The 109,602-nt window shown below is 37.8% G+C and overlaps 3 protein-coding genes across 3 annotated transcripts; 1 reads left to right on the top strand and 2 right to left on the bottom strand.

Moving 5' to 3' along the window:
• Positions 1-7,277: 7,277 nt before the first annotated feature.
• Positions 7,278-14,535, bottom strand: LOC140248696 (sterile alpha motif domain-containing protein 9-like). Its single transcript, XM_072329668.1, has 4 exons — positions 14,461-14,535; positions 14,175-14,280; positions 12,730-12,791; positions 7,278-12,196 (listed from the first exon to the last, which is right to left on the bottom strand). The coding sequence occupies exons 3-4, from the start codon at positions 12,747-12,749 to the stop codon at positions 7,459-7,461; spliced, it is 4,758 nt and encodes a 1,585-aa protein (XP_072185769.1). The 5' UTR covers positions 12,750-12,791; positions 14,175-14,280; positions 14,461-14,535; the 3' UTR covers positions 7,278-7,458.
• Positions 14,536-24,147: 9,612 nt separating this feature from the next.
• On the bottom strand, positions 24,148-40,352 carry HEPACAM2 (HEPACAM family member 2). Its single transcript, XM_072329869.1, has 9 exons — positions 40,283-40,352; positions 36,754-37,104; positions 35,604-35,888; positions 29,423-29,719; positions 26,483-26,608; positions 26,342-26,366; positions 26,181-26,218; positions 25,517-25,590; positions 24,148-24,258 (listed from the first exon to the last, which is right to left on the bottom strand). The coding sequence occupies exons 1-9, from the start codon at positions 40,350-40,352 to the stop codon at positions 24,148-24,150; spliced, it is 1,377 nt and encodes a 458-aa protein (XP_072185970.1).
• Positions 40,353-41,899: 1,547 nt separating this feature from the next.
• Positions 41,900-104,294, top strand: VPS50 (VPS50 subunit of EARP/GARPII complex). Its single transcript, XM_072329631.1, has 28 exons — positions 41,900-42,051; positions 43,844-43,912; positions 50,561-50,683; positions 51,219-51,290; positions 54,009-54,062; positions 54,978-55,048; positions 55,465-55,582; positions 55,667-55,702; positions 57,846-57,928; positions 58,213-58,255; positions 59,004-59,102; positions 60,911-61,051; positions 62,000-62,135; positions 67,191-67,288; positions 68,098-68,192; positions 68,834-68,932; positions 72,647-72,737; positions 73,773-73,949; positions 79,029-79,147; positions 79,894-80,000; positions 85,456-85,577; positions 88,728-88,808; positions 97,950-98,098; positions 98,935-99,031; positions 99,179-99,337; positions 100,437-100,558; positions 101,100-101,289; positions 103,809-104,294. Exons 1-28 carry the CDS (start codon positions 42,019-42,021, stop codon positions 103,926-103,928), a joined length of 2,904 nt encoding a protein of 967 aa, XP_072185732.1. The 5' UTR covers positions 41,900-42,018; the 3' UTR covers positions 103,929-104,294.
• Positions 104,295-109,602: the final 5,308 nt, after the last annotated feature.

Genomic DNA, 109,602 nt, shown 5'->3' with positions numbered 1-109,602 from the left:
TACATTACAAAAAGCAACTCAGTAAATAGCATATGGTAATATGCTGAACTAACTGATCATCAATTAAAATGTGCACTTGTACTTGTTAAACGTACCCTTACAATAAGACAGCTTGCTTGCCAGGTGCTTTTTTTTCTTCTTTTCAAAAAATCCTTGTGGAACAGCAGAGATAAATCCAAGCCTTGATCACACAAGCCATTGCAACTGCAATATCTGATGCTGAGTTCGTATTGTATTCTTCAAGCCTTAGCTAAGATGAATTTGCAATAGACAACTGGTAGAGAAGCTGGAGTCTCTCACAGGTTTACCTCTCTCAGGGGTCCAGTGGACTGCAGCACCCATGCCTGACCTCAAGAAATACCTTTCTGTGGTGTCTGTCAGGTTACCGAGGATGTTCTGCCATTTCAACCCCTGTCAACCCACAGAATGGATACAAGCAAGAAGGACATCTCTTTCACAGGCTAAAAGGGCTTAGTGCATATATCTTGCTAGGAGCTGATGCAAGCAGTTCCTGGAATGGTGAGGCAGCTCATCTGTAATTTGCTTTTTCTTTAGTCCCACAGCTGCAACAGCAGTAAGCACTGGAGCCAGATGAGTCTAAAAGAGACTTTGCTAAAGGCTGGCCAGGAAGCTAAGCCACAGGCAGAGACACTGGTACATAAAATACATTCCAGTGGTTGGCATCTGGGCCCCGCAGCTGCCAAGCACACCCAGTGTGTGGCCATGGGTGTTGGCTTCAATATTAGAACATTTTGAGGAGGAGGCCAACAACCAGTAACCAGAGAAGGCAGCGCCAAGTTACCACAGAAATTACATTCAAGTGCCAATTTGCTTACTATTTCAAAAGACAAAATTTTATCTCTTTAGTATTGTTTTGAACATCCCCCTGTGACAGTTAACAGAAATATGCTGATATTTGCTAGTGAGAGGAGGGTAAAAGACTTATATAAGTGAAATTATGTTCCTTAGGGCACTGGTTAACAAAACAAAACCATACCCATTATACTTCTCCTTAATTAATGCACGTGTTTCCTTAGAGACCACAGCTCTGTTGGGGGACACAAGTCTGATGTATTTCTTTCCAAGAGACAGCATAGGGAGAGTTTTATAAAACAAAGATAGAGGTAAAATGAAAGATATGCAACAAGGCTGAGTAAATTTCAGCTCCAAAGGCAGGCTTTACATGCTATTAATACATGAGCAGGTCAGAGCATCATGTAAAAAGAGAAAAGTTATATTAAACTTTCAGAACATAACAACAGGGATCACATGCCTTAGAGTACGTTATATCTAAAGAAATGCACGCTACAGCATCACAGACTGTCTCCAACTGTGTATCCATCTGTCTTTGTTGGAGATCATGGCACAAGGGGTGACTGCACTTCTGTTAGGAGTAGGTAGGGTCAATGTATATACAGAATCTCTGCCTTCCTTCTGGGATAGTTACCTCTGAAAAACAAATGGCCTGAGGTAGTGAAAACACTTGAGTCATGGTATGAGAAAAACACCGGCTAATTTACCCATCTGAACACATGTAAATCAGCCAAAGGGATTATTGTTTTAAACACAGCATTCATTTCCTTTGAGCAGCTCTTGAGTGCACTGCTCCTGTACAGTTCTGCAGTCAGTGTTTCCCCAAGCCCCAAAGCAGTACTGGAGTGCAGTGCTTCTCTGTAAGTAGAGCTCTCTAAAAATTTTATAGCAAGATCCTATCTCAATGTCCCTCACAGACCTCCCATCAAATCTTCTCACTTCCTACCATCTGCAAATTCAGTCAAGAATCTGAACATCAATCAATGGTTTTCTCTGGCTCAGTAATCATTCACAATAATGATATTGTTATTGAAACCTCAGCACCAGTTCTGCTTAAGATTTAGAGGCCAGAATGGAATCCAACATTCTTACCATTAATTATCTTAGCTTTAGTGCTAAAACAAAACAAAACAAAAAAAAAAAAACACAACAAAACAAAACAAAAAAACAAACAAACAAACAAAAAAAAACCACAGGAAAACTAGCAAAGACACTGAATTAAGCAGATGTACCTTTACAATGTCTTGGGTCTTAAAAAGTGAGAAAAACAACATAGACATAGCCATTTGAACTACATATATATGTATGTATATATATATTAATTCTGCTTGCATCACACGTGAACTTGACTAAAAAAAAACAAAAAAAAAAGACCTCATATTGGACCAGAAATCTGCCAACACCTGTCAGCAATCTACTCATAATTTTCTTCTGAGATCTTGATTTTTAAATGCCAGTTACATTCAAGATTATAAATTAGTGGTGAACTCCTCAGCAGTTGAAACTGCGAGATTAAATGGTCATCTTAGATAACAGGAATGTTTTCTCAACCCAGTAGCAAAGTGAAAAGCAACTACGTTATATCTTAGCTTAACTCAGTAAATATTTTTGGGTCTGAACGTGGTCATTGCACACTAAGTGTTTCATTTTAAATTGTTTGTTATAAACAAGAATTTACGCACCAAACTGCCATCTTCACGTCAGTATTAAAAAAAAACATTGTTTATCACAGGAGAGCCTGTGAAGTACAATGGTAATGGTTTTTCCTTTCCCTTCACTTTCCCTTCCCCAATCTCTTTCCTCAACTAGTCTTATTAGCTCACCACAGATCCTAAGTTCTTGACATTCCATCTCACTCTCAAGAAGGGTGATTTCTCTTTGCTACTGTGTTCATTTTTGGTTCTCATGGTACTTGCCTTTTCATGACTGCAGGCTGAAGAAATTTAACCATAACACCAGCTGTAGTTTCTTGTTCTGACATAGCAACCATACTTGCCAGGCTTGTTACAAATAGCCTAAACAGGCTCGACTTTAAAATTTCATTTTGTTTCTTCTTTTAACAATATTCTCATTCCTGCCCTCTCTTTGTCTCTATTGGCCTTTTGAGAGAGCAGATCCATGTATCAACATATAGCTCCCAAATAATCCCTGTGGCCACTCTGATCATCATCATCCTAAAGATTCCTACAGGCTGATCTCTAAGGAAGTTTTACCAAGGATCTCAGCTGTAGGGGTCTCACATTCCACTGATAGTCTCTCAGGAGGTGGTAACTCATTCAACATTTCACAGTACTGACTATGTCCAAGGTATTCTTCGTAACTGTTTGCATGTTTTGTCTTCTTGCAGCACACAGTTCCCATCACACACAAAGTGAATCTATCTTGACTGAATTTATAAATCAGCATGTGCTCTTATTCTCATTTCCCTGAGTTAAAAAACTTAAAACACAGGAGTTACCACCAGAAAGGGCTGGAAATTAGCAAGAGGATCGGTCTTCTCTTTCTGATTCTTTCACACTTTCTCACTCCTCCTCATTATTACCATTATTAATTCATAACTCCTACTGCATTTCTTGCTGCTGTAGCTTGCCAGCCTTCTCTTCCACCCCTGCGGCAAAGTCAAGCCTCTCCTGAGGCAGCCATAGCTGCATGAAAGGTAGTGCTACAGCCTGGCTCAGTCTCTTCAGACACAGTATCCAAAGTGTAGGCTCTGCAAGAACTGGTAGAGAGCCCTGTGTGAAAGAGCAAGTTTTTAATCTGCTGCTTCTAAGGAAAAGCAAAGAACATGCAAATGTGTATGAAGAGGAAGTCAGAAGCTGTCTTGTGACATGTTACACAAACTGAAGGCTTGTGGCTCCAGTAAGCAAAAGGAAACTAAAAAAGCTTTCTGCAGCATGGAGCCCTCAAATTCAAGCAGTAAGGCCCTGTCGTGGCCAAAACTCCCCTCACTGTATGACGGCTGTGCTTGCAGACCAGATCAACCCGAAGTGACAAATTCCCGTTGCTGCAGGCACCCCTTAGCAGAGGCAAGGCCCCAAGCTGGGCCCAGCCCTGCTCCTGTCATGACTGGGACCCCAGGAGAGGAAGCACAACTTTTTTTCACTCTGGATGCATTAACTCTTCCCTCGTTGCCTTCTGGACCAGATTCTACAGCAAGCCCCCCGGCGTGGCTCTGTGCTGGATACAGCGATGTTTGTAGCTGAAGGGTGTGAGCTCTCTGCGGCTGCTCCCCAGTCCCGTCTGGTCGGCAGTTTCCCGGTCCCCACACACGGAGGAGAGCTCTGTGGCTGTGGAACAGCTGCGGCAACAGCCCCACTCCCCTCGCCCTGCTGGCTCAGCCTCGCTTCCCGTTGCTCACAGGCTGTCCTACGGGCTACGCAGAGCCACAGCACCGCCTGCTGCCCGCCCGCAGCCCTAAGCCTGCCATTTCGTGTCCTGTTTCCTTTAATATTCTGTGGCGGATAAGCAGTAAGAACTACGGTTTTTTGTTTTGTTTTGTTTTGCAAACGAGTCATCACACACATCCAAAGCCCCCAGGCCCATCTCTCCTAGAGCACCTGGAGTGATTGCAGTCAGGAGCCAGCTCGGGCCTCTAACTCAGGCCTTCCTGCCCCAACGATGCTGTAGCTAAGTTCAGCTTTGATTGTTTAGGGATGGGACCACGGCATCAGCAGGAGCTGGCTGAACTGAGAGGACAGAATAATTTGTGCTTCCTCTGCTGCAGTCCCAACCATGGCAGGAATGAGACTGGGCTCCTCCAGAAATACACAGTCTACCAAGGCAGCTTGGGCGCAGTGGGGCCTTGGATCTTCCAACATCTGGACCACACAACGGAGGGAGCTGCTGAGGTAGCATTGCCATGGCTTGTGAAAGTCAAACAGAATCTTGGGGCTCCCTCCCTCTCCTTACACACGTGGCCTTGGCTTCTGTACAACCACACAAGGTAGGGCTCTTCTCTCCAAGTCTCAGCACTGTTAGCTTAGATTTGGCCTGTGATAGTCTGGACTCCCATCTGCATAGTCATGCATATAAACATCCAAGTTTGCATAAGCCCATATATAAATGACAGTCTTTTCAAGCTTTGCAACCATGTTCATGTAGTTGTATTTCCCTTCACCACCACCTTTTCTCTCCTCCTGGAGTAAAAAATGTCTTAAACTCCTCTAAAGAATTCCTGAGCATGCTGTAAAAAGCTGGAAGAGTTATTCAGCATGGGTACTTGGGCACTACAGCATATTTTTTTCTTGACCTCACTCTTGGAAGCTATTGAGCTCTTAGACTTTAATTAGTACAAAATAGATTTGAGGCAGATATTTGGCATGGGAGAGTTTAGTTTTCAAATGCAGTGATTAACAAAGTTATAAGCTGTTGTACAAAGTAATGGAAAATAGGAAATACTTGTAAGGAGCAATTCTGTTGACCTTTGCATATGATATGTATCAAGTACAGTTCCACACTGTTAAAGGTAACATCCAGTTAAGGATGTTATCAAATACCTGTATTTATTAATAAGCTACTCCTGATAAAAATACAAGTTTATAACAAACAGAATATAAAAATAATAAAATCTACTTCCGTACACTCACGTAGACATGTAGTGTGCTTAGCATGTAATCCACTATGTCAGAACACAAGGGTTATTAGTAAATGGGCACATTACAGGCAAAACAGTCTCAAACTGGGCAGTTTAACTTAATTTATTGCCAACTTAAAAATAACTTTTAATTTCTGATTGGAATGTTGACAAGCCAAAAGACAGCTAAGCAAACACTTAGAATCTTAGAACTGCTTGTGTTGGAAGGTACCTTAAAGATCATCATTGGGAAATGCATTTTTTCCCCTTTCTTCAGGCTGAACTTCAGTCCAGCACCTCTTTATGCATCCAACTTTGTCTTCAGCAGGTGTCCTTCCTAGTGCTTCTGGTAGTGTGAATGGTAGCAAAGGAAGCTGGTATATGTGTGTAGTGTTTTCTTTGTCCTTCTTATTATTTTCATCATCTTTTCCACTGCCCCTTCTTCCTGATTTGTTTCCTATATGTCAATCTGAGTTATGATTCAGTCCCTCAGAGGTGTCCCAGCCTCAGCCTGCATTGCTCCTTTACAGCAGTGCATCTCCAGCCATGTCCCCAATGATTTTCTCTTTCAAGTGCCACCTCTTCTATATCTCCCCCATTTAACCTGCCCCTCAGCTATGGCTCTTTTCAAACATTACTTAAACTTGTAGTTCTTATGAAACATGACTGAGATGCAGACTGAAGTCTCCAGTTGCTTTGAAGAAGACAAGGCAAATTCTTTGCTGTAAATCTTTATTTGGAAGGGTAAATAGACAATGTTAAATTGTACAGTGATCTCCTAAGAACTAATTGGAACAAATTATGAATTACTTTTCAACTTGATCCTAAAGCATCCTGCCTGAAATAAAAGTATACCATTAGAAACAATGCATACATGAGAAAACAGTGTGCAGTCAGTGGGAAATGGTTACTGCAGTAGGAAGTTGCCAAAAGAAATATATTTTGACTAAGGAGCAGTCTGCGTTATATAGTAAAGCTACTTTTCCACATTTGCAACTGAAAGAGTTGCATTACAGCGCAATGGCATGCTGCTTTTCTCTTTTTCTTTTTGTCAGTGATTTTTATTTGCCTTCTTCTGAGAAGTCATTTATTTTTGCTTGCCTTCTTGCCTGACACAAGGAGAAAAGAGGACTTGCGGGCTGATAAAAGATCTACCCTGAAGACCTTTCTCAGGAAGTTAATTGTGCCAAACTTCTCCAGTTTTCATGAACTGCATATAGTGAAAAATGCTACATTTTGCATAGTGCCTCATCCCTGCTGGGGGGCAGTAACTCCATGTTTCTGGTGTTTCACATCAGTATATTTTATTGTTTTTGGAACTTTGATTGTGTCCAAACAAAGAAGGCAGCTTTATACACATGAGGAAGCCAATGCAGTCACTGATAATTTAAAGTCTTTAAATTGCATATATTTTTTGCAGTAAGCAAACTCGAAAGAACTCATGAATTTTATAATGAAAAGAAAGGCCAAAATGTATCTTTTCATTTTTTTTTAAAAAAAGCAGTAACACAGACAACAAAAGAAAAAATATATTTAAATTGGCTTCAATCAGGTTTGTTTTTACTAGGGAACAGGAATTAGCTTCATCTTTAACAATCATTTCATAATGCCCTAAGGAAGTAAAAGTGCTTCTGTCATCTCACAAGATGTATATCTTGGTTATTAGTAAAGGTCTGTAAGCAAATTCAAACACATACAATGAGAAAAGCAATACAAAAACAAAAGCAAACAAACAAAACAACAACAACAACAAAAAAAAACACCCCACAGTGCCTTGAAACTAAAATAGCTATTTATATATATATATCTTGTGCTGAGATTTCCCCAGGTACAAAGGAGCATCAGGAAATGTTGCTTGATGTGTGTTTTATAATATATAATCCTTCTTACACTAAGCAAAAGACTGAGGATAGAGGCATCTTTCCCTGGAAGTAATGGCAAAAAAAGCTAACAAAGCAGGGTTGCTAAGAATCATAGCATTTAAATTCCATCACATTTTCTAAATACTATGTTTTATAATTTGTTTATTCATATATATAATTTATACGAAAACGCAGCTCTTATTGTTCTAATTATAAACTTTGTATGTTGTATGCCAGGAGACCAGCAATAGAAAAACCAAGGTAAAAAGACACTCTTTGTATATTTGGGCCATTTTTCGATAGGCATGAAAGAGCAGGCTGCACTGGTATCCTAATGTGTTCATTGCTGCCATAGTTTACATAGATAACTGTACCCTCAGCTCTCCCATCTAAAGGAAGCAAAAGATCACGAACAGCCTTTTCCTCCCAGATATTTCCTTTCTGCCAGAGGGAATTCCGTTTTTGTTCTGGAAGCAAGCTAAAAAGCTGGTCTATCTTTCTTTTGTGAACAAATTTGTTCAGACCACTGCCTTTTGCAAGATAGAAATGAGCCAGAGGTTGCTTGGAATGATGCACAGCTCCATAGAGCTTTCTGAAAGATTCACTTAGGCGCATAAGATAGTAGTCCATCTTCCTGGAATCTTCATTTAGTTGTTTTCTATTTTCAGGCCAGAACAACAAGGAGGCAAGAAAGAAAGGCTCTACACAGTATGAATTTGGTTCCACTCTGTCCAGAATACTTCGAAGCTGAATTCTCAGCTCTTCAAAATGTTGTAACTCAGTGGATTTAGGATTAATGCAATTCAGAACAACATTTGCCAAAATAAAATTCTGTTTTTCTTTTAGTGTTGCTTGTGAATTCTCATCACACAAAAGTGCATATGCATATACTATGCTTCCTATTTCACTGTCATCTTTTCTGTGATTTTTGTGAAGGTATGCCAAAAGTCCAGAAAACGAGTCTGCTTTGGAAGCCTCCATTATCTTTCTGAATGCTTCTATTTTCTGAGTCAAGGGACACCCTAAGAGCTGTTGGCTTCTCAGTTGATCAATATTCCAATCACAAAATATTTTTGTGTATTTAGTAAAGCATTCTTGAACCTTCTTGTATATATTTGCTTCTGCAATTTCTTTTTCATTCATCTGTGTTTTGAAAAACACAAAGTAGTCTTCAAAAAAATCAAACGCCCTTTTCAAATGTGATTGCAAATTATCTATAAAGCTGGAATAATGTTTAAGTGCTGCAAACATTTCACTCTCTGCATAGAAACCACAAATTTCTGATAGATGATTTATCATGTTTTCTCTACACTGCAAGACTTCTTTGCTGATGAAAGGAACAAGCATAAGGACATCAATAATATAAAGACCAGTTTCTATCTCTCCCAGATAACCAGAAGTATTGTAAATTTGGAGCTTATTTTTAAACTTTTGATGCTGCAGATGTTCATTGCCTTCATTTTCAGCTTGCTGCTGAGATATTCTGAAAGCTTGTGAAGCATTGTAAGCAAGATCTAGCAAATGTTCTAGTTTCTCAGCTGTTAAACTTGCACTCTTTGCTTTGTGGTCTACCCAGTTTCTTAGCTGACTTTTAAAGACTCGACCTAGTGTATCTGATATGTATGAACTGTGTGGTGCTCGCTTCTTGGCTTCTTTGGCCCAGCATAATGCTAAGTCAAATTTTTTCTCTTTGATGTAAAAGTATCTTGCTAAGACTTGGCAAATGAGAGCATTTTTCTTAAACCTAGCAGAAGCTTGTCTTAACACACATTCCACATTAGCAGTATTCTCTTCTCTATGAATAGCTTCAATTAAAGGGGAAAACAATGTGTCTAACTCATCACCATGTTCTTTGCGTTGTCTAGTAATCAGCAAGGTTTGTATGTCACGATTAAGTTTCTTTAATGGAGTTTCATAAAATAAATCCTCTTTCAATAACTGAAGTATTATTTCACTTTTGGACAAGTCATAAGTTAGCTTAAATTCTGTTAGGCAGGCCCATGCTATCAATGGGTGAACAATACGTAGACCTCGGTATCTTGTGTATTCCTGTCTCTGAACATACATTAGAATATTGGAACAGATTCCCATTTTTTCTATCAGTCTGTCTCTGTTCCCAGAATCTCGAGAATTAATTCCCAAGAATTCTTCACATAGTGATATTGAAAGTGTAGATGTTCCTACATAAGAGTTTAACAGTGTTAGATAGCAAACAAGTTGTGCTTGTTTAGAGGCCATATTCAAGTTATGCAAGGTTTTTTTAACCACTTTTTCTATGTACTTTGGATCAAAGTTTTTCTTCATAATCATAAATGAATAGAAATTGTCAGGATTTTGATGCATCTGTTCAATATCTTTTAGTTTCTGATCAAAGGCTCTCTGCTCTTTTTCAGAAAGAATCTGTTTCAAAGAAACACTATTCAAGGAATTGATTGTGGAACTTTCATCAGGATTCTGAGATCTCATACAGTTCAGAATGATCACCAAAGGATTTACATACCGAATGCATTTTTCTGTTATAGCTTCCTCAATTTCTTTCTGCAAAACATAGATGATTTCTTGATCTTCAAAATCATCCACAAGAAGTAACACTGGTAAATAGCCACTGTTATTGTTTGCTCCATAGGTGACTAAAGTTGTCAGCTGCGTTCCAAAGTCACTTGTTTTGTTTTTCAGAACAGCACATCTGAAATGCTTTCGGAGGTTCCAGAGGATATGCATAGCTAATGTTGTCCCACCACAGCCAGGATGGTGGTAAAGGTTGACAATTTCTACAGGTGACTGATTAGCACTGTTTGACAAAGACACAATTAGATTTTCAAGGTTTTCATAACGATCCCTTTTGATAAAATCTGATGTATAATTTTCAGAAGAAAAATAAAAATTCCACCATGACACTTTACCACCTCGATAAAAATCTTTTTCCCTCTCTTCCACGAATTTTTTAAATCGTTCTTTATCCTTCTCTATCTCTGTGTCCTTGCATTCATTTTCGCATAGTATTTCCAGTGCTTCTGTGAAATCATCTTCCTTCTTTAGGAGAGTGGTAGAACCACCAACAGAAGGCAGAAGTCTTCTGGAAGACCTTGTCATTGATTTTGCTCTTGTGATGGTACCATTTACCATCTCCAGGGTTAAATTAGAAACACATTTGTTTGAAAGTTCTTCCTCTTTAATACCTCTAGCATGAAGAAGATCTTTCCATCGCTGATATGTACCTGTACCAATGCAAATGCAGACCATGTCTTCTAGTCCCTTTAATTCTTGGTAAAATGTGACAAACGTCTCAGTAAAGGGATCCAATGGATCTTCCACTCGGGAAAGCAAAAGAAACACTATTAAAAACTTTCCACTCTGCTTTACATCCTTGTGTGAAAGAAATGAAATCATTTTTCGGACTTCAGCAGCCCTCTCTCGTTGCCATGAAGCAGGATCTAATGGTGGTTCTTTATTTCCTTTTAAGTCTGATCCACCATTGCAGAAAATCCAGTTAGTTTCCTGATGCAGATTCAGCTTTTCAGCTTGTTCAGCAATTGAACCCACCTTGTTCTCATAATGATATGGGAAGTGAATTTTGGCACTTAGATTTTTTCGATAAGTCTTAAGTACACCATTCATTTCTGATTCAAAATCAAAGTCAAGGACAGCAAACCATTTTATTTCCTGTATAAAGTCTAAGTGCGACGTTTGACTCAAAAGGCTTTTGTTTGTTACCAAAATGTAGTAGTCATAATAAGAGTCATCTAGCACATCTCTGTTGCCAGTGAGCAGACTAACTAGTTTTCGTCCTTCAAGTGTTGTCTTCTTTTGCTTTAAATTATATTCTTCTTCTGCTCTTTTACGAGAGTCTGCTAATGATGTCAAAGTACTTATCAATGTTTCAAATTCTTTTGTACCTTGAATATTTTTAGAACTAGCTCCATCCCGGATGAAGACAGCTTTTTTCCAACCCTTGCTCTTGAAATCATACATGTTAGTTGAGAAGTATTTTGTACCACATATGGAGTTTTGGGGAACCACATCTACTTCAATGACAAACATATCTGATGGAGTTCCGTTCGGTAATAAAACTTCCACAAATCTAGGGTCTCTAATGCAAGCTTTTGCAGTTCTGATGTATTCCCCAACAAAGTACTTTTCAATGTATCTATTAAAATGGTTAATGTAGGCTTCTTTCTTGGTAACTTTTATTCCTTCAATTTCTCCATGTGGATTGTCATGTACTCCAAAATGAATAGTGCCATTTGTGCGAGAGTTCATGCAGGCTGAAGCAAATCTAAAGACTTCATTGCTGAATTTCATCTTAATATCCTCTTCTACTGCATTCTCTGTGTTGGTAAGTAATTTGAATTCATGTGCTGGATCAATGAGATTGAGTGGCCCCGTTTCAGGAATGTTAAGAATATTATGCTGTGTATATCGAGTGCCATCACTGAAATTATCGAAAGGATGTGGCATACACAGGTTTCTGGTTGGGTGCTGACTGCTTGACAGTGACTGCTCTGGTACACTCTCATCAGCTGTCTTTACCTCTCTTTTATTCTCTATAGGCTCCCTTTCAGAGTCCTGCAATATACTGGAGTTCAATGACCCATATTCCTTGCACTCCTTGTTTGCAATTTTTCCATCCTCTTTTCCATCAAGACACTGTTCACTGCCTTCTTGTCCCATAGCCTGGTCTGAACTTTCAGCGAGAATGCCATGCTTTTTCAGGAAATGAAGGATTTTAACAGCAGGCCCATGTGGTATGCTCATATCCACAAGATCTTTTTTAGTCAACAGTTTCAAACTAGAACCAGTTACATCTTGGCTATACAGGATTTCTGCATATTTCTGGTCAATATTAATATCTTCAATTAAGAATTGTTTGACTTCTTCTTTTGTCCACTTTTCAGTATGTTGATATAAATGTAACTTCTCTTTTTTCTCAGTGTTTGCTTTCTCCATTCTTTAAGGAAAAAAAAAATCACAATGTTACTATTGCTGATTTATAATAGCTTGTTTACTGGACAACTCACATTTCCTTGCATCTGTCCACCATTAGTTTCTTCATTTGTTTAATATGCCACATGGAATATAACAGTTCAATTAGAGGACATCAGTAGAATGTGAAGTCAGATCACATACAAGGCATTAACTGATTCTAAGAGACATACTACTTATGGAACAGTTTTATTTGAATCCTCTTTTCAAACTACTTTCATAACGGACACTACATAAAAAATTTTGACTAGTGTCTATTTGTCATCACTGGACACCAATTTGCAATCATTTAGTCCATCTCATATGAAACACACTCACAACTGGCTATCATTAAGCTTGCAGTTTGTTAGAGAAGCACACAGATACTCAACTGTTTTCGATCCTTAGATGTGCTTAGGTACTTGATTTGTCTGAATAACACTGAAAAGAATAACGTAGAAATAAACTGTGATTATTCAACTCTTGCTATTGCAAATGCAAGGAAGATCTCCATATTACCTTTTCAGTATGTTTTGCATTCAGTAAGTTTTCTCAAACAAAATCAAGCAGGTCAGCAGCATCTGCAGAGATGAATGAGTAGTAAGAATGCATCTTACAATTCTCTTGGTCTTGGTAAAATTGGACTTTCTGCATAAACCTTGAGGAAAGGAAAGGGAAGGGAAGGGAAGGGAAGGGAAGGGAAGGGAAGGGAAGGGAAGGGAAGGGAAGGGAAGGGAAGGGAAGGGAAGGGAAGGGAAGGGAAGGGAAGGGAAGAGAAGGGAAGGGAAGGTTTTTCCTGAAAAGTGTCCTATTTTACTTTATACTTTCAATTGTAGAATTACAGCAAGATTAGGGACAGGGTTAGTATTTACTTTTTTTATGGAATTACGCTCAGTTACAGTGATTGCACAAGCAGTAATATTCCACTTCCTGTACTTTTCTTGCTGGTAGTGGATTGTTCTTGAGACAAAGTAACTTCTTAGATATTTTTCTATTGAAGAAATTTTATTTTCTACTATCATAGCATGTATTCTTCAATCTATTACATGATTTCCTAAATAATATTCCTTAATAAGAAGCAATAGTAACAGTTTATTATAGCTTGTGCTGGAATATTGTTTTCATAGCTTTAGTCTCCTGATTTAACTAATGAACTGTCAGGGCAGAAGAAAAAGCGGGGCACAGGCTGGGGAAATCTGCAGTTGTCTTTGCTCCTCAGGGACTCTCCCCTTTGCTCTCAGGAAAAGAAGGAAAGCTAGTTTCTAGTTGCTCAAAGTGACATCAGACTAAGGGGAGGAGATAAAGATGAACTCAGTTATGAAACTTGCCATCGTACGTGGTAGTAACTCCACCCAGAGTGTCTGAAAGCTGAGAAAGGAAACTGAAACCAAAGTATTTCTCCAACTCAGAGACTGTATTCAGCCCAGCGGTGTTGCTGTGTTCAGCTATTGGTCCTTTACAATTGTAAAAGTATGATTCTGAATTCCACCACTTAAATGTGGTAATGGAAGCACAGTGTACTCCTAACACAGAAGCAAATAGGTTTATGTCCTTTGAAACAGTTACTCTATGCTTTAGAGTTTGGAATAACCCCTAATGTAAGAAAGCTCTATAATGGGATACCTTCATTTCCCAGTTTTGATGCAGTGTTTCTAGATTTCATGTTACTGGCTAGTAACGTGACTCACTGAAATATTTTAAAGACACCCTTTTCCAATGCAGTGTCACTGTACCATATTATTGCTGCAGAATACTTTCTTTGAGGACATTTTCCCTGGGATTAATTCAGCGTAATCTCCCAACAGCTAGCTTTCATGTGCAAAAATTTAACAGAAGATCTGGAAGAGTTTGTTTTAGTAGATTATACATCATTTAATGTATAAAACAAATGCCTCAGAAAAACAAAATGACATCAGGCTAAGCCATCATTTCTTCATAAGATATTCCAGTACATGTGTACTTACTGTAACTGTTCTCTTCTGCAGTTTCCTTTCTACAGTTGTCCAGTAAATGTATTTTGCTCAAGCAGGAACCACAGCATCCAAGATATGTCTGAACTACTCTTATCAACTAAAGAACAAAAACAAAACAAAACAAAAAAATTAAAATCAATTTTTAAACTTCTAACAGAAGTCTGAGGTTAGAAATAGTAGGAAGGAAAGAAAGAACACAGATCACTTGTTTCAGTAACAAACACATCTCTGGAGAAGAGACAACAGTGCTTCCTACAGAATATTTATTATTTCTTACCTTTCCTTACACACTTCTAGTTTAACCTTCCATAGCTATGTCTAAGATGCTGCAGACTAAACAAGTTAGAGGCTGGGTGTTGCAGAGAAGAAGGAAATAGTTGCAGGGTGTCTGGGAGGTTCTACTTATCTCCTCCCCTTTTTGCTTTCTCTTTTACAAAGCGGGATTGCTTCTCTGTTTCTTCTGTTCTGGGAAACCACTGTGGTTCCCTTTGGAAATAAAGAATTCTGATCTAGGATGCCTTTATTAAAACAATTACACAGTACTATCTTGAGCTATTTTGCCTACCCAGGGAGGTGATGGAGTTGCCGTCCCTGGCAGTGTTCAAGAGGTGTCTAGATGAGGAGCTACGAGATATGGTTTAGTAGCTTATGGTAGCAATGGTAACTGGACGAGACGATCTTGTAAGTCCTTTCCAACCTTGTGATTCTACCATTCTATGAGTCTATTTTCCACAAACATGTGAAATAGCAAAACATAGAGGAATTTATTGATAATAAAAAGCTAATGAATATATCGACATTCTTAAACAAGTAGAAAACTGGGGTGAGGAGAAAAGAAGAGAAATAATATACAAACTGATTTTGGGAAATGTGAATATTCTGCATCACTATAGGCACTTCTGTTCCTTATCTTGGTTCCTTGATTTCCTACAATGAAATATGCATGTTTATTCCTGGTCTCCTTCTTTGGATCAAGAGTCTTGTTCAACATGGAACTATATAGTGGAACTATATAGAACCAATAGTCCGGGTATAGTTTTGTGTGATACTTGACAGTGTGCTCGCATTGCACTGTACTGTTCCCCAACACTCACTGAACTGCTTGGTGCAGTAACACCCAATGGCTGGGTGCTTCTCCTATTGCACAGCTCTGATGCCAGCCTTGTAATACCCTACTGCTCTGACCATTGCCACATCCCTGATTCTTCACCTTGACATGCAACTGAGGAAGCCAACAACAAGAATTTAAAGAATATGCTTAGAAATGTAGGAACAAGAGTGCTCTCACTAGCAGAGTTATGTTTTGTGTTCAAGCTTACAGACAAAGAAGCTAAATGTCCTTGTAGCAGGTGTAGGTGGCAAGATGTTGATAGCAGGAGAGCAGCCCTGTGAGGATTGGCCAAGGGCTACCTTGTGCTGGACACAGCTGGTTCCAGGCAGCCCTAACAACCCCACTACAGAGACCCTCAGCCATGCTGGTGGTGTATCTGGGAAAATGTACTTAAGTAAGAGAAAAGCACTGCATGATGGTGTGGGAAGTGAGGACAGATGAATGTGAGAGAGTGCAGAAAAGATTAAGGTCAGTGGAAGAGAAGGACGAAGGGCTGCTATGGATTGACCACAGCCCCACTTCCAAATCCCCCTGTGCTGTTTTGGGCTGTATTTATGTATTTATTTATATATTAATGTATTTATGTCACTTGAAAATGGAGATACAAATATATAAATATATAAATATAAATATAAATATAAATATAAATATATATATATATATATATTTGTGTGTGTGATCTTGGAACTTATTCTCAAATCCCTTTTTCAAGACAAAAGGCCAAGCTACATATTTTTTGCTTTCATGGGATTGTGTCCAGCCAATAATCAAAATGCATGAGATTGTTTGCCATAACTTGAGCTTGCCATCATATGTTTCATTTTGAGTGCTGATGTGGTTTGAAAGATAATGCAGATAAGTTGATTTTCACCTTGCAGACACATGTTTACCTCATTTAATCCACAGAAAAATTGGTGAGCCATTTTTAATCTTCATGCTCTGGGACAGATTTTCCTTTCGATTCCATAAATGCCTTAATTTCATCTTGAAAATTATAAATTCTTTTAGCACTTCATCCTGACCTATCCACCTCACTTCAGAAAAGTAAATGATGCCCCCATTGATCACCATCCATACTTTTAAGGATCTCCTGGGATCGGCAATGAATAAATCCCCCGGGGCTTTATGAAATTCACAGCTTTGATGATTATTTGCACAACATTATCCATTGTTGAAGCTTTCACACATAACACTTTTCTTGATGTGCAATGCCGTGATAGTTCACCAAACATGAGCTGCTTCTTAAAGAAAAAAAATTGTTGAGACCACGTTGTTTTTCAGTTCTATTTTGTCCTTAAGAAACATTCCTTGATACGCACTAAATTTGGCAGCATGTTTCAGCTTATAGTATCTTTTCAAATTGTAATCCTTGAAAGCTGGCATGATTTCCTTGCAAATTAAGCATAGTGTCGTATTATTGGTCATGACGAAAAAAGTCCTCTGACCAGTTTTTGTTGAACACTCTTCTTTCACCCAAAGTTTTTCTTTTTTGGGGTTCTGTTTTCTTTTGAGAAGCCAGTAGGGGGGTTGAAATATTATTATGGTAATCGCTGTGTTTTACGCACCGAGGAGCACAAGCGCATGTAACACGTAACACACACACAGGGCGGGCACAAGAGGTGAAGTTAGCACTGCCCTACACCCTCCCCATGTCTTGGTTTCAGCTGAGACCGTGGATGGGTTGGTAGTTTCTGTGTGACGGGTGAGTTCCCAGGGCTGCCCTGAAGGCAGGGGTCTGCCGCAGGTTGGGCTGCTTGTGGCCCACGGGCTGAGGGTTTGATGTGCCTGGTATCAATCATCTCCTCACAGTTCATGGTTTATCAGACAGCACAACTGATGTTTGGAGTGCTACTCACCTCATGCTCACTCAGCTGCATGCTCTACCTATGCTGGCAAGCAGATGGAGAGCGGTGATGATCTGTGTGCTTGAGCTCCGTAGTATTTTTGTGTAGATGCATACTGCTATGCCTGCAGCTTGTGCAAACCTGGCCTCATTAGCCAGCTTCAGTGCTGGTAGCAGTACAGACAGGAAGCAAACCTACCAAACTCTTAAAGCTAGGATCCAAACTATTCAATCAATCAGAACTAGACAACTTCCTCCACTCTTTCTGCATAGTGTCCATTTTCCTAGGTCCTATCATTATCTTGTTTTCTGAGTAGCTCCTTCCTTTTCCTCCTCTTACTGAAGATGGACAAAAAAATAATCACAGACTTTTCATTCCTGTTGAACATTTCCTACACACCAGAAAACTGTGAATATACTTGTCATTTTGGATATTTGGATATAAAACATGGATGGGACCAAGCATAACAGGCTTAAGGGACTTGGAAAGTGCTTCAAAGACAGATTTAGAATTGAATATGGCCTGAAAAATATTAAATTGGTGAGGTGAAGTTGGAAAGGAAAGTGGAGTTTTAAGGAAAATACACAAAGGACTCCCAGCACAGTTCTGTTGTTTTCTCAGGTGAGCGTTTGTGCCGCCTTAGCAAAGCAACCTCACTCATTTCTTATGAAGAAGTAAAAAACAGTAGAGAAGATAATTTTTAGAACTGCAGGAAATGTAACAAATATATCATGATGAAAATCTGTGTTGACATTACGAAATACATTTCTAAACATGCTTTTATTTTTGGTCAGGATGTGCTGTTGAGTAACGTGTGCTAGTTTATCTGGTATCTCTGCATTAAGGTCCATCTGAGTTTTCAGACCCACTGGGACCAACAGCTTTGTCCTTTGCCCTGGAACGCAGAGCATAGCCTGGAGAGATGTATGTGTGTTATCTTTTTAGGTGGAGCAGGATTTCCATCAACACGCTGGTGTTTGCATTGCATGTGTAACTGAACCCTGATGTAAACTTTGTCTTGAACGGAATCCTTAGATGTTTAATCTTTTGTTTGTCTTCTCGGCTCCTTCTCTATTGTTTAGATACCACAGATTCTAATGAAAGAATGATTTTTTTTTTTTTTCATTATCATTATTGTTTTGCTTTTCTTTCTAATTCTCTTATAGCAAGCACAGGAAAAATTCCCCTTTCCATCCCAAGGGTGCATCAGTTGTGTTCCTTATGATGTGGTCCTCTTGTGGCAGTCGGCAAAGTGTTCAGAAATATTTGCTGCAGTTCCTTTATCTCTGGAAAAGCTTTTCAGCCCTAAAGAAAGTAAGTGAGGGAGGAGGGCTTCTACTCTGTAGGAACAAACCCACCTGGACACTTATTGAGAACAAGCTGTTGAAGAAACATCTCTGCATTGCCTGTCATGGTCTGAATTTTTTTAGCCTACAGTAAAAGTTGTAAACCTGCATTTTGATGTTTTTAATGGCCGTGTATGAACAGCACTCTTTTTTTAAATATATATATGTGTATATATATATATTTCCATGTTTAAATAGAGGCTTCAAGGACATTTTAATACAGTGCCATTATAAAAAAGTAGTTTGGTTTGCTGCAAGAACATTCTCATCACAGCCATGTCGTTACATCAGAAGCAGCTGTTGTAAGTTAGGAAACCTCTAGTAGGAGGCAGGAGAGAGGTATGAGTCCCCAGTTACACACCGTATTACCTCAAATGCAGAAGCCACCTGGGACATGTCCAGTTTCCATGTCTGTCAAAACAAGTCAGTATTTACTGGTATTATCTCCCTTCTCTTTCTCCTGCTCCCAGGCAGTTACCCAGAACCTCCTGCCATCTCCTGTGGGGAACCATTGCCATCTAGCTCCCAGAATGCTGCATGGTACAGATGTGTCTACAGCAGTGTGGTGACAGATTTCCAAAAGAATAATGCTGAAGAAAGGCAAGAGGAAATATAATTGCCTTTAATTGCAGTAAGAAAAGGATGACAGAAAATCTACAGAAAATAAATATTCAGAAGTGCCTTTTTACCCACTGTTACAAAGCAATAGCCTCTTCCTATTCAGAGTTCAGGTGATGATTACTTAACTTGCCTTGGTGAAAGAATTAGAAGCACATACACAGTACTGTGCTTGTATTTTGTCTCCATATTAGCATAGCTGAACAAATGAGTCCTCTGTTTTTGTCAAGGGAGTGGTTAATGAAAGTATGAAGACTATTAACATTAACATGAAGTCATTTTGTTATAAATGCTTGTGTCATTCTTGCTGAGAACTACCTTTGCTCCCCACTATCTCCCTGCTCACAGAGCCATAGCTCAGTAGAGGCTAGAGGGCAGCCCTGCTCAGAGCCTGACAGAGACTGTATCCAGTTGAGTTTCAGATATTTCCAAGGATGAAGAAGCATCAATGGAATTTAAAACATCTCCATAGCCTCCCTGGGCAGCTGGTTTATGTGTGTCTACCTTGTGCTGTCACTGGGCACCATGGATAAGTGCTCGGCTCTGTTGTCTCTGCATGCTCCCATTGGATACTTACAGGCACTGATAATATCCCCTCTAGCTTTCTCTTCTCCAGGCTGAACAGTCCCAGCTCTCTCCTCATCAGATGCTTCTTCTTAATCTTTGTGGTGTTTGCTGAATTGGCTCCAAGATGTCCATGTTAGACTTGTACTGGGGCCAGAACTCCAGGTGTGAATCAACAGTGCTGGCTAGAAGGGAGGTGTCATCTCCCTTGATCTGCTAGCAACACACTACATAAGCAGCCCAGGATACCTTTAGCCTGCTAGATAGGCTTGTGGAATATTAGCCTGTTGCCCTGTAAGTGAAGATTAATGCTTCAAAGCCAAAACAACATGTCAGATATGAGCATTCTTGTATTAGTAATTGTGAAAACCCAAAGTAACATTCTATAATATTCTTTTGAATCATCTTGAAGCTATGTAATTACCTATGTAAATAATATGGGAATTTTCTGTAGGACTCAAACACCTGCTAAAAAGATCTTTGAGAGGACTGCTGGATTTGGAAAGGGGCTTGTGGCACATTGTCTGTATAAACAGGGTAAGATGTATTTTGCTTGCCCTGGAGAAGTATAATTGTAACGTATAAAAAGCCTATACTAGCCTGTACATTCTGTAGCTTTCACAAATTATCTGAATATTGCTTGCTCTTCCAGTCAATGAAAAACAGGCTTTTTGGCAGCAAATAGAGAACCACTCCAAATGTAAAGGAAATAAAATTTAATAAGAAAACGTTACTTTGAATAATATACATATGTACATTTTTATACTATAGCTGCCTTACAGATCAGTTTCTAAGTTGGTAAATTAAAAGATACTGTAGCATTGAAAGAGTTAATAGAATATCCATTATGTTAAACTTTGAATGTCTTCTGCAATCTGACACATGGCATCTATTACTTCTCATAGAGACCTTCTCTTGTAAAGATAAAAATGGATGGGAGGCACTGTGGGCTTGATTCCTCCATGTCCTTCCCTCTCATCATTATAGTGAAATGTGCAGGCTTGCACACCACAATTTTTAAGCTGTCCGTTTGCTTTCTTGTAGCCATGACCAAGGGAAAAAAAGTAAAAGTGAAAAAAAGACACATTCTTCAAGAAGATACCAATGAAAAGCACCCAAAGACTGAAGATAAGCTGCTATCCCAAGCAAAGTTGGTGTAAGGCTTTGCTGTTTTTAGCGCTGTTGGCTTTTCCTTTCAGTAATGAAGGTCAGTTTTGTGTTTTCATATACTTTGGTTTCCAGTTCCTGTTCCTCCATATGCATCTAGGAAGAAACAGACAGGATAATGGTTGTCTGCAATGCCTTCTTTATTGATTTTTATAAAAAACACTGTTGCAAACATATACCCAAACCAGCAGTTTTAAGCACAAAAGGAGAACAGTTCTTTACCATGAACGAGGGTATATCTGTGACACACTGATATTTGGCTGTATTTGTACTATGCGTTCCATCTCTAGTTTTGAAAGATAAGACCAGTGGCAAAATATGTCTGAGCTACAAATAAATTATGCCATCAGTGCTAATATAAGCACACCACATTGCTGCTTTCTTGGTACCAATTTCAAGTTGTTCATATATTTTCAGCAATAATGCACTCAGCACCTGCTAAGGAGTCACAGCAACGTGAACTGTCAATGCTTACATATGAGAACTGGTTAAACGTGCTCAATAGCTTTTGCAGCCATTTTATGAGTTCTTTCATGTGTGTCACAGGTTGACAATTTGTGGAACGTTTGTTTTCCAGTTTGTCACAGCACTTATATCTAGTTTAGAATATGTGCAAGGAGCTTGTTTAATGCAGTCACTGAGTAAGCTGCTGCCACGTAACTTCCTGTGAATGCCTCCCCCAGAAACAGAACTCGGCAGTTTCCTCACAAACATATCTCATGTTTCCACTTTCGTCTTTCAGAGAGAGGGGGCAAATCTGCAAAGTAATGTTGCATGTAGCAACTAATATCACCGTAAAACCTCAAAGTGCCAATCCAGCTATTGGCCTAGATCACTTTTCTTTTTTTAACTGCAATTAGAAATCGAGTCCCTCAGTCCAAACCCAGGGGAGTTTAAGTAATTAATTACTTTCCAGCAGTACTCTTGTATTTTAAGACCTGGGGCACAATTATACATCTTACAGTTAATTAGTGCTTAGAGGCATAGGTGTGTGTGTGTGTGTCTGAATGAAAAGGATGACAAATATGTAAGGAAAAGTGTTAGGAAAAAGCGATTCCCAGAGCATTCTGCGCTGGTTACTATGAGAATCTGCCAACGCTGCCACTGGGATTTCTATAGCAAGAGAAAGAACATCAGCTGACACTGCAGACATCGGGTTCATAGAGAGGATTCGAACCATTTTTGGGCTGAAAATCTATGCATTAAATCATGAAACCATATATTTTACTTATTTTTCCATGATTTTAATTCTAATAAAATTATGAAATGACAGCACTCCCAGACAGGACCACTGAGAATATGAGCAAAATCATCACTGAACAGCAAACCTATTCCACTGCCTCAACATTCATTATTTTGTTTTACACAAAGAGAAACTCCTGTTGTCAACAGAATGTAGGAAAATCCTGTATCGCTCTCCATGAATATAGCTGGCTACTGTACAGACGCCTACATATCAAGTCCAAGGAGTCCATCCATAGGCAATCACTGTTTGGAATTACTTCCTCTGCTCCATTCCATGTTTAGTGTTGCTTTGCTTTTTCCTCATACTCAGCGCTGAAGGATCCCGCTGCAAAACCAAGTGTCGACTTCATTATCCTGATTGATTCATTAGTCAGAGTGCTCCTTTGCTGCAGATCAGGAATTGGAAAATTCCCAAGAGCGGTTTTCCTCTGAGAGTCATTTACCCTTTATCACGTTCAGCAGGACCTGGCCTGGTTCTGATAGTGGAAATTTTGCTCCTATACTTCTTTTTTAAAATCTGGTTAGAGATCATGGCTACAAATGCATAATTTAGATGCACAGTTGCAATTGTAACCTGCACATTTCTAGTAATGGAAATACTGAATGCTAATGCTGTTACATACACAGCCAACTGCTCAGTGTATTTGCAAGGATAGGTATTTTTCTTTTCAATCAGCAAGAAGCTGAACAGATAGTAGAAGTATGGAAAATGTGATAAAATAGGGTTGTTAGCAAACAAAGTCTTGTGAGCTACTGTTAATTTGCAAGGAAGACAGTCAGCATTCAGAGTAGATTTATGGCAGCTACGCAGACATGACAGAAACTTTACAGTGCATTTGCTACTCTTATGCCAAGAGGAACTATGAAGAAGGTGGTTTGAACAAAACCAGGACTACTAGCCAGAGTACTGCAGAACATTACTTATTTTGCTCAAAATCATTAGGTAAGACCCAAATGAAGACATCAGCTACTCAGATAATGAAGCACTGCCTGTAAGTATTTCTGTGATCATTGCAAAGAACCTTTGGTCATCAGTCAACTGACCAGCTTCGACACTGAAGAAAACCCCCTGTTTTTTTTGGAACGTGGCTAATAGGTCTTTGACTGAAGATTTAACCTGCTGACTGGGAACTGCTCAGAACTCAGTGCTGTGGAACCTCTTAAAGCACTTGGGAATTTTCCCTTGAAATGGTGTTTGAAGATCTTAACTCTCACTCTTGGGGTGCATTAAAAATTAATGCACTCTTGGGGTGCATTAAAAAGAGCGTGGCCAGCAGGTCAAGGGAGGTGATCCTCCCCCTCTACTCTGCCCCGGTGAGGCCTCATCTGGAATACTGTGTCCAGTTCTGGGCTCCCTAGTACAAAAAAGACAGGGATCTCTTGGAAAGAGTCCAGCGGAGGGCCACAAAGGTGGTGAAGGGCTTGGAGCATCTCCCCTATGAGGAGAGACTTAGGGAACTGGGCCTGTTTAGCCTTGAGAAAAGAAGGCTGAGAGGGGACTTGATCCAGGTTTATAAATACCTGAAGTGTGGGAGCTATAGTGGCGAGGCTGGTCTGTTTTCAGTAGTGCGTGGGGACAGGACTAGGGGAAATGGGCTGAAACTTCAGCATAGGAAGTTCCGCACGAATGTGCGCAAGAACTTCTTTACAGTGAGGGTGACGGAGCACTGGAACAGGCTGCCCAGGGAGGTGGTGGAGTCTCCTTCTCTGGAGATATTCAAGACCCGCCTAGACGCCTACCCGTGTGATGTGGTGTAGGGAGCCTGCTTTGGCAGGGGGGTTGGACTCGATGATCTCTAGAGGTCCCTTCCAACCCCTACAATTCTGTGATTCTGTGATTCACATTTAGACAGAGGAGGCATGATAAAACTTCAGGCTGGAGTCTTGAAGGTGGGGGATTGTACATGAACCAGTGGAGGGGCTGATGTAGCTTGCATCCTTTTGCTGCTTTAACCCTCTCACTGGAGTCAAACACCAGCCACCGATGTATGAATTGTTCAGCATCAGTCGCACACAGAAGTCCTTGTCTTTGAGCTACCACATGTGTACATACAGGCTGTAACTTACTGTTAATGGTCCTGCTGCTGCTGATTGGGAATATGCTGAATAACTTCGTAAATGGTACTAAGCATGTCCTGGCCGGGGGCACAGTCAGAGCTGCGAACAGGCTGACTTGAAACCTGAAAGTAGCAAAGAATGCTTTTGCTGTAAGAACAAATTGATAAAAGTTCAACAGAAATAAAATTGATAATGTAACTTACCATTTTTTCTCCATCAACCCTTTGGGCAGGGATGCAAAAGTTCGTCCCTATTTGTTCACATTTTGTCCTGTAAGTTTTCATCACATTATAGTAATACAAGTATTACATTTCAAATCAATTTGAATCTAAGATTTAGGATGTAGCTTTTGCATTTAATACAGCAAATGTTTTATATTGCTGTGCCACATGTCAAGGAAGGAACATTCAGTAATCAAAGAGAGAAGTAAGAGAATAAAGATCGTAAAAGGAGAAAATATTCATGGACAGAGCCAGTAGAAAACTCCCACTGGAGTGGGAGAACTGTGAGAAATTTGAATAAAAGTAGGAATAAGGACATTTTTTAATATGTTCTATATAAGAATCAGTTCTTATGTCAGTAGTACATCTAGACTCCAAATTCATCGGGACTTCCCACTGTTTTTCTGCCTATGGCCACGCTCCAGTTCTTCATCATTTCTACTTTCTTACTTTCCCATTTTCTGTGAACTAAAATGAATGTAGAATCTGCTAACTATCTGGCATGCCACAGTACTGAGTAGCTGCTTCTTGAAATAGTGCTGGAGATTAGACTGAATTTAATTGCACACCCACCCTGCTCCCTGACCATGGCCCTAAATCCACAGGATACCTAAGCAAAGATGTGAATTTGTGGTATGGTCAGCCCTAAGGATGACAGGATGCTTGTGACTATGATGATTTAGGGTCTTCTGATCTTCTGTGGGCCAATTTCTTGTCTATCTTTGTCATTTGACATCACACAACATAGCTGAGATTTATTTTTACAAACAATACTTTAAATACCCCCTGTAGCTTTTCTTAACTGTCGAAGTCGTATGTTGTGTGAGCAGCAATACAGAAGAAAATATCATTGCAACAATTAATTTGCTTGTAGGGCAGTGAGTGGTATGTTGTTACCAATCTACCAACAGTACTCATATTCTTTTAATACAGGGTAACTGGATTGAGATTGTTTCCTTTAGAGTTTGATTAGTTCCTGACTGCACTGAGCCAATACTGAACTAGTAACATAGTAAAGAACAAATACTACATTAACAAGAGTGAGGAAAACATCTGTGAAAAGCAACAGGAGCAAGTGGACAAATGGACTACAGTGCAGGTAATTAGTTCTCCTTAAGAAACAGAAAGCAAACTATCATCACGGTATAAAATCACATACCCTGGAACTGCTGCCATGATCAGGAATAGCCACAAATTCATATATCCCAAAATCATCCAAAGCACTTTCATGTCCTAAAGTTAAAACAAACAAAGATGAAAAACACATCAAGATATAATACGAAATTGAAAAAGCACAAGCTCAGCACATCTGTATCATAGAGTGAGACAGTTCCACCTGAACCTTGTATAATCTTGCTGAGATTAAAAAAAGAGGGCATGATAAGGGAACATGATTATTAAGCCAATTGTCAAGTTGTATGCAGGACTTTAGCTGCAATTTTAAGTAGTTAGGGTTGGTGTCCAGCTATCTGCCCTCATTAACTTGCCCCTGTCTAGCAGATCTGTGACTCTTTTTGTCTCTTGGGCCATAACTTGTAACCTCCATTACACACTGGAAAGTGGAAACACAAGTGGTTCTAACCTAGTTTAACAGCTTGAGCTCATGACAGCAGGATATTTAGTATACCCTGAAATCTAAACAGGAGCCAAACCCACACCAACCTGTCCTTCTTTTGGTTTTATCTTAAGAGAGATGGCAAAGTAGTCGACAACTCCAGCTAAAACCACACTTGCTATCCTCCTTTTACTCTGTATTTAAAGATGTTAATTTTTTGCAAGAATGAAATCTGACCTTATGCTCACATTTCTCCCATTAGCATTACCTGAAAATGTCTGTGCCTTTCTGTAATCAGCCTCTGGCCTAGAAAACATAAACAGATTTTTCAGTTTGGTGTCAAAAGACATGGGAAGACAGTTAATATGATAAAATTCAATTCTCATTGTGGAAATGACTTCAAAATGTAAGAATGATTTATTTTTGTACCTTCTCTGCAGCTTCTGTTGAATCACTGAAAAAAGCAGAAAAAGGGAAAATCATTCTTTATCTACTCCTGATCCAAAAGAATAACTGGAGCATGCTTAACTTTTACATACCTTTAAGTGGCTTATATCAACTTTTACATACCTTTAAGTGGCTTATATCTTTTCCATATGAATAGAAAGCTCATAACTAGGATCAAAAACAATGAAATTCCAGTTATTACTGCAAGAGATGACAAGGATTTTCCTTTCTGGGCCAACTTTTCCAGTCCTGTGTCAAAAAAGACGAGTAGTGTATTTAGTCTCCTATTCAGGATAAAGTGCTGTTATGACTCCAAAATAAGCATTTTTATAAATCACCTAAACAAACTCTTTAAAATTGTTCTCAGACAGCAACTGAAACAAATGCTTTTATTGTCTAGATGGTAACTGGTGAGTTAAATTAAGGTTAAATTCATCACTTGTATGTTTACAGCCAAAGGTCAGTTGACAATCGTGGTTTCCCCGTTATTTCACTTACTTCACTTATCGATGTGTTGTTGCTGGAGGAACTACATTAATTGATTCTCGAGGCAGATGAAATAGGTTTTATTTAGAAACTGTTTTTCTTTTTCCGTGGCACAAAATACTTCTCAAGAAGTTACGAAGACTCACTGCTCAAATGGAAGAGGTGCCCTTCTTGTTCCTGCCATGGCACTGGGCCCATAGCAACTTGTGAGCCCAATGTGGTTTTCAGTAGAGCTTTGCTCCTGCTTGCCAGTGTGAGGTGGCCCTCAGCCTGGTTGGCTCTGCAATTTTTTTTCTCAGCAGAAAGTTTGGGAGTTCCCATGTTTGCAGCTTGATTCTAGATGGGAAGGAGTTGCTGAGAAAAGGTGCGTGTTTTCAACGTGGCTGTGGAGAACTCACATACACACTACTACACACACTAGGGCACCCTGCTGTGTTATGTGTTAATTCTTCGTATGGTAACCTGTAGTTAGCTAGATGGCAGGGTAGATTTTCTCTTCTGGCACGGCAGCAGGCAGAAAGCAACAAGCTCCCTTACCTCTAGAATTAAGGTGGATCAGCACAGTTCCTGTTCACAGCATACTGCCTACAGAACAAGTACTTCTTCCTCTACCTACTGGTTGTCGGGTCTTCCCAAATGGCTGGAGCCAGCCCTTTCTATCTGACTAGCAGTCCTAGTATTGTGTGTATTTCCTATTCCATGCATGAAAGGGCAATTTTCTGGTCACCAGCACAACTGCTATTTGTCTCTTAGGTTGTGCCCTTACTTAAATAAATAAAATGAAATATCTCACTAAGTGCAAATATCACAAAGGTAGTGGTATACAGGCAATGACATTGTGGAAACCATGTTGAACAGTCTCTTGTGTTATAACCAGATGCTCAAGATTTTCAAGAGTCTTTTTTTTTTTTTTTTTTTTTTCTTTTCTGGCTTTGCAACTAAAGTATTCTAATTACAAGAGAGCAAGCAAATCCTAGACTGAAAATCAGCTCACGAAAACAAAGAATAACTTTCTGAGGAAAAGAAGAAACCAGTGCAGATTATATATTGTTGAAGTAGCCCAGACTGAATGCTTTATGACAACTGATAACTTTCCAATCTTCAGGTTGTTATGTGTGCAACAGACATTGCTGGTGCTTTGAAAGGCACAAGTTAGGCTTTTTATCCAGGATCGACAGGAGAGGTAGAAGGGATGTGAAAGAATATTCATAGTCTTAATTTATTATGTTTAATTCTATAAAAACTGTGTTAATTTCTAAGCAGAATTTAGCCTGGGCAGTATCACTGAGGTTTAGTCTGGTGGGTGAATTCACACCACTTAGGTTCAACCAGTGCTGCCTTGCAGTGTGTTGGCTCAACATCTGGATTTAGTGCTATCTGAATATCAAGAAGAAATGGCTGTAGGGAAGGGAAATGGACTTTTTGGAAAAGTTTTATTTAGGTAAAATATTTTTAATTAGGAAATGTGCGTTTTTAAGTGAAACTTTGGATTTTTCCCACCTTTTTGGACTTTGAAAGGAGAACTTGGCTGAATTTCTTAATTCTTATTGATGAATATACACATCCATATTGTAGCTGACATGAACTTCCTGGAGAAATGTCAGTCATATTTCTAATGACACATAGCTCTGTTTGCATCTTCTTTCTCTGCTTCACTGCAAAGTGCAGCACCTCATTGCAAAATTGCAACCTGTCTTCCTTTCAGCATACTAAGCTCCATAGATTTGTGATGATTATATTTCAGTGAGAACAATGGACATCTGCCTCCCTTGTTTACCTTACTAGCAAATGGCCGAGCTCTTTGTTCTGCACAAGCCAAGTTGCTTTGTAACATTTCTAACAGGCAATTGATTGCATCTCTTTGAACATTAACTTCATACAGTCCTTATCTGAAAAAACATTGATCCTTATTAATAAGGGATATCAGAGTCCCTCAGTATACTGTTCTTAGCTGTGTGCTTTTAGACATTTCCTGGAACGTTGCTTTATTGCTGTTTAATGCAATCTGATACAGGAACTGAGATTATAAAGTATAGGAAATACAAGAGGTATTTAGTAAAACTTAGTAGCTAATTCATAGACTCTTAAATGTGAAAGAAAAATTATATTTACAAGCAGATCGTAATAAAATTATTCATTCATCATCACAGCTTGCATTATCATCATACAGTAAACTAGGGCTCTTATAATACCTAATCACACAGAAAGTCTGTGGCTGGTTACTCTAGTCAGTGCGGTATGCTTGAGACTCTCCCATGCAGTGATCCCTGTGGGACCCCAGGGCTTTTAGCTTCTGGATGGCAGAGAATGAGACAGTGAGCCTTGGACAAAATCGGCCCTTGGGAAGAAGGGCTTGTCCTGGCATCCAAAAGGTTTCCACATCTCCTGCAAAACATCAGTACCTCGGTGGGTCTTGTTTAAAGCTGTGACTCACTGCATGTAACACCCCAATCCCCATAGTGGCCAAAATCCTACTTACTACATTATTAGCAAGACTTCCTACATATGTTCTCTCTCTAAGAATAATTTCCTTTTCCTGGGGCAGACAATCAGTTCAGAAGCTAGAGTTGTTCTTACCTGCAGAGGTAATGATCACTGTGAAGTGAGTCTCATCTCGTTTTCCAGTCACGTTGTTGAAAGCGCGGCACACGTAATCTCTTGTCTTCTGAGCCAGAGTATCAGACACAACTTCCAGGTGGGGTCCATACTGGATTACATGAGTGGCATTGTCAGCTCTTTGAATCCAGGAGTAAGTGTTTGGTGGGTTTGAATCTGCCGAGCAGTCAAACAGTACGGCTTCCCCTACACTGACGGTGAACACCGCCCCTACATTCAGACCTTTGTCTGATTTAACTCGGAGTCCATAAGGTCCATCTGCATTGAAAAATATAAAACCAAAATATAATGGAAAGATTAAAATCAGAGTAAATATTTAAATTTTAGATAAAAAGACTTAGATTCCATAAGCTGGACTAGTCTTTAGAATGGCTTCCATTAGATTCAATTGTTTCAATTAAAAGGCTTTCAGTTCAATCATTTGATCTTTGATCTCAGACTACACCTGCTTAATACTGATCTAACTGCTGCTTAGGGAAACAGCACGGGTCTGTGTACTGTTCAGTACTGTAGAAACAATGGGGACCAAGTGCTCACACTTGGGAAAGTTGTGAAGTAAAGAAGCAGGTCTTCTGGGGTATATTTGACCTTTTCTACTAAAATACCAAACATATTGGTGTAAGTCATTTATCTTCATATTCAAAAGTAAATAAATTAGCTCTGAAATACATACACAGTGTAATACTTAGCAGTACAATAATCACTGGCACAACTATCCTAGAGGTACACTTTAGAATGGGGTGTGCCTTAGATAACTTCAGAAAATGTTTTCAATAAATGACTGCTAAAATAAACTTCAACCTTCCCCTGCTTAAGTGCATTTCAACTACTTCAGCATTCAGATGAAGAGGAAGCCCTTGTGCCAGATTTCAGAATATAATTAGAAGGGAAATATATTGTCCAGTAGTTGTGTTTATTACTGAGAAAAATTGAGGTGCAATTTTTAGGGCAACTTTCATAGGAAAATAGAAGGGAAATAATACATTTAAATAGGATGACTATTTCCTATGTTATGTTATGTTTAGTTGATCATTTTGGATCCTGTTTGGTGTTTTTTTTCCTGGCTTTCCATGTTAAAATCTATTATTTTTACAAGGATCTGAGTGTAAGAAAATAATGTAAAGGATAAAATAATCGAAATGTGCCTTATTAAGTTACAGTCGAAAATGTAGAGATCTATTACTGACAGATGCTGAAAGAAACCAAAAGAAACTGTGGATGAACGGGTGATTTCTCTTTGGTGAGATCCCTGGAGCTCAGTAAAGCCGCTGTCAAGTGACTATAAAATGGCACTGCAAGGAGACAGATAAGTCAATATTACACCAATTTTAATACGATCAAGTAATATTTCCATCTTGCTATGGTTGTCTGTAAGCATTAAAACCACATAGCTGGTTTTGAAGGTGCAATGTGCTGCTGTATGAAGAAAAGCACTGGCTTGTTTCTGACTCTATTTCTTATCAGGAAATTCAGGCTGACATTAGATTTACTTGTAACATGTACGCTTCTATTGATTGTCCACCTTGTTTTATGATGCTTCAAGAGAACACAAACAAGCCGCATGCAGGCTGTTTCCTGTGTGCTTCTGTGTTTTTCTTTCTCTATTTGTGAATGTTCAGGAAAGACCAAATGTGCATATTTCACAACTTACAGTTGTCATGCTTCCCATTTTCTATGTTTCTGTTTTAGTGATAGGCTTTTTACAGTCTCATTTTAAGACTCAGCATCACATTTAACGTTTTGTTGGGTGATGTGGGTTCACGTCACAGGTGCCACAGAAGAATCAAGATGTTTCTAAAAATCTGCCATCTTAGATGCAGAGCTCCTTGCTCACGGGTTCCCCAACATCTGAGTCATCAATATCAGAAATGCTTCTGGAAACTGGAAAACTGTAACCACAGCATCAGCTTAACTACCCGCACCCCACATGAAGAATTCTGTACGTGCAGAGCCCGTACAACACCAGGTGCTTTAAAAGGCAGTTCCTCTTACCCAACTCTTTTCTGCTATTAGTTTTTATTTTCACTGATAATATAACCTTTGGCAGATGTAAACAGATATTAATGCCAAGACCAGCTGACGGGTCTCTCTGTTCCCTCACTATAACAGGAGATCAGCCAAAAAAAAATCAGAATTGAGTTTTGTTTTTTATCAATGCCATAACAGTGTGCATAGCCAGCACTAACAATGCCACCACACTTCAGTACAAAAGCTACAATAGATAGAAAAGAAACAATGATAAAATCACCACACATTGGCTGTTGGAAAACCAAAAATAAAAATTATATAAAACAAATAAAAGTCTTCTTATAAAATAGCCAAATCTTTGCTATGTCTGAAAAGCAACATTCCTTGGTGAAGTCCATCCCTGATGAAGGTACCACCATCTTCTGCAAGGTTTGGCTCAGCCTGTTGCCTCCCCTGGACTGTGCGTACATCACTGTGATCCCTACACATCAGGTGTTAAAGGACTACCCACAGCTACAAGTGTGATTCTGAAAAGCAGGTAATAAGCAGTTTCCTCTCTGAGATTAAACATCTTCTGGCTTCTGGAAATCTGAAGGAAGGAGATCCCACTTAATCTCTTACATTCAGCTCCATCACCTCAGTGCAGCTGTTTCTGTTGCAGCCTCCATGATGGCAGCTTCTCCCACTCCTGAAATAATTTATTTCTGCTTCAAGCTTCTGCAATGGCAATGTTCTGTGGTGCATTATCATCACAGCTAATGGACCGTGGGGACAATATTAATGAGAAATGATGAAGAACAAAAAGCACTTTTGATTCTCAGTAAAAAAAGCTGAGCGCCTGCCTCCATGGTTCACCCAATTCTTCTCCCTTCCTGTACTGTTCTCAACAGTAATAAGCCTCTTGTCCCAGTGAGGCCTGTTAGCTAAATGACTTGTAAAATAATAAATCACCTGTTCTCGGTAACAATTTACAGCTCTGTGGGAATATTTCCAATTGCTCCTATCTCCACGAGACTGCTGTAGTTTCTAAGCAGATGGCAGGTATTTACTGTGAGTGACCTTTCTTTTATCACTTACAGGAGCTCCCCCGCAGCAATGACATATGGCAGATGGGGATCCTGGGGCCACTGGTATTGACAACTGCTCATTGGAAGACCAGACACCTCAGCAAGGAGAGGCTGGACTGAGTTATGGGATTGGTATAGCTCAGCAGGTAAGAACCCCAACTCCCATCACAAATTTGAATATGGAATATGGATAGTAATGTGAGCACTGTAGTCTTTCAGTACTTAATTGTTTTCTATTCATACTTTTCCCCATATTTTATGTTACACACAATGTAAACTATCAATTCTGATGAAATAAAAAAGTCCATTCTAAAATACGTGAAATAGTATCTCCATATGTGAAGAAAAATTGAATTGGAGAAATTTTAGTGCGTCAAAACCATAAGGCAACAGAACATTTCACAAATGTGAACACTGAAGTAAGTGAAGTTTTCGAGTTCTGCTAAGCAATGAGTCGAAAATAAGTTTTCATTTTGGAGCCTGGAAAGATTTTTCAAATTTATGGGAAAATCCATGTGATTGAGTGAGGGAGAAGGTAGGAAACAGTACAAGAAATAAGGCTGAGGGGAACACATCCTGTCAGTGCAAGTGTTCCAGGCACCCATCAGTGCAGTAAAAGCTCCAGAGCCAATTGTGCATGCACAAAGTCAGAAATCCCAATACCAAACACAACAGCCAGAACGGTAGCAACAATTAAGGTATTTTTCTAGCCTGGTTTGACTTCATTGCATTGTAAGAGAGCTGTGAGGTTGTGCAGGCTACAGCTTCCCCATGTTTTGGGTAGGAATTCTTATAGCTCATGAAACTGAGAAAAGCAGACATTAAAGCAGATATTAAAAAATATGCTACCTTGAGAGAAGAATGAGATTATTGTAATTAGAATGATGATGATAATAAAACTCCATCAGTGCAGGTAATTTCCTTGTAGAATGTTTTCTCACGATTTTTCTGTCCACAATGAGTGGAAACAGAGTTCATATCTACTGTTTGAGGCAGCTCCTTCACCTTTGTGTCTCCACTCCTTGCACTGTGCCATCCACACTGTGCCAGTGAGGAACAGGTTATACCTGAACTGGGCTGTTGGCCAGGTGGGCCCTGACCTGTCTAGCTTCATATCTTGGAGAAAGGCACTTCATCTCTGGAGGATGCAAGGACTGGAGCCTGGCACAGTCACACAGCTGTTAGAGGCACTGGGAGCTGACAGTGCAGGAGGGGCAAGATAAAAATGAGATTGCCTTTTCTAAGATATGCTGAATGTCGATTAAGCCAAGCCTTTTGTGCCCTCTAACTCAGTCTGCATTCATGAACTGAGTTCACATTTTCATTAAGTTCCTCAGGTGCTTTTGCACATCCTTTTACCACTTCAAATATCAGTAATGGTCTTCCCTTCTAGCCAAATATAAACTGAGCAACTTGCTTAGAGATCGTTTAAGCAAACACCTTAAAAGAGCATCTTCACAAACCCTTAAAAATACTTCATAGCAGTGTCTTGCAAGTAGTGATATGACCCAAGCCTGAGGCCATCATAGCCTGTTCATCATGGCTTATTACAGTTTACTTGTAATATTACTGGTCTAACCTAGATCCTGATGTTACTTATAGCCACAGACACTTTAATGGCAGCTTTTGACTGAAGGCGTTATTCATATCCCAAAATTCAGCAGTTGAGTATTGACAGGATCATGACATTGGGTTATTAGATCTTCCAAACAGGAATCCCCAGCCTGGCAGTTTTCTCATCCTCACACCTCTAGTCTAAATTAGTTTGTTGAAAAGCTACTTTTCACAGAGATTAGGTGTATTGAGCAAGAAGGTATATTTGCAGAGCGACTTAATTTCTTCTACTAAGTCAATATAGCTGAAAAAAGGGTTTGAGGCACACAGATCCCTTATTATCTGAAACAGAAAGTTTCAAACTAGATAGAGGATGGGCACAAACCAAAACCTAATTGTCTCTGAACTTTGTAAGGACCAGCATATGATCTTTTAAAATGGCATGAATTAATCCTTGGGAACATAGGACTGGAAGGGACATTTGGTACCTTCGAATTCAGCCTTTTGCTACAATAACCAATCACAGCACAGAATCCCATCCATACAGTTGTCAACCTTTGGCAACAGCAACGTGCACAGCTCTTGTAAAACCTCGTTACTTCAACAGCTGTTAAACATCTCATTTCCAGTCAAAATATATGGTTGTCTTTTAGTTTATTCTTCAGTCAACATAAATCTTTACATAAATCTTGCTCCCTCATGCTTCCCACTTCATGTGAAAAGCAAACATTCCTTCCAGAATCTACTTTCTGCAACCAAACTGGGTTCTACTGGCCTGTTCTCAAGAATAGGATCCCCATTCTATTTTGTTTTGTTTCTGTACAGTTCAAGATCATTCCTCTGGGTTGGTCAGGTACTGTATACAATATTCTACTTGTGATCTCATCTCTTTTATGTCTGAATGACACTGCCTGTTAGATGTCTCGTAACGAGCTCAATCAGTTATTGCCATCCAAATCTGCATCAGCAGAAGTTAATGATTTTTGTTCTCCAAGAGCACGCCCTTTCAGTTTTTAATGGATTTCATACTGATTCTGTGACTCTGTTGTTTAGTCCTACCAGTTTATTGTCACAGACGAACTTCATTGACATGCTCCCAGCCCTTACATTGATATCAGTAATGAAAGTAGTGGACAGGATTGGACTCAAAATGATCGTGAGGAATACCATGAGTAGTACTCTGCCAGCCTGGTGCTTCCTGCACTCAGCTTCTGGATACCTTTTTCTGTCTCCATTTTAATCAGTGTTTTTCTGTGTATAATTCCGATTGCCTTCCTCTGACACACACCTCCTCCAGATTCAAAGATGGAACACTGTGGAACACCTGAAGTTCATATGTGGACTCTGCAGTTCAGACTGATCTTCACAACTACTTAACACTGAAAGACTTTTTATTACGCTATCAGAAGTTATAGCTGCTACAAACTTATTTTGAATGCAAGCTCACATATAATGTTAACTCAACTGTGTTCTGTCTCTTTTCCTTAGTCAGAGGCATTCTTTTCAGCGAGATCATTTACACAAAGGCAATTATGAATATTTCATATACTCACAATATATTGTTGGTGCAATTCTCTCACTTTCCATTGCACTGACAGGGTTGGATACCAAACAGCTGTAGTTCCCAATGTCTTCCTTTGCAACAGGAACAATTAGAAGTGTAGCATTGTTTGATGAAAAGGTATAATTGGGGCCAGCATGGAGAGGCTTCCCATTTTTCATCCACTGGTAAACTACTCTTGTGCCTTTTCCCACGGTACATTTTAACGTAATATTCCCCACATACTCCACTACTCCTGAAGATGGCTCAGTGTGCACAATTGGCTGTGTGACAGGAACTATAAAACAAAGAGATATGAGTTATAAAAGTGACTACCAGTACATTACAGTCTTTGTTGCCAAAATGATACAAATAGCAGCCATCCTCCTCTCTGGAAAGTATTCATATTTCAAAGTGTGTCTATTGAATACAGTTAAAGAATAAAAATAAAAGAAGGCTGTATTCTCATCTGGTAAGAATTTTCCCAGTACTTAACTAAAGCTACAGAGTTTATCTTACTGGTTATACGATACAGGCTGAAATTGGGTATATCACTGCTTCCAACTCTGGTCTAATAAACAAATCCCTGCAGCCACAGCAATGAAAAGAGTGGAATGGGTGATGTTGCCCGCAGTGAGGGCCTTCCCCAGCAGTGCTCTGAGGCTGACACTGTGACTGAAACTCACTGCTGGCCAATTAATAAGGCTGGCTACTGCCTGGCATGGACATAGGAGTGAAATGGTAGCCACAACAGTAACACTTCAATGTCTCATTCATTTAATTAATTCAGCCTAACTAGGGACAGGTCTCCATTCATATAATCCATAAATTGCAGTACACTGAAAATTGATACATCCTTTCTGATAGCATAGTAAAGCCTTATGAAATATTATTTCCTATATTTCTCATATTAATAGTTTTGAAACTCCTTAAGTGTTTTCTTTAAGATCAAGAAATATTAGTTAATGTCTTAAATTTGTTTAAAGATGGCATACTGTAGCATTCCCTCTAACAGTAGAAAATATCGTAACTCAATTGTTGGCACTTATTTGTGCATGGTTGGATTAAACAGTGCACTATTGCAATTGGATCCCAACCATCATTACTTCAGAGCTATGGAAATTTTATTTTCAAACTGAAGATGCTGCATTTTAGTAACTTACCATCAACAGCTACATGAATTTTTTCACTGGCAGCTTTTGTTCCATTCCCACGGACATTGACTTTTACAATATAATTGCCCTCATCACTGATACGTAATGGATTGATCATCAAAGATGCATTAGGTGGTATGAGGGTAAACTTGTGCTGATATTCCAGGTCTGGTACTACTGTCTGGTTTACAGAGCCAAGCAGGTATTTCGGATTACTCCGAGGCTTCTCAAACAGCCAAATTATCTGGATTTCACAAGCTGTAGTGTTGAAATTGTAGTCAACATTAAGCTGGAGTGGTTGCCCCTCGATACCATGGATAGTATGAGATGGTACTGTCAGCTTCAAGGCAGAACAAATACCTGCATAAAAATGAAGGAACAAACAAATAGACCCAAAACACAAATGGGAACACTGGAAAACGAGGAACTCTTGCGGAGAAAAAACTCTCAGAGTTACAGCTTAAACTTTTTTATGCTGTTATGTACAAACCAAGATCCCACGATGAATTCTGTCCTCCAGGAATCCTGCACCTTCAGGGTGCAAAATGCCCCCCTTCAGCTAGTCTGGTCTTCCCATCTTTTAGAACTGTTTTTCCTTCTGTCATCCTTAGGCAGATATATAGAACATTACACAAGTTTGCTAAGGAATCTCTGGTCATATTCTGTTCATTCAGTGAGGTTTATAGTCAATGAAAATGACAAACTCCAAAAATATGAGTAATTCTGCCTCACTCTTCATACAGCTGAACAACACTAGTCAACTGGGATGGCTTGCAGCATTGCCGAGGGTGAGGAACTAAAAAGGGAAGCAGCTTGGTGCAGTCCTATGGTAGAATGCTATAGAGGCGATGTGTGCAAAGACATTTAACCTCCTGTCAGAAATACCCAACTTCTTGGGGACTGAAGAGGACTTCAGTTTGCATGGACACTGATGTGGGGAGAAGAGCAGGGAGGCAGCCGAGATGGGAGGAGAATGGGAAAAAAAGGGAGGAAAAGGGCAGAAAAATACAGAGATACTTAACTGGGGGATGCACAGGAGCATGGTAAGCGCATGATTAACTTTTTCAGATAAAAAACCTGAAGCATTTGAAGCGCATCAAACTGAAACAAACCTCCTCCCCTACTTCCAAGCTGACTCTTGCTACTGGGAGATGAGTTTTGTTGGTTGTTGTAACGTTTAACAGAGGTGACTTCCCTCCCTGTAGACCTTACAATGCATATCAAACTTAAACTGCTCCTTTCCACTTGAGAGAATAATTCCTCAATAAAGCCCTTCACAAAATGTTTAATGGGGAAAGCAAATTTTATATAAGCTACCTAAAACATTCCAATTTTAAAATCTCCTTGAATGAAGTAAAAGAAATCTCTACAAATACTGGGAAATCTGTAAATTCCTTACACATGACAGAGCTCAATTTTGGGGTTTCTCTAGCTGTCGGTAAGTGACCATGTTGTAGGACAAGAAACCAGTAACAGCTGCAGTGGTAACTGCAAAATACGTGTAACAATTGGTACTTCTTACAGATCTGTGCAGAAAAGGAGCAAAATGCAAGCAGGTTTAGTGAGCAGAAGGACAACAGTGGCTATCAGAACAAATGCTGTCACCATCACAGAAGAAACTGGTGGCTGAATAACTTAATTTCTTCTCACTGAGACGCTCTGACAAAGGGCTCAGGGCAGCAGTGCTGGGTGACTGCTGCTTTAACAGGGATCAAATCTTCCGTGGTCTGGAATATTAGACTTATCTTATGGGTATAAGAAGTCAGTGTGCCAAAATGGACTTCTTTCTCATCGGATACAAATTCCATATAAGTCAAACTTATCCCTATAGCTTTCTAAATAGAACGGGTATTTTTCAAAGAGAACAGAATTCCAAAAACTATATATATATATATATATATATTTTTTTTTTTTTACAGTGCCCATAAACTAAGAGGCTGTACAGAAATGACCTCCACTCAGAGCTCAATGATCTGTGTTTTCTTCCACCACACTTTGCTGCCACCAGTATTAGCAAGCATAACAGGCTCACTGTTGACATAAAACAAGGGCTGCAGCTTTAGCTTAAATAAAAACGATGACATAACTTCTGAGTTTACTGCGTAAACTGAAACCTTCTTACTGAGGTTTTATCATTCTCTGAATTTAACATGCACATCTCCTTGTCAAAGTGAAATCAGACCCTCAGTTACATTTTACTTAGTGATCATGTAGCTCTTTAGCACTCCAAAAGCCCTGAACTTGTGTACGATGTCACTGGCAGTAGTCTGCAGACTTCCTGCAAATATGTCAGTTTGAAGAAAGAAAAAAAAAGGTGAAATGGACTAAAGAACCTGCTATTCCTCTATGACTATTTGCAACAAAAGGGATTCAAGAGTGTTCTTTCCAACTTTGGAATTTTTGCCCAAGAACAAGCTCTACCAAGCTTCATTATTTGACTTAACTCTGCCCTCGGAAGTCAGTTCCCCTGGTGTTCTTTGTGTCATGCTCCAAGCACCTGGTTTTTGTCATGATAAAAGGTGCAAGATATGCACTTCTCACACTAGGAAAGGTTTCTATCTGAGTAAGACTGTAAGACACACTTGTCTGGTGAACAAGGATGTCCTCCAAAGCATTCTGTGTGCATGCCAATATCTCTTGTAGAATCTTAATAAGAAATGCTCAGCAATGTTGTAATGGAGATAAAGAACTGAATATTCATCATGTTCTTATCAGACAGGTATTTCATTTTTAAAGTCTGATAATCTTCATTAAAAACTGCTATGGCTAAGAAGCCAAAGCTGTTGACAAAGTATGTAGTTATATACGACATTTGTGAAAAAGACAAAAGAAAAACTGTCAGAAAAGCATGTAGCATATTTGCAATATCATATATTTCCCCTGCTGATATCTTTGAAAACAATTAAGTACATAAAAAACAAATTACAAGACTTAGTAGAAATACAGCTTTAGCTAACCTTTGATCACAGAATATTCCTGTAAAAGAGCACAGAACATCTGCTTTTTATCAAGTGTGCAGATAACAAACGTATGCTTATGAAATCTACAACCAAATGCTGAACAAATCTACTGTTAATGTAAGATATTCTTCAGTTGAATGAAGGATTCATTCAATTTTAATACAAAACACATCGATATATATATACCAGTTTTAGGTGTTAAACACAATGCATCACAGTGAACTGAAAAATAACCTCTCAACACTGCCTTAACACAATGTATTTTTAAAGAGACATGTAACATCGATACAAACTTTGGCTCAGAATCGGTTGTGTTACTTCTTATTTCTTTACTATTGCTTAATAAAAGGGGAAAAAGAGCTTTATTTACGGATTACGTGCAGCATGGATTTCTGTCAGTTTCTAAAACTTTCAGTTCCATCCATAAAATGGGATACCGCTATTTGATTAAAACTTACAGGTTACTTTCTTAAAATAAAATACCTGACAATGTAAGAGAAATATCTTAAAACTTAGGAGTATAAAAGCAAGTCAAATTTCCACAATGACAATCAAATATAACACATGCAGTTTCTTACCTAGAAGCAGAAAATATATTTGGCACTTTAAGTCACAAAATAAGCTGGCTAGAGGGCTCCATGAAAGCATCCTGTCCCATACAAACACCACCTTCTTCTCAGTGCTAAGTCGGAGCTGGGACCAGCACCTGCTGGTTTATTTGCTAAGAAAATCAGCAATGAGTTAACAGGCCCTATCCTGTCCCCAGCCCTGTCTGATTTGAATATGTGTATACACAGAACAAAGGGAGTGGAGCACCTGTTAGATGAGCACCCATCTTCATTGCCTCTAACTTCAACATAACCCTTCCCCAGCAGCCGCAGTAAATATGACAGAGGATGTAATAAATGAGGTGCAGAATAATGGAGAGTACCTTGAATTATAAAAAATAAGTGAACACACCCAACACGCAGGTTATATAGATATTAACATCCTTCAGTTACACTGCTTTATAAAAAATACTATGCTTCTAGATGGTTCTGCTCACTCCAAATTAGCCTGTAGCATTTGGTAATTTAGTATTTCAGTGACAGTCTCTTCTTTCCTTCTATTTTTTAATGCAAAATATCAGAAAAAAAAATACAAAGCTGTGACTAAATTATTATCATTTCCTTCCTTAACATTACGTGCAACAGGGAGACAATTTCATTCTGAGCAACTTGTGAAGTGCCCATCAGAAATCTTCTAACAAAGAGTCCTGCAGCAGCGTGCACAGCCCCCTAGAGCTGTTGAGTTAGCTGCTGATTACTGTTTATTCGGAGTGAACTTATATGGGTTTAATATTAATATTAATGTATGATTTGGATTTTGTCCAAGGCTGCCACTCACTGTACAAACCTAATCAGCAGCACGCCAGGCAGCCCTCCTGCAAGTTGCATATGCGGTAACAGTTTGCAACGGCAAATATTTGCATCAACAGAAATGGTTTATCCATAGAAAGACACACATGAAGTTTTCGTTACACAGCACTTAGGCTGTTATGGATGAACAAATTCCTGCCTTGTGCAGGACGGATGGCAGCAGGGAACTGATTCCCCTCACTGTATGCCTGTGCTGGTGCTTGAGGTCCTGCAGAGTGCTAAGCCACTGCCGTAAGGAATGAATGTTTGATTTCTGCTCCAGTTAAAGGGAGGTAAAAACGCCCAGATCCTTCCAGAAATGTTGGCAGCCCTGTCTGATCAAATATAAGGAATACAGGTGTTATTTCAGCAGTTGCAGCAGAACTGTATGACACATAACATCACTGTATGACACAAGACCGTAGATGAAGAGGTGCTCTGGGTGCCCCCTGCCCTGCCTTCCCCAGGGCTGTTCTTTGTAACCCGTTTAATCCACGTCACCGCAGCCTACATGTATCGAATGGTAAGCTCTTATGAAATGCGTTAGAAACGACTGCCTACTCAGTTTTATCATGTAATAAAATATTTGTCAATTAATTTCTAACAAATGAATGGGAACCTTCTCACTGGGAAGGTTCTCTACGTAACCTGCTTTAACGGCACTACCCGCAGCTCCCGCCCCATCCCCTGTCTGTGGATTGACCCTCCTCCATCCCGCCCCGCTCGCTGCGGCCCGCCTTCCTCCTCCACCGGCCTGACGGGGTTTGTAGTTTGAAGGCGCCCGGCCGCCGCAGGACTACGGCTCCCAGGGATCCGTGGGCTGGGCGGGCGCGGTCAGGTGGCGTCCAACATGGCTTCCCCGTGCCGGCCCCGGCCGTAGCGCTGTCGCGGGGGCTGCGGGGCGCCTCGGGGCCGCCATGCAGAAGATCAAGTCGCTGATGACCCGGCAGGTGAGCGATGCGGGTCGGGCGCGGCGGAGCGCTGTGTTGGTACGACGGCGGGCCGTGCTGTCCCCTTCTCGAAGCCTGATTTTGGGGGGCGGCGGGCCGCGGCGCTGCGACGTGGCTTTGTGTGTCAGTCGCAGCGTGTCCGATAGGAAGGGAGGTCGAGGGCTTGGAGGTGCTGGGGGAACTCTGCGGCGTAGCCCTGCGTCCGCATTGCTCTGGGCTGGGGGGCTCCGCCTGAGCTCGCTCTGGGGCCTTGTTCCTGCGGAGGGAACTCACCGTGACGCTGCTCCGGGAGCGATGCGCTCATCTCGGCCTTCCCTGGCAGATCCCTGCCCTGAGAGTTTGGTTTGGTTTTGGTTTGGTTTGTTTGTTTTTATTCAGGTGCCATTTAGAGCCCTTTTCTACGTCCAGGTCCTGTCGTGTCTGCGATCAGTACAGGGTGCAGTGCTTGGTCCATAGGAGGAGTTGTGGGAAGCCTGCCCAGCACGGGGATGTTGTGGTCTGAAAATGGTACAGCTTCGGCAATTCTCAGTCTTTGGGAAAGGGTTAAATCCTGTGCAGCATTCAGTAAGGGCAGGTTTTAACTGGTGGTGGAGATGAGCAGCCTTTACTGCCAATTTTTGGGGTGTTTGTGGGCGGTTTTGGGTGAAATATGAGAAGCAACAGGTGCTTTGTGCTGTCTGCTACCTGCTTTGAGCTTCAGCTCAGTGGTGATCTTGCTGGTGGTAACTGGCAAGGGAGGATGTTGTCAAATGAAGCCCAAGAAAATCTGAAACTCAAAACCAGAATGAGGAAGTTTTGCACACTAGGAGGATGAAATTGTGAAGTGTGGTAGCTACCATTAAGGTGATGAACTTGTAAAGCGCACTGTTAGTTTCAGAGAGTAAAGAAAAACTTTCTCACTGTAAGCTTATGTAGTAATGTCATATCTCCTTTGCTTTCAAAGAAATCAATAGTACCCCGGGTGTGAGGGGGCTTATGAACAATGTGCTTAGTGTCACATGGGGAGGATATAGGGAAGCCCGCATGAATCTCAGGGCTCACATGAACTGCCTGGGGTCTCAGAGGAAGACTGGAGTTAGAGTATCTGGAACTTGAATGTTCAAGTTCACTTCTGCCTTGAAAGCTAGCAGAAAGTGTGCTAAGAAACTTGCTCTGTGTTATTGCCTCATAAAGTTGTAAATGTGTTGCACATAGCAAACACATAGTTGGCTGGTTACAGATGCTTCCTGTAGCTTCCGTCTACTAGTGTATATTCTGTCCATGTGATTATGTGGATTTGAAAGGGTAATATTTATTTAAAAGAGCTAATGTGGATTGTGCATCTTTTTCAGTTTAGTTAGATGTATGTGAAATGTGTCCTAATAGTTTTACATGGTAAACTGAGAAATATTCCATCATACAAAAATAATATAATTATGCCACAGAGTAGGTAGCACTTACCTTGAATTTGATTATTTGATTCCATTAAATCATTAAGTTGGGGGAACAAATTACATTATGCTTTTTGAACATGTTTGCATTTCTTGAACATCTGGAAGATGACAGGAGTAAGTGGACTTGGCCACGAGGATGTTACTGAAGAGAACTGTTGCAGCATGAAGCTGGAAATGCTTAGCTGTTGGAGGAACATAATTTATACACCGCTGGTCTCGTTTAAGGTTTCGTAGAATAAGCCTTTTGCAGTTTATTAAAGGACTTTCAGATTTATAATCATCGTCAGCAGGCAAGAGATGTGCAATTTGAGCGCAAGATACGTAATCAACATTAACTGATGATTAAAATTCTTTTAAAGGGTCTGAGAAGTCCTCAGGAGAGTGTTCATGACCTCAGTCCTATTGAAAACCTCCGGTTTCCTACTAAGGTATGATACGTGATCCCACCCGCCTCGGTTTTCATTTTTCATTTTATATTTAAATGATACATGTTTGGTTTTTATTTTTATTTGTTTATTGGTCCCAACATCCGCTTTGCTACTGTTCTTTTTGACAGCTTTTTTTTTTATCCTGAATATATTCTGAAATATTTGTATGAAAGAATTGAAATTGCAAAGTAAAACAGTGCGCCAAAGCAAAATGAAGATGCTTTAACATTTCTTTCGTGGAACTTTGGAGTTGTCACTCTCAGTTCTAATCTTGATTTTCAGCCACTTTGTGGGTTTGCTGCCATTAAGTTTGTTTCAGAATTTTGTCATTTTCATCTTCAGTGCACATCATTAACTTTAGATGCTACTGTATTTGTTACAACTTTGTAATAATAATGACTTCGTTATTATTTGTCTCACTGCTTAAAAGATATCCACTCTCTGTTATCGTGCGTCATACTGAACAATCTGTGCATGGGGGCAATAGTTGTAATGTTTGGCCACTCCTTATACCCTGTTGATCTGAGCAGATGGTTCACAAGACTTGCTGTGAATGATGTTTACTGTTTTCCTCTAATTTGGACTTTGCCTTTGACCACAAAGTTATTCAAGTTACTCAGCTGATGTCTTATTATTATTATTAAAATTCCGCGTTTCTCTCTTTCTGTGTAGGTACTTTGTAACGTGATGCTTGTGCTGAGGCAGACCAGAAAATCAATGTCATTCTATGTTTAAAAATCTAATAACTATCTCTAAATTGGTACATAATATTCTATTAAACAGTGGTCAATGTATTGATTTCAGAGACTCGAGGTATTCAATTGCAGTGATGTCGAAAGAACTGCCTCATCTCTGGCTCAGATAGCAAAACTCCAGATTCCTACCAACCACTGAGCATCAAATTTCAGACTGTATTTTTTTTTAGTCAAGTTGACTCTGCAGGTAAAAATAGATGTAGGGTATCTTGGCTGGGTTTCTGTTCTGTGATGGTTTGATGTTTTGTGTCTGGTAAGCCTGCACTTTGTATTCATAACAATGGGAAAACACGTCACAGTCATTAGCAAGCTTTTTCTTAATTTCTGTAAGATTTCTGGCAGTTATATGCTGTTAGCCCTTTATGACGTGAGAATACTGTCTTCAACTATTTTGCAAACGGAATCTTGTGAATATTGGGGATTTTGTGCCTGAAAAGACAAGGTTGCATCAACATTAGAACCTGGAACTTTTTGAAAGCTGTTCAAATTAGAGTATTGTCCTTCTGTGTCCCATAGTGTAAAACTTCTATATTTTTTAGGCTTGTTACTTTTTTTTTTTTTTTTCCTCCCAAAATGGTTTAGGTGAAAAGTAACTACTATACTCAGAATATTTTTTTCTGAATGTAAAGATTCTGAATATTCTGAGAGATTTAAGGTAACTTTCTCATTCTCAGAAAGCTGTATTCAGTGAAACACCTTCACAGGTCCTTGTTTTTCTGATAAAAGGAAAGCATGAGTTCAGCTGGATGTTGAGTCAAAGTACTGAGTTTTGATCGGTTTAACTCCTGGTTTTGGCCCTAGGAAATTTGTCAGCTTCAATTCCAGGCCTTACCTTTTGAGAGGAAGGATTTACATTGCTGTGTCTCCTTCACTTTGCTACAACCTTCATTGTATGATTTTACTTTTCAAATAATAAGACCTCAGATAAGACACTGCAAGATGTTTTCTACACTGTGGGCATAGATTCGGGTACCATTTCTTGAAAGCAGGAATTTGTGTTGTTGTTTCTGTTTGTTGTGTGAGTAAACATCAAGGAGATTAGGCTTCAGAAGTTGAAAGTCACTGAGCCCTTGGATATAGGTATGTCTTTTGAACTGAAATTGTGTTGATGCCATAGCAACATACTGATGTCACAAATCGGAATTGCATAATAACTACTGGATAAAGCAGCTTTGCTGGATGTAAGCTAATCCCTCTCAGTAACTGTTTTATAGCAGTCGAGAAGTTTGGTAAAGGGAATTGAAAAATAAAGACAAAAATAAATTCAAAGTAAAAGGAAGCACAGATACAGCTCATACGAAGGCTAAATGGAGAATACAGAGGCAAAGGGGTACACTGATGTAGCAATCCCTCAGGGGAAATCCAGCAAAATTCTTCTTGGCCTTAACATACGAAAGTTGCTTCCTTTTCAGCATGTGCAAGTGCTGAGTGTACTCCTCTGTTTTGTGGATTGTGTATGGTGGTTGTTTGTTTGTTTGTTTGTTCTTCTTTTCCTAACCAATGAAATGGTTTGCTACCTGGATCTTTTATTGAATACCCCTGAGTGCATGAGATCACGTTCACCATTACTCCCAATGGGTTCTGCAGCTATGCAGAAAGGATTTCAGTCTGCTTGCATCGTATGAAGATGAATCACCAGCTAACTTGTTCAAGTTTCTCTTGTCAAACAGAATCACACTGCCAACTTGTCATACAGAGCAATACAACTAAAATAGTTTAAGTCAGTGATACAATCTGTAGATCAGGCAAATATGAACTGAAAGGCAAATTTTCTAGAAGAGAAAGGGGGTACATCACATTTTCTTTGGTTGAGGTGCCTTACTTCATCCGTGCCTTGATTGCTCAGAGGAACTGTGGTTATTCTTTTGTTTGCTGAAAATGGTGTGTGTTAAGGATGATACAGAACTGCACTACTGACTTTTGAACCCCTCTGCTGTTCTCATTTTGTTCTTCTCCAAGCTACTAATAGATTTATTAAGTAGATTCTGTTATAGGGTGTTGAGAGGTATTTAGTACACTTTGAATTTAAGTGTATTAATAACGAGGTGACTTTGAATTCCTATAATAATTTCTATATTGACAATAATCAGCTCATATGCAGTATATAAAAAGTAGCTGACTTTGTCTTATGGTTGTAAACAACACTGGAAGTTTATTTTTGGCACTTTTCCTGTAGCGATATGGTTATAGTCTGTCTATTGTAGGTTTCCATTTGTATGTATAAAGATAACTTTTACATATTGCCTGTTTGATGGTGTGATGCTGCAATGTGCTCACTGTTGGGCTCGTCCTGGAGTTTGGGAAGAGCTTTTCTCTTAATGCATGTGTTGTCTGAGTTCAGAATGGAGGGATATAAATTGGCAGCATGTTCAGTGGTTTTCTTTTGCTTGTGAGGAAAGTAGGGAGGCTGTGCTCAAATGAGTACTAGGCAGATTTGGCCCCTGGCTCTTTTGGTAGGGGTGCGTCAGCTATCGTTCACCTTCAGCTACTAACTAGGTTAGCAGCTTTTTAGATTTTTTCTTTGTCTAAATGCTATCTACTAACACTCCTGATCACAAACATTTCTCTGTGTCCACTTCCCAAGTCTTTCAGTTGATTGCGACAAGAGTGCAGAAGGTATTTGCTTCAACTGTACCAGTGAGACTTTGTTAGCAACGTTTTTCATGTTGCAGGCAGTTTAGAACAAAAGAGTGGGAGTGTGACCCAGGGAAGTAGCTAGGTAAGTGATCTAAAACTTCCTGAACTGCCATTCAGATGAGTCGGCAACAAAATGACTCTTCTAAAATACAGGTCAAATAATTGTTGTGTCTTCCCAGACCCATAAACATTGGTTTCCATGGACCAGGAAGGCAAAACACTGTGAGAAGTTTGTGGATATAAACACCTTTTTATTTATTTATTTATTTATTTATTTATTTATTTATTTATTTTGGAAGAAGCAGTGGCTTTTTCAAAGTTGCAAGTTGCCAGACAGACAGTCCTTTGTTTCCACACCCACACCCTTTCCCTGTTGTATATTGGTGGCATTGTGTGAGTCAGAAGGCGGTATTAGTGTCCTCCATTGAAATGTGTTTGACAGGTTAAGCTGTTATTCTGTGAAAGCATGGTCCAAAGTACTGGCCAAAAACAAAAAAAAGGAAATAATAAATCCTATTTTCAAGTCAACAAAAATAATGGGTGTTTTAAGTAGGTAAAGTGTATCCCTTAGCAAAGAAAAATGAGTAGCCATTGTAATTGTACCTTAGCTGGCTGTTTGGAGAGCTCCCACTGCTGGATGTGAATGTTAATCTGGGCAGCTGGACTGCCGTACTCCAGTCCACCCGTGCTGATGTGCTGCTCTTTCTGATCTCCAGTGTGTGTGATTCAGTTTAGCAATGAAGTTCTCTTTGTGATTATCTTGGCAGGGTTCCATCCATCCCAATTCTTTTTTTTTTCTCTCTCTCTCTATATGTATATGTGTACATATGCACGTATGTGTATACATATGTATGTATGTATATTTTTCTATTCAGATAACTTCTTGGAACTTCTGAATGCACATCAAACTTATTATTAAAGAATTCTGTATCTTATTATTAAAGAATTCTGTACTGTTGATTTTTTTTTTAATTATTTTTTGAAGACAGATATAGCAATAGCAATAATTAAAAATGTTTTGAGGTAGAAAACTGCATTGAGGGATTTAACTGAGCTTCTCTCTGTGCCTCTGCACAGTGTGCAAACACTTGTTCCACAGTGCAAAAGCTGTCTTGCCTTGAGGCCCCTGAAACTGTGGGCTTTGTATGTAGATTGGAAACTTTTTTCTGTGTCTGGTTGAAGGGATAAGGAGAAATGAATATCAGCAAACAAACTAGCTGAGGGTGTTTGCTTCCTTCAGTGGTGAGAGAAAGGTCTGGCCTTGAGCCTTCAGTTGTTTGAAACTAGTGGAGCATGATGGACTGGAAGCAGCAATTTATCACAGCCTAATGTCTGCTGGCAAATACTGTAATGGATAAGGGAGCTTAAGCTTATCCAGGGGAGTCATTTTCTGTACTGCTCTTCTAGAAAGAGTGAACAAGATCAAGAAAAAATCTGTCTGTTTAAGAAATGTTTTCCTAGTTAGTGCTTTGGGAAGAAACTAAGGAAAAAATGACCTTTCTGAGAAAGGGTAAAAAGGAATCTGGGTAATTTTTCTAGTCACATAAACCTCAGCTTTATTTTAGTCATGACAAATGTGGTATTCTGCAAAGATGAAAGGGTCACTAGCTAAGTTTCATTGAAATGTTTGTATTAATAACAGCCTGCCCAACTGATTATCAGGTGGCTCTAAATCCAGAAGAACATGCATCCCCAATAGCTTCATTTATGGGAGGGACTGTCAGTCACCACTGATCTAACTACAGCACTGACATACCATATCACCAGTGTGACAAGGTGCCTGTGCTCTGGAAATCTGAATGGTTCTGAGCACTTCTTGGATTTTGTTTTTGCTTCTTTTTCCTTTTAACAAACCACCATTCTGGAAACTTGCAGCCACATACCTGGCTGATAAATTAGGTGATTCCGTTTGCAGGGCATCAGTGAACAAATTAAGCCAACCCTGCTGGCTGTCTTGGATAAGTTTTAATTTCAGTTGTTATAGATAAAACTCTATGTACTGTAAAATGTTAAGGCAGTTTGTAAGGGGGCTCTTGGTACAGCAAAAGCTGCCATCTGTTGGGAAGCCCAGAAGGGAAAAATATATTTTTATTTTTATTGATTTTTATTTCCCTGTGAGAATGACTTCAGAGGAGCAGTGGCTAGTTGCGATGCTTTAGGAAGCTCTTTGCTACTCACCCCGTGCCTGCCTCTACTTGTGCAGAGAACCAACACCTTGCTCTGTGATTTCAAATTGCACTTTTTCTTGTAATGTGTACGCAATGATGTTAGTGAGTGATGTGCAAAATAAGGATGGTTGTGACTGTTCAGTCAATCAATCTCAAATCTGCTGCCTCTAGACAGTGAAATCAGCCCTTGAGTCCTTGGTGATGGAAGTACAGTCATCTCGTCCCACTCTAACAGCTTGTCTGTTTGGATCTTAATAGGACACTTCAGTCTGCTGGATCACTTAATCGAGATTAAATTCCCTTGTCAAGCAATGTGATCAGTGTTCTGTCCTGAATTTTATATTTTTTCCCCTTTTGCGTCTCTCATAAATGTTTTTTCAATCTTTCAGTGGGAACAGCCACTGGGAGAGGACAAGTATTAGTTAAAACATCCCGTGTCATAAAAGTGTTTGAAAGGGACCTTTAATGGCCATCTAGTCCAACTACCCTGCAATGAGCAGGAACACCTACAGATCAATCAGGTTGCTCAGACAAGAGCTTTGTCGAACCTCACCTTGACTGTCTCCAGGGTTGGGGCATCCACCACCTCTCTGGGCAACGTGTGTCAGTGCCTCACCACCCTTACTGTAAAAACTTCTTCCTTATATCCAATTGGAATCTCCTGTCTCTTAGTCTGAAACCATTTCCCCTCATCCTGTCACTGCAGACCCTGCTAAAGAGTCTGTCCCCTTCTTTCTTACAGCCTCCCCTAGAATGGGAAGATGAGAAGTTCAGACTCAGTCCTCAGTTTGTCATGACTGATGGATGCAGCTGGATTATTGGGAACACCTTCCACATGAGATTGTGACAGGAGGAAAGAGAATGCACATCTTGAATGTTAGCTGTCAAAAATCCCATAGTGCATGTATGTTTTAACTACCCCACTTGTTGGCAAAAAATCTGAAATGCGTTAAGCGGCAGCCATTGATATGAGCTATTCTTGTACTGAGGGTGTTAGTAACTTTCAAAAAAGTCTTGTTCTGGTAAGCGTTGTTCCTTTTAGGATGTGATGTTACATCATGGAAGTCATCTTTTTTTGTTTTATGAAGGAGGAACTCAGAGAATCATGGGAAGAACCAACTGATCCTCAAGCTCAGCAAGAAATAATTAATAGTATTGAAGAAGTTTATTTTTCCAATGATACCTTTGATATTGTGAAGTATGAATTAGAGGTGAGTTGTCTTCATAAAAAAAAAAAAAAGCAATAATATAACTGAAAACAAGGGTTAAAAGTCAGCTTCTGTCAGTGATGCGCTTTCATACAAAACTACTTGGTTTTGTTTTCCATCCTTGCCCCCAGATCTTCTTGCAGTTGTTTGTATGGAGCTTGTAGCATACAGTATTGGTATGGAGTTTCTTCTTTCAAAGTGATAGAATTAATATCAGTTCTGTTGTGCTAACCTTTACACTACTTTGAAAATGGCCATATAGTTAGAAGAGAAACACATCTATTTATTTTTTTTTCAAACAGCCTGAATTAACAGACACAAGTCATTTCAATGACTTAAGGAATCATGTATATTAGACTTAAGAGGGTAATTATGATACTATATTATTCAAAACTGATTTCATTATTCTTAATTTGAATACAAGTTAGATTGCAGAAGCAGTAAGAAAGTTTCTTAAATAAAATTGGTTGGTTAATGCTGCATTTGTATTTTGTGTACTTTAATTTGTCACTGAATTTTATTTGTTGTTTGTGTGCAGAGGCTTCCTCCTGTACTGAGTCTTCAAGAACTGGAAGAACATAGAGACAAATTAAAACAACAGCAAGCTGCTGTAAGTATTGCTTATATTGTAGCCAGAAGAGTAACTGAATATGTTTTGATTTCTTAAACCTGCTAGATAATGAGATTTTTTTTTTTTTTTATTTGAATGCTGTTGTGTTCTTTTATAGGGGAAAAATCATACCAGTAAATCATGTAGTCATGGGAAATAATGAAAGTAAATCATGGTAATAAGCACTGTACTAATGATCAAACAGTATAATGATTTCTTTAGAAACTTTATTTTCAGGGCATTCAGTTTTGCAGTATATTGGAAGAAACAGCATAGTATTTGTACAGTTGACAGGTAAACAGGATAAACTAGATGTTTTGTATAAAAGATTATCATGATAAAAGGATAAAGAGAAAACACTCACCAGTGTTGAAGGCTTGCAGTAAGTTCTACAAAGGAGCAATCTCCAGAGAAAGAGATCCTGCCTTAGTGGTGGTCAGCCCTTAAATGAGATCTGGCAGAAGTGCAACGAAGCTCCACCCCTTCTGTTAGCACAGCTGAATTACCTTCACCTGTGCTCCCGCAGCTGACTCATTGCTTGTCTCAGGTGGTTAATCACAGGTTCAGGCTGTGATCAAGTTTCCCATACAGCATTTAATAATATTGCACTGTCTCTTTCTGAGGGATTTTTGGTAACATAAAATATTGAAAGATGTCTATTTTCTTAGAGTTTGTATTTTCTCTTATTTTTTACTTTTTTTTTGTTTGTTTGTTTTGTTTGTTTTTCTAAATTGCTTATGAGGGTGTCTAGCGAGTTCTATATATACTTACTGTGAAATGAAATAATGTATTTATGTGGGAATGAGAGCTGCAGCTTCTGAAAGATACTTGTTATATTTCAAGCTTTTATAATTTTATTTTTATTCATCTATTAATAATGGAGTAACTGTTCTGAAAGATTAGTAATATCCTATTGGAAATGAACGTACTAGCTGTGGCATTTGGCAAGTAAAATAACAGTATTAATCCTGATTTGTGGCTTTAAATGAATGGTATATACAGAATAAAAATACTGAACTATTATCAACACAGAAAGGAAAATTATTTTGACCTACAATAGCTTTTCCTAGAATAAATGTATGAAATTTTGTGAAGTTTTAGTGAGAAGTGGGTAAATGAATATGCCGTGATCATCCTCACCAAGAGAAATACTTATTTATTTTAGTCTGTTTGAGAATGAATGTCTAAGAGGACATCTGCTGGTGACCTAGTTTTGCAAGGAGATATGCTCAAGTCTGAGAGGCAGCTGTAAAGGAATATGCTGAATAGTGTCAATACTTGATTTCAATGTCAATACTTGATATCAGTGTCTTGGCCATTCTACTTGTACAGCAGCTAAGAGAACTTTCATTGCATGGCTGCATCTGAGATGTGAACTGGAAAATACATTTAGCTGACAAGTAATATAGAAGAGAACTGAGCATGTTTCCCAGGAAGTATGGTTCATATATGCCTTTCTAGATATTAGCTGCAGGACTCAATGGGTCTGTTGATGTATCAAGCAGTAACTCTGCTTTTGAAAAATTATGAATGTTTTTTTATTTCAGCGGCTGAATCTGTCACTGGCATAGGAATTTACTATAGTGGTTCAGATTCAAGCTTCTAGATTTCTGTAACACAAAACATTCAAGTGACTGTGAATTATTTGTGGTAGAACTCTGATCTTCCACTTCTTGCTCGCTGTTACTTTCTGCTTTTGCACTGCTTATCTTGGTCCTGCCTTTGTTTTAGGCGTTACTATAGACTACAGACTTTCTGTTGTTTCTCCTTTTCATTACAATTTTTCCATTGCACTGAGAAAATACCAAGCCAGTTGATTCCTCTTTAATATGGGTGTTGTGACAACTTTTATTTGAGTAGGCATCTGGGTACAGATAATTTGAATTAGAAGGCTTTTTTTGCTGTGTGTCTGTTTGACTTCCTGCAGTCCTACCTCACAAGGAGTTCTTTTGCTGTATATATGTCCCCTATATATATATATATATGTGTGTGTGTGTGTGTGTGTGTGTGTGTGTATGTATATGTATATTTAGCAACCGAGTTGAACCGTTTGGTGCTCCTGACCATATTTTACTGTGGAAGGGGGAAAGTGTCCGCTTGTCCATATTGCCAGCTGATAGTATCAGTGTCCTTTGGAAGCCATTTGTATGCAGGTGTTCTTCCAAAGAATGGGAACTGACATGGTGGAGCTACTCTAAGTTTGTTACAGAAATAGACTGTTGTGAAGATCTCAGTCTCACACTGTGTTGGTATAACCAAATTATAATCTCTGCTGCATATGTATATATTAAAAACAGAAGAACCTCCTAATCTCTTTTTCCCATAACTCCGTTGGGGCTGGCTGGTAGTCAGAGTTGGTTTTATTTCATTTTTGTTTCTTGAAGTATTGGTCCCTGGGAAGAATATAGAGCAATACAGATTATTAATATTTTGTGCTTGAAGCTGTTGAATAGTATATCTGTATAGTATATAGTACAGTATATCTGCCTGAAACAAAAGTGTATTTATGGCTTTCTTAGATATTACCATGGTAGAAGTTTAGTTCATTCTTTTGCTCTAGCAGTAGCATAAACAGAATTTAAACTGCTGTAGTGTTCCATATAATTTCTCTTTTTTATTCTAGCATGTTAAGAAGTAGAGACCACTTGTTCCTATTACTTTACTGTGGCTACTTTATTGAGACTATTGTTTATCAATGGTAGTACTCTTGTTTTTAAGGTATCTAAGAAAGTTGCAGACTTGATTCTTGAAAAGCAACCTGCATATGTTCAGGTAAGGCAACAGCCACTTTTTAACCATGAACCACTCAATTTAGTACTATTAGAATACTGCTCTTGTTTCAGTGCAACTTATGTATCGTACTGGCTTAGAAGAGACTGAGTTAGCTAGTGAAAGGGTCTTACCTCTTCTGCAGTAGCTGGAGGAAAAATAAGAAAAATTGTAAGGGTAATATTATTTAGGTAAAAGGATGTGGTAGGATTTTATTACAGAAAGAAGCTGGGCAGGGATTTAATGATCGAGTGTTCAGAAAGTATTGCAGAGTTGAGTAAAAAAGGTAGTTTTGTTTTCATACTTTTCTGGTATATTTTTATTGTTGCGCACTTTTGGAATTGATAATGTAGTTGAACCATTGCTATTACTCCTGTACTTAGCATCTTCGTTTTGACATCTCCTAAGCATAACAGCATTGTGGAGAATGTGCTCATTACATTTTGCTGTGTAATGTTTAAATTGTTATATCAGCAACATCTGAGTGGGATGCACAAAGGGATGATTATAAATCCATTGTGCCAATAATAGTCTTTAAAAACATTTCTCAGATAGATAGAATCATGGAATCACTAAGATTGGAATCACTAAGATTGGAAAAGACTTCCAAGATCGTCCAGACCAACTATCCACCTACCACCAATATTCCCCACTAATCCAAGCTCCTCAGTACAACATCTAAATGTTTCTTGAACACCTCTAGGGATGGTGACTCCACCACCTCCCTGGGCAGCCCATTCCAGTGCCTCACCATTCTTTTGGAGAAGAAATTTTTCCAAATATCTAACTTGAACCTCTCCTGGTACCGCCTGAGGCCATTCCCTCTAGTCCTGTCAAATAGATAAAGGTACTAGTTGCTACTCTTTGCTGTTTTGTAGCACAACTTGCATGTTTGTTTCACCTGTTGTCTCTTTCTAGGAACTGGAACGTGTTACATCATTGCAGAATGGCCTTCAGTTGGCAGCTGTTATTTGTACAGATGGAAGAAGGTATCTTGCTTGATAGCAGAAACTGAAAGGGGAAAAAGGGGTTTAAGAAGATGTTTGTAAGGCTGCTTATTATTGATATTTCCAGTGTATGTGCTGAATGGAATTAGCAATAGTAGTTCAAAGTACTAAAACAAATGCCAGTTGCTTTCTGTCTTGCAGCTTTTGGGGGGGTTCTGTTTAAACAGATACTTTTAGAGATGCGCCACTGATTCACAAACAGATTCTGCAGAAGGGATAACATATTTTCTTAGTAGTCTGCTGGTATTATTGCAATTTCATCATTTCCCTAACAGTGCTGACTGTTATTTTGTCCATAGTTTGTAGCACTTATGGTGATGTACGTGGTAGCATTTATTTAAAATAAGCCTTACCTTATGTATCATTAAATTTATCACGTTTGTTGTTCATTTACACAGACACCTGAATATTGCAAAGGAAGGCTTCACACAAACCAGTTTGGGGCTTCTTGCAAATCAAAGGAAAAGACAGTTGCTTATTGGACTACTGAAGTCTCTGAGGACAATAAAAACACTGGTATATACACATTTTTTCCAGTTAATAGCAGAATATTTTTTTTTCATTTCCTTGTAGTTATCAGTGTTTTATTTTTCTTTTCAGCAAAGAACAGATGTGCGTTTAAGTGAGATGCTGGAGGTAAGTCTCTGCCAGACTACTGTATCTGGAAGCTATTCTAAATAATCTTCTGTTAGTTCTCTTTATCCCTCCTTCCTTTGTCTTATGAATAGTATATGATGGGTCTTTGTGGTGGAATAGTGTATTTCTTTTTATTTAGTGGCTTAATTTTTTAATAGCAAGTTATATAAAAAGTTGTAGTACGCAGGCTGTGGCACTGAAGATTCTACTGATAAGGTGCTTGTTTTAGTATATGCTACTTAAAATGTAGGAGATAACGTGCAGGGTGAAAATAAGATCTTGTCTTTAGGTTTTAAAATTGTATGAAAGCTTGACAAGTTTATTGATGGCTATATTTTAATAATATCATGTAAGAATTTCGATTTGTAGATTGCTGAGTATTTATAGCTGATGTCAGATCAAATGGAACATCATAATGATAATCCTAGTGACTCGATTTAGAACCTTACTCGTTTTTGCTCCTACCCATCTTGGGTAACATGTGTTGTCTCTCACTTTGTTGCTCTTTACCAAATAAGATACATCGATTCACCTGAGGCTGCATTGACATTATCTTTAGCTCACCAAGCCCTACACACTTATTAGCTTCTTATTGCTGTGCTGCACTGTATCGTACAAGAGATCAGGTATCATTCTCTGCTCCTAGAAGCTATCCTGATGTAAAAAAGTGGCTGTTGCATCTGCACAAATACCCTAATGTCAGGTTATTTTGCCTATGATTTTTAAGCATTATCTGCTGAAGGCGCACTTTCTGGCTAAGTGGAATTCTTGATCAATGTTCACTCTCTGATCACAAATACAGTGTTCCACATATTAGCCATTTTATTATTATTACTATTTTCCAAAAGAAAGTTAAAACTTGGAGGATATGCAAAGGCTACTAGTAGCCATTCAGGGAGGACCATCTAGGTAGGATTTCCAACTAAAAAAGATTGCACAGAGGAAGGTGAGAAAAATCTGGGGTATATTAGAAATATATACAGTGCAAGCAGGCTTTCTGACTTGAAAGCATGGAACTTGCAGCTTTACAGCTGTGGTAGACTTAATGGAGAAAGTGCCGGGTTTACAATAGAGAAAAATGCAAAGAGCTGTAATTGCAGCAATCATGTTAAGCTGGTGTGCTGTTTAGAGATCATGTAATGGATAAAGTAGTTTTTTTTCTTTTTCTTCTCTCTTTTTTTTTTTTTTTTTTCTTTTTATAGCAAAACTTGATCTGTATTATAGTGCTGCTTCTAAAGCAGTTTCGTTTCAGAAATTCCTTTATGGTAATTGCTGAATATAAATTGCTCTTGTGCTTTTGATCTTCAATCACTAAATCTGAAAATTCAGTAACAGCTTTTCATTTGAGCTCTCTGAAGCACATATTATAATGGATATAACTGGGAGTAAAAAAAAACATAGGAAAGCTCTTAGTGATGGGGATTTTCCTTCCTCCAAGATTCTGGCCAAGACACTAATAAAGTACAAAAATAGTAATTATAGCCAAGACACTGTTGGCAAAACCTTGGGGTTGTACAGTCTTGTGCAGTTTTGTTTTGTGTCATCATGTGGGTCCTGGTTGATTCGAATAAATGTTCTTTTTATAAATTAGGGCAACTTTTTTTTCTTCCCCCAAAGTTTGTTTTTTTTCTGTTGTGAACTAGTTGTCTACAATTCATTTTTCATTAGTTATTGAATGTATCAATCTAAATAGAAAATATTTGCTTTGCATAATACTGGAGTGTCTCTGTTGGTTTTGTAGCCTGCTTGAATTTACCTCTTCCCCTGCTCATAAATGGATTGTGTTGTATGAACAAATGTTTGAAAATTAAATGAGAAATTGTTAGTTGGTTTTTAATAAGAGCTTTCTGATACATTTTCTTTGAATCTGTAGGTAAACAAGCAAGTCATTTGCATAAGAGCACAATATGTGCAGTATTTTTAAATGTTGCTCACACCCAATGTTGCCTGCTTAAAATTCTGAATGGTTTGCACATTAATTTTTACAGCAGACCCTCAATAGTTTCCTGTAACTTCATACTATACAAATGTAAGTGGTGAAATATTTTGGTCTTTATGTTTATTCATGAGCTTCTAAGGAAGAATGAGTGTTGTGGTGTTTGCTTCCAAAGCCAAATTAGCTTTCTGTTTTATTTATCCCAAGGAAGAGGACTATCCAGGAGCTATTCAACTATGTTTGGAATGCCAGAAAGCTGCCAGCACTTTCAAACACTACAGTTGTATAAGGTGAGGTGACGTGCTGATCTCGCTTTCTGGATATTTGTCAGTGATACAAAGCAGTGATGATTATTTCTCAGTCTCTAAAGCAGTTTTGATTTAAAATTAATTTTCTTCTTAGAAAAGTAATGTTAAGGGATTTATAAAAGTATAAAGACCCTCAGTGGTGCTGTTCCCCCATACCACTACTAACAAATCACCCATAATGACTGATTTTAGTCAATATGCCACTGTTAGTATGATCAGTAGTTTGATTTCAGACTTCTTTTTTTTTTTTTTTCTTTCATTGATAGTGAGTTGAATTCAAAACTGCAAGATACTTTGGAACAAATAGAGGTAAGAATGAATATATTGATTTAGTAAATATCGGTAGTTAACCTATAGATATTAGCGTATTTAGCATTAAATATTTCGAATGCACTGTCTTTAGCAATTACTGAATGTACATATTTTTTTCAAATATGGTGATCATTGGAATGTTATAGTCTTTGCATTCCTGCAGCCTTTTGTTCTGAAATGAACATAAATGCTTTATAATATGGTATCAAATCTATGAGCCTGACTTGCTAACTGTGTCAACATTAAGTGGTAAAGCAACCCGGTAAAACAGACATGCAATATTTGAAGTACTAGAGTGATGTACTAGATATGCTCCATGTGTGATAAAGATGCACGGTGGTTTACTGCTATGAATGTAGTCCTACAAAGTTGTGAAAAATAACCATGAGCAGCATGCCAATAATAGTAGCTTTGGATAAACTACATGAGAAATGAGTTCCACTGGAAGTTTTAGAGATCAGCAAACTGGAAGCTGCTGGGTAGGGCCAGTACTAAGCCAATAAGCAAATAAGACTTGAATAGCTGGGACAGATATGACCAAGCAGATCAGATGGATCAGTAAAAGTATGTAGAAACTAAAGAATCCTGTGGTTTCTTTTTGCAAAAGCAAACTATGTTGCAGTACCCTTAATTGATAAGAACTTTGAAGCCAGAAATAAATACACTTATTTTCCTCATTTGTTGTTGTTTAAGTTGATATACTCAGCTTGGTGTTTAATACATTGTTTTGCCCTCTTGTATATAGGAACAATTGGACGTAGCACTTTCCAAGATATGTAAGAACTTTGATATCAATCATTATACAAAGGTTCAGCAGGCTTACAGGCTGCTTGGGAAAACACAGGTTAGTATTTGTGTTCTGAGTAAGTTGTAAAGACTGGTGATGTAACAGTGTGAAGATTTGAGTACTGTGATGGAAATTTCTTTTCCTAACGCTGATCAATCTTGCCGTATACATTTACAAAGGCCGTTATATTAATGGAAATTGCTAAAGCAAGCAGCACAGTTGCACGTAACATTTGGGACATGGTATAACTGTAATAATTCCATATTTTGCTAGTTTGTGATGTTTATTCATTATTAATTATACCTGGACATGAGTGCTATTTTTATTTATTTATTTGTAATATCTTGAACTGTGTACAAGCAGCACCTTGTTATGTATACATTCCTACTTTATATTGTACTTGAATGTGATAGAAATGAAGATGTGAGGAGGGAGGGTTTTTTTGTGTTTGTTTTTTTTTAATTTTTGGCAACCAGAAATGAAATAAGATACGAAAGGAGGAAGCCCTGCAGGCAGTTCTCATCAGTGATCACTTTTCATAACACAGTGATGTTAAACGTAGTGCTGCCAGTGTAGCAGAGACATGTTGGCTTAGAGAAGAGATTCCCCCGGGAAGCATTAGCTGCTGACAGTCACAGCAGAGTGTTTGTCTCTTGCTAAAGGCAGAACAACTCCATTCTGTTATGAGGTTGGTGTTTTTGCTTTCTTTTGTTTTTTACCTTCTTTGCACCTTATTCCCAATATTCAGGACAAGAACTGGCATTAGGATGCCTTTTATGTTTTGTCTTAAAAAAATTTTATTCATTTATTTTCCCTTCTTATTAGAATCCCAATAGAAAAGTTGGGTTTTTACTGTGACAACAGTATAGTTTTGCAATAGAAATTAATTTATTTTCCCCTTTTTGACAATGTGCAGAATTATTGCACTGACACAGAATTATTGACTGCAACTTGAAGTCAAGGAGAGAAGATTAGTTAGACTTATCCTTTGTAGTGCTTTGTATTCAATTTCTTTCTTTACAGAATGAGAAACTTTAAAAGCGGAGATAACACATTCACTTTTCCAGTCTAGTGCATGATATGCTGAGAAAGGCAGATTTCTTTTGGAGAGGAATGAAGTTTCTGAGTAAAACATAAGAGCAAAAGAGTGGTTTGTGATCAGATAGAAACAGAATCGCTTATTAATTGCCTGCATCACTACAGAACTTCTGGATTCTGGTCAGTAGTGAAGAATGTCAGATGGCAAGTACCAGAACTGAACATTTGCAGATCCACAGGATCTGATAACTTCCATTCTGGCATGTAAATTAGTTTTTCATCACTTCTCTCATACCATATATAATGAATACTAGTGTATCTTGAAGCAGCAAGAAAATTCATTGTCTGAAATGGACTAATGTTGTGTACAGCTTCTTAACAAAGGGCAAGTGGGATAATTATGAAACGGCTTGAACTAAAACTTGAGCATGGTTATGGAAAAACATGTTGTACAGTTACTTGGTTTTAGTGCATGTGCTGATACTTTTTGGAAGAAGTAAGCTTTTTAAAAACAAACTTCATTCTTTGATTATATTGCAAAACAGGGTTTGGTAAGGAGAAATGTTTTGACATGACTTACAGGCTTTCTGCCTGTTGCTTGTTCTCTGCATTGTATTCTAAATGGAAGAACTCGGCATACCGAGCAGATACATTCAGCACTTTGGTTGTGATTTTAGATTTATTAATTGCAAAGGCATTATTATTCTTTTAGTTGGAGGTGTTTCCAATGGGGAAAATAAAAGCAGTAATTTCAGCCCATTGTTTTTAGTCAAATTGGTCAATGATTATTTAAGGTTTTCTTTATTTTTCCTTTTGTTTTCTTTCAGACAGCAATGGACCAATTGCACATGCACTTCACTCAGGCTATTCACAACACTGTGTTTCAAGTAGTGCTTGGATATGTGGAGCTTTGTGCAGGAAACACAGACACCAAGTTTCAGAAGTTACAATACAAAGACCTCTGTACAGTATGTAATTCTTGCATACATATGTACTTTTTAATCTAAAATTTTCCTCCGTTGTAAGTACGCCATGTCCAAGTGAGTAGTCAGTTATAATAGCTGTGGGATTGTTTTAATAATTTCTTAATACAAATCATAGCCTAACTGAGAAGTCATTTATTTTGAACTTAATGTTGATTTTGGTGGAATTAAATCTTAGTATTAATGTACACATCATGTGAATAGATGCAGAAAAGTAAACAAACAGGAACCTAACATTTCAAAACTCTTGTATTCTTCACAGCAAGCGAGACAAATGTGACTTTGCATTTCCCACTCAGATGAACAATTTTACTCTTTTCTTTGCGTAGAGCCATTCTTAAATAAATCCCTTTACCTGAAAATCTCATCTTAGAAATTTCTACTGCATACATAACACTTTTGCAAATTTGATGCTCTTCACTAATGAATATCTTAAATCACAATTGGTTCTTTGGAGCAGAGTGGCTCAGCTGTCACCTGTCATCTGTTTTTAACTGCTTAAGTTATACAGCACTGGGTCCAATGGGCCATCAGCCAGGATGGCTACTAGGTAATGCTAAAGTCTAAATACACTGTTGAGCTGAAGCAGTGAAATGAAGCAGTGGATGGCTGCAACTATTTTTCATGATGAGACATCCTCATCATTAGACTGTATGGCTTTACTTCTGTCTTTACTTTGCTCTTCTATGAATGTGAGAAGGATGATTATATCAGTCAAATAATAAAAAAAAAAAAAGGCAATAAGAAATACACTTTGCACTTCTAGACAGTTTGATCAACTAATGTCAGGCATTTGTCAACTCTCCAATACTTAGATACTCATCAAGGACTGTAACTGTTTGAATACGGAGGTGTCTCCATGGTTTGTGTTGCCTCTGCAAATGATGAATGTGACTGGTAACAGTTTTACAATATTATTATTATTTTTCATAGCATATTACATCAGACAGCTACATTCCATGCCTTGCTGATCTCTGCAAAGCCCTTTGGGAAGTCATGCTCAGCTATTACCGAACAATGCAGTGGCATGAGAATCACGACCAAGATGAGGCAGCAACTGTGTCATCTGGTAAGAAGTAATTCTGGAAACAAAACTTCTGATACTTGGAAATAACTTTTCTTGTACTCCTTTAATTAACTGTTATTTAGGTACCTTTGTGACCTTGGCTTACTGCCCCTCAGCGTTATAATTCACAGTATGCAAAAAGGACTTAAATACTCACTGAATTTTTGTAGTCTTTAGCTTAACCTCTTTTAAAATAAATGTGTGTGTGCCATTACTGCAGTTATAACGGTTTTATTTCAAATAGTGTTTGTTGTTTGCTCAGAAGTCAGTTGTGGTAGATGAATAGAAAAATCTGAGGATTTTTCCTTTAAATATTGCTTGTCATCTCTACTGTTGAAAATTATTGCATGGTGTAGGCACAACTGATGCCCTTGACACCCTCATAGGAAAAGGCCATCATTTTGCCATACAATATTATTCTGTTTTTGTTTTATTGTTGTTCCAGTTTGTGTTTTTGGGACAGAAACACAAAACCTTAATCTGTCTTTTCATTTCAGTCTTTCCAGATACTGGACATATAAAATATTAACTTAAAATATCTAAGAACAGACTTTTTCTATTTCTCCACCAACCCAAGATGCTTCTTTTTGGCAGAGTGTGACATTTACAGTATTGAGATTTATGCAAAACTCCTACTTATCTGAATCAGGTGGGATTGGTCTTGTCTTTCTGATCTGCGCATAGAAAAAAACACTTATGTCAAAGGGCAAGAAGTGTAGAATGCTTCTGCAATTACTCTGCCTTGCCTGATTTACATAAAACTTGGGTCCTTTACATTGGACTGAGTGAAAAGAAAAAAATGAATTAGAACTGGAGGTGAAGAACAAGCATTGGAAGACTGTGCTTCCTAGAGTGCATTTGTAATTCAGCGTTTCTTTCAAAAATTGGATTTATTACAGATTTTAAGCCTTAAAAGGAATAAAATTTGACTAATATTGCCTTCTTATTTTAAATGTAGAAAAAACATAATGTAAATATTTGTAATGTGAATTGCAAGAAGTGCAATATAATGTAAATACAAGAAAGTTCTTGTTTTCTGTGGAAACTGATGTGTATTTTTAAAAACTTTTCAAATGAAACTTTTTTACTCATTTCAGAATTAAAGTTGAGAGTTGAGATGTTTCATTTTGAGATGCGCCTTGTGAAGGAAGATTCTGAAATTTTGAATGAATTGCACCTTCTCAATAATCTTTACTTTAAAATAAGTTCAGAAGGGCTCATCTCCTTTTGTTTTGATTTTGTCACCTTTGAAGTACTAAATAAAGCAGATATTATGAAGAGTTTATTACAAAGAAATACTTTCTCAACTCCATGTGCAATTTTAAAAATGGATCCTCTTAGTGTGTTTGCTTTTGGTACTCTAAAAGAAGGAAAACTGTACTACAAAACATTTTGAAAGAACTGTTAAGCATAATAAAGTTCAGTATTCAATCTTGACTCATTCTAAATGCGTTGCTTTTAAAAGACACTGTGGTGGATTTTGGTATGTTTACTACTAATTCACTTAATTTTCTGTCACTCAGTTTTTAAGTTGCTGGAGACTCTGTGGCGTAGCTGTAACATACTGTACAGGTGGAATGTATTTGAGCTACCAAGTCACTTTTTCAAAAACTTCAGCATACAAAAGGAAATTTGATAAGTGTTACTTAATTTCAGAGAGATTATAAATATCTACCAAATGTCTGTTTTTTTAAATTTCCTAAAGCTGTTGGTCATGGCGCAATGGTTATGCACTGATTTAATAACTGTAAAATGTGCTCAAGCCAAAGAGATACATTTCTATGGGATGTGATGGTGTGTCAGAAGGAGCCAAGGAGGCAGTTCACTAAAATTTTGCTGGATATGTTTCGTCAATTAAACCATATAGATTGGATCAGTAGAAGAAGCAGTCTGTATATGTGTTTGGCATTTTATCATTTTTTTTAAATCAACTTTTAACTCAAAACTGTCCCAGTGTTTTTCTTGTGTTGTGATAATGTCAACAGTCTTGCAAAACATTTTAAATGGATCAAGGTGCTTTTGATAGACTTGAGGCGCAAACCAAGCTGTAGAACTTAGAAATTGGACTTAAAAAACATTAATTTCAGAGGTCTTTCTATTTTAATAGTGGAGTTTATTCAAAAGAAGTCCCTCATGGATTAAGTAAAGGAGACTACACTTCATATCACTTATGTGTGATAAGTAATGCCTGTTATAGATGCAAAACTGTGCTTCGTTTTCATAACTTGTAAATATTTGCCTTCCTGTGTTTCTGAGGAAAGAAGTGCATTGCTTTGTATTAGTAAATATTCTGCTTATTTCTGTTCTGAAGACTGATGTGAGACTGAAAAGCAAAGTAGAATAGAAAATACTTTAAATTTATTTTATTTTTTTTTTTCCTATTTGTTTGTTTGGAGCACTTATAAAAGACTCTTGGAAATTGAGGAATTTGTTTTTTATGAAGTCATGTAGAATGGTATGGATCGGAACAGACCTAAATGTTCATTTAGTTCAAATTCCTCTGCTGTGGGCCGAGTTGCCACCCACTAGATTGATTGCTCCAAGCCCCATCCCAGCCTGGCTTTGAATGCTTCCTGGGATGGAGCTTCCGCAATTCTGGGTAACCTGCTCCAGTTCCACCCTTGTAGTAACAAATTTCTTCCTTATGTCCAAATTTTTCCAGAGCTATGTCAGGAATTTGCAATTATTCTTGGAGTCTGACCTGGTCTTTAGGGGGTTATTTTTGAAGAGTAATTAAAAAAAAAAACAAAACAAAGAACTTTCGTGGAATAAACAAGATGAAAACAGACTTTTAGCTCTAGATATAAATGCAATCCTGAAACATCATTTAAGAATTTTGAGACACATTTTGGTACATCTTTCTTTGTAGCAGTGGTAATAGAATCATAGAATGACCAAGGTTTGAAAAGACCTCTAAGATCATCCAGTTCAACCATCCACCTATCACCAATATTTCCCACTCAGTCATGTCCCTCAGTACAACTTCTAAGCATTTCTTGAACACCTCTGGGGTGGTGACTCCACCACCTTTCTGGGCAGCCTGTTCCAGCACTTGACCACTCTCTCAAAGAAGTATTTCCTAAGGACCAACCTGAATTGCCCCAGCACAGCTTGAGGCCATTCCCTCTAGTCCTATTGCTAGTTACATGGGAGAAGAGGCTGACCCCCATCTCAGAGAGTGATAAGGTCACCTCTGAGCCTCCTCTTCTCCAGACTGAACAATCCCATTTCCTTCAGCCATTCCTCATAAGACTTGTGCTCCAGACCCCTCAACAGCTTCGTTGCTCTTCTTTGAACAAGCTCTGGGTCCTCACTTCCCCATTGTATTTCTTGTAGTGAGGTGCCCTAAAGTGATCACAGTACTCAACACGTTACATCACCAGGGCTGAGTATGGAGGGATGATCACCTCACTGCTCCTGCTGGCCACCTGATGTGCCTGTTTAGTTATGAAGTCCAACATGTTAAAAAAAATTCCATCCTTCAAGAATATAATATTGTAATGCAACAGCATTAGACATTTCCTAGTTTGTTAGACATGTCTGGCTGCCATGCAGAGAAACCCTGGTTATGGATAGGAACAGTCTTTCCTACGATATCATAAATATTTATTTTATTTGTTTTCTTTTCAGGCATGTGTAACCTGTAGATTTTTTAATAGAGAGGAGAATATTCTACAGATTGACAAGAATGAAAAAATTCTGTAAATTAAATTTATGTTCATGGGAAGATTGTGTCTATGTGCTCTGTTTTTCTTGTTATATGCACTTCCAAGCAGAACAAAGCCAGGAACCCAGAGAGGTAAATGGAGAAAAAGCAAACAGATGTCAGGGCAAGAGGAAGGAAATGGCTTAATAGGAATAGGCTGGAACTGGGTGGAGGTTTTGGAGAGTAGGTGCTGAGATCAGGAGTGAGGTAAAGAAATGTTTTTCAGCTGGGAGCCCGTGTGTGGATGTATTAGAGATCAGATCTGTTGATCCAAAAACAAAGAAGTGAATAATTTTCCCAGGTACTGAAAACTTGCTGGAGATTGTATGAGCGATGGAAAGACAGGTCTGATCTGCTTGGCAGTGCTGGAGAAGGCAGTCTTAATACTTCTGCTTTCAATCTCCTGAATGCTGGAGTAGAAAGAACACTGTGCTTAGTAACGTGAAGTATTTTATGTGGACTACATTTTATTTTTCATATCAAATCACTGAATGGTTTGCATCATTTTTCCACTTGTCAGGGACAGAACATAAGGTTTTCTTCGTTTCTTGGTTCTATCATAGAAAAAAGTTGCGTAGTCTCACAGAGTCTGAAATTTTGTATGAAACAGGCTGTTTCACTGTAGCATCACAGACTGCAAGCATAACTACAAATGTATGATACAAAATCACAATTACTTAAATTTAAAAAAGGAGAGGGTAGAAATGTATCCTCTCTATAAAGATCAGACAGTAGGAAGTTAGAGATGTAGAAATGAACACTACACTACTACACTAGCATTGTAGAAATGAAGGTTTTAGAACTAAATATTCTAATTTTAAAGAACGAAAGACATCTAATGAAGTGTTTATGAAATTATTTCACGCATAAGCATGGATTAATGTGAGACTGGGAAAAAAAGGGCATGCTATCTTCTTTACATGGTTCATGGAAAAAAATTTGGTGGTTTCCCCCAGAATTATGGCCAGAATTTACTGAGATAGAAAGTTACAGATCATGTTCTTGATATGTTTGATTTTATGGTTCTCATCTGCAAGGCTAGAATATCTTTGAGAATCTAGAGGATTAACAGCTGTCAACTTTGTATTTGAAACATCAGTTACTCTCTTAACATTATTTTGATTTTATTGAATGCATATCTTGCTTACATAAAAATAATCAGAAGCTCTTGTCTGTATTAGCATACAGTATTTTGATATGGTTTATTTATTTCTTTTCAGCAGTGGAGCTCTCCTGGAGTTTGCGTATGTGGGGTGATATAATACTGGCTAAGGCAGAAGTTTTATTATGGCTGGAAAACTAGGGTACGTTTCAAGGCTTTTGAAAATGTCTTTAATACTTTCTATCTTCAGTTTCAGATGGCAGCAGTGTGGTTGGAACTGAGGAGAACAGTTTTGACCGTAGCTACGTAAAAAAGAAATTGGAACATGGGCTTTCACGAATATGGCAGGTATGTTTTTAAATTGTCTTAATGTTTATTTCCCCCTGTAAAAAATAGTTATATTTATACTGATCTTTTAAAAAGAGACTTAAAAAAATAATCTGCTTTGAGCTAAATACTATAAAAAACATGCAAATAAAATTTCCATGATTCTGTTAATGCTTGGTCACATTACTTACAAACTCAGTAAAGCTACCAAAGCACAGTAACGTGAATCTCAGACAGTACCACCTGTTTGCTGCTTCATGATTTTCTTCTCATTTCCTTTTTTTGTTCTGTTGAAGCAGTCAGACTACTGTACAAAAAGGGATAAACATGAAATTATGAAAAAACTGAAATTCAGAACTGAACAATGGTTTTTGATGTCCTTTCTGGTGCAAGTAGAACTGTGGAGAGCGTGAAATCTTGTAAACTTGTCTGGTTTCATAATATTCTTAGCTGGATCATTTTAATATGTCACAAGACCCTGAACATGTGATTAAAAAGAAATAATCCTTTTATGTTGCAGAACAGAAATGCAAAGCTTGGCTTTTTCAAGTGCTGTAAAGTGTCTAGGATTATTATTGTATTGTTGAACTGATTATATTATTATTTAAGAAAGTCAACAAGAAGCAATTAACATTACAAAAAAAATGGAGTTGTACGTTATACCTCAAAAAGAAGCTATAAGTGAAAATAAATCAAAAAGTGCTAATTAACGTGGCATCCAAGCATTCGTCTTTTTTTGTTTAGTGTATTTAGTAAATAGAACCTCATATTTTGCTTATAAATGTACTGAGGATTCATTAAGTGGTTCTGAAATATTTGTGTTTTTGTAGGATGTTCAACTGAAAGTGAAAACATACCTTCTGGGAACAGATCTGTCTAACTTCAAATACGATGACTTCATATTTGTACTTGATGTTATCAGCAGGTATACTGACATGGTCATAAGGCCACTTATTACATGCAGACAAACTTCAGCTGTGATACAAAGACAGTACATGGTTAAGGCTGATATTTGTATTCTGGTGCTAACTTTGATCCTATCTACTAATGGAGAGTTTGAAGAGCGCTTCTCTTTATGTAAGAATCTGAGCGCCAGTTTTGCTGCCTACACCAAGGTTGTATTTGAGAGAGGTAGCATGAATTGCTTTGCTGTTCAAGTAGTTCTGAAGTGTGATAATATTTGAATGTTGGCCAGTTTTAAAATTTCAGGAGCATAGATCTGGCAGTTCTGATTTTCCTAAAATCTTTTAAAAGGGCTCTTGATCAAGAGTAGCAAAATATTGCAGTACCCTTATTTAGTCCATGCATTACTGTATCTTTCTGTTTTGGTAATAAAATGACAGATTCAGGTTGTGAGCTGTACAGTGGACATTGATAATGGCTTGTTACTGAGTACGGGATATCAAGATAGGACTTGGAGGGAAATGATACCTGGAGTTTTGTGAAGTGAGTGAGGGGTTTACAGTGTAATCTCTCTTGTGGTAATGAGTGAGTCTAGAAATTTGGATAGGAACAGCAGTACTAATAAATCAATAAATATTTCTGAACTTTATTTTATTACTACAGGCTGATGCAAGTTGGAGAAGAATTTTGTGGCAGTAAGTCTGAAGTTTTGCAAGAATCTATCAGAAAACAAAGCGTTAACTATTTCAAAACATACCACAGGTGAGACTACTCTGTGCACAGTGGATGAATGTAATGATTTTTATTATCACTGGTTTTAGTTGTAAATGAATTCCAGAGGAATTCCATCGAATTATGTTCCTGCATGGAGGTTGATAGGTTTCATTGATGGTGGAATATGTTTTGTGATGAGAATAGGGCTCTGAACCATGGAGAGAGGAAGAAGATGGAAAAGCCAGAAGTTTCTGCTATCTGAATATAGTTGAAAAACTGTGTAAAGTTGCAGTAGTTTTGAAGGGTGTCTCCTAATCTTTCTTGGGGAATTCTGAGGATGAATTCATCTAATGTCCATACATCCTGATGAAGCTGTTATTTCTTTTTCTGTTATTACATTAAAAGATCTTTCATGTGGGCTTATGAATTTATTTATTTTTTTAAATAAGCAATTTTGTCTTATCAAGATACTTAGAACTATATCCATTCTTTAGAGTCATTTTGAGTGTTTCTGTCATTGACAGTATCTAATTATGCTTCAGACAGAGCTGCTTTGGCCTCAGTCTTTGTCCTTTTATATTCAAGGCTTGTTTAAATTGTCTTGATTTCCCAAATGTTTTGATTTGGGAGGCTGACAGATCTTTCATTTTAATTACCTAACATTTATCTTTTTTACTTGAAGTCACTAGTTGATATGAGAAGAAATACAACATTGTTCTTTGCTCTAAGAAGTTCCTAGTTCCTCAGTCTTGATCTGTTCTCCACAACCCATTGTAGGGAACCTACTTTAACAGGCGAGTTAGACTCAATGAGCTCTTGAGGTCTCTTCCAACCTCTGCAATTCTGTGGTTGTCTGGGAGCTGTATTATTAGTATATAGCTATAATGTAAATTTGGTCTGAGACTTTCTGCCCAAAATTCGTTAAGTATGGGAAATTATGATATGTAGTACATAAGACAGTGTCTAAATTCAGAAGCTGAGAATATGCTTTGGATTTTCTTTTGACTTTATGAGTTTATAGCTATGATTTCTTTTCAGACATAGAAGATCTCTGTTTTAACTGTCTGAAAAGCTAGAACCTTAATCACATGCCCAGTCTCTTGTTAGGTGATGAGTTATAATCTCAGAATCAAGAGTCCAACTCTGGGCTCCACACAACAACACCCATAATTCTAACTTTATGTCGGATAGTGTTGTCCAAACCTTTCTTGAACTTCAGCAGTTTGGGGCCCTGACTGTTGCCCAGGAGAGCCTCGTTCAGTCCCTGACCACTAATGGTGAAGAAGCTTTCCTAATAACCAACTGGATTCTCCCCTGAGACCTCCATGCCATTCCCTTGGTCCCGTTTCTGTGACTAGATGACCTCAGCTCCTCATACATGTTTGCTTTCTAGACATTTCACCATCTTCATAGTTGATTAAGATACGATGCAACTTTTCCACTTCCTAAAAGCATTTCTGAACTCTGAGCTGAGTTTACTGCACTGCTTTGGAAACTGACTTTGCAGTTGTTGGTTCTTATGATTCAAACTGAGAAGAACTCATGGCAACTCTGAGTAAAGCACCCTGAATCTTTCCACCTAGTCTGATGTATGCTTTATTTTTTAGCATCGCTCTTGTACTCAGAAAACCTATCTAGTCTATCTAATGCTCTTTTGTTCATCAGATGTAGCGCAATACCCTGCCTAATTAAATGATTAGTGTTTGATTGTTGTGGTTTTGATTTTGATGATGTTTAATTGGCCTAGGGAGTCAGAGACTAACTGCTGATTTCTCTTCAGACAAAATAAATATTAAGGAATTTTTGAAATATTTCAAAAAATGATAATTTCTACTTATAACTTGTGTTTTGTTATTAAGGTAGTGCTTTCTGTCATTCTGGTGAAAATAAAAGCAGTATGTGCTGCAGAGATACATGTTATGTTAACTTTTTAATACTTTTACATGTTCTTTCCTGTATGGGTATTGTGAAGATTATAGGTTTATGCTTTCATCCTCAAAAGGCAGAAAAAAATTAGCACAAAACAAAACAAAAAGAAGCACCTCTATTCCTGTTATGTCCTTCAGACTGGTTTGTATGAAAGCTTTAAATATCTCAGCTTTTCAGATCAAGCTGATGTGGCTTGCAGTCCCTTTATATACTTAATTGAGGAGAAAAAAAGATAGTGCTTTTAAGAATTCATTAATACATAAAAAAGCTACATAGAACTGAAATGGTCTGAATCCAGGAGTAATCAGTTCTTTGATTGTGTCACTCAGCATATGTGGCCTACGCGTTGTGTTGTTTTAGAGAATTGGCAACGTGGAGAAAGTGCTCAAAGGTACTGATCATGTCATTCATCAAGAGTGGAAAAGCAGCATAATACCAAACTGCATGAAGCCTTTTATTGGGTAAAAGTTGATTATTTGGAAAAATTAGAATGAGCTTTTGGCAGTGAATATCAGAAAGGGATTTTAGAATGCAGTTGACTTTTCTTTCTGATGCATTTGTTAAAAGGTGCGTCCACTAGAGATTTTCAGAGAAAGAATGCATTATACCTTCCACTTGCTCCACTTTCTAGGCTTATTTACTGGTGAAAGAGCATCTGTTGAAATACTTCGCCAGTGGCTTCATTTTGTCTTTGAAATGATATGGAATATCATGTCATGTAGCTTATAAATGTTTGCTTTTCTATGAATCTTTCGTCTTGGTCTTCATTTAAAAAATTTTTAATCTGAAACTGATTTTGAGAATGTCCTTCCATTGCTTCTCTTGGCTGTGGGAAGGTCTGCCAATCTATGAGCACTCAGTGCCTCTGAAATCAGAGTTGAAGTCTGTTGGCATTTAACTGATAAATTTAAATAGACACAGGAAAATGCAATCATAATTCAACTGATTTCTCATCATGTCGAGCAAGAAACTTTTAATTGTAGCAGTGATTACAGTTTGTTATTCAAACAATGATATTCCTAGAGTATTTTACTGCCTAATTAGAAACCTAGTGTGTAATTTCCCAACTGCTGTTCATTAAGCAAAACGCTATGCTTTATATTAGGAAGAAGAGAGAGTGCAGTATGAGCTCAATAAGCACTCACTGGTATCTTCCTGCTTCTATGGCAGAAGGGTTTTCTTTGTTAAAATAATTTCTGCTTATTGCTGAGTAGATGATGTTCAGAAGTATAATAGAAACAATGCAGAGACATAATGGCCTGATTGTATTTCCTTAATACTTTTTCTATGTTAGTACTGAGATTAAGATGGGAAGCAAACTATAGCTTAGGTAGTTAACAGCCATTTAATTTTTTCTTTGATGTCTGTAGGTCATCTAGCTCTTTCCACTTCTATTCATTATATGTTGACTTCTGCTTGTTTATTGAAAGAAATGACCTGTTCTGTGATGGCTCATGAGCTGTTGTAATGGTGGAGTGTTTGTATGCATTGTGCTGCTTTCTATACTCTACGTAGAGAAGAAAGGTACTGGGTGACTGTACAATCAGTTCCTTTATATTTTATAATGGTCATACTTTGTAATGACAAAGAAAAATTGCTTCCAAACTTTGGAGCTTGGCATTCTTTATTTCTTTAGAGGTGCCATAAGTCAAACATCGTGTTAGTTGTCACAGTTTTTATGTGATTTGTCACTTGAAAGAATGAGCAAGTACTGTCAAGTACGTATTTTCAAGTGTGACTTATATGGTTTTTGAAGGCATCTTTCACTGCATAAATTGTCTGTTTTCTGATTTGCTCTTGCTGCCAATTAAACACTCATTTGTTGTATTTCAGAACCCGTCTTGAAGAATTAAGAATGTTTTTGGAGAATGAGACCTGGGAACTTTGCCCTGTTAAATCAAGCTTTCACATTTTACAGCTTCATGTACGTTCTTTGAATAACACATAACGAAAGTGTTGATACTGCAGAATCATTGCAAGAGTGAGAAGTAACGTATCTCTGAACTGCTGTGAAAATGCTAAGTGACTGTTGAAAAAACAGAAATTTCATTTCAGGATTTTGGAAACTATAGAATCCAAAGCTTTTAAGACAGTGACATTTTTGTTTTAGGCATGTAGCGGATTACACAACATGCTCCAATTCTAAGCATAATATTAGTCTTTGTTATTTGTTGTGTTTAAATATGTTGTTTATTTGTCAATCTTCCATTTCAGAATCATTATTGTGAGAAAATGATGCTGAAAAAGAGTGCATAAAAATAGTTACACTCGTCAGTGCTCGCTAGTTTGGACCTGCTTAGGGAAAAGTAGGTCATACTGCCTGATTTGAAGAAAAATAATTTTTCTGTGAGGAGGTATCACCAAAAGCATGTAAAGGCTGTCCTCACCTGCTGTACTTAAAGGGGTTTTGTGTAGTTTAGCATATGTTGGATGAATTTTGCCTATTTTGCCAAACAAATTGAGTTCTCTGTAATTGAAGCTATTATTAAATTGCAAAAGAGATGCAGCTGAGGAAAAGGTAATCATTAGAAACCTGTTGTGAAATGGCTTTGGAGATTATAAAAAATTTGAAAAGAACTTGTTTTTAAAAATAAAGTATTAAAAAAAAAATCTACAATAGTAAATTGGTAGGTAATGTGTGTAAAACAAAGCAAACAAAACCAAAACTGTATTTTTGGGTAAAATTGTAGGTCGTTTTTATTATAAAAGAAAAAGAACACTTACTCATTTTCCAAAATCAGGTGAAAATACTTTCTGAATGCAGGAGATGTATCACATGTCATAACCACTAACTCTTAAAATTAGAAATATGAGCGCTATAAGATTGCCACTATCAATGTTAACTTGAGCCAGTATAAAAAGTATGTTGTTATGCTCTCTTTTTTCATTAACCTGTAGTCATAATAATATTGAAACCGTCCTGCTGCAAATTAAAATTGTACTTTCTTTCTGTTAATAGGAATTTAAATTCATGGTGCAGTCACGTTCCCCATCTGTGTCACCTAGTAAGCAGCCTGCTTCAGCAATTTCAACGGCAGTAACTTTATTTGAGCAGTATTGTAATGGAGGAAACCCATTTGAAATTCAGGCTGACAGCAAAGATGATGAAACAGAAGATGTGTTAGCTTCCAATGGGGTACGGAGCATTTCATGAAAATAATCAAATCTAGCTCTCATTAAATGGCTGTTTATTTCATATTTCAGTGGTGGAAAAATATCTTAGTGCATGAATTAGTAAACTACAGTACTGTTTAAGTTCTCAAAGCACTTTACTCCTATTAGGTAAGTTACTTTGTTTTTTAACAGTGCCAGAAAACTGGGTAAACCTATTTAAAGAGTGGGTCATTTTGGAGTGGGTCAGTATTTTTCCATTGAAGTCAAACGTTCTGAAAAGCTATTAAGATGCATTCCACTTCAAATTTGTATTTTTCCAGTTATTATTATTATCACTTTTTTTATTTTTATTTTTTATTTTTACAAAGCAATTAGATAGAATGATTTAGCTTACCTCATGGAAGTAGTGTTTTAGAAGGACTGGCTTTCTGGCTTTGTAGGAAAGAATCATTACGAGTTGCTCCTTCTGTTCTATTTGTTTATGCATGCATATTTTCCAAGGGTTACCTGATGTCTGTTAGAAGTTCATGTTTTAGTGTCATTTAAATGCTCAGGACGCTCACTTTACTTTGTGATCTACTGCTGTGAACTTGGACAGTAACTTCTTTTTGTGATAAGGCTGTGTGGAGCTTAGTTTATTCACCTTGCCATTCTAATGGCTGCCTGGCATATATCTTGACCTTTTGTGTTTTCTCTGTGGGATTTGATGTGTATCTCCCATGCCTGGGCATGATGCTGTTGCCTCTTTCCTGTTGTGTCACCTGCAAACAATGTGCCGTTGATTGGCACGAAATACTGTTGCTTTATGCTTAAAGGAATGTGATAGAGAAACAGTTACCTGGTGATAGTTGTTCTCCTGTTGAGTTTCCAAAAATGTGAATAACTTGGGTTCTGAGGTTGGTTAAGCTCTCCAGAGCAACGACAACAAAATAATTGGTGGTTGGAAATTCTAGGACCTCCGATTCCCTGCAATTCACTGCTAGCAAATGAGTGTGAATGTTGTGTCCAGACAGTTTCTGTAGTTAGTGCATTGTCTTGTCAGTAGGATACTGCAGTTCTAGAAGGCTGGGATCATCTTCATTTCTTAACTTGCAGATATATTAATGCAGGGACAAACCTGGGGTAGTTCAGTGCTGGGGGGACGCACCCTGCCCTGTCAGAGCTGGCTGCCTCAATGGCTCAGCACAGCAGGCTGTGCTTGTGATGAGTCAAGCTAGAGGGAGTCATCAGCCCAGGAATAAGCAGTAGGCTAATGTGTCACAAGCACAGAAGAGGGTCTGTTCTGTGGTTTCCCTGCCTTGAATTTCATCCATGTCTCATTTAGTAGGCTTGAGCACTACTGGGGACTTTAAATGTTGGATGCAGCAGCCTCATTTTTGAAGCTGTGTGCCAATTTAGTATTCTTTGCTTGTGAAACATTAATATATTTTAAATTGATAAAATCTGAATTTGTGTCTGGTGAAGAACTGTAATGAATTTTGGCTCTCCTTAAACACCAGAGGGACAGAACGTTCTGCGTGGAAAAAGTAAAATACCGATTACATGATTTATTATTTATTTTTCTTGTGAAATCTAGCTCATATTTATAGTCATTCATACAATAGCTTTGCTAACCTGAGTGTGATGTTAATGGGAGAACTCTGGAGTAGCTTATAGGGATAACATATTTTTTGGAGTAAAATTTAAAATGATATTCATCTTGCCTAATATAATTGGTTAGGGACAATGATGCTTCTGATTTTTCTTCATTTCCTGTTGAAGTCTTTTGTGGTGAATGTATCCTTTATTTGAGATGTTTTTAGCAACTCAGCATATAAGTGGTCTTGTTCCTTCAGGTAACTTGAGTTTCAGGCATTGGGAAAGGATAACTAACGGCTTTTAATACAGAGGAATGTTAAGTACGACTGAAGAACTATGCCGAGAGTACAGAAGACAGTGTTTAATGGTAGTAAGAAGACACTTACACGATTTCGATCACTGTATTTTACCTCACAATCACTGAAGGATGAAATCCTTACTAAAATCTTCGTAAAGGAAGTATTTTTCACATTTAGGTAGTCAGCTGAGGTGCAGAGCTGGTATTAGAACCAAGGCTTCTGGTCATCCTGCTAGCGTACTCTTCTTGTGACTGTCTTCTGTTTCTCTTTCACAAGCAGTTAAACTAGAAATTATTTCAGGTGGAGACTGCAGAATTTTGTTTCCAGAAAATGCAGATAGGTTTCTAGATATCTAGAGAAATGGCACAAAAAGGGTGTAAACAACTGACCTACTTATCAGTGACCTGCAGGCTGTTAAGAATTGTCAGTGTCTCATTTGAGATATTTTATATCTTTTTCTCATCAAATTATTTCAATTCTGGACAACTGAAGGGGCCTTTGGGTCCAGTCACCTCTGCTTTTTGTTTTTGTTTTGTTTTGTTTTTTTTTTTCCCATCTTAAGCTTCAGTGAGACGTTTTATGTCCATTTTCTGCAGCTCCCTAAATATTTTTCTTGTGATACAGATAACTTAGTTTTATAACACTCTTCAGTTTCAGTTACTCTTATTGCCATCTTATGTGTTAGCTTGAACTGACTACCTAAACACTTGATAATTGCAATGATTATTGCTAGCAGCCACAATAAATTATTTAGCACTTTGAGATGTTACTGCAGACTTTATATTAAAAATATGCTCTAGAAGGTCTCTAATTTGTGATTGTGAGTTACTTATCTGCATTTTAAATCATGCAGTGTTTTTACCTTGTAAATAATTTTTCCAACTTATTAATAGGTTTAGACGAGGAGACTTAGCAAAGCATTTTCCGTGCTTAAAGAATCAGTTTTTCAAAATGTTCTTACTCAATTAAGAGAGTTAACAATTTATAGTCAGCATCTAATTTCACTATCACTGGATTTTAATTGAGTTGGAGCACATTATTTATTAATGCATTGTAAGTGATTGTAATTCTCCAGGTTAATGTTTCAGCCAATTTATTTAAAATATGACTTTGTCAAGCCTGAAGTCAGTGCCTTTAATTATAGCTTTCATTTATCTACAGTGTTAATGGGGCAGTTATTTAGTGTATGAATAATACGGATCAGTCTGCTTCTCATACTACATGTTTTTTGTGTCTCAACTATTTTTGCTTTGAATTTGTTTGTCCTGTGGGCTTTCCACTTTTTTAATATACTACTTCCATTGTGCTATGCTTTAAAAACGTTTGTACCTTGGGGCTGCGGCAAAATTGTCAACCATGACTGAAAAATATTTTTTCTAGAGTATTTTAGATGATTGAACAGCTGACGTTCCCTTAATGTACCTTTATCAGTTTTCCCTTCTGGAAAGTACCATTTCTTAAAGATCCCAGAATCAGATTGTCTTTGTCATGTGGGTCTTTTTTTTTTTTTTAACTCCCTGGGCAAAATGGCTTTAGAGCAATGCCCACATTAAGGAAAAGCTGAAAGAAAAAGTATTGTCTGTCTTCAACCAAAAATGCATTTGTGGAGCCTGGTGTGTAGGCTTAATGCTATGTAGGAGTTCGGGAAAATGGGTTGCATTTGTAGAGTATCAAGTGTTTGTTTTCCTTCAGTGTTTTGTGGGTTAAGAAATTAACCTCGTGGAAAACTTTGCCTTGTTATTTATGAAGTGTTTAAAGCACCTCTACTACAGAGCAACCAAGAATCCTTGAAAAATAAGATGGACATTTACATATTACTCTGAGTGGAATAAAAGATTGCAAATGTCAGGTGTTTTTACCAAAAATAATCCCAACTGTATAATACACTTTAATGTGTATTTGTGGTTTCATAACTATAAAAAACATTTATTGTATGTTTCAATTTCTGAATAGTGTTTGTAACTTGTAATCAAACACTAAAAGTATATGTCTACTGTGGAAACCCTATGCTGTGTTATGTGTGCTGTAGCTTGCATTGCTTGTTCTTTCACTCATCAATTGTTAGGTTCAAACCTTCTATACTTATATTGAACAAAAGTTTCTTATAAGCTTGGAAATACAGTGGAACAATTGAACAGAAGAAAACAATTTCAAAAAATCAAATGTGTCTGAGTTTTTAGAGGCAGCAGTTATGCCTGTAAATACTTAAGCTTATTTTTCAGATGCTGCAATTTAATGTTGGTCTTCTGTGAGAGGGGTCAAACATTAGAACAGGCTTCCTGGTGAGGTGGTTGATGCTCCAGGCTTGTCAGTACTCAAGAGGCATTTGGTGTGCCTCCGGTGGCGCAGCGGTAGAATTCCCGTTTGCAACACCAGGGGGCCCGGGTTCGAATCCCCCCCTGTGGAGCAGGGGGTAGAAGTGCCGCTCTGCTACACAGAGGGCTCGAATCCCGGGAGTTGGACTCGATGATCTCTAAGGTCCCTTCCAACTCGCACAATACTATGATACTATGATGATACTATGATAATGCCCTCAATACATGCTGTAATTTTGGTTAGCCCCAATGTTGTCAGGCAGTTGGACTCAATGATCTTTGAAGGTCCCTTCCAACAGGATTAGTCTTGTCCTGTTCTTACTTCTCTCTCTTCCTCTCTCTCTTCCTCTCTCTCCTTCCCTTTCTCTTATCTCTCAAGACAGGTAAACATGGGTAATTTAGTTATATATTCACATTTCTCATAAGGTTCTTCTGGTCTGTGCTGTAGGGTCTGTGTAAAATGATGTGCGTGAGGCTTAAAACAACCACTAATCAAGTTCTATAAGAAAGGGAGGACAAACCCTTCTACTCTGTCCCTCACCATTTTGTTCCACTAATACAGCCGAGTTACATCACTGCAGCGTTACTTAGAGTACTGTACTGTATTGCAGGGTGGTTTTGTTTGTTTATTTTGTGTACAAGATAAGACCTTTTAAGTGGGGCTGTAGAAGCCTGTTCCTGGCTTATTCTGCAGTTTTTGCTTGCTTCATGTACACTGTGATCATTATGTGTAGAGAAAAGTGCTCCTACATACAAAGTTACTGTTCTTTCTGTTGGTGTAGATAGAAGAGCATACAGGTGAAGGAAGTAGGTACAGAAAAAAAAAAAAAAACAGTGAGGAAAATAACATCGTTACTGTAGAGTAGCCACGACAAATGCTTGCATTTATGTCTGCTTGTTTGTTTACAGTATGAATCTGATGAACAAGAAAAAAGTGCCTATCAAGAGTATGATAGTGACAGTGATGTTCCTGAAGAGTTGAAAAGAGACTATGTAGATGAGCAGACAGGAGATGCCCCCATGAAGAGGTAAGTATGCTCAGTCTTATTTACGTGTTTAATTTCAGTACTGTAGTTTATTCTTGATTCAATCTCTACAACAATGGAATGATAATCAAATAATCTTTGTGATACCTGCACAGTGAGAAAGGCTCAGCAGTTAGTTCTGCAGGATGAGGAAGAACTTTAAACTGTTCATTGTTATTGCAAAATAAACTCTGGGGAGCAAGATTTTGAAGGAAGATAAAGGCTCTCCATAGCGAGTCATAGAAAACTCATTAGCAAGCACTAGACATTCTTCTACAACTACCATTACGTATATGTGTAATTTTTGTTGTATCAATGGGAATTTTTTGCAAACAAATGACTTGAGACTTGTGCTTTTGCTTTTACAAAACAGTAATATTTTAGAAATTTCAGACAAACAAGCCAGAAAACAAAACAAAAGCACTGTACCGAGTAGATGTCTATTCAGCCTTTACGAAGCAAGCTCACCTTATTTGTATGGAAAGGGCTTCAGGAGTACCAGAAGGGCACCGCTTGGGTCAAAAGAGGGGAATTTTTTTTTTTTTTTTTTAAATTACAATAAGATATTATTGTGGTTTTATCAGACATCAGAATCTACTTCATTTCAATGAAACTCTAGAGATATTGATAAAGATTAATTTGTGGGGAAAAAAATGTAGTCAGTGGTCATAGCTGTGTACTGTGAAATTGGAACATTAAGAACTTCTGGAAGAATATTATTTTGAGTTTTTTCTTTATTTCCTTTTTAGTGTTTCTCGAGAAACTCTGAAGAGCAGAAAGAAATCAGATTATAGCCTCAATAAAGGGAATGCACCTATCCTGACAAACACTACACTCAATGTAGTAAGGCTTGTTGGTACGTGGAACAATTGCTGGAATGTGCGTTTTTTATTTTAATACAAACCTGTGAATTCTAGCAAATATGTTCAGTGAATTTTAAAACACTTTAAAATCACCAACTAATTCAACTTTTTGAATGTGTGTTAATTTGGATGAGGTCTCAGTGGATTGTGTCATGGTGTATTGCAGTTTCCTGCTCTTGAGTGGCATTGCCTCCCTTTGGATTTCTTGCAGCTTCCTTGTACTGGCAGATCAGTCACTCTGTAATGTGCTTATACAGCCAGCAGGTCCTTCACTTTACCAGTTTTTTCCAAAGGATGAGCCTTTAGTTTATTGCAGAAAGATGTTTTTAATTAATTGATCCTCAAATGCGTGGCTTTACATTTTGTACTACTGAATTTCATCGGATTCTTATTACAGCAGTCATCAAGGTCCTCTGGTTCCTTCTGTATATTATGCCAATCCCTTTCTGTTTTGATGGTACCTCCTTATTTTTTTCCATTATCATACTCTTATTTTTGTGCCAGAGTCATTCATGAGGATTTGAAAGAAGAGTTGTTGGAAACTCCACTAGTAGCTTTTCCAGATCTCTTTTCATCACACTCTGTTCTGCCTTCTCTTTTACTGAACAGTAGATTAAATCCCAGATGGGTGAAATGTACTGTGTTCTTTGTCTAGAAAATCAAGTAACATTTGTATCAAGAATATTTGTCTTAATCTGATATAGTTCACATCTGGTAGATCCATGAGTTATTTTATGAATTTTGCTACCCTAAAAAACATAAAGTTAAGTATGATGTTGCTCTCCTGATTTAGCTGAGCATTTTATGTCTGCTAGTATGAGATCTAGCTTTGATCCAGTCCCCTGGATTCTCCTGTGGCAGAAAGGGATGCCATGGAGTGCGTCTGTCTTTTAGCAGTGGTCTCTGCTAAAGGTTTCTGTTCATCTTGTCCTGTCTCTGGATTTTGGCTAGGAAAATGCCATGGCACATGACATTGTTCAGTTTCAAGTGGTGTAACCAGTGGGTATTTAGGATTCTTTCATTATCAGCTGAGTACAATAGATAGCTTCAAAAGGTGTTATCTGTCCTGGATGTCTTTCCTTGCATGTCGTAGTATCGATATCTTAGCACTTGTTTTCTGGAGCTGCTTCCCTTCTGCACAGGAGAGCTGAGCAACCAACATGGGCTGAGGGGCTTTTTTTTAGATAAGTTTGACAAAGTGAATTTCGTGTGCAATACCAGTGATATAATGCCTTAAAAATTAAGCAGAGACCTAGTGAAGTACAGTATAGGTATGTCCTATTCAACAGAAAGCCTGTACTTTATTCAAGTTTTGGCCCTTAAAAACAAGGCTGCAATTTTAGAGATATTTGTTTTGGTGGCAGTAAATGCAAGTAGCTTTTGTCCCTGCTACATGTCAATGACATGTCTCCCTCCCATTTATTTGCATCACTGGCTTTTAGTATATCTATCTAGATCAGCTTCTCTCTCTTAGTTACAAATAAATCATTAGGGAAAGCAGGTTAATATAGGAAATTTGGAGTGAGGTTAAGATGGGATTTTAAATTGCTCATTCAAATAGAAGAAATTGTTGCCTGACTTTTTTGTTATGCAAGCAGTAGTACTTGCTGAAAGAGTATGATGCTGCTCATAATAATGTTAAGCTATTTCTGGGGGCTATATGCATTGTAAGGAGGCTAGATGAATAAAAGTGTGAGTTACTGGATATTAAATAAAAATAATGTAAATGAATCATAGAATCATAGAATGAGTTACTATGTATAGCTGAAGCGGGAGGTCATATAATTGTTGAATTTGAATTTCAAGTTTTCGGTTCAGTTTATTTGTTTTTACATTAAGTTAATAAATGAGGTAGTTATTTTTCAGATTGTTTCTAGTATAAAGCAACAATTAGATTAATTCATAGGGTTATTTTTTTCCTATCAAATACTTGCCTGTTGACGTAGAACTTGAAGGAAGAATGAATTCATGCTAAATTGTTTTGGAATAGAGACTTAGGGTCTGTACGTCAACAAGAACATTTGCCATTCTGAATACTGATTTTTTTTTTTTCTTTTTTTATTAATGTCATCCATATTTAAGAAATGGGTTGGGTTTGTCTGATGCCTTCTTTTTGCCTCATTTTTACTTCCTCTGTGGATAGTTTTTCATGAAGTAACTTCTAGATTTGGCTTGCATTAGAGCTCGTTATCTTTGGGGAAAATAATAGTAGTGGTGACAGATCTCACAGCTGAAAACTTTTTGCTGAAGAAGCAAACGGTCATGTAGCATATGAATTCATGAGCCTTCAAAATAAGAAAAAACAGTGAAAAAATAAACCAACACTAGAACAAAAAACCCCCCAGTCATGCAGACTTTCAGAAGGATATAAATGCAACGTGCTTTTGTGGTTTCCTTCAAAGTGGCATTTTAGCCTCTAATGTATGTCATAGCAAGCTGCATATTTGAAATTCAGAGACTCAAGAAATTATTTTATAATGACCACAGCTGTACCAAAACTGTCATAAATATGTGGAGGCACTCACTGTATTTTATTTACCTTTTTGGTTTTAATGATCAGATTAATGTAGATCAGTCCAATAGAAAAAACTGATTTCTCAAAGGATGAAAGAATTGCAGGAAATACTGAACACTTCCAGAAAAACTCCAAGCATACAACAAGCTAACATACAACAACAACAAAAACCCAAACCCTGGCAAATGTTCAGGAGTTTTGGCCATTATGAATTGTTTATAGAAATCATAGCTACTTTGACTTACATAAACTCAAAGTGGTATTTACAAAGTATTTCTGGAAATTGCTGGTGTGGTGTGTGCTTGGGCTATCAGTGCTGTTTGGGAATGTTCTTTTCACCCAAACTATGAACTTTACTGCAACTAGGTAACAATGTATAGAAGTTAAAATTTGGCATCCTCTTAGAGAAACAAGGAGGAAATGTTCTTGGAACACTTTTGTGTAAAGATGCTGAGTGATGTAGTAATAGAGAAATGTTCTTGGCTACAGAAGATTTTTTATAGGGACAGTGCTTGGGCAGTGCATAGCCCTTTAGAAAAGCGTAGGACACTGCCCAAGAGACTACCTTGAATGTTTATGCCAGCCACGCAGATATTTGGAAATCTAACTGTCCAGAATGTGACACATCACCCATTATTGTGCATAGATTGCAGGCAAGTTTGAAAACTGTATTTAGCTCAAAGTGGAAAAAATCAGCCCATAGCAGTAAAAGATATTCAGACACACAGGAAGATGGCAGCTGCTTTGATAGGGTATCATCCTTTCCAAACATCCATAAATTTCTACGTAGACTGTGCTGAAATTAACTGCATTTGTTGTTCCCTTTTGGAAAACAAATGGAACATCTCAGGTCTGCTTTTCAGTGTGTTCATTACGCTGTAGGTCAAAATACTGATAACTAAGCATGGAATTAACACCTGGGTTAACCTGCCAAATTAGGTACTTAAACTCTTGTCAAATGTCCAAACATAATGAAATGTGTTCGTGAGTGTGTTGGCAAACTGGCGCCCATTCTGTAATATTCAAGTAGGTTGTTTTAAGCTAGATAGAGATGTGGAAAGCAGCAACATCTGGTTTTGCTTGCTTCTTATCATAGTGCTGTATCATCCCACCATAGTTGTGTCATATATTTGCCAAATTAATGTGGTCTTTTATGATCACAAGTAATTGTTTAAAAAATTGAGTTACTATCCCTGATACTAACAGCTAAATCTGCTACTTGATTTCCCTATGTAAAACAACATTTTCTCTCCTGATTACTAAGTTACTTTGCTGTGCATAGTGTTAACTTTAAAAACATTGCTGACTGCAGGAGAAGTAAATTATTTTGGCACCCTCAGGCAGTATTTTATCAACCTGCCACATCAAAACATGTCTGCAATATGGTATTTTGTTAACTGATCTGCTATATCCGACATGCTGGATGAACTGCATTTATGTCTTCATTCAAAAGTTGCTGTCTGTAATAACCCAAAGTTTATTATATATTTAGTATCCATATTAAAATACATATACGCTGTTGAGATGTGCATGGGACAAGTAGTATATCATTTCTGAACTAGCCAGCAATAAGTCTGAGGTCTTTCAAAAATCAGTTTTTCCTTAAATACACTTTTTTTACAACCCCGTGGAAAAACAGCTTTGCCCTATGCTAGAAGACAAAACACCTACAGAATTAAACCTGGAGGGAAAAAATCACTTTCTGAGTCTAAATAGTATGATCAGTTTGACTCAAATAATGTATAAATGAAGGTCCTGATATTCTTTTTTTTTTTTTTTTTTTCCGAAGTCACATGTACAACAGCAGAGAGCAGGATGGAAGAGAAGCGATTATTCTTTTCCCTGGGTGTCTCTATTTTGGGACATTCAGTAATACATGCTAAAGTAGAAAATTAATCCAGTGAAATGAAGTAAACAAATAGTGGTTTAGTTTTTCTTCAAGTCCTGCTTGGATTTGCCTGACAAAATTTCCATTCTTTTTTGATTTGCTTTTGCCAGCAGTTGTATTCTGTCAAACTACCCCTTTAGAAACATTTCCAATGTACAGCTGAAAATGATTTGGTTTTCTTGCCTTGTCTTTTACTGACCTGATCTGATTCCTCCTCACTACAGAAGTTCTCAGTGCTCTTTTGTACAACACAGTCCAAAGTTGTAGAGGTAGATTTTTTTGCTTGTTTATTTGCCTTTCTTTCTTTGAATGTGTGTCTTTTTGGTGGTTTTTTGAATGGGAGGGATCCTCTTAGGAGCAGTGCAGCCTGGAGCTTATATGTTCTTCATCTTCAGTGCTGGTAGAGCAGTCATTTAGCAGATTCTTGAATCGCCTGCAGTGGAAATCTCTCTCCTTGATTGGAGAAAAAATGTTTAGGTTGTCCTTTATGGTGTTTCCTTTACTTTTTACAAAAGATAAAAAGGAAGGTGAGCAGGAAATGATAACATGCAGATTTGAAACACATTCCTAAACTCCTGACCTTGGGTATATCATTTTTATACTGTACTTTCCTATTGCTTGTAAGATGTCCATGTGTGCATATGTAAACGCTCACTAGTGCATAACACCTTGAGTGGCTCTGTGATTCATTTGCTACAGAGTACTAACAGGGATTATTAATTTTTGGCTAAATTAATCTAAATGTTGTGGAGGAATCAGAATGTCTTACGTTTTGAACTTGATACCAAAAGGCCAAAAAAATTGTTCAAGATGTTTTGATACAGACTAACATCCACTTTTGGAGAAGCCCTGTGTCATTTTAAGTGTCTTAGTCATCATATTTATGCTTAAACCTCCTTATCTCTACAACATTGCTAAGTCGCACTTCATCAATATTCATAGCTAATTAATAAGGTTTATAAAAGCATTTTTGAGTCCGTGAAGCTCACCACTGTCCTTGTTGCACTTGTGCTGAAGAATCTGATCTTCTGTCTTCATTTTCAAGGGAAGTATATGCAGATGATGAACATTCTCAAGCCAATTGCATTTGATGTCATCCACTTCATGTCCCAGCTCTTCGACTACTATCTGTATGCAGTCTATACGTTTTTTGGCCGAAATGACACGGTAGGTAGAAAAGTTATTTATTTTGGAGTATCAGAGTATACACAGAATGAGAACATTGAGGAGCATTCTTTGCTTAAAACTGTACCAAATATATGATTCCCCAGAAAATTAGTGTTATCAGAATGGATCTGAATGCAGGAGTAAGTGAAGGCTGATTATCTAATTATCTAAATGTCTATCTGATTATCTAATGCAGTGAGGAGAATAAGCATAGGGAGCATCATTGTCCTTGAGACACAAAAGCAATTTGAATAGGTACTCAGTATTCAAATATTTTGAATGGAAAGGAAAGACAAGTACCTGGAAGTAGTGGCAGAAAGTGGGGAATAAAGGAGCAGTCTACAGTGGCTTGGAGCCCAGAGAGGATTAGGTGACTTGGTTTTTCTGTATTTATTTCTCAGACATAGACATGAATAGCTGAAGAGGAGAAGGGTGCCCTGAAGGTTGAGTAGTAACTCAGATTTAAGAGGTTTGAAATAGTTCTTCTGATCTATTACTGCTCTGTCAAGATAATTGGATTAATAAAAATATTTTTGGACTTTGAGTGTTCTTATAGTTGAAATAAATGCTTGTTGGCAATATCTGTACATAACGTGGATCAACTTTCAACAGAATTGTCTTAAAGCATTTAAAAGTTGCATGTAAAAACAATTTTATCCTCTTTTGGCCCCTGGATTATTTCACAGCATTAATGTAATGGGGTTCCAAACTCATCATCATCTTTTGGCAAATCACAGTGGATTTTCAGACTGTCAGCATATGGTTCTAAAATGTTGTGAGCTGTTTGGCAGGACAAATGCATTTGCGATTTGTTTGTGTTTAGAAGATGGGTGAGGTCTTTTTGTTGGTGAGTTTTGTTTTGTTTTCTGTTAATCTAATTGATTTTCATTGGCTTAATCAGCTACTTTACTATTCACTTTGTGTTACATTTGGGATTTTTGCACCTCCTGTTTTGTGTTTTTAAAGCCTATGCCGAGTTCCTCACTTTCTACTTCTAACAGAGAACAGCCCAGTGCTAGGCAGGTAAATGTTATAGCAGATGAGTGGTAAAATTGTACTGCTTCCCTAGTGTGACTAATTTTTGTTTGACAGATGGTTTTCCATGGGAAACATAGCCCTTACCAAGGGTCTATGAATGAGATAAGCCCTCTTATCATGTTCCTTGAATGTTCTCACTTCTCCCTGTGTTTTAAACCTTTAAAAAAACAGAGATGGTTGATGGTATGTGATTTAGACCGAGACCACTCTCAGTGTTCCTGCTGTAATTTTTTACATAATATATCTATATATAGAATGGGATTCTTGGAAATATGCTGGTACTATAACATCTACCAGTTTGCATATACAAATATCAAAAGTCTAAAGTAAAGAACTTAAACCATGTAGCAAAACAATTATACTGATGAGTGGTGCATTCTGTTTGAAACTGTGAGGTTTTGGCCTTGGGGAAAAAAAGTGCAGTACAACAATTGTTCTTTGGTTTCGTTGTACTTTGTTTTGTTCTCCTTATAGATATGAGTGCACTGCTTTGCATTGTGCCTCATGAATCTGAAGCTCGAGTTGTTATGTATTATGGAAATTTAAATGTGTTCTTTCATTCCTTGTTATTCTGAAACGCTTTGAGTGTGAAATGTCCACTTTAAAAAAGGAAGAAGCAAATGTATTATTAAGAAATATTTTATTAAAATAATAGTAAAAATAAAACTAAAAAAAATTGATTGCTGTCAAAAGTTGGTAACTGAAAGGCAAGAAGAGGAAGGGTTAGTGGCAGATTGTGGTGTGTATTTTGATGGTGCAGAAGAGAATTGCTTAAAATGAAATATAATGGCTGAAACTTGCAAATATATTTTTTATAGATTTTTTTTTTTTTTTTTTCCCTTGTGGGAGTAAGGAAGAAAGGCAGATTTTCTTTTTCAACCTGTAAGGTGGAATGATACAAAGATGGTAACAGATATTCAAAAGGTTATTTATAAGGAAAGACTCACCAATGTGAATGTCTTTGCTGGGAAATGCTGAGGCAGTCTCCAAGAGAGATGCTGCCTTAGTGGTGGTCAGCCCTTAAATGAGGTCCAGAGGAGGTGGTGTCAAGCTCCATCCCTTCCAGGAGCACAGCTACATTACTCTCACCTGTGCTCCCACAGCTGACCCAATACTTGCTTCAGCTGATTAATCAGAGGTTCAGGCTGTGATTACCAGATTCCCATACACAGCCATATACCTGCAGAACTGAAGGCAATAGGGACCTTGATGATTCCCTTTTGTATGTAAAATGAGGGATGGGGCTCTACTTCCTTCTCTGATTCAGTGCATTGAAAGGGAGTCTCATGCAGTAGACATCATTGCTCTAAATGTTGTTCAGTAAATTGCTTTTTTGGTGTGAATCACATACCAGAACTGTATTCAGATACTTCCAGTTTCTTAAACACGTGTTTCTTACTTTTCCCATTTCCCCTGCCTTTGGTGTGTTGGTTTGTTTTTGTTTCTTTGTAACTGGAAGCAGAAGATAAGTAGCTGTATTAATTAAGCGTCAGATCAGCTCCTCAGCTGGTATAATTCATTGCATCGATCAGGAAATGAATTAACATTTATCCCAGCTGACCAGCTTCCCTGTAATGCTACTGAGCCATGAACATGAAGATGGCATGCTTATTAGGTAAATCTTTGTAGACATTAAGTAATAACAACTGTTTCATAAAGATCAATGGCTATAATTATACAATTGCAAGTTAGATATTCAGTAAGGGATTACAACAAACTTTATATTCAATACTAATTGGTCTGGGTATGGTATTTATGCAAGTCTCACTGGGGGCACTGTGGTGTGTCTTTTGGGGCTAGTTTCCCAAATGAGGTCATCTTGGGTCATGTCCCCTTATACAGTGTTACAACAATAAAGGATGCAGAATGCTGATTGACAGAAATGGTAAGCTGTCATCTTCATGACATGTGCTCAGGCCATCCTTCACGTACGTGCAGTGCTGAATGCAGTGACTTGTGTTGATCTTCATTTTGTAGAGTTACAATTATGTATTAAAACTTTATGGTGAGTAAATTATATCCATTGCTTGTATATAGTTTTGTTGTATTACCATAACTCTTAAACTGAGGATTTTTTACTTTCCAAATTTAAATAGAATATATTTCTTCTAGTTTGAATTGACAGGATTGGGCCTCAGCAGTAGCAGATTACGCACCACGCTGAATAGAATCCAGGAAAGCCTCATTGATCTAGTAAGTATCTGTATTTGGTCATGGAAATGGGGGGGCTGTGTCAGCAATTCAGGAATTATATTTCATCATAGCTTACTTTTTGTTTTTTGTTGTTTTTTTGGTTTTTTGGGGGGGGCTGTTTTGTTTTTTTCCTTTCTCCTCATATGTGGTGTCTGTGAAGACAAAGACTTTTTCTTGGTATATAATAATGTAGGTATTGTTACTTTGTGAAATGTACACCAGAATCTAGCTTTTACTACGTGTAACAATACAATTAGGCATTAAAATCTTAAAATGCTTTATGGTTTATGTAATAAAAGCACAGTGATATTCTAGTATTATCATTATTAAATTAAACCTTCTATTAAAAATACACCCAACATAATAGACAACTCATTTTTTTTCAATGAAAGAACAACAGAACAACAAGCCATTGATAGACACATTCAGTGTATAAAATCATTAGTATGTTAATCCCTTTGTTATGTCACTTCTGAATGTTGTGGAATTTTACTTGTCATGTTTTATAAATTATATCACAACAGTCACTTCATGAGTTATTTTCAGGAAGTGAAAAGTAAATATGGTGCTCATGTCATGCAGTTCACATCACATTACAAAGAATGTACAGGAGTCTTCAGGTAGGTTTCGTAGGTTCAACTGAGGAGCAGGATTCATAAAGAAATACTGATGAGAATGCTGCAAAAATGGAACTGTACACTTTTTTTAACCTAAATATAAGACTTGAAACGTTGTGAAGAAATATATTGAATATTGTAAATGGCATATATTGTAATTAATACCACTGATGCTAGAAGAAGGGTTCATTTTTGAAGGCAGAAGTGGGATGCAAATGCTCTGCTTTGACTTTTGCTGGGATTTGTCACTCCACAGAATTGTACTAAGGAGCCTTTTTGAATTCCTTAAACATTTTGAACAGTCAAATTCTAAACTGTTCTTTCAAAGAACCATTTTAAAGGAGTTAGAGTAATTTCTTACAAGGTCAGTAGAGGGAGCATAACATAACTAATAATCCTGGACCTCCATAATGCAGGAAAAGGCTGAAGTCAATTTGATATTCATCTCAAAAGCAATGTGTTCAGAAAAGGCAAGAAGAAAAATAGGAAGATCTTGCAGGCAAATCAGTTAAAGATTTGTCATTATTGGGGAAAGATGTCAAGTTTTGGAATTAATTTTTTAAGCCTACTCTGTAGTCATCGTTCTTGAGAGTGCTTTACATTGTTTTGATTTTGATCGTTCAGTATAACTTTTAAAAATCATTTCTAGGAGTAAATTGAGAAAAATAACTGGATTTCTTCTTCTTTGTCATCTAACAGTGCTGTTACAGATAATGATACTGTCCATTGAGATTAATAGCTGTGTCTGTTAACTTTAAGCAGTTCAATGAAACGTATTAATCTTATGAATTTATGAATCTTATGAACTTATACTGGTCTTATGCTGTCAATGGGAATTTACTTTCTGGGTATTTCTGTTATAATCACTAAGAATTTATGAAAGTCAAAATTAATCCCTATCTTCACTGTGTCATCAAAATGGGTATTTCTCATAGCTTAAAATTGCTTTTTAAAGATATTCTTTGTGTTTATATTGTAAAGCTCAGTCCCATGGCTTGTCAGAAATTTGCTTTATGTTGTTATTTATTTATTTCTGCATTGTCTTTTATTCATGGTAACTTTATTCAGGGCTCTCATTTCTGCTAAATTTTGTATCCTGATAGCAGCATCTTTTGATGTTTTATTTGAAGAAGAAGTTTTTATTCTCATTCTGTGTCTGAGGCTTTGTCAGAACTTAATAGAGATCAAACTAGTTCTCAGTAATCTCTCGGTGAAGGTAGAACTATATCTCAAGACTATTCCGAAGTTTAGACTGGGTCGTTCCTTGTCCATTTTCTGAGGCAGGAGGATGGTATGACTTTCAACACTTTTTTTTTTATATATTCTGAATTTTTTATGTACATTTGAGCTCCTTAGTCAACCCTTTCTGCAACAAGTGTAAGGTAGCTTCAGTACAGATTTCTTCTATGCAACAACTTCAGAAATAATGATTTTAATTCTCCAAAAGTAGCATTATACAGGTAGTTTTATTCATACCAGCAGGATGTATTAAAAGTAAGAGAGAAGAGTGATTCACAGTGTTAAAGTGCAGCTTTCATTTGGCCAAACACATTGAAAGAAGCATGTTTCCAAACAGCTTATGTCTTCTCACTGCCTGATTCCCGGTAGGGAGGCATGAGGAGATCTACACACATTCCATCCTTGTGTTTGTCATTCCTACCAGAGCTGTGTTTTTGCAATAGTAATGATGTTTATTAATCATATCGATTGACAGCAACCAGTAAGCACCCAAGTAGGTGTGTGGCATCGATCATATAGGGATCTGCAGTAATCGATAATTTGGAAGGGAAACTTCTACTTCCAATGCCTTGCTTTATCTGTCTCTAAGCAACTTCTTTATTGCTTAGTCACAGTACTGCCATTGCCTAGACACAGCTTTAAATGAGCAAACCAGCTTGCAATGAAATATTTATGAATATTCTGTTTATCTGCCACAAATACCTCACTTTCGAAAGCCACAGTATCGGCTAAGGCAACTATCTGCATGAAGAGGACATTCATAAACTGAGATTTAGAATAAAATTTCTTAGTTATTGTGCTCTATGGAAGCAGAAAAATAAATCATCGTGGTAAAGTAGATAAACATTGCAATGCAATGTATACAACAGCAGATAGAAAAAATTGCTTGTAAAGAGAAGTATTCTTTCATGTATTTTAGATTCTGTCTTTGCTTTTGGGGTCTTTTCCCATAAAGTATGTATCTTCTAGCGATGACAGTAGGTTGATGGAGCAGAGATGAAAAATTTAGATTTTCAGCTGTACAAATATGCCAAGGAATTGAAGGGAACATTTTTTTTTCCTGCACACCTGACTTTCCAACCCATCTTGCAAAGATATTTTGCAGTTTTTTTCTTTAAATAGATTTATACAACATATGTAATGACAGTGTTTAAGGTGTTGTGTGAAGTGCTTGTCAAGAGAAGAAAATTCTATCTATAAAAAAGAAAGTTTTGACATGACAGGCACTTTGAAAATATGATAGGACGTTGCAGCTGCTCTGCTTCCTCACATTATTCATTCAGATCTCTAAACACATTTTTGTTTGTTTGTTTGTTTGATGGAATTACCCAACTTGACTGGAATAATCTACTGAAAATGAAAATTTTCTGGCTTACTTGTTTGAATAAATTTTCCAGTTCTTGGTGGTTGCTGCGCCCTTCTCTTTGGGCAGTCACTGAGCCATGTCACATCAGCCACTTCAGCCTTTTTGCTGGACACCAAAAGCTTTGGCTGATTTCTAGACCCAGAGGAATGCAGGTCACAGCTGAGCACTTGGGAACCAGCAGCAGCTCTTTAAACTGCCTTTGGATTAAAAAAGAACGTTGCAGTAAAAAAAAGTGTGTGATCAAATCAGCTTGACTTACCTTTTTGGTTAGATAGGAGGTTGAGATTCCCAAGGATGTGGCAGTGGATGCGCTTTCTTGTGGAGTCTCACCTGCTGTGTATTTTTTTAAGCATGTCATTATTCATTTTCTCAGCAGACACTGATTCCCAACACAAAACTTCTTGCATTAACCTAGACAAGGCAGTAAGTTAACTTGACAATTTCTGGTAGTTTTTTTTATGCAAAAAGTCTGCCATTTATTTTGGTACACTAAGCAATAAATGAAATACAAAGATCCTGCAAGTTTCTACTTTTTTTGAAGTCTGATACTGAAATCAGTGAGATTGACTCATCTGAGGTGTGGGAAAACTTTGTTTTGTGATAAGGATGGTGAAGGAGCTATACGCAGAGTAGTTTAGTGCTGCTAGTGGAATTGGAAACTTCATGCACGCCATGAGGCAATGCTGGTGAACTCAGCTCTGGGGCCAAGGCAAAGTGCTTGCATTTTAAGGTTGCTCACGTGGCACTTCGTAATGCTGTAAAGGTATTGCTTGCCCACAGAGGATTATGAATAAACAAAAAACAGAATAGATTCCTGAGAGAGGATATTTCATTTTTAATGGTCTTTCCTTTCAAGGTGTGTTGAATGGTGTTTACTGTGGCAAGCTACACCTTTCTCATGTGATTTATTTTCCCAGTGGCTGGGTCAAGATTGCTTACTTTGTAAACTTTGTGCCCCTAAAGAAGAAAATAACAATCTTTTAACATGAAAAGTAGTAGGAGTATTTAAAAGTATCATTTTAAACTTTACCATATTAAGGCATATTCAAATAGCACTGTTATCTTTGAATGCAATGTGCTTTTACAATCAGTTCTGCCAGTCATTTTCAGCATCAAGTTTCAAGAACTATTAGAATTAAGATTAGAAGTGTGTGTGTGTGTGTGAGTGTGTGAACTGATGTGCTGATTTCTGTACATCTGCTCTAATCAGAAATCTTTTTATATTAAGTGATTACTTTGAAATGAGCAATTTTTTAACAGCTTTTGCCTGCTGTGAGGGCTTATATTTGGTAAATGTTTATTTTATTGTATTTCATGCTCATAATGTTACTGAAACTATCTATATCTGTGTAAACACACAGAGCTAGTGGAGTAACCCTGTAACATAAATTGTGTTTTAGGTAAATGTTTGATGTCACTCTGCCTTTTCTTTGCCATCAGCACACATCCAGTTTAACAGTGTCAGAGAAACGTGATGTTCCTGTAGACTATTTGACTATTAGAATGTTTTCTAATATTCCAGTTTTTGCCATGCCTTTCAAATTCCACTTACTGCTTATGACTAACATCAGGATTTCTTCTGTAAGGTTTAAAAGTATTGCCATTTGCTCATCGCAGAATCAAAACTATAATTGTTCCTACTGTGTGTGTATATGAATTCAAAACATAATTTGAAAGCTAAAGTTCTGTACTAGAAGTATGAGGTAAAGAGAATTTCAGTTTTGAAAGATTATCACTTACTATCATGATCTCTTGAGGCTTGTGATCCAAGAACACATGTGTCTTTTGTGTCTTTTTAGTTAACTATAGTCATTCATATTCATTATCTCCACTACAGTGGCAGATGACCAGATATTCTTGTCATGCTTACCTAGTGTTTAACCTTCTGTTGGTGACTGAGAAATGATTCTGAGTTCATGATGAGACCAGGCCCCCAGAAAATGTCTTTCTTGCAACTTGCATTTCTAACTTTTAATTTAGATAATAAGTTTATGTAGCTTTTGCTTGTAATTTATGTTATTAGCTCATAGTCTCTTCTTCAGATGGAAGGCTTTCACACTGGGTTTTCCACAGGGCTTTTTGAGTGAGTTCTTCTGAACTCTTGAAATGAAAATGCTCTCTTGTTATGGAAGACTTTTTTTAAAGGAACAAGTTTTAAGAGAAGCTTGTTCTTTACACAGATAGATTTGTGTTATCGGGTAAAGAATTTGTGCTTGGGAGTAAACAATCAAATGCTGAAGCGAAGTGTCCAGCTGTGAATCAAACAGCAGTGCACTTCCCCATGTCTGATACCTGCTATTTACTAATACATGCCCAATTGTCCTTAAAAGCTATTTCAGATGAAATTTAATTCAAAGATAGGTATTGCGTAATGGTACCTGCTAAAGTACATGGTGTAGCTCATATTACTGTTAGCCAATGTTAAACAAGGTAAAGTACTCATAACACATATCCCTACTCATAACACCTCTGCATTCTGATATTTTCAGAATATAGCAAAGCAGCTTATATAAACAATTGTTAGTTGCATGTGCCAATCATGTAGCATTAGAAAACTCAATTCTTTTCCTTCTAAAATATGACAGTTAGGCTAAAAATAGCAGAACAGATAAGATCCACTGTAAGGTGACTATGAGGAATACAGGTTAACTCACACTGCTGTACCTGGCACAGTTAATTTGATTATTGTTCAGAAAAGTTTGGTGTTTTGGGTAAAATCTATTTTTTATACTATAAACTGTGTGATTACTGAGGTCTTTTCCTGTTTGGCAAGGAAGCAGAAAAATATATTGTTGTTTGTATCAGGTCCATGTGTACCTTGTAATGATTTTATTAAATCCCTGTTTTGCACAGTTTGCTTACAGGAATGTTAAGTGGGCTGCAGTATGTCTGAGATGCATTCCAGTTCTGCTTTATCAGCAAGACTGCTGCTCTGATGCAGAGAAAAGCTAAGCAAGTTTATTCTGACTTGATGCTGCTCTCTGCACGCTTGATGCTAGATACTACAGTACATTCTCAGTGTAGCTTCACCTTTCTTGAAATGTAACTAGCTGGCTGCTGTTTAATTTCCTGCCTTCTATTCTCATCATCATCACCTTTCTCTATTGATTGGTGCAGCTTTTCCCCCCTCCAGTTTTACTGGAGCTTCCTGTTCTCTTTGAGTACTCAAAAGTAATCTCTGAGAACAGAGCATGCCTTGCTGGTTTTCTTGAACTACTGGAAGGGTTAACTAACAAGTCCAGTCTATTGCAAAACGACTGATTTCTTTAAATAGTTTGTAGGATTTTTTTTCTTGATCCTGCCTGAATATATGCCTCGATTGCTGCTTTCAGTCATGTCATCATTGCTTTGTACTGTGCGTCTTGTTTTAGAACAAGGAGAAATAAATACTGATAGTGTGTCTGGCCAGTATATCTGAAGCAGAGTTTGACTCCGTGGTTGAACACAGACGTGTCTGTCTTGTGTGCATTTTGTGTCTTCAGCTGCTTTCTCTGTTAAATAAATAACATAAGATATTTATGGGATCGGGTAGATAGAGGAAAAAATTGCTTAGTATGTGTTTCAGTACTGAAGTGATGGGTGACTTTGAATTGAGATAAATACAAAATGGAGTCTCTGTAATACGTGATGTTAATATATTTTGTAGTTAGTCTTTGGAAAAACAAAAAACAAAAAACAACAAAGATATCAAAGATGTAATTGACTGACCTGTATTGTCTTGTCTGAACAGCAAAGTAATAGTTTTATTATTCGTAATGATATTCAAAATGGTATTGGGCAATCTTCTAGAGTTTCTTCAGGTCTTTACCACTGCTGTTCTTCCTCTAACCCTGTCACTCAGGGTCTCTCCTAAGATTAGATAATTGATTGCTGGGCTGTGTTTTTTGTTGTTGTTGCTTTTTATTATATGTAAATACTTCAAAGCTTTTCTTTTTATGTTTTTAAGGATGATATGAAAGGAAAAGTTAGAAGACACATAAAGAGTGGATTCTGATAGTTAATTAATTGTGGCTTTTGTTCAATTAATAGGAATTAACTGTTCTGCCTAGATCATTAAATAGTATTGCCAGTTTTCACTGTGGATGTGCCAGGAAGGTATCTTCAGAGCTGCCTCAAAGAGATCACATGAACTTAAGCAAATATCCAGACCTTGTGACTTGTTTATTCATTCTGATAGACTCAGCAGAATGCCAGCTTCACTGTGTTCTGAAATGTCTGGCCAGTATAATTGCAAAGTTATCTGGTTGAATGTGAACACAGAACAGAGTAATAAAAATTTACTTTTCAAAGAGCTCAGTGATGTAGCTAGGGATAGCTAGACTTTTTAATTGTCCCCATGCCAGTGCATCTCTATCTGATAACATCTGACCTTTTTGAAGTTTTGTCTTCTGCTCATTGACCTTCTTCAGGTAGATCTTCTAGAGCTGCAAATGACGTGTTGATGGTATTGCTCAGTCAATAGTCTTGTTCAGGATTTCCTTGGGGATTATTTGTGGCTCCCTACTTTGACCACTTGCCACTTCTGTAGTTTATTGCAGATTTTGCTGTTGTTTTCCCCTGTCCACCTGTTTCACTGTTGCATGTGGTACCTTCTCTCTTTTCAATATCTACAATGCATATTCTTCCTTGTCTCAATCCTGATACTTAAAGTGTGTTAGATCATGACTTAGTTCAGTCAGTATTTCTGATGCTCGCTGCTACCCCTTTCTTTTTAGGGAAAAAAGAATGCCACCCCTCACAGCTGTTCTCTTCTGTGAACCTAGAAGAATCTCTTCTTGGTTGCCATGGTCAGCTTGAATCAGTTTTTCCTCCTACTGCTCTTGTTCCTTTAGTTATTTCAATGCAGCTTTTTCACTATTTATTTCTATCTCCAGCCAAAAAAGCCCTGCACAGCTGCTTTATGTATTATCATGTTTTTGGCATCATACTTGTGCAGTTTTACAGCAGTGTAAGAATTATGCTATTATGTTTTTGGAGTCCAGCCATAAATGTAATTGTTTAAGCAGTTTTGTTGTCATATTGGTTGTGTTCATACCTTTCTTTGCAACAGATATGTTTCGCACCTAATCTTGCTTCTGAATAAACTATTTTTACTGCTACTTTGGCACTGCATTATTGCCCAAATTTATTTTTGTTCTATATGGCCAGGCTGATGGCCTGCTGTAGCACCTATTTGGCAACAAAATTACTACTAGTCACAGGATAAGAAATGATTTAAGAAATCAGTATTGTATCTTCCAACTTCTTTATCTGATTTGAGTTCTGGCTACTTGTATTTTGTAGTGTTTCCCATATTTTATAGCATGCGTGTAAGCAGTAAGCATGATATGAGTAATTAATGTAAAGTCAGAACTACTTTTATGTTTTCATCTTCTGGTCTAGTTTTGGCAAATATTTAAATATCAGAGAGTGACCATCTGCATGTCCATTTCTACAGTGGCTTGGATGGCTATGGTAGCTCTGAAAAATTCTTCCTCCTGTGTTACCTTTTCTATATGTAGCTGCTATGTGAATGCCTGAAATCTAGAGGTGTGTTTTTTTTTATCCTGTACAGTGAATATTTCCAAGCTCTCTAAAGCTGAGTTGTCTGCAGGATAGAAGTTGTCCCAGAATGATAACTTAGTGTTTAAAAAACAAGGTTTGTATTTTACTTAAGCTATTCAGAAGCAGAAAAGCTCACACATGAATGATATTATTTTGATTTATCTCCTTATATGGTTGTTGTCAGGTTGAAGAAACTATAACCAAGAGTGAGAAGTTGGTCTTTCAGTAGGCAGTTGGTCTTTCAGTAGGCATTTGGTCTAAAGGCTCTATGGGTGTTAAAGTGTAGTAAGAAATTTGTTCTGTTTCTTTTTTTTTTTCTGGGGTAAATAATGATCGACACAGTGTGAATTTACATGTTTGTCAATTGTGTTTTAGGAGGTCTCTGCTGATCCCACAGGAACTCTAACAGCTGCTGAAGAGAGAAAGGAGAAGGTGCCAAGCCCACATCTCAGTCATCTAGTTGTTTTGACATCTGGCAGTTCACTCTATGGTTTGGCAGAGAGAGTGGTAGCCACAGAATCCTTGTAGGTTATTTACAGTACACCACTTTTTGCTTTCAATCTGTGTGTGTGCATATAATTTTTTTACATATTTATATATTTATCTTAAAATATATATTTTATATATTTAAATCAGTACTCAGATGCTGACAGCTGAGACCCAGAACTGCTTAGTACGTATTGGCTTGACTCCATTCATGATGCTCTTGGCAACAGGTGGAAGTTTACCTGTGAAAAAGAGATTATAAGAGTTTTCCATTACTCTGTCATTATAAAGTATTTTTTCAGTTGGTCATCAGAATGGTAGTAGAGTGATATGGGATTTTGTTTTGTTTTCCACACAAGAGGACTTTGTTAAAGATTAATAATTCTAAAATGTGTTTGTAAAGGAGAATTAAATGATTGTTTATTAACTGATTATTACAGGCATGTTGTTTTTTTGTTTTGTTTTTTGTTTTGTTTTTTTAATGAAGAATTTGATCTCATGTGCTTTCAAAAGTCTACTAGCAAACATGTAATCAGAAATGTTGTTTTGGAATTCTCACGTGATTTCTTTTAATGTGGACTGGCTTGCCATGAGGAAATTGTAGGACAATTGTCCACTGGCTTTACTAGATTTTGGATCAGAATTTTGCAGTATATCCTGATTAAATCAGAAATTTGAGTTCTTGCTATTCAAACCTTCACATTTTTATTCATTTTGTTCACAATCACATTTTCTAAAATGATTCAGTTCTTATCGGTATTAAATTTACCAAGGTTACATATCACTGTTGCCAAATAAATGTAGATGAAGAAATGTATAGAGACATTCCAAATGTTTAATCTAGTTCATGGGTGAATTTTCTTTATTTTCAAAGGGTATTTCTGGCTGAGCAGTTTGAGTGTCTTCAGCCTCATCTTGATGCAGTGATGCCAGCTGCCAAGAAGCCTTTTCTTCAGCAGTTCTATTCTCAGGTCAGAATTGTGTAATTCAGAGCTAATTTTTTAATGCAAGATTTGAAACTTGTACTATATGATGTAAATATTTTTAAACCATACTTACATTTTGCTCTTACTTGCCTGAAATCTACTGAATTGTATTTTATTTGTATTCTCTTTCAGACTGTTTCTACTGCCAATGAGCTACGCAAACCAGTTTATTGGATTGTTGCTGCTAAAGCCATTGATTATGAACAGATGCTGCTTCTCATGGCTAATGTAAAATGGGATGTGAAAGAAATCATGTCACAACACAATGTATATGTAGACTCTCTTTTAAAGGTGAATACTTTAGGAGAAACAGTGTGCTTGTATGTGCACATACAAGCATTAAACTCCTGCATACATCGTTAAAACTTTTAAAGCAACGTGATTAGAGCAATATAACATCCTGAAAAATATTAAGTTGTCATAAAGAGATCTGTCCAGAATTTTCATTGTTCTTGCAACTAGCAGAAATACTCACAGAATTTCATCTTTACAGTAGTGACCATATGCTGGTTAAAGCACAGCATTGTGGTACTCTGCTTCCTCCTGCCCAATTCTTCTTTCGGAAAATTTGTGTTAAATACCCGTTATTTGGTCAGAAACTAGCTTAAAATGGTCACTGAAATCACCAACTTAGAGGTTATTCTCTTGTTCGTTTGCTAGGAAAAACAAACAATAACAACAAAACTATGAGATTCTAGTGTTGGAATAAAAGCACTTGGTTGGACAAGTGTGACCTTTATAGTCTGCAGTACAAACTCTGATGGTTACAGAGTTCGTTGTCAAGGTCTCCTTTATGTTTGAGCTATTCGTTATCTTTTTAAAAAGGATAGAAACATTAGTTCCTGGCAGCCAACTTCTATTTCTCTTTATGTAAGTCACAAAAATCATTGCAGTAGTAATTACGTTCAGTTATGGCTAATTTATCATTTACAGTAATAGCTCAAAATCCATCCAGTCCTCTGATGTTTCAGGTAGAAACGGGTACCTTTCTTCAACCTAAATTGTAATCTAGCCTTGCAGTACACTGCTGAACTGTTGGGTTTCGTTTGCTTTTTAGTGGGTGCTTTCAGCTCTTACTGAAGCACCTGGGAATTTCTTAGTGCAAAAGGCTGAAGAATGAAAGATGACTGCAATATCTTTGAGGTTCTCCATGCAGGTTGATGGGGCAGGTATTTAGATGGATAAAGTGCTTATCACTGGATTTCCTTCAGTGTCTGTATATTGGCCTTCAGAAAGGTAAAGATGACTTTAGAGAGTGAGGCAATGAGAAGATTTTCTTTCTTATTTTAGTGTGTGTATGTGGTTCATTTTTTCCCTATTTATTACTAGTCATTTATAGAGGATGGTGATTTCAGTGCTGGTGGAATTATGGTCTTATATGTTTTCTCAGGAATTTGAAGAATTTAACAGAAGGTTGAATGAGGTGTCTAAGAGAGTCCGTGTTCCACTAGTAGTCTCAAATATACTTTGGGAGCACTGCATGCGCTTGGCCAATAGAACTCTTGTGGAAGGGTAAGTAGTTCACAAAATTCTTGTTCTTGAGTAAATATGTCTGTAATGATAAAGCCTATGTCATGATATTGTAGTTTCTAATTTTTGGAGTGCATTGGTAAGCTGTTGAGGTTTTGAGGATAAAGTGTAATTGTCAACATCTCAATGAGGTGCTGTTTATCTTTTCCAGGAAGTAAGGCAATTGCTAGGAAGAAAAGTTGCTAACTTTAGCAGATACCTTAGGGTAGCCATGGGGCAGAAGTTTTCTAATCCTGTTGGGAACAAAGAGGTATCCTAGTCTCTTCATTCACTGCTTGTCTGTGCTGTCATCTTCTGCACCATATAATATGTTCTGTATTCCACTCTTATGGGTGAGGTCCTTAATTACAGAAGAGTATGGAAGAATGAGAAGGAAAGAAATGCAACAGGTAGACACAGGGTAAACAATTATATTCCTCCTCGGGGTTTGAAGTACTAAGTTAAACAACTTTGAGAAGTAAGATTCATTTATGTTTATTTATTTATATTTATTGCTAGTTTCTACTGTGTTCCTTTTTTTCAGTTATGCTAATGTGAAGAAATGCAGCAATGAAGGACGTGCCTTGATGCAACTGGACTTTCAACAATTCTTGATGAAACTAGAAAAGTTAACAGACATTAGACCTATTCCAGATAAAGAATTTGTGGAGACCTACATTAAAGCATACTACTTAACAGAAAATGACATGGAGCGCTGGATAAAAGAACACAGGGTAAGAGTTAAATTTTCATTCTTCTGCTGTTTTTCATGAGGATTCCCAGAAATGGTGGAGTCATGCTAACAACTCCAAATGATAATTCTGTGTGCTAAAAATGAATATACTCATATGTATGTATTCATTTGTCACAATAAAATTATACAGTATGCAATATGAACATATATGTGTGTGCAGATATATGTTTATTATCATATGAACGTACCTATATTTGGAATGAATAAGAACAGAGATTTTGACAAAAGGAAAATCAAATTTATTCACCTTTTCTACCAATTACCATCCCATATCTCTTAACATTATAGAATTCATCTCAGGAAGATGTGCTATGAATTGTAGCCTCTGGCTTAGCAAAAGTAGGCCATCTGGTACTCCTTACACAAGAAATTCCGTGTAGGAATTACTGCTAATCTACCCGGTATTCTAAGATGGGTTGAAGCCAGAGGAAGTTTTTTTGTACTCCTTAGGCAGCACCTCTGGTCCAATACAGGCAAAAGAAGCAGATGGAACCCAGGCATCTGAAGCTTATACACTGTAAATTCTGTTTCATAGTCTAACCAATGACCCAGACTTCGTCTAAATCAATTCTGAGATTAAAACAGCAGTGAGGGAAAAGAAATGCCTGTGTGGGTATATGCAGCTGATAAAAATAGTGATTTGATGGTCTTTGTTTGTGTGCTTAAAATGAATTTTAGATCTGACAGATCATGGCCAGTCAATGCTGTGGAGAGCATCTGACAAATCTACTAACAGTACTGCATTACAGACTGACGGAGGGTGGAGAGACTCAGTAGCCCAATAAATATTCTGGATTTTTACTGTTTTCTTTCTTTCTTTTTTTTTTTTTTCTTTTTCTTTGTCTCTTTTTCTTATTTTTACTATGTAAATGTAAGATTTCTTCAGCATGCACCTATCTGTTATTTTCAGACATTGGTTTTGATTCTGAAGATACTTTTGTTGTAGGTAGTTGATCGTTTACAATTTTGAGACTTAATTGAAGTAATATTTCAACTTGTTCTTCAGGTGCTATCCCTGTAAAAGCTGCTCTTTTATGCAAGTGAATTAACAAGGCAAAATCATCAGGGAGTCAGCATAATCCCTTTTTGGTTTGAGCTCTGTGGATGTTTACTGTATTATGGTTGGAAATTATCAGTGCATCATAGATGAAGATAATACAATATGATCAAGTAGGAAGTTTTCATAAGATAAACATGAATCTTGCCATAACTCCACCCTGCTGTATAAGGAAGTTCTCAACTTGGGCCATTCTGGCTGATAACTGTAGTTCTGATAACAGGAAGTTTTGAAATGTATATGAGTGGGACGAACATAAGTACACCAAATGCTGCTAGGAATGGGTCTAAGAAAACGATCTGAAGTATTTGGGCCAGATTTTTTCTGGCTAACTTACATCCTTAAATGAAGTTGATAATACTTGCATTCTGTTCAGAATATACCAAAGTGAACAGATTCATCATCAAGAAGTACAATTTTGAAAGTAGGCCTTTAGGAGTGGGTAACTTCAACACAGTCCTAAGGCAGAATGCATAAAAATTGTTGCTTTTTCTTTCTTGGACCCATAAAACTGAATCAGGATCAACTTTGCTATCTGAGATTAGACTTCATTTGTATTTCAAAGCATTTAGCATGCTTTTGGGGCAGCATAACCTAACAATTATAATAAAACTGTAAGCAACAGTCACGCTGTTAGAGCTGGTCCACGTCAAAAGAAGCCTTTTAAAAAGAAACATTGGGAAATCTGTAATTTGGAATTATTTTAAATCCAGATAGAAAGGGATGAAAAACATTCTTCTTCTGAAAAACAGGTTTTTCCCAGTTACACCTGGAGCAATGAGAGAGGCTGTGAGCTGTGCTTGGTGATCCATGTGGAAAAACATGTTTGAATGTGTTAGTAAAAGCTACATTTTGGAAAGTGCTAAGAGTGAAGGTAGTACTGGCAAACGTGGGGTTTTGACAGGTGTTAAGAATTCTTGTCATACTTTGTGTCATTTTTTCCTCCTTTGTCATGTACTGAAATTAATGGTGCTTTCAGATCCTGTGGACATAAATATTTAGAAGCTTATCAGAAATAGCATATCAAAATAAAACAAAAAAATTAACTTTGTCACCATTTTTGGAAAATGTTGCGGTGTTTAAAACTTATTTCATTTGCATGTGTATCTCTGACCACACCTTCAAAAGAATGGAAAATGCATTAGAAATTGATTTAGATATGTAACTTTTACTTTCTGTGAACTCAATCCAATGCTACTAAAATTGTAGGCATTTTCCATTATATTCTGCCAGGCAGCAAAATGCAGTTTTGTACTTCTCTCTCTCAACTATGAAAACTCTCCAGACCTGACTTAACTAACACTTTAAGTCTCTTGTTTCCTGATGGCTGCTATCATTTGAAAAGCCCACGGTGTGCATATGTGGTTTTTAGTTTTCTGTTGTTATCCCCTGTTCTTATTCTGCTTGCCATAACACAGTCTGCTGTTTGTTATTTTTGCCAGGAGTATTCCACGAAGCACTTGACAAATCTGGTAAATGTTTGTCTGGGGTCTCACATCAACAAGAAGGCAAGACAGAAGCTGCTAGCTGCTATTGATGACATAGACAGGCCTAAAAGATAACTGGAGAGAGTTACTTTCCATGTGACTTGAACCTTTTTTTGTTCACGTGAAGCATGCAGACAAATGGACTAATGACAACATTATCTTAGCAAGCATTGTGCATGACCTTTCTTATCAGCATTGAAGGCACTCTGAATTGGCGTAACGTTCTAAAATATTACTTTTTTAACCTGTAAGAATCCTTTCCTGATGTATTTTTCTGTTTTTTGTTACTTGCCCTTAGTGAAGGGCGGCTCTTTGTGTATCATTGGTGAGCTGTATATTTTGAAAAACTGTATACTGTAAGTAAAACCAAAATCAGAGAGAAACACATTGGCTTAATATATAGTTGATGCTCTTATTTAATAAAAGGGCTGTTTGAAAATATGACGTTTTCCTCACTGCTTTTCCCCTCAGAATTTGTGCTTTATTATGGACCAGTGTAAAATGAAAGAAAATGTACAACATCTTTGAACAACATATCTTGCATGTGGATTAAGAATATAGATCAATTAAAAACTCTCATGTTGACGTCTTTCATCTTTGTATGTATTGAAAATGTTTATTTCAGAATTAATAGTCATATCAAAATTATTGACTTCAGATCAGTCAAGGTAATAAATACTGTACACTAAAACGAGTTATTTGTGAGACTTTATTTACCTCATTTAACATTGCTAAACGATACTTGTTATAAAAACGAGTGTTGTTCCTCTCGTGTCACCGTTTGTACCCTTACCACTGTTTCCTGTTCCCAAAGCAATAATGCCAGAGAATAATGGTTTGGTTTTTTTGGCAGAATTTTTGGATGGATAATCTTAATATTTTCTGCTCTGCTGTAGACTCCTAGAATGATCCTGAGCGTATCAAAATTGCCTGGCAGGGTATCATAGTATCATAGTATCGTGCAAGTTGGAAGGGACCTTAGAGATCATTGAGTCCAACTCCCGGGTTTCGAGCCCTCTGTGTAGCGAAGTGGCACTTCTACCCCCTGCGCCACAAGGGGGATTTGAACCCGGGCCCTTCGGTGCCGCAAGCAGCAGCTTATACCACTGCGCCACGGGGGGAACATCTGTCCTAGAAATTGATTTGTCAGAGAACCACTGACCATTGAGGCTTTCAGATTTGCCTTCAGCAGAAGAATCTGTGTTCTGAATACTTCTCTACTTTCCTTGCAATATTCCTTGTATATGGGATGCGTGGGGAGCTCAAATACTGTCATAGCAAAGGCAGAAGAACTCCCAAGGTGATGTGAATTAATTTAAATAAAGACTTTATTATTAATGAAGATTTATCTTATACACTCAAGCTCTGTTCCATGTCTTTGTTTTTCAGTATGTAATATCTAATCTGAAGCCCTTTAAAAGGCAATACGCTAACAATGAGCTAACAGGTAAAATAAATTACATAGGATACAATCCACTAATGTAAATGATGTGATAAACTCTCATTTTCAAGTTCATACTTGCCATTGCACTGTTTAATTAAGTCAGCAGTACCGAGTGAGAGGAAATTGCCTCATGGAATCAGGGTAATTATTCTTTTCTATAGGTTAGTTCCGTCTTGAAAAGTGATGAGTTCTGAGCATCGTTGCTCAGTTTCCTTGGAAGCCTATGGAATGGATTTAGAGCAGTAGAATTTACATCTTTAAATACTGAGGGTGTGGTGTTCATCTCCCTGTTCATCTGCTTTTTAAAGGGAATAGGATTTAAAACAAAATTTAGCACCATTCTATATAGACGGTGCTGTCATTCTGAGTTCTGTTGACAGTTTGTTTAGCAGAGTGTCTGTGTATACGGTGAAGCTGAATCACTTTTACCCTCATTAAAAAGGTGATTCAAAAACAATAAAAAGAAGGAAGAGTGTAGTTCATTTTAAGTGTGGACTTTTGCGTCAGTGTGTCTGCCCTGAAGTCAGATCCTGAACAAGAGCCCTTTGGAAGAAATAGAAACGTGTCAGACACTGTTAGTGTAAAATCTGTTTCAATTTCCTCCTCATGATGGAAGAAGGAATTTAAATAACTTTACTGTAATTGTGGTGAACTGAACACGTGGTTGATTCCTCCTGAGCTATTTAGATTGCTGTAATTTTATTGCTCACCAAAAGGTAGGAGTGCACGCAATGGTTGGAACATAGGGTCAAGGAAGGAGGTGAGCAATTGCACGAGTCCTAGGAAGGAGCAATTTTTGATACCATATCTATAGATTGGCTTATCTTAAGTCCCCAGATAATAGAATGTGCAGTGTTAAACTTCTTTAAAGTGTGCCTTTAATTTTTTTATATTCTCCAGAGCAACCCCCGCTTGCTGCCCAGCATTGACGCTAAGGGATAAGCTGCATAGAGCTTAATAGCCTTCACGTTTCTCAGTCCTGAGTGACTTAACAAATCTGAGTTCGGGCTGAATGTAGAGTTATTAATTTGTTACGAGTTTGTTTATAGCTTCCACAACCCAAAATGACGATTCTTCTTGCAAACCATTGATTTTTTTTTTAGCATCTCTGTGAAATAAGAAGTTTTACTGCTTTTCATGAGAGCGTAGCTTAAAACGTCCCTTTGTACAACACAGAAGGGCTTCAGAATACTTTAATAATGGAGGATGACTTCTTTCAGTCTCCAGAGAGGCTGAACGGCACTGCAGAGGTGGACAATTCATCTGTCAGTCAAGGAAAAATTTAAATGCTGTTCCCCAGACAATGAGCGCTCTGATATTCACCAAGATCACCTGGAGCACAGATGAGGTTTCAAGACTCTCTGGATAGACAAAGCCTGTCTCTGCCCTGATAACGGTAGAAAAGACAGCTGTAAGCCTCTCAGTTGCTGCCAATGGTTATGAAGTTGTCTGACGAGGCAGCAACTGGGACAAAAATAGCAGGAAACTAACTGGTCAGCTCCTGGTGGGAGGCTCAAGTCCTTGCTCCAGTATTCAAAGCAGAATGGCACTGATAGGAAGGACCATCTCACAGATCACAGAATGGCCTGGGTTGGAAAGAACCTCAAGCATCATGAAGTTCAACGCCCCTGCCTGGCAGGGCCACCAGACTTCCATCCTGGACCAGAAATGCTTCAGCTGGTGGGGTGGTGTGATGAGCAGCACCTGCCATGTGTGAATTCCAGTGATTCCGAGTTTAAGGCTTGATCTCTCCTCCTCCTTTTAGACAAGCAGCTGAATTTCCAGGTAATTGACTATTTTGGGGTTCCTTCTTCCCACCTAGGAGGGAGTCTTTCCACATGTAAAATAAAAGGCTTGGCTTGCTTCAGATCTGCTTAGCGAAGCCTAAATGTGAGGTGTAAGTCACAGCTTCTGAACGCTTTTTAACATTTCCCTTTTGTGGAGGAAAAGGGAAGCACGATCAGTGGCCGTCTCAAAGCTTTCTGTGAAAGCTCAGCCTCACCTTGCAGCTTACACAGATGGGAATGGCAAAGGCACATCTCGTAATATCAAAGGTGGGGTTTATTTACTGCAGGTCTGTGGATGTGAGTTGTGCTCATCTTACTGCTACAGGGCACAGCTATAAATATTCCCTCCTCAGCCTGCTCAGCTGCTGTGCTGGGATCATTCCCCATTGACGCTCTGCTCATGGTTAATGTTTATGAAATTTCTGTATTGCAAGCTGTACTTTGTTAGCAAGAAATTAGAATAAAACCAGAGTTAAAAAAATAACCCGCCCTGCCTCTGCCTCCCCAAAAAAGAACAAACAGAACCCAACCAGAAGATTATATTGATAAATAGTGCTGTCCCCAGCTAAATCCTCAAAACGCTGAATGTCAGCAGGCACCTGCTATGTTATAAATGATGCAAACGGGGATGGATAAAAAGTACAGATTTATTGTGTGTGGGTGATAGTATCTATGTTATTTATAACCACAGCTCAAAACAGCATAGCTTGAAAGCTAAACATTGCACTAGACACTATGATTATGGTACAAGTGTATGGAGATAACATAGTTTGCAAGCTGCAGAGTTACCGTGCTTACTGGCTATTTAAGGACATTTCTGAATGTCTTGGTTTTGTAGAGCCAGAGCTGCTTTCAATCATGGCAGGGACTCAGTTTTTCAGTATCTCCTGTTCTTCCTTGAGATCCCAGCACGAGCTGAAGCAACATCTTTCAGCTGAAAACTTGGCAAATCGGTGTGGCTTTTTTTTCAGACCTGAAGCTTTTGGTCTGGTTGCATATGTGAAAGGAGAAACAGCTTTCAGAGCGGAGAATTACTGCGGCTTGTATTTGTAGATGAATTTGCACAGGTTTCAATGTTGCTGGATTTTAAAGCTGGCAAACTACTATCTAGATGTGAGTTGGTCTTCGAAAAGTAAGATGTGTGAGCAAGCTGGAGATCCAGGAGAAGAGGTGCAGTGAAGTGCCTCCTTCAGCTGCGCACAAAATTAATACAAGATCAGATGTGCAAAAGGACTGTTGGTATTTCTGGAGATTTTTCTGTAATTAAATCAAAAGTTCATAGTTATGTGCATCTCTTGCGCAGTATGGATTGGTGGGTATGGGTGGTGGGTTGGCAGTTGAACTAGGTTATCTTAGAGGTCTTTTCCAACCTGAGCGATTCTATGGATATATGATTCCATGGTCTCCAGAGCCATATTGATAACAGCCAGTGAAGCCTGGGTAGCTCTGTCCTTAAGTGGAGATGGTGGGTAGGGGGTCTTGTTGTCCTCGCTGCTGTGGGACATACTGCTCCAAATGCACAGAGCCTGTGGATCAGAGGATGGGCAGAACCAGTCCAGAAGGCAAATGTAAGCATGGTGAGCGCACCATTTGTTCCTGTACAACTCTCTGTTCTGCAACATGGAACCTCAATAAATGCAGGAAGTGCCACTGCCTGACATGGTTATTAGTGCAGTGCTAAGCACCAGTGCATTTTTCAAGAGCATTTATTTCTTAAAGAGCAGGAAAATGTCATTGATGTAAATGAGTCTGACCAGGAGCTGCTTCCTGGCCCTGAGCTGCCAACATCCATCTCTTCCAGAGCTGCTGGAATATTCAAGCAGCCAAATGATCCGACCAGCTGAGCATTTGGGCTGTTCTCCTTTTCAGCTAGACTAAATTGTTGCTGTGAATATTAATGCCTCATAGCTGAAATGCTGTTTGTCCCTGTTCTCCCTGCACACACGGATGTGCTGGTGTGTCTATGCAATTCAACAGGGCCCTTCTTTTGGGAAGCCTGCCATATCCTTGTGCTAGGAATGAATGAGACCCATTTGCTTTCACTGAGATACTGCTGCATTGTATTGCTTGGAATATCCTCAGCAAGGTGCAGTGCTCTGGGCAGTTCTGCCAGTTTGCATGAAGGGAATTTTTGCTGATCAGGGGAAGGAGGTCCCCATGGACTGCACACAGAGTGATGCTTGGAGATGCTGCGTGCCACAGTGACCCAGTCATGGACTTATCCAGGCTGGAATTTACATTCTGCTCTGCTCTGGGGCCAGGCATAGAGAAGTTTGTTTTGTCTCCTCATGCTTTATTCGCCTAGCTATAAAAGGAATGATGCTATCCACCACTTTTTATTAAGTGCTATAAGGCTGTGGCTATGTGGGCATGAGCTGTACTTTCTACCAGGAATCAGTGACTTAACCCCAGGGAAGCTGAACCATAAATCTTCATGGGGCAGAAAACACAAGAGCGCTGCCTTCTTCCTGCCTCAGGCCCTTTAGGTGCAGTTTCCTTCACTTTTAGACAGAAGCCA

The sequence above is a fragment of the Excalfactoria chinensis genome, chromosome 2, assembly GCF_039878825.1.
Source record: "Excalfactoria chinensis isolate bCotChi1 chromosome 2, bCotChi1.hap2, whole genome shotgun sequence".
NCBI lineage: Eukaryota > Metazoa > Chordata > Aves > Galliformes > Phasianidae > Excalfactoria > Excalfactoria chinensis.
Note: the sequence above shows the minus strand (reverse complement) of the source record. Positions and strands in the feature narration are given on the sequence as shown.

Bases quoted from the DNA above. Each gene is read 5' to 3' on its own strand.
- HEPACAM2 (XM_072329869.1), bottom strand. From the start codon at position 40,352: ATGCTTTCATGGAGCCCTCTAGCCAGCTTATTTTGTGACTTAAAGTGC. The intron at 37,105-40,282 runs GTAAGAAACTGC...ATTTTTATGCAG, and splicing joins AATATATTTTCTGCTTCTAG to GTATTTGTTCTGCCTTGAAG. The intron at 26,367-26,482 runs GTATGTAAAAGT...TGCTTTTTTCAG, and splicing joins AAGATATAAGCCACTTAAAG to TGATTCAACAGAAGCTGCAG.
- VPS50 (XM_072329631.1), top strand. From the start codon at position 42,019: ATGCAGAAGATCAAGTCGCTGATGACCCGGCAG. The intron at 43,913-50,560 runs GTATGATACGTG...TGTTTTATGAAG, and splicing joins ACCTCCGGTTTCCTACTAAG to GAGGAACTCAGAGAATCATG. The intron at 61,052-61,999 runs GTATGTAATTCT...TATTTTTCATAG, and splicing joins AATACAAAGACCTCTGTACA to CATATTACATCAGACAGCTA.
- LOC140248696 (XM_072329668.1), bottom strand. From the start codon at position 12,749: ATGCAAAACATACTGAAAAG. The intron at 12,197-12,729 runs GTAATATGGAGA...TTTTCCTTAAAG, and splicing joins ATGCAAAACATACTGAAAAG to AATGGAGAAAGCAAACACTG.